The following is a 144,179-nucleotide window of genomic DNA, read 5'->3' as shown; positions in this document are numbered from 1 at the left end:
CTCCACAACAGGAGAGCAAGAGTCAGTTTAGAACATGCCAACAGTAGGAAGTTCCTGTTGCGTCATGGTGTCCCACAAGGCGGAGTCTTATCCCTTCACTCTTGCTTTTCATCAATGATCTGGTGTCTGAACTATCGAAAGGAGTTAAGGCTGCTCTCTACGCTGACGATCTGGTGTTATGGTCACATACAGGATGCAAGAAGCCATCAACAAGCTTTCAGCTTGGGCTGAAGATTGGTGTGTACCGATCAATACAGAGAAATCGTCCACTACACTATTCTCCCTGTCGTCAAAGCAGAGGGCGGGTAAAATGAAGATGGGAAATACTTCGCTGATTGAAGTAGACGAGACAAAATACCTCGTAGTGACCTCTGACAAACGGCTAACCTGGAAGCCCCACATTAGTCAAGCAGAAGAGAAGGCCCGTAGGAAGCTTGCCATGATGCGCAAACTTGCTGGAACAACGTGGGGAGAAATGAGCAAATACTCAAGACAGTATATCAGGGAACAGTGAGACCCTATGTAGAGTATAGCTCAACTGTCTGGTCCACTACTGCCAAAACTAACCAATAGGCTTTAGACAAGGTTCAGAACCAAGTATTGCGGATCATGACAGATGCTACAAAGTCTACACCAATCTCCTTCATGGAGAAGATAACAGGCACACAGCCGTTACAAGACAGAAGACATTCAAAGGTTCTGCTTCAAGCAGAGAAGTTCAGGTCTTTTCAAGACCATCCCATGAAAGCCAAGCTAGATAGCTACACAAAGAATCGGTTCGAACATAGCAGCTTCGTACATGAGGCAAAGAAACTCAACCGAGAGTTCAAAACTGAGCTGAGCATACCAACGACTCCCCTAGGTAGTGAAGATATTATAAACCCACTAGCGAATGATCTGTCCTCAGGGACTGCGAGACTTGCTGTTCCTCGTCTTAACCGCGAGAAGCAAGAGGATGCAGGCATTCGGAAGAGCCTCACACTTGCTATGATCAGTGAAGACTATCCTCCGGAATCATGGTCTCATGTCTATACAGACGGATCAGCTACATGCGCCGTCAAAGATGGAGGAGCAGGAGTTTTCATTTAGTACCCATCTGGCAAGAGAGAAACATTATATGCAGCCACAGGAAAGCACTGCAGCAATTACAAGGCAGAGACTGAAGCACTCATGAAGGCCGTCTCAATGGTTGAAGACTCGGCGAAAGAAAGCTCCTCAGTCGTCTTTCTCACAGATGCACAGTCTGTCATGGAAGCTCTGATCAACAATGAAGCTCCGCAGCTAGCCCGGAGAATGCAGAGCCTGAGTATAACCTGCAAAGTAGCACTTCAGTGGATTCCATCCCATTGTGGACTTGCAGGCAATGAAGAGGCAGACAAACTGGCTAAGTTAGGAGCTCAGTCAGAGCAACCAACAGAACCTGTGAGTTACAAGGAAAAAGTCACTATCATCAAGGCACTAACGAGACCAAGGATGGAGGAAGATGCTTTTCATATCCTTGATCGGTCTGAACAAGTGATGATGGTCAGGCTCCGCTCAGGGCACAACATGCTCAATGCTCACATGCACAAGAAATACAGACTGGCATCATCTCCAACTTGTCCATGTGGTGAAGAAGATCAGGCTGCGGAGCATATACTTCAGAGATGTAAAAGGCATGACCAGAAGCGAGCTGCGACTTGGCCGATAGATACCTCAATCCACCAGAAACTGTATGGAGGCATTGAGGATCTGCGGCAAACCACAAGTTTCTTCGAGGCTACTGGTTTAACAGTGTAGTCGCGAACGACAAGAAGAAGACCAGTTTTTATTTTAACAGTTTTTTCTTAATAAATCTCTTAGATACATGGTGACCCAATTTTTTCCATTTTGAAGCATGTCATTAAAGCGGCAAAATATTTTGAAAATCTTAACGGCAGATTTGTTTTGTGGATCTAAATACGTTTTTCCATTGCAAATGAAGTGGGTGGGGTAATTATGTCAACATGTAAAAATGAAAGAGATTTGTTGATGACATTTATGCTTATATAATGCTGACATCACCTTGTATTCATATCAACCTGTAAGACCTAAAAGCCCTGCAACATTAAGTGGGATATTATCTGTGTTATAAAGTACCACCATTTTCTCAATTTTACAAAATTTCAGAAATACTTCAACAGTGGGTGAAGAAAATGCCCTATAAAATTAAAACGAGTTCGGTGACCCGTGTGCTTTCTTCTCTTGTTTGTCTTGGAAACTAACGTTCTTATGGTGGCTGATTTCTTGCATTTCATGTTGGCGTGTTGGCGGGGCGAAAACACGACAACACGAAAACTCGACAAAACCTAATGTGTCGAGTTGTCGTGTCGGCGGGGCGAAACCACGACAGGTTTTACGCGAAAACTCGACGTTTAGAGGGCGCCGACCCGACAAATTTATCTGTCGAGTTTTCGCGTTGGCGGGTATAAATATGTCGTGTTGGCGCCCTTTATTTGTCGTGCTGTCGTGTTTTCGTGATTTCGCCCCGCCGACACGAAAACTCGAAATACTTTTCAGACATCTCTTATAAAACGTAGAGTTAACTTATTCTGAAACCAGTTACATAGGGTTTCAGAAGCATTTTTCTTTCTATCCGAACGAACCGTCAATTCAGAATTTATTTATATTCACTAAAAATATGAGATTATAAAACAGTACAATAATATGTCAGATGTCAGTTATCGTTTAAACAACACAAAGAGTATGTATTAATAACATACCCGGTTCTGGGGTGCAGGGAGCCGAGTGGGATTAGATACGAAAGAGGGTAACCCGTCATTTTAGGTAGGTTAGAGCGTGTCCGCCTGTAAATGTTTGAAATATATGAATAAAATGGTGGCCCCTGCTGCATTTTTGAGTCCAAAGTTTGAGGGACGGGGGTTAACTCCCTTCTGACAGTGGAATCACAGGGTATGTCCCTTGTCATTTTTGAAATATAGGTATTAAATGGTGGTCCCTGCTGCATTTGTGTCCAAACTTTGAGGTACATGAGGGGATAAGATGGTATTCCCACGGACATTTTTGAAATTAAGGAATGCAATGGTGGCCTCTGGTGCATTTTTGGGTCTAAATTGTGAGAAAATATTATTTTGATATTCGACCTCCGTCTTTCGATATCTTTGTATGTAACAAAAAGATATTTGGTGGAAATATACATAGAACATAAGTAAATTTTAATTCTTAAAGTTATATTTTCTAGCATGCAGTTATGATGGGTATTTGTCGTGTTTTCATGTCGGCGGAGCGAAAACACGAAAACTCGACAAATTAGGTATTTGTCGAGTTTTCGTGTTTTTGTGTTGGCGGGGCGAAAACACAAAATCACGACAGCACAACAAATAAAGAGCGTAAACACGACATATTTATACCCGCCAACACGAAAACTCGACAGATAAATTTGTCATGTCGGCGCCCTCTAAACGTCGATTTCCGCGAAAAATGTGTCGTGTTAACGTGTTTTCGCCCCGCCGACACGAAAACATGAAAACTCGACAAATTAGGTTTTTGTCGAGTTTTACGTGTTTTCGTGTTTTCGCCCCGCCCACACGCCAACACGAAATGGCAAAAATAAGCCACCACATGTAACTCAAGCTCACAGAGTATGAACAAATTCATACATTAGAAAAAAATCGTTCCTACATCCTTAATTGAACAATTCCGCAAGACGTATTACCATTTCTGGTCAATGCGTGCGTAAACAAAGGAGCGTGGCGACCTACCATTAGGCGCCATACATCGCGAAGGAATAGTTCTATCACATTTGAACAAATTTTTACAAGAAAAGACGTATTAGAATCGAAATAATTTATAGCAAAGCCGTGTATTAATACTATTTATACATTCTGGCGGTTATACGTCGTACGGATTACATCCTCATGAAATTATTATGCCCGACGTATAAGCACTAATCGTGTTTAAAAAGTGTTAAAACACTGTTTTGTTATCATGTATTTCTTAAATAACAGATGCTTTATCTAGGCTAGAATTTCAGCATTTCCGAAGGCTGGTACTAGAAGCAGCTATATTACCAACATATCTATGGCAAATCTTCAAGTAATAGCTAATCATGTTGTTTCAAATAGTTTGTAAGGTAGTACAAAATTTACCTATCGCAAAGAAATTATTTCATTTAAGCAATTTATCACAGATTTGGGGCTCGAGTTAACACTAAAAGATTCCGATATCAATTGACCTTTAACGAAGTATGGTTTCAGCTCTTGATAAAATATGCACAAAATTTTATGAAACTTGCCTCTTTAAGGCAGTGTCTTTAATCGCGTGTTTTGGTTTAAAGTTGTTGAGTACATTGGTGTAATTATACCTTAGATTTGCCTTAATTTTATGTTTACTTAAGGTACATTCTTTAGCCAAAATATCGACATTTTAGTGCTTGTCTTTACAACCATTTTGCGAATTTTTACTGAAGAATTACATAATTTGATGAATGAAATGCCTACTGAAAATGATTTAGCTTTCCTTTGAAGTATATATCTTGAAAAACAAATGCCAACTTGTACCCGAAAATCCGGACAGAAGACAGAAAAAATATCTTTAGGTGGTCATATTTTTTCAAAATTGACAGCTGCTACATTCAAGCATTATTCTGCCTAAAATTGTGACCAAAACGTACCTAGATAATATATCTACTTCCTGCGAGCAATCAATTTTTAAATAAATTTGATGAAAGTGCCTTTTAGAGTCGATATTTTCATATAATTTTTATTTTCTCTTTTTTTTCATGCAGACATCATCATTTCACAACTAATTTGAGATAAACATGCGTATCTATGACAAAAATCCATAATATCATTACAAGGGCAATACACATAAAAGTCAGATGTGTCAGTTTTAGTTTTAGAAACGGTTGCAGTCACAAAGTAATTGACAGAATAAAATGTAAATCTCAGCATATTTTTTCACACAAAAATGTGTTAGTGCGTAGAAATGTGATCAGGCTGAGCACATGGTATATGGATTTCATAATTGTCGGTGCTTAACGTGAAAACAGTTAAAGCACAGGATTCACAAACATTAAATTTATGCATAAATCTATATGCGATACATTATGCATGTAATTATAATTCATGATAATATCGCATATGGAAGTAACTGGAAAAAAATTTGGACTATTTTCTTCGGAAGTTTACATGACTGTCCTGTCAAAAGGCCTCCCTCGTGTTTACATATTTTGACAGGTCGAGTTGTTCTGGGACTAGGAACAATGGTAAGTGCAAAGTTATGTAGATTTATATAAATTAATTATTTTTGCAACGAGTTCAAAGTAAGGTTGTTAATCAGTCGACTCTATTTCAAGATCTGAGAATGATTTGCCTATTTTGGGGCGGAGAACATAGCATATGCATGTTGTATCTCTGCCACCATGATTATCATTAGATCCACTGGTAGATCTACAAACAAATCATTCTCAGATCTTGAATAGAGTCTATGCAGAATTAACGCATGTTTCATAGATAGTGAATTGATTAGAATAGACAGAATAGATCATTGTCATAGAAAAAAAACGTTGATGTACTTTTTGCATTTGAATTGACATAATTTGAACATAGACTCTGCATTTATGCCATAAAATATGTCTGATTGGACGTGCTGAATCATCCGGCAAAAACCATCAATATTTCTAAAGTAACAATAATTAGAATCAAGGTCTACTGTGCATTTAATCCGTTATGTGTTTGTTTCAGATGAATGAATACCTGCACCATGAAAACAATGTCATTTGCAAACTTTTTGAACCTGTGCTGGACGTTCACATTGACATTTCTTGTTCAACAGGAATACATGATGTCGACCAACAGTACAGCTAGGTAAATGTCAATGTTCTATATTATATTCTACAATAATTTCGTAAAAAATGAACAATGTCTGTAAGTAAGCTAAAGAAAGGACACCTCTGCATAGCTGACAAGGTCAAGGGTCTGAATGAAGCATGATCATGCACCAAAATATCAACAAATTTATACATTTATACAATTGAATGAAATAACATACAGTAGGCCTATATTACTGCAAGATGTGATTAATAAATAGGACCATAATTATTTATTTTACATGGCATGCATGAATTGTTAAACTTCATAAATCAACTGTGCTGTAGACCTACAGAATCAGCGTAAAAAATGAAGCTACATGAGTAGTTTTAAGATACATAAATCCACACTTGTCAAGATTCCATATATAATGCTGATTTTCTTATATGGGTGGTTTTCAAAATAATGAAGCTTTTTCTTCTTTTTCGCCTTACTTTAATTCATATCAGTTTTAGAATGTGTTTTGGGGCAAATCATATCCAAATCAATGTATTCAAGAAATGTGTGCAATTTCAGATGAATGGCTGAAGCATTTTTAAAGTGATGTTAAATTATATAGCTAATTTTGTCCCCTCTGCACCAAAAGTGTGACATTTTGCATGAAGGATAGTTTTCAACTGTGTTTTACTTTTTCAAACCAAATTTAATTGTCACAACTTTGGCTTTAAAAAAATCTTATGTAATCTAAACTCTGCACATTTAAAACAAAATACTTCTTTTTATTAACAACATTTTATTCTTACCAATAGTTCATGTCTTAATTGTAATGGAAGCCCCTTCATAAAAAATAGTGATACATTTAAAAGTTGAACACTACAATTTCATAACCCCATTACTTTTCTTAAGTCGTAATGTTTTTCTAAGATCTTTATCCTTACAGCTTTGAAGACACCTTATGATTTTATTGTTTTATAAATCAACTTTCTCAGAATCTTCATATATGTCTATACACCCAAAAATGTCCCTTATAAGTATTCTTTAAATAAAATGGGTTTTTACTTTATTTCCCTCTAAATGGAAGTTACAATGGTTACAGAAGCAGTTTTCAGCTTCACATATTAAGCCAAAGTGATGTCCCCTGTGCACCTTTTTTTTGACATTCATCAGTTATCATAGCATTTATACTGTAATATGTTGTGGCAGTTATATATTCTTAGCAGTGTGTAAGTTAAATACAAGCATTACTTGATAATTAATTGATTTAATTGATAATTAAGCATTATATAAGAATCCCAGGACAATTTAAATTTTATTTTTTGCATTTTTCTCAAGTTGGCAATTTTCAGGTTTAAAAGGGGAAACATCAATTTTAATTAAAGTTTACCTACATATGTGAATATTCAGTAGCGAGTATTGTGTAGCTGAAAGAATTTTACTTACTATGAACATATTCCATGAATATATATATATATATTGCTGCCATTTGTCCCCTGTGCATCTTCTTAAAATTAGTAGCATTATAAAGTATGTATGAAAATTACCTTTCCATTTTACCATGCATGGCATTTTGTCATTTTTCTACTCTGAATAAGCAGTGTATGTAAACTAAATGATTTCAATGTGTTAATTGTGTTTAAAGTCATTTATTTTTCATTTAAAGCATTACATGCTGCTGAATTTTCATGTTTGTGTTGTGAAAATTTTCAGTTTTGTAGTTATTTTGTAGAATAAACTAGTAATTGTTCAATAGACTTTTGTCTTAAGATGACCACCAATTATTGATTTTTAGTATTTGTCCCCTGTGCATCTCTTAAATAACTCCAGACAGTTTTGAAATTTGGAATGTGGTTTATAAACCTGCAAAATGTGAGAAAAAAATAGGTTTTATAATAATATGTTAATTATTTTTCATTCAGCAACAACTTTTCTAGGTAAAATTTTATTTTTATGTTAGATTTGTGCAGAAAGGGGGATTTTAAAAACCAAAGTCCACAAACATTTATTAAATAAGTTTCAAACTATACACAAACACCTATTAATATGTTGAAAAAAATTTACTGTTATACATATTTCCTTGTCATAAAACACTGCAATATTTATCACCCATCTTACTGGAAATTCTCTGAACTTATGAACTGAAGGCTGTTCAAAATATTATCTGACTGGTATTTCTCAACACTTTCCCAAAGTTGTATATTTCCTTGAAATTTGAATTATTTGCTATCATAAAAAATAGGTGACCGCCAAAAGAAATAAGTTTGAATTTCCAACCCCTATGTCACACTTTTGCTTCATTATTTTAAAAACCACCAATATGTTTCCTCATAGTTTTTTTTTTATACAATACTATACTTATTTCAGATGAAGATATAAATTTATTCAAAGAAATAATGGGACAATGAATGCTAAAATTGCCAAGAAGAAGACTGCCAATTTACACACCATTTTATACAGGTAGGTGTTTAAAAGTGTTTTGAAAATAGATATGGCATTCAGCACTTATTTTACAGACTACATAATAACTGATTTTAGAATTATGTATATTGTACTTTTAAATTGTTTTTAACGTGAAGTCTTTATTACTTGTGTAAGGTACTATTTTTCCACTTCTTAATGACATTTTCTTGATAATGTCTGTCAGACTGATAATATTATAATTGTAAAATGTTACATTCTAAAATTTTGTGTTTTTATGAACATATAAAACATGTAAAGTTTATACTAGTGTAAAAATGGCTAAATGTTTCAATTTCAGATGATCATCTGAAGGACGACTACAATTGTTTAAAGCACTGGTCAACAAAAACTGAACTATTTGATGGATCATACATGTGCAGAATGTACTACCATATTTCCAGAACCAGAGAAATAGAAATATCAAGTATTAGAGAGAAAGAAAAGTATGCATCATGTATGAAGAACTGCCTAAGAATAATTTGCAAAATACATTGAAATCTAACAATTGCTAATTGCATTATGCATATGGAAGTTAAGAAAGGTGTACTCTTCTGGAAAATATGTGTCCAGTGCAATATTTCTTTTTCAATTTTGTGGGCATAATTCTACATAAAAATTGTAACATGGTTAGAGGGATAATACAAAAGGTTTAATCTTATTTCCAAACACATTGGGGGAATCAGAGAAGAAATATCAAGAATTAGGGAAAAAGAAATAATTGTCATGAATGAAGAACTTGCTTTTTATTAATTTACAAAATACTTTTTAGCCTCACAACTGTTAATGATATTATGAATATGGAAGTTAAAAGTGTGGACTTTGATTAATCTTCAACTTCTCTGAGCATAGTTCTACATAAAATTGTAACTTTATAAAATAGTCTTGTAGAAAATGTGTAAGACTTTCATACTTGTTTTACAGAAAATGTTTCTGCATGTTTCAATGTAAGTTTTCTAGACCCAGACCACTAGCTCCTAAGTCATGGTTACACTTAGATGTCAAAGGTTAAAAGGGTCTGTTTCTGTCTGGTCAATAACTGCCATACATATAGGGATTTTGGAATTACTCGGCATACATGTTCACCATAAAGAGACAACGTGTTATGCGCAAGACCCAAACCCTTGCTCCAAGGTCAAGGTCACACTTAGAGGTCAAAAGTTAATAGAGTCTTTTTGGTGTCTGGTCAATAACTCTGCGATCCATGAAGGGACTTTTAGATAACTTGGGATAAATGTTCACAATAATGAAACAAGGTGTCATGCCCAAGACAAAGACCCTTAGCTCGAAGGTCACACTTAGAGGCCAAAGGTCAGATACAAAAATGACATTGTCCGGAGCATTTCTTGTTCATGTGGAGGGATTTTGATGTATAATGGCAAAAATGTTCATCATCACGAGATGGTGTGTCATGAGTAAGAACCAGGCCCCTAATCCTTTGCTGTTACTATAAATAGCTATTACTGTCAAGTTCTATGCTATTTATATTAGCCCTAGGAGAAAATTGGGACTACTTTTTTGTAGTACAACACGCATGTTACATCCAATTTTTGATTTATTTTGACCTAAGGCTACCTGATAAGTACTTTTGTGTGGGCTTAGATTTTTTTCAGATTAACTTCTCTTTGTTGTCACTATAATCAATATATATATATATATATATATATGACAACTTTTTATAATTGACCGTAGGGAAAAATCAAGACCATTTTTCTGTGTTACTTTCAAATTTTAGGTGTATTTTAAGGTACCTCTTCCTAGTAAGGAGTTTTTTGTGGACTTAAAAAATCAAAACTTACTTCCCTTTGTTGCTACTATATAAAACGATTATTCTTGAAACTTTTTATCCTGGTTGTTAGAATTGGATATGTCATAGTTTTGGCTTTCTGTCTACCAAACTTATAGTTTTGTACAGAAAATGTTTCATTATATCATCTACCTGACGAGCATATATTTAACATCCTGGCACTCTTGTTTTATTTTGTTCATGCTGTGACAGGAAAGGCCGTACCGGCGACAGTAAACATCAGAACAAATCAACACCCTTTACAATATTTACAAATTTATTTACAAAAGATGATTATTAACAATGAATAGATGATATGAAAAGAAAAAAAAACTGAGTATAAGAAAGAAAAAAAAGAAAGTTCAGTATCTCTAGATACAAAAGTTCTTATAGTTCCATTCTAATCTGACGTGACACAGTTCTTTAATTTAATTGCGAACTTTAAGTAGCACAAACAATATCAAAACGTATCTTGAAATAAAGTCCTTTTAAACCGTGAATACGTTGATTCCGTATTGGCTCCCTATGGTGGTAGGTGATTGCATCCCTGAGCTGACTTCAGAGGATAACAAAAATCAGCGTCTTTGCGGTTTACGGCACAACCAAGGGACGAAAGCTCTGCGCTGGGAATATCACATCCAGGCGAGTGAAGACAAGTGAACCTCGGGCATTGTACTTCCGGGTTATGACATCACCAGGTAAAATCGTCTGGCGGAAGAAGCTAAAATATATAACATATGGTAAGCACCATAGCAAAACAAATAAGTCAGGGCATAAAACTGCTCCTTTGGGTACACCATACCTCCGTAGGCTCCCATAAATAATACGTGCTACTTATACAAAATATATGTGCTACTTAGTTCAGACGTCACGTGATTAAAATACGTCACTAATTACTTCCATTATTACAAAAATTACTTACTTAAAAGACTAAAATTGAAGTATGAAGATGATATGAAACTTTTATGATGATGCAGCTATTATTTACAACTACAAATTAACAAAATTCAATGTAAATCAAACGTTATATGATAGTTGGCATCCATATAATATCTAATGCCATACACTAAGACGGACATTGTATGTATATGCAATAGACTGGCACACAATTTCATATTACAATAATATATTACATACATGGTACTAAACTCGCCATATAGATTTATACATAACACTACAATGCAGTAATGGCGTTCCATAACAACGAAATGTTTGACATAAGTTTTTGAAACAAAGTACTTTATAAATATCATGTTACAAATTTCAGTACAAATTTTACATCTTATATAAACGAAACATTTTAGATTCCTCTTTCTAAATAATTTACAAAAGTCTGAAAAATTTAATAAATTATCCTAACATACCGAAACTAGCTAAAAAATCATATGCCGAAAAGTAAATGTTACAGAATTCTGTAGAATGAACAAAAATTTACCAAATAAAAATCGTCATGCAAAAATCATATAAAAATCTAACAAATGAATTTCTAACCTCGATCGAGCATAAATTTCTAGCAAGAAAATAATTCAGACAGATTCGTCTATAATGTCGGAAGGTGGTGTGCGCAAGGCATATCTAGTCCAGTCTATTCAAAAGGGTAATGTCCCGCCAAATACTAAATTTCATGGGATTCACGGCCTATGCGTGAACTCTTGCTATTTCTATTTCCACGGGATTCACGATATAGCCGGGAAATCTGACTACTTTGGCGCGGATTGAAATTGACAAATTGAGACCCATTATAGTGGTTTTGGGGATAAAAACATAAATTACTGAAGTTTATAAAATATCAACTTTCTTATTACTGAACCGAATTTAATGAAATTTACATGGAAATTTAAGTTATGAAATACAGAAAAACATGAGAGGTATTTTATGCGTGAAATCTGACATTTATCTCAATAACTCAAAAATTTACAAAAAGATGATGCAATACCTGCATTTACACTGCAGATACAATAAGGCCCGTATGTCAATTTGTGACACATGCAAAGATGCTGTATTGGCATACAGTATGTATGATGAAAATGTCCTTAGGCAGGGGACGTTGCTAACTCTGTTACAAATTCTTGTTGTTGTTTTTTCTAGAGTTGTTGCCCTATTTGATCTTCAACTAATTCATCACATCGTGAACTTAAGTCGAACAGATCCATCCAACTGAATTGAGACTAGGTATACATCAGAAGCATGAAATGAATATGTACATGTTGCCCTGACTTTTATGATCGATTATTTTGTCTGGAGTTGTGACCCTTCTTTAACGACGAATGACAACTACATTGTAGTTTCCTTCTCTTCGTTTCAAATAAAACTTGTTAAGCATCATAAACATTATGTAGACATGCGCATTTGTTTCTTGTTCAGTTGTTTATATTTTTCCTTAATAACATTATTGATCCGTCGTTATTATAAATTATTGAATGAAACATTTTTGTCGACATCATTCTAGTTCGCTTTGCAACCTCCGTGAAGGAATATTGTCAAACTATACCGATAAGGGGAAGAGTTTGCTTCCTTTTGTAGCACAACTGTCTATGCATTATTGTGTCTTGCTCATATACATAACACTTTTATTTGTGTGAACATGCATGAATTTGTTATACTGCAAAATAAAACAGTCATCATTGATTACTTTACTTGTCGTCACTTTTATCCTTTTTATCGTAAATAGCACAGTCATACACAGAAGATGCTGTATACTAAACATATTTTCTCAAAATTCAGACCAAAAAATCTATCAGATGCCACCATTACATAAATATATTTCAAACTTTTGCAGGGGGAGAACACCCTGACCCCTACTCACGCTGGGAGCTATATGTCTCGCTGGTGACACATTCTTTCTAAACTGTTGCCTCGCTGCATCAATAAAGGTATTTCTGGATCCGGACTAGCCTGGGAAGCCATTGACAATAATGTTAGAAGAAATCTTACCTACATTAAAGATCCAACTTAAATTGTGCTAATTAATGTTAATTGGCATTCATCCGAGTTTCTGATATTGTCAATTTGCAGGTAGAAAAATGGTTAGAAATTGTCAGACTGGATTCCCGGGCTAGACCCAGACCTGCCCTTAAGTATGATAAAGGCCTTTAAGGTCGATGTCGGAAGAGGGATCTAGCAGTTTTACAACATTTAAGCTTATCAACGACGTCGGCAGAGATTATGAAGTTGTTCTGTTGTCAGGCTTAAGATGCAGGCATACTTAAACTCCAAAACGACGGCCGTTTTTTTTTACAATAAAACTCCATCAAGTTTGAATAAATAGTTCAAATGGTTATGCATTTTGTACAGTAATCATTTCTGCGTACAGACTGAAGTATTACCATTAGTGGATTCATAGCGGAGGTCGTGGGGTGGTGGGGGGGGAGGGGGGCACCGGGACGCTCCCGCCCCTAAAATCGCCGGAGCATAGGTAATTTGTCTTATGTTCTGGGTAAAATAATTGCAAAATATACATTTTTTCTCGCTCGCTACGCTTGGGTACATAATTTGTCTTTTATTCTGACTGAAGAATACGAAATATGCATTTTTTCTCGCTCGCTACGCTCGCACTAATAATTAACCTTTTGTTCCGGCTGAAAAATATGCATATTTTTTCTCGCTTGCTACGCTCGAAAACTTAATTTGTCTTCTGTTCTGGGTTAAACATAAAAACTGCATTTTTATCTCTATCTCACAGGTAATTTGTCTTACTCTTTTTTTTTTCGTTTTTTTGTTATTCTTCTTTTGTTTTGTTTATTTATTGATGGAAAAAATGCATTTTTTCTCGCTCGCTATGCTGGCACATTTAAAATCTGACAGTTTGTATGAGCTCCGAAAAAAACTTTTTAATCCCCCGCCACAAGTGGTGGGGGGTTATAGGAATGGTCTCCGTCCGTCCTTCCGTCCTTCCGTCCGTCTGTCCGTAACATTTTCGTTTCCGCTCCATATCTCCTAAACCCCTTAAAGGATTTTCATGACACTTGCGTCAAATGATCACCTCATTAAGACGATGTGCAGAGCCCATGAGTCAGCCATGCCGGCTCAATGTCAAGGTCATAACTCAAGGTCAAAGGTTTGAGCCTTCCATTTTGTGTCCGCTCTATATCTCCTAAACCCCTTGAAGGAATTTAATAAAACTCGGGTCAGATGATCACCTCATCAAGATAATGTGCAGAACCCATGAGTCAGCCATGCCGGCTCAAGGTCAAGGTCACAACTGGAGGTCAAAGGTTTGAGCCTTCCATTTTGTGTCCGCTCTATATCTCCTAAACCCCTTGAAGGATTTTCATCAAACTTGGGTCAAATGATCACCTCATCACGACGATGTGCAGAACAGATGAGTCAGCCATATCGGCTCAAGGTCAAGGTCACAACTCAAGGTCAAAGGTTAGAGCCTTCCATTTTATGTCCGCTCTATATCTCCTAAACCCCTTGAAGGATTTTCATCAAACTTGGGTCAAATGATCACCTCATGAAGGCAATGTGCAAAACTTATGAATCAGCCATGTCGGCTGAAGGTCAAGGTCAGAACTCAAGGTCAAACGTTTTCCATTTCGTGTCTGCTCTATATCTCCTAAACCCCCTTGAAGGAATTTTATAAAACTTGGGTCAAATGATCACCTTATCAAATTGATGTGCAGAACTTACGAGTCGGCCATGCTGGCTCAAGGTCAAGGTCACAGCTTAGGGTCAAAGGTTTGAGCCTTCAATTTTGTGTCCACTCTGTATCTCCTAAACCCCTTGAAGGATTTTCATCAAACTTGGGTCAAATGATCATCTTATCAAGAGCTCATGAATCAACCATGTCAACTCAAGGTCAAGGTTACAACTCAAGGTCAAAGGTTTGAGCTCTGTATCTCCTAAACCCCTTGAAGGATTTTCATGAAACTTGGGTCAAATGATCACCTCATCAAGACGTTGTGCAAAATTTATGAGTCAGTCATATCAGTTCAAGGTCAAGGTCACAGCTAAATGTCAAAGGTTTACCCTTTCACTATCCATATCAGAGGCGGGGGATGTAGCTGTCTTTCGGACTGCCTTGTTATTTTAATCCTAGGTAAACCCTCCCCATGAAAATCCTTAAAAAACGAACGGCTAAGAAATTCCGAGATACTCGCGCAAGAATAAGTCTGACAATTCATAAGACTTGTCTATAATTAGCATGTTATTTGTGTTGATTTTGTCACAAAACCTGTCCTTTGTCAATAACAAATAAAGTTCCCCAGAACGCCCAGAATGCACCCAATGGATCCATTATTTTCATAGTTTTCCGGGGAATGAATCATGCCCCGGACCCTCATATTTGCTCTAGTCTTCAAATATTTTACGCCCCCTCTTACGCCAAATACTGTATCCGCCCCTGAGGACGTCAGTTTTTTTAAAAAAACGTAATGGATGTAAGAAATTTTTACAAAGTTTGGAACGATAACGCTTTTATCATATTAAGTAGACCGTTTGACAAATGTTGGATAGTTCAATGAATCAGATATTCTAGATTTCATTTCAGGTTGTAGAATATTTTGAAAAAAAAATTGATTATTCTTCGAACACTTTTTGACTGTACTATTAGAATAGTGTTATTGGATCTATAAAATCTGCCGAGAATAATAATCGGGATAAGAACTCTCCCTTCAGGTAAACGGCGTGAAGAACTATTCTTTATTATATTTGGCGGGAATCGAGCACGCTTTCACCGTGCAATATTAGTATTTATAGTAACAAAAAAGTAGTCCGTCATGTCATCAAAACACTATGAAAACAGTCATCTGAAGCATTTTAAAGTATGTTTTCAGTCGTAAAATGTCAGCCTTTTAGAAAAAGTTTGGGTAATCTAAAGGGTGGCAGGAACTAGGTACATGTCTTGTCTGTCTATTGATACATTTTAAATGGACTCCGCATGTATTTTGAAGCAACCCTTGATTTTGAAAAAAAAACATGACCAATTTTGTTATCAAATTCGTCGTCGTACGACTTATGAAAGAGTCGTAGACGTAGTTTGATTATCTAGTCGTATACTTCGTTCCAAGACGAATCTATTGGTGTATACTTTTTATGAATTTTTTCCAGTAACAAACCCGCAAATCTAAATTATTTAGACCCACTATTTTTCCGATAGAATGAACCTTAAATTTTTGCTATTAATTTGAACTTTTACATTTGTTGTTATGGCCATTGTTAGCATCAACTTTTGTTCTTTGTTTTTATATGAAACTTGATAATTTCGTAATATTTTGATAAGATTATAGGATATTACGACATAATGATAATTTCCATTCTTGCCACAGGCCATGATTCATAGTACATATTAAAAATAAAGTCGCGGCCTTATTCCATTTTATAATGTCCTACAGCTTATAGTTGTTTTTTTAGTATAGTTTCCAGTGCCTGTTAAGAGTTTAGCTGCCTGAAGTTTGCGGTTGCGGTTGCGGGAGGTTTATTCATAAGCTACTATTTTAAATCCAGGAAGCTTATTGATTGAATTTTGCTAAGTAATGGCTCATGCATTGGCTATCCGTTTACAGCTTCGCTAATTTATGCTTACTTGCTGTCCATCTACGGCTTCGGCCGGTTTATCATTATCAATGCGAGGAAGTTGTCAGTTACTTACGATGAATATGCTGGTACTGGTATGGAATCCAGGAACAGTTAGGTTGTCTGAATGCAGTTTGCAGTAAAAAAACAATATACTTATTTGTCCTTGCCTTTTTCTCAACGGTAAATCTTATTGCCTGATAAATAGAAAAGGGATGCATGAAATTTAAAGATTCATCGGGCCTCTTTTCTTTGGTTGGACGTTACTGTTCAGATATGATATCAACTGTTCCTCCACTGCCACAAAAGAGGTGTATACGTGGTTTTCTATACTTCCGAAAATATGCGTGTTATACTCGGTTCAGCTCAAAGTGCTGGAAACTGGCTCAGTTGAAACACTTTCAAACATGACTTGACAATTGATCAGTACCTCAGATGACCAGGTTCAATACGTATGTGAAGAGTAAATTCTCCTCTCAAGGGTCAATGTAATAGATGCCTTTGCAGAAAGCAGAAGAAAAAAGAAACCCCCATAAACACTCGACTACTAAACGGGCCAAAAGACAAACATCAAAGCTGTTCAATCCTGGTTCGCTTTTAGAACTGCCTACCTTCAACCTGTTCAGAAACATTCAAAATTGACAGCTTAGTGGCCAAGTGCTAAATGCCTAAACACAGATCACAATAGTCATTACCTCTTCTAATAAAATAGATTGTGGAAACCCCAACCAAACACGAAAAAAAATGCTGCAGGCTTGCTTTGAACCTTTTACGGAAGTGGGAATGCAAGCTATCGTCCACGCCCTCTAGTCGCGAAATGAGCAGAACTTAACATCTGTACATGTAACAAGTACTAAAGTACACATTTGAGACATCACAGTTGCCTCATGCGGTGGTGAACACGAAAATTCCAATAATACAATGGAGTGGAATAACATAAAGAAGCGGGATATTGTCTCAGTTTAAAAAAAAGAGGTAGACTTAAATTTAATTAAAATCAGACTTAAACGAGAAATCAATAGGCGGAGCTAAACAATGTAAATTTAGAGAAGGGATCCGCCTTTATGGAGCCTGCATATCACAGAAACCTCCAAAAGAGAAAGTTAAAAAGCAGGCACCATATCCAAGGTGTGATGAATCACTACTAAAAACTATGAAAAAAAAATGTTGCAGGCTTGCTTTGAACCTTTTACGGAAGTGGGAATGCAAGCTATCGTCCACGCCCTCTAGTCGCGAAATGAGCAGAACTTAACATCTGTACATGTAACAAGTACTAAAGTACACATTTGATACATCACAGTTGCCTCATGCGGTGGTGAACACGAAAGTTCCAATAATACACTGGAGTGGAATAACATAAAGAAGCGGTGTATTGTCTCAGTTTAAAAAAAGAGGTAGACTTAAATTTAATTAAAATCAGACTTAAATGAGAAATCAATAGGCGGAGCTAAACAATGTAAATTTAGAGAAGGGATCCGCCTTTATGGAGCCTGCATATCACAGAAACCTCCAAAAGAGAAAATTAAAAGCAGGCACCATATCCAAGGTGTGATGAATCACTACTAAAAACTATGAAAGCGAAGTGTTGGAACTACCCAAATTAGAAACTAAACTTTTATAACCTTGTCAAACACCGAAAATTTTCATGGCACAGAATCTTACAACGGTTCCTATTAAAAGTTCTGTTTTGACTCATGTTGTATGAGTGTTTCCAGAAATTTTTACTTTTCCAATAATTGGAAAAAGGTATTATTTTAGCATCATATTTCATCGAGAAAATGGTTCCCTGACACAATTGTAATTTTGACGGATTTACAATATGTTATGTCATAGTAAGATATTTGTAATAAATCTTTGTTATTTTCCCCCAAAGGTATTATGTCTAATACACAGCATATTGCAATGCGTATGAATTTGCATGAAGTCACCAGTTATATTTGCCTATCAAAGAATAACAAATATCAGGGTTTGCCACAAATAGATTTTAAATGCTAACGCTGAGCATTATACCAAGAATGGCTCAAGTGAATCTGTCAGAATCGCTATCTACACCACACAAGGCTTAATACAACTGCATTTTTTCTTCTGAACATTATCTATCAAGCACAAAGAATGTCACATGCCTGCATAACTGCCTACAGGGACGTCATGTAAATATGTCAGTAGATTTGTTTACCTCTTTATAAGGGCCGTTCCATGACAAAAATCTGAATAAGTGACATTTAAGGATGATATAAAAACTTTAAACAGGGCCTAAATGCATTTATTTTGATTGGTGTATAGTGTAATTTTAAAATTTATCTATCTTTTTTTGTTGTTGTTGTTTTAAAGTAAAAGTGAGCATAGAGTATCTCTAATTTGTGAGCAAATATCCATGAGTATTGATATGTGAAATGACATGATTGCACGAGAAAGGACGGAAATGTGAGTACCTAGTAAATGCAGTGTGACATTTTACTTTCGTTCCTTTCCAGAGCCAAATAATGGAAATATTTCATGTTGTCTTCTCTGATCGAATATTATTAACATCTCTATACATTGTATCATTTCTTCGTTCAGATTGTAAAATAGAAGTTGAATGACTTGATAGAACATTGGCCGATAGACAGATAGTCTGGTAGTTAACAACAGTAATGAAAATTTCCTATTTAAACTGTAACTGACATCGTCCTTGACATTTCTATTCTCGGGTTTCATTTAAATAAGTTCTAAAAACAGATAATATAAAACGACGGGAGAAAGATAACAAATGTAAAAGTCTAACGTATTAGGTTACTTCATTTCACTGCTTTAATATAAGAAAAAAGAGAAAACTTTTGTGATTAAGCCATTAAAACACTTTTAGAATCAATAGAAATGCAGAAAAAAAATGGGCCGCACCATGAGAAAAGCAACATAGTGCGTTTGCGACCAGCATGCTGTTCGCTAATTGTTTCTTTAGCTGCAATAGGCTTTGAGATCCTGACCAGACTGCGCGGATGCTCAAATAATTATTGCAGAAACAGTAAATAAAAGTAGATACTTTACTGACAGAGTAACATTGTACACTGTGCAACAAGGTAAAATAGAAGTACATGATTTTTAACACGAGTTTGGTATAATTATTCTCTGTCGTAAACATTTGAATGAGGAGGTCTTTGTGACATGTTGATTAAGGCTGCTGACTTCAAATCGCCTGCCCCCACCTGTGTGGTTCGAAACCTCAATTGGGATGTAAAATTCTACATATAAGAAAGCCATCCAGCCATCCAGTCGGCTTCCGGAAGATCGATGGTACTACCCAGAAGTCCTGTGTAGGTGTAACTGTACGCACAAAACAATATTTAAACGTATAACATTTTATAACTTACCGGTAGTTTACTTTTTATCACTTTTGTTTTACCACGCTTCGTACTGATCTTTTTGAATTCCTGAAGTAGTCCCGATACGTATTTAAATGAAAAGACATGTATGAATAAGGGGCTATAACTCCTAAATCAAACCAGATGTTTTACCGACGAATTTTATTGTATAGCAAAGTAAAATAACAATTTATCAAAAGACAAGTCCTAACGATCGCTTAGTGAGAATGGGTATCCGATCTGCAGCCAAACTTCGGGTTGGCAACGAATTAAAACTATTCAATTATGTTCATCAGTACACAGAACTCGGGTACAAAACACAAGGTTAGTTTTTGTTTTTAGTTTGTAAAGTAAAGATTTTTAAGAGCTATTTCAGTTCAAATTACCAAATGCAGGCTGTGTATATTGGAGCACGTACATTAGTGGCCTAAAACTTTTAAACTGTTGATTAAGGCAGACACGTACCTGTTTGGCAAGAAATTTTAATTTAAAATTAATTTCAAATCAGAAGGTAGAATAATTACTGTCTTTATTAACTGACATTGATAAGCGTTCATTTACGAAATAAATTAAAGTATCGGCTATATCTATTTGAATTTATGAGACAGTAACCTACTATTTCCTTATATTACTCAGTCTTTCATAGTCAGGGGACACAGTGACTGCTGAAAATAGGGTATACCCACATAAAATCAAATAATTTTTATTTTTGTTCTGGAACACGTAAAAAAAGAAATGAAAAAGAAAACAGGAATTACATTTTTGTAATATCCAACAAAGATTCACATTTTCGTTTGAGTCAGTTTTATGTATCTCTTAAACTTAAAGCGAATGCGTCGGAAACTTCAAATAAACTAAAATGTATTCATTCTTAATATCTCCTTAACTGTTTGACAATAATAATAATAATAATGATAACAATAATAATAATAGTAAAGACTTTATTTAAGGAGGAAGAGCAGTTGGTCGTGGACCAATCTTTCCTGTGGTCCTCCATTGAGTTTAGACTAACTATACAAGAACCAGCGTGGGAGCTATCTCGTCTAATCGCACAAATTGAAAATTAAGTATTCTATTGGCCTGGTCATGTGCAGCGGTCTAAATTAGGGCTAAAGTATGTTTGAATTTCATTGCGGATGCATGATTTTTGTTGTTGATATTTTGATAGAAAAATGAGAAAGAATGCTGTATTTTGTGCAGTGAAATTCAGTTTCGGTATTTGAAAAATCTCTGTAACTTATTAAGAGATAAACGACCCATTCTTTTCTCCTCCTTTAATGTCTGTTTGAGAAATATTCTTCAAAATGGGGAAAGGCTCACTCAGAAATGGGTCTTATTATGTGTGGCAGCTCTGTATACATTGTCCATTTCTATAGAGAATATAAAGGAAATAATATTTAGGCAACGGGACGTATATTTCAGCCAACATATATCCAGTGAAAGCACTTTTGTGCACTAGTAAGATATAAAAAGAAAGAGTTTTCACTGAATTATTGAAATATAATTGAAATTATAACATGCAATAAAAAAGAAATTTTGTTTTGTTTACATATAAGATCGAAATATCTTACATGATCTTACACTTGCACTCGTGACTATGCCGCTTATCCAAATATTTCATCTGGTGTCAGTTTAGTGTAACATATTTAAATCTTCCACTGAATCTAACAAACCCTATGCATTTCATTGTAATCAAGTTTTAGCTTCTGTATCCGCAAAACAATCAAAGTTAATGTTTTCTGGCCAAGGTTGTTGTCATTATTCTCGAGGGAAATCTTTCAGTTGATTATATTAGGTGGCAAGCGTTCTGCATCAAGGCTAACTTCTGATCAATTCATTTTAATTTTACTTTAACAAATTGCTTGAGTGTATTGAATGTGTTTTTCTTCAATATCTTTTAACCGGATTTCTAGTGTGGAAAAGGGATTTTGGAATTGTGTTTCCAATAAATGCAAATGCACCATTCTATTTTTAAACGAAAGGATAAGAATTAAATATTCTATTAAAAATTCCATCAGTGCAATTTTATACTTTATTTAGTTTATTTTATGCTCTTCAGTGAAATATTGAAATTTATCAGAGAAATAGAATTGATATTTTCACTTTTTTAAACAGTGAGAAATATCATTTTTATTTTTCACTTGTACGGAACTACACTTGAGTGCGAAATAATATGAATTATAAATGTTAGAAAATTCCTCGCAAAACATTATTCAGTAAAGGTATAAATGTATAAAAATAATAACAGAATCATAGATATTTACATTCTATTATAAATAAATGTAAAAGAAGTCAGGAAACATAATAGAAGTATTTATATTTTTTCTACAAAGATATTCTGACGTCATGGCGCGATGAACGTGACGTTGTGACGACAAATTGGATATTATTTGATTAAAACCATTAAAAATGCATAAAATATAAAGAAACGTCTACTTATTTATACATCTATGCAATTATCGTACTTACTTTTATACGAGCAAGTCAAAAGCTTATGTATTGTCTGCAATTGAAATGCATGGTTGTTTAAGAATGTTTATCATTTACAGACAATTTATCACCAATGCATAAATTGTCGCATTCCCTGTATCTGACCTCTGACCTGACCTAATAGAATATGCTGGTATTTGTCGTGAATATACTTAGATATACAGAAAACATTTTAATACTCACAACAGACAGTGTTTGCAAGCTATATGATTCAATAAGTAAGAAGAATCACCCAAGACACTCATAAACTACATCGAGTATTTTATAGACATTTTTCTAAATATGAGAAAATGCATGAAATGGGCGAAAATAAGACATGTTATGACAGAAAAGCTCGCATATTAACAATGTTTTTTTTTTCTTTCGGCATAAACAGATACTAAGTCAAATTAAGATTTATTTTCATCTAGCACTGATATACTATCTACAAAGTAGTTCCTTCGGTTTGAGAATAAACAAACTTATACACATTTTATACGTTTGTAACGAAAGAATGAAGCAATAAATTAGGGGTAACAAAAAATTTGAAATAGTATGTTTCTGTTTTTCCACTTAATTTGACGAGCCCATGAACATTTGTTAGACTAAAAATATTTTTCGACTGTAGTTTGGGGCATTAATTTGTGGTTTACTAATTATTAGTGGTAAAATTTTCAAAGAAGTGTTTCAACTAATTTCTGTATACCGTGATAAATCAATGCTGTTCATGGCCGTTTAACCCGAGATTTGTTTGATCAATTTCCAGATTCATTAATTTACTAGCAACAATGATTGAAAAACAACCTACATTTACATAAAAGCTACATTTGCTTAAAACGTCTAGAATACCATCATTACCGAATGAGATATGGTAAGACTATTAGACAACTTTATCGAGTATTTTTTCCAGTATTTTGGCCATTTATCAATGAGTAACAATATTGCTGAAGTCTCCAAATATAAGTAATGTGCTGTTACTACACTAAAATGTCCTCAGATAACCTGTTAATTTGCATTCTTGTAATCATTACAATCATTACAAGCTGATGTTGACTAGTTAACAAAACATCCGTTGATTTGTTTCTAAATTGGAATAACAGAGGCATAGGTATTGACGATGTGAGCAGAAACAACGGGGCCTTACGACAACCAATAGCACAAGGTTGCTTAATAGTGATACAGAATAACTCCAATTCCGTAAGTTTCATATATATATATATAATAGAAAATATTAAAAGTTACTCCTGGACAAGTATATAATAAATAAAAAAGAAAAACACCGGTAGGTGGACAGAAATACAGATAGAGGAAACCCATTGGATGTTTTTCTTATATATATATATATATATATATATATATATATATATATATATATATATATATATATATATATATATATATATATATATATATATATATATACAGATCACTTATTTGAAGGCATATTATCTCTAGAACCATGGTTTTTAAGTCCATTGCTTTACTACAAGAACTAGTCTATAATTATAGATGTCTCAGTTTTTCTATTTTATTAGTCTATTTTTGACATAAAATATCATCATGAGGAGTGAATAAATTAAAATAGGTCTAGCTTGCCCTTCGCTGCTGTAGATACGAATGTAGGGATAACACACGTTTTTCTGTGTATTAACATCTGCAGAAGACCGCTGGAATGTTTGTGCATAAAAAAAAACATTACACGACTACTAAATGTTTTGTTTTCAAATGTGATGACTACGATTCCGGTACAATTTTTCTGGTGTTCATCGAAACGGTAAACATGTTTTAATTTTTAAACGATTTTTTTATCTCTCGTTATTACAAACATGACATTACCAATAATTTTTCATATTGCATAAAAATGTGTTAAACAGGAGCACAATTTCAAGAATAATAACTATACATTCGAGTTATTTTGGATACGAATACATTGCGAGTACGGATGTGTACGAACGTAGTGACAAGCTTTGTAGATAGATAGATAGTTTTATTTAGCATCAGAAATAGCATACAAATATATAACATAATAACATAGTATTAAAACGATAGAAAATAGAAATTTGTGCATAAAATTTCAATGTTGAACATCTAAATTGAACAAAAATAATAATATCACACAGTTTATAATGATCACAGAAATTATACAGAATTTTATCGACTCTGAAAGATGCTCTTAGATAATCATATTCTTTAAATTCATGCTAAAATTACTTGATTAAAAAACACGATGACAAAGATCCTGACTTGGAATAGTATGCTGATGCTGGGAAAGCCCAGAAAAGTCCGAAGACTTATTTCCACTGGGGTCCCGGTTTAATTGAAAGAAAAATAAAAGCTTTCGAACTTGACTGATACTTACCAAAATCATTAAAATAATTCCTAAAATCAAACAATCGCACAAATTACACGCGATTCTTAACGGCTTCTAAAATGGGAGTAACCAAGGATAGAAGCGAGTACGAACATTGGGGGCAGTGCATTTGGCGTTAGTTACTGATGCAGCAAAACATTCTATTGATAAAATTGCATTTTTTATGCTACAAGAAGAAATTATAATTATGAAAGAAACAAGACGTAGATACCAGATATCAATTTGCGTAGAAATACATATACGTCCCTGGGAAGGAAAGCATTTCAAAAATAAAAATCATGTATTAACAGCCCGTGAATTACCTTGTTCATGGGCAGATCCAGTGGAGAATGCTGCTAAACGTCTTGGGTCCAGTTCTTTCATGGAAGAGAGTCATCAAGTTAGTTGACCGGTGGGCCGGTAGTCTATTGGTAACACGCTTGACTGTCAATCCAGAGGTCCGGGGTTCGAATCCCGGTCCAGGCACTGGAAATTTCTGAGATGCTCTTGAGTGTCTCCCACCTAACTTAGAGGCCTGTACTGGTTCTTCCCAGGAAATACGGCTTCGCGTGTATCGGTGCTATACACCGGGCATGTTAAAGAACCAGACTGTCTATTCGCAAAGAGCTAGGCTAAGTTAACCGGATAAGTCTGTATCTAAAAAGTTCTCTCTATCTGTTCTGGGGGCTTTATCTCACTCTGTCCCTCTGGTCAGATCGCTCGGTGTCTGTACTAGTAGAGGATGACTTTCGCGCCCTGTGTGGCTGCGTTTGCTAAATGTAAAGCGCCTTTGAACATGTTTATCATGAAAAGGGCGCTATATAAATCTGGTATAATAATAATAATAATAGTAATAGTTGACGGTTCTAGCAAGTGATTATCCTCGTATGAAATTACCTTGGTGGAGAATGAAGATGTCTTCCGCCATCGTTAAAGCATTTAACGTAACAACATGACCTTGACCTTTGCCTCTATGGGTTTGATCCTTAAAATCTATGAGAAGATCCTCTGGAAGCATAAAAGCAACCAAGCAACATAATAGCTGACTCGGTCTGACCGAGTCTATTCATGAAGCAGTGGCTTAAGCGAAATTCTATTATACTAAAATGTAGTAAATATTTTTTAGGAAAACTACCAATTATTATGATTAAGTTCTAAACGCATTGTGACTTATTTAACAGATTATACAAAACAAAACAACAGACACGTAGATTTAGTTAATATTAAACGCAAATAACAATCTTCTCTCCAACGAAATGAAAGCGATAGAGATCATATTTACTTTGCAACACGCGTCATTTCTGATATCTTGAGACAAGTGAACATGTTTTACATAGTTCCGCTAATGCCGTTCCGCTTTAACCAGTGTAAGAAGGCCTCGGGGCTTTACACATATCACAGCCTCTTATCAACAGATCTTATCACACAGTGTCTGCTATGATTTTAGGTAGTTATGTTCCATCGTTTTAAGAGTCTTGTAATAGATTATATTAATATATAATAAATTTGTTTAAATTTTTCAGTTCAAACTTAACTTACCTATTTGATGCATCTGCAACAAAGGTTATAAAAACATGCCTTTTATGGTCACATAATGATGTATTTTAAAACATCGTAATATAATGTGTCATCGCAATTTTCAAACAGTATTTTTATACGTTTTATAACAAGAGGTCATGACCAGTTTGTTTTTAGACATACTGCATGTTTGGTATTCAGCCATGTTTCAATTTCACTTTTTAACTGTGTCTTGCGTACCAAGGTAAAGACACCATTAAACTCAATGAGATTGATCTATTTTAATGCTGGTCCTTTAGCATGTTTCATTAGCTCCTTGATGATGCCACCCTTGTTTCCCTGCTTTCGGCAACAACAGTCATTATATGCCGATATTGTTCTTAAGGCATGCTTTTAAATTTATATTGTACACGAACATTTTAAATTCGACGGAGACGGTTTTTTCCACTGACCTTTATGAAGACAGTTCCCAACTGTGTTCCTTTATTTGTTTTTCTTTTTGTCATTCACGTACTGGCTTGAAGATAGACATTATGTAACTATATCTCCCTCGAACATAAACAAAAAATAAAATAAAATAGGAGTCTGAAAAGTGAATTTGTTCTAAGAAAGGGCCCACCTCCAGACTGATTCAAACTTATTGTAATATTTTAGTGAATTCAAAGTAGTATTTACATCCAACGCAAACTTGGTGACTACGCAAAAGCAATTCTTTCGACATGTGAACTAGGGTGTAGTTTTGCACCAAAAATCACATTTTACCTACACACATACAAGTTGAGTTGGATATGATTCTCCTCATATGAACCAAAAGCAAAATTACAATCCATGCAAATCAGTAGGATTTTGAGAAGAATAGAAAAGAGAAAGGAAAATTGAAAATTCTACATTCAAACCTGTTGTTATAATACTATTTTAGAGTGCCTTATTGATAAGATTTTATGCTAATAATATTGATATGATCGATATCATTGATAATTAACGGAAAGTATTTGTTCAACCCATCCCTAACTGACGTTGTAAGATTTTTCCTCCCTGAATACTGCATGTAAACCGAATCCTGTTTGTGCTTGCCGGGTTGGAACCTATCGTAACGGGAACGCGACATTAAAAATGTATTGCTGATCTTTAAAACAATTTGAAGTATCGAGTTTAAAGTTTTTGTTATAAAATAGGGTTATTATTACAGTATTTTGACTTTGGCTCGAGTAGATTCTCTGCTTGCCCGACCCGCGTGATCAAAACTGGTAAAATCTACGAGATCCCCCAACAGTGTTTGAGAAGTACAAGGACTTTGTGAAAATTGTCGGAACTATTCTAGTTGAAATGCCTTGAAGAAATCTTGATTTTGTTGCCTGTTTTTGGTTGTATAATGAAAAGTCTCAGATATGTGTATAAACAAGGACTGTTCGTTCTTTTACAGAAAATACTCTCTTTGGCGAATAACAGGACCTCCATTTTAAAACATGAAATGTGAAGAATAGCAACTATATATACCCTAACCCTAACCCTAATTCACCCTACCCTAACTAACCTAACCCTTACCTACCCTAACCTAACTTACCCTAAATAACTTAACCCTAAACCTAACCTAAACTATTCACCTAACCCTAATGTAGTTTATTTCCTACATATATATATATATATATATAGACTAAAAGTACATTGATAAATGTAACCCCATGTTAAAATGAGTAAAGAAACTGTTGTTACTTATTTTGCACGTCTATGAGTGATGAATCGGCAAACAATACATCTATCACTGCTTCGAATATTTTGAAGAGCAAGGATTTATGCTATTGCATCCTTTACAACACAGACCTGAAACTTTAAATGAATGTAAAATATTCTGAAGTAGAAATTTCATCCGAGTTCGACATGGTATTTTGGCTTTGGTTAAGTTTGATTTACGGAGTTAATAACTGAAGTTACTCTATGAAAATATGACTTGACGACACTGAGGACATACAAAATTCTATCAGCAAGACAGAGAAAAATATTTTCTTTTATAATTATACTTTATTCAAGTATTCCCTTACAGGAGTTTCTTTGATTTATATAAAAATACAAGACAATACGTTGCGTTTTCAAACTTGTATAAACATTACTAAAAGCGTAGACATTTATATTAATAATTCATGTTTACAGTCCAAGAGAGATTCTAACAAAATATATAGAGATATCCCGGGGAAGCACTGATTGTACCAGTCTGAGAGTAATATATTAGCTGAGTAAGACAAGATCTGATTTAGTCTGCACATGAGAGATAATGAAATGTTCAGTATCCCTCATGCCACCGAGCGGCTGTTTATTAGAAACACTGTTATACAGACATATTGAATGGATTCTATGATACCCCCAAAATGCAGAGTTCTCAATCAAAACATGGAGAGACTTTCTGCATCCTCGTACCATATGCCACTTAAATAGTTAACGTATATACACTCAGCCGCTTTAAAAACGCAAAACTTTTTTACGTTCTGCAAATAAAGGTTGTGTGAATATTTCATACAATCTTTTCCGTAGCAAAATAAATATATGAACCTGTTACGAATAATTTGTGATGTAACGGAGTAAATGGATTTAGATCTCATTTTACGATTTCCGGTCTGCGATAAAGTTGATGTAAGATATGATGTCAATGATAATGAAATAATCGTCTGTTTTGACTTTAGGTTCAACTGTTTCCATTTAAAACATGTAAATATATGTTGTGTCGACGTTTTCCTGTCTCAAGGCACATCGGTGATAAGTTTACGACACAAAAAGAAATTTTGAAGTACCACGTTCTAACTGGTTGATCACGCTTAAGGATGTTGGTCACACAAAGAAAATGTTTCAGACGAGCATTTCTGAATTCTGATGGATTTCCTTTTGATCATATAGGGCTATTTTGCCTAAAAAAGTGACAATCACAAAACGGATTATGTATTACAAATTAGTAAAATCACTGAACGGATAATGTAATTAGAAAAATAAACCAAATGCCATTTTTTCTCCCTACAGCATGACAGATCTTAGAAATACGGGTAATTTGGACGTTGACTTCATTGAAAATTCGTCTGAGATACACGAGACAGACACTTCTTGTACCAGTCAATTAACAGTGGTTTTCAATTAATATTGGTGACGATTCATCCCCGAAAGATTCTCTAAATAGTGTTGAAATGTTGTGTTGGCATCTTTACACAGCTTCGTTCTTGTCTGTCGCTTTGATGTCTGACAGAATTAATCCTGGAATTTTAACGACATTTCACTTTGCGTAAACATTTAACCTCTGGACAGTCAAATTTGTCCCATAAAAACAGGCTAGCTACATATATTTCAAAATAACTTCCTTAAACAAGTTCTAAAATATGTAGCCCATTTTTTAGCTCTTTGTTTCTTTTCTCAACAAAATGCGCCATAACCTTTGAAACAACACTTTTATTTTCAAGATTCGAAAGCAGACTAAAGAAAACGAAACTCTTGTTAGTAAATGTCTCCTTGCGAATTTTGATTAGTAACCACAGTGAAATAGAAGTTGAAGTGTGAAACAAAATATGTATGTTCCATAGTGGATATTGAGTTACAGAGATGCAGAGTTTATGACAGGGGACGGATGTCTGTAGCTGTCCTAATTTCACTGAAAGTTCATCCGATTCATGGGCGGTTTGAAAGCTGCAGAAAATGTAGTAGATAAAGTGTACGCGGATTTGAAACAAGAAACAGAATCTGTCAACTTTGACTGTTCAAAGGTAAAACGTTTTTGATAAGACAAAAGGTGCCAGATTCTCGGGTATTATTCTATCAAACTTTCAATTCAAACGGTGGAAAATATACCACTGGCAATTCCTAATTTTATAGAAGTAGTGTGTAGATGTCGGTAAAATATTAATGAGATTTTTCTTCGGGTATGAACTGTCATTAACGTTCACTGAAGAAAGTGAGCGGCCTATTGGTAACTTAATGATCCATGCAAAATCTGTCTCTTGTATCATAGACGAATTGTCAATAAAAGAAATATCCAGCTTACCTATATTTCTCAGCTGTATCTGCCATACTTTAGACAGAAATCCGTGACATGGAAAATTGGTCGTCATTATATCCGAGATATATGAGTAACAAAATTGTACTATATTAATAACCTTTAAAAGATAATCACATTTTAGGAAATATAACACTTTAATATGAACATATGTATCAATACTGTGAACTGCCGACCTCCTTTCGTTTTCGATAATGGTAAATTACACAGAAATCGTCTTGAAACCCATGACGCACTATTTTACGTGTGAGCATGGAAATTGTTACCATCTGTCAAACATTTCAGATATAACTCGTACAGTGACTGACTCATATAAGTTATTGAGTTTGTTTCCGTTTGTTTCAGCGGCATCGGTAAGGTAAAGTTTCTTCCTCATAATGATAGTATACATAGGTAAAGGATTCGATCCAGACAAAATGCATATCAGACTTATAGCTCTTGGCTTACGAACTCATGATGATAAACAAGTCTGCAAAGTTTCAAAGCTAATGCTCTAGTATTCAAGTAAAATGGACCTAAACAAAATTCTATCCAAGAATTCAAATTTTCTTAGTACAAAAAGGGCCATAGTTCTGACAAAATGCATGTTAGAGTTATGGTTCTTGGTATACTTACTTATCTACTAACAATGATAAACACTTGTGCAAAGTTTCTAGGCTTAGGCTTTTATATTTTTGTTGTTGTTGTTGTTTTTTTATTGGGTGGGGGGGTGAATTTTACGAATTCAATACAATTTTCTAGGAACAAAAAGGGCCATATTTCTAACAAAATTTTTATCTGAGTTACAGTTCTTGGCTATATAGTCATCTAAAAATGATAAACAAGGATGCAAAGTTTCAAAGCTATAGCTGTTATAGTTTTTGAGAAAAGGTGGACCTAAACAAAAATTTTAACCAACGACGACGCCCGACGCCAATACTTCGTAGATGTTTTTTTTCAAAAATCATACGAACTACAAATGATTCTCGCAAACGTAAAAAAAAAACTGGTTTTCGTGACTTTGTCGCGATTCTTCTTCACACTGGCTCGGAATATCAGTATTCCATCATGTAGAGAAGTTGTCTGTCAATTGCATGTTAGAAAAGCAAAGTACAGTACAGTGAACTGAAACACCGTCGTAGTTGAGTAACTAAAATCTTTTGGGAAGTAATGTTTTGATCGGTAGTATTCTGAAAGGAGTGCGTATGAAAAGGGTGTTTTGAGCTCCCATTTTAATTTTATTTAATTGCAGTTTTAGCTTGGACATTATCACATTTTTTAATTGGTGGCCAAATACCTCGTATCTAGGATGGCGTTTACATGAGCATTTACAAAAATTCCTTATTTAACTTTTTATTTAATTAATTCAGGACTGTATCCGATATCATAATGTGCGGCAAATGACAATGTCCGTAGCGAGTATATTTTTACGAATCTAACTTAGCTAGTGAGGTCCAGAAAACATTTCCGTAAAATTATGAAGGGATGGCGGTTTAAAAAGAGATTCCCTATTTTAGGCTCCGGTGGCCCATATGTGCAATTAAGTAAATTTATGTTCTCTTATGAAATAAATTGTTTTAATTTTGGTGGGTATCGTCTTGTCTAACATAACGCCTCACTGCTAATCCGCACCTGTATTTGTATTTATAGTCGTATCAGTTCAAATACTAGTCTGACAAGTTTTAATCCCACGGGATTTTCATGGGCAAATTTAGTGCAGTGACAAGTACATTCTTTACCGGAAATCCGTAGAGGACAGATCGTTTACAAAAATTTAAAGAAGATTACGACGGAAAACTGCAGCTCTACTGTTTTGAGAATTCACAATTGAGATGAGTATACATTATATATTTTCTTTAGATGTCTGCGCTTATAATTTTGATTGCTGAACTTTCTGTTTATACGGCATTTGAATATGTCCTCTGGAAAGTAATGGAGACACGTGTTCATCGTACAATCAGCAAGATATTGGTTATTTGGTTTTATTCAATCACTGACTGAATCAGTCTGAAGTGAATTTTAGTTATAAAAAAAAAATAAATAAATAAAATTAACAGACATAGTGAGCTGACAAACACTCACAGGTAAAACATGGGTGTGGTCGAGCGTTTTTTTTGTTTGCATGTACATGCGCAAAAATGCAGTACGTTAGTTCCTATACATTATTCTCGGTCATTATTATTTATGGACTTTAATCATATGTACAATATGCATGTACTGGTTTCACCCGAGGTGTATTGAGGTTTATGCATTTCTAACGTACATTGTTGCGGAAATATTTTGTAACATGATTTAGTATCGCTGGGATTAATCAAAGAATTTTGCTTTGTAGCCTAATATAATTTCAAAAAAAAATATTACAAACTATCATGTCATTAAATCAAATAGAATTATACATTTGGTTGTTTCTTACCAGTTGTCAAAATTATACTTTAAATATCTTGCTTCAAATGATAAAAAGCATGCTGCATAGTCTAGTTACAGCTTAACAGATCCGATGAGAAAGGAGCGACATACAATTAATTGGTTCCATGCCGTTTTCAACAGTATTTCAGTCAGATGGTTGGAGTGTTCGTAGAGACTGCATAGGAAAATTGGTATGTAATAAGGTAATGTAAGCTTACGCTTTTTACGTGTCCAGGAACGAAATTGGCTATATTAACTTGATTAGCTATACTGGCAAAAGAGCGTTCCAGTTGGGTTCGTACCGTGGCATGAAACATTAACAGCTGACAAGAAAGATACGTGTATATTGGATGTTTTCATAATGTAACATATTGGTTAGCTGCTGTTTGTTAGATATCGAAAGAAATGTAAGATATATTTTCATTTTATACATCAGCAGGGTAACCTAGATCTCAACTGTTGTAATGTATAACAGTAAATGGTAAGTGATGCTTATGAAAATTAATAACATACTGTCACATTTCTAAGTCGTAGAAATATTTCTTAAAGCACGAAAGCGTCATGTTTAAATCAAATAATTCACGGATTTATAGATATATTATTAATTCATTGTAATGAAATTACAAAGCTCTTTCAGAACTGTTAAACAATATAATGCGGACATGTTCAAGTAAGGTAAGATGTGCTTTTCATACTTAAGTCTGGTTACTGTTTCTGAGAGTATTTTACATGAGAATAAAATCCAGCAAAACAACGAAACTTATGGAGAACGGTGTTATAGAAATAAAAACACAAACATTCTGAGCTAAATGGAATAAGCCACACTATACTTGGGAGTGCCACGAGTGTTTTCCCATGAACCGAATCTGCTAATACTTTGCATGGTTCCGTTCTGCAAAAGATTATCATATACAAGGATTTATATAAATTAATACAGATTGTTGTTATATTTTGAACAATATTCAGCTTTAAATGTATTTCTTAATGACTAAAATATGGATTTGGGTTATCAGTTTTGTTACACGCTAATGAAATGCATACACATTATTTTTAGACGCAGTTCTAGCCTGTACGCTTTGATGCGAATAATCCATTACGTCAGCAATTGTAACACCAGCATTAACACGGTCAATCTCTGGTATAAGGGGCTGCAGAAAACTAATGTCGTCAACCGGCTATTCTCCCAATGTCTTTAGTTTAGCTATAGGAGCGGCGTGGCATGGTCGGGATCGGCAGCTATTGGGGCACCTTGTGTTGAAAGGTAACTTCTGTACCTGGTTAATTTTATTAAATCCGATTTATCTAGGTCCGTTGCATGCATTACTTAACTGCCTGCATGTAATAGAATAAGTAATAAAAATGCATTGATATGGAAAACGAAATAATCAAGAAATATCGAAAATAGGTGTAAAACAGAATTGAATCAATTATGAGAATAATGTTAATGATAATAATAATAATTATAATAACAATAATGATATGAATAATAATTTCAATAATATGAATGCAAAGAAGACGTCACAGGAAACTGTTCAAGCATATTCTGTTTATGACGTAACAAGTCAGTGGCAGTAAGACTCTTCTAATTGAAAGTCTTATGGCTATTGGTTTCCTATTCGTCAGCCCCTCCGTCCGTTCGCCTGATGTTCGTTCAAAATAAATAGATAATACATTTTGACTGAAACCTCAGCAAAAGGTTTCATGATGACCCTAGCTTATAGTAATCGAATTATTGGATAATATGTACATGTACCTGAATGACATTGTAACATTTAAAGGTATACAATATGTAAAATATGCAGCGAGTTTCCTAGATTTTGATACACCTTAAAAATTAAGGTACATAGCAAAAGGCAATTTCTAGCTCTAGACTTTAACTGTTTTTCAATGACCTGCTGTACCTATTGAGTAAACGTGTATTCACTGAATACCTCGTTTTGGCGAATTTTATTTTCATAAAATGTTGAGTGGCCCTCAATACACGTAATGTGCATTTCGGTATGGCATATTGTAAATCTTATTAGTACTAAAATCTAAAATGCATTACATTCGTTGAAATCTATAGTTATCATCTTATATCATAGTGATCGGTGAGAGCATCTTTGCCTCGTTTCTCATTAGTGCGAAGTACTAGAACCTACAATTTCCTATTAGGTCTGGTATGTTCTGCGCTTATTTTCATAGTTTTCTGCACCTTCGCGCTGCTATGTTGCTTCCAGGCATTTAGCTGGAGCTTTGTCTTTCATATTTTCTCATCATTTTCATATATACCATGCTATATATTTACAATATGCCATAATTTTCATTTGAAAATTTACAATAAAGTCACGGCCTTATCCCACATAATTTTGTTTTGTTTTTGCTATATTACTTGGTACATTCACTTTTGTCTTAGAACCGATGAACTCCCTTATGCAGCCAGACCCGTACTGTAGAAAGCCTCCAAAAAATATAACCTGCTTACTATGGTCACACGTCACTTGTCTTGAGAAAATATATGTTTTCACAAATACCGGCATTTTTCAGTCCCCAAGGGAGGTTCTGCAGCCGGGGTTGACTGTATATATATATAAATACCCTAACACCCACCAATAAATTAAGCAAAACTGTTCAACTTTTAAATATGCGTGCCAAGTTTCATCACCTTCCAACTAATTACGAGATGTTATTTGACGAAACAGTGGGCGGACTAAAGATAGTAAGATATCACAATACCTTACTTTGAGCAAGTAAGGCTCTTGTTAAACTTAACCTGCAAACTCCATGCATTCTGAAGTCACGATTTCAGCAAGCTCTTATGGCCACTTTGACTGAGATATCGGCCTGTCAGAGTTGACAAGGAGTTTGCGCAATACATTCGGCCTAACTGAGGCAAATGCATCTACAAGATAAAACAAGAGGGTTATTAAGGCCATAAGTCGTTCATCTAACCTATACCTTTTTAACGTGTTCGGAAAACATCTCAAAAACAGTTCATGAGAACTTGTTTTTAAGGTTTATCAATTTCAACTTTGGTGGCCTCCAAGTGAAATAAAGAAAAAACATTTTCAATGAATAAACCTAAATCTAGTTAATTTCAATATAGGTTCATATATACCAACTTTGGTGTGGTGAAAGCTTAAAAGCAACACTTCAAGGAAAGAAGTCGTTTTACGTGTTTCTGTTTTAGCCATGCCAGTTCCAACGTATATCCAGGTGGGAACGTATATTTGAACATTCAAGAAAGCGATATTTGGGAAAGATCTAACAAGACCAGTTTTGTTAGCTATGGCGACCCTCTATGAAGTCATGTGGAAACATGTTACGAAACTTAAATTACTCTAAGAATACTATAGACCAAGATTGGTGAACAAATCACAAAACAATTCATGAGTTCTTTTAAGCGTTAGTTGTACAGATCGTTATATGCAATCTTGCAAAAATGTTTTTATAAACTTGAAAAAAAAATGAATAACGAAAAAGATACACTTAAAGGTATACTAGACCCAAATTTCATATTTGAAAACATGAAAAAAGTACTACCAGTAGTTTATGTAAACATAAAATAAACAAATTTATGTGTATTAACTTTGATGAATTTGGTTAATAATAGTACACACTGTAAACATGCACAGCTGAAAGCAGTATAACTGTGTACTATCTTAAAAAAACTGGAAGATTTTTTACACAATCAGCTGTTACTACATGTCATTTGATTATGAATGTAGCTCAATATTGACAATTTATTTTATATTTAGTGAAGTTGAATATATTTGATGAGGATTATTTGCATTTGAAGTAAATATCTTAATATGAAATATTTCAATGAAAGGTGAGCAGAATACATCTTTAATAGTTCCCTAGATTGTTTTTCTGTTATTAGATTTTTTTAGGATTTTCCTTTACTCATTTTTATTTTTGTTGGTTTTAACGTCGCACAAACATAGTTATAGGACCTACAGCGGTTTTCCAGCTTTTCGTGACGGAGGACGTCAAAGGTGCCCTAAGTGCATTATTTCAGGCACAAGCGAGCACATTTGCCAGCCGGATGGCTTCCTCACATGAAAGTATTCTACATCTGGAACTATAGGTTTCGAACCCATAGTAGTGAGGGTCAAGTGATTTGAAGTCAGCGGCCTTAACCACTTGGTTGCGGAGGCCCATGTTTTACGAGGGCCATTCTAGAAATAATGACAATTGTGCTGGAATATGTTGCAAAGTCTGTGTAAAGAAATTCCTCCTTGACTTCAACGCACTTCCGCAGTCAAGAAATCCAAAGTGTGAATGCTGCAGAGTAGTCTCCCCTTGGTATGGTGAATCAGCGGAATGATTGATGTATATCACTTTTCATTCTTCAGAAACATTTGAACGGTGGCACTTTTGTGAGCTGCAGCGTTGTCATGGATCCATTGGAGGCCGTCGTTCAACATATTTCATTTCTTTTTCTCTATAAAACTTTCCAGTGATTGACATTCCTGAGGGTGTAGGAAATTGTACAACAGTACCCTTTGAGTTAAATAAGACGGAATACAAAACCTGTTTGACACTTTTAGTTCTGTTTGCAATTACTGCTCTACGGTCACCTATTCGCAGCCTGTGTCTGTTGTCAACGTGACGCGGTTGCTCATAAAAGTATATCCAGGTTGGAACTGTGACATTGTGCGATAATCTAAATTTTAGAACTATTTCTTTCAGCGTTTCTTTAGCATATTTGTCTCTATTGGCTTTCTGCTCCTCGTTTAACATAGGCACCCATCGGGCACAAACCTTTCTTAAATCCAAGTGGTTAGTGTGGATCTCATTGTTTTCACCGTTGACATGCCAAGAAAAGTACTATCTCGGATACCGTGTACTTGACGTCCTTATAAATCAGACGCCTTACAGTAATAATGTGTTCTTTGACGTCACTGCTATTTGGGCCTGCCAGGACGAGTCGTGTTTTTAAGGACTGTCTGGCCATTTTTAGCTCGACTATTCAAAGAATAGGGGAGCTATCCTACTCGCCCCGGCGTCGGCGTGAGCGTGAGCGTCACACAAATGTTAAAGTTTGCGTACCACCCCAAATATTTTCAAAGTCCATTGAGATATTGCTTTTATATTTTGCATACTTGTTTACCATCTTGACCCCAGTCTGTATAAAGGAGGAGGCAACTCTATCAAGCATTTTGACTGAATTATGGCCCCTTTTCGAAAAATGTTAAAGTTTGCGTACCACCCCAAATATTTTCAAAGTCCATTGAGATATTGCTTTCATATTTTGCATACTTGTTTACCATCATGACCCCAGTCTGTATAAAGGAGGAGGCAACTCTATCAAGCATTTTGACTGAATTATGGCCCCTTTTCGACTTAAAATAAATGTTAAAGTTTGCGTACCATCCCAAATATTTTCAAAGTCCATTGAGATATTGCTTTCATATTTTGCATACTTGTTTACTATCATGACAAGCATTTTGACTGAATTATCGCCCCTATTTGACTTAGAATATGCTTATTATAATGTTAAAGTTTTACTCTTAGCTTATATTATACTATCAAGCACTGAGAATAGTCGAGCGCGCTGTCCACTGACAGCTCTTGTTAAATTCACGTACCCTACTCACCTGTAAACAAATTTCTCTGATACTGCAGACTTCCCATATAAAGTATGCAGTTCAGCGAGTATCTGCCTTTCAGGTATTTCTAAAGAACAACGTACTAATTTCAGATTTTTGTTCGCTCTTCATAGCTACATGTATTTTGCTTAGTGTATATAACTACACATGATGCAATACTAAATATTTCCAAAACGGTACGAGAATTTTCAATACAACTTTGCAGGTATTTTGCTAGTCAAACTTCCACGGAAGCGTGCGATTGTCATTTTTTTAGACTGACCCTCGCACTGCCACTTAGGCACTGTGTAAAATTTGAGAGCGGTCAGTTACTTACAATCAAAACTGCAGTCTCCATATCAATGTGAGCTTGATCTGTGACCCCCATAAAAGTAAGTATCGTTCCCAGTTAGTGCTTTGTCATCATGTAAAGTTGTTTAAAAACTGTAGTACCTGGTAATACTTTTTCTGAGTAAAAGTCCGGAAGCTATAACAATATTGAAATTAAACCTTGGTCTTTGAGCCACTAATACCAAACTCAACAAGAGTTTTCTTCTACCGGCCACTGTGACCTTCATTTACTGACCGCAAAACATTAGGGCTCGTCCTCAAGTGTTACTAAGTCATCTTGTAAAGTTTTAAATTTGCTGTTATTATACTTTGTGACTTCAAACCCGGAAACAATAACAATTATTTGTTAACATCTGACATTCTGAAATGTTGCAAGAAAACAAGGACGAGACATGTATACGTGTTAGCTATACAAAATAAGATTTGTTTACATTGTCAGGTTGCAACAAACACAGAATAGAATGTTCTGTTTTGTAAGAGACTATTTGCCTTGTACAGACGACAAACATTTTAACAAGAATGTTTGGAATGTTGAAAACTGAAGGGTATAAAGTGGCATATCTTGCATAGAGCCGTTTGTAACTATTATCACATTTATTAGAATAATTCACGAAGAACGCCGAACCTGAGTCTGTTTCTCTTTTCTAGAACATTGTCTCATGCATTTTACGTTAGTTATTTTCGACGGAAGCTTGTTGATAAAACCTGCTTTTATGTTTTGTTGATAATTTGCCTAACAATTTTGCGACTTTACATGCCAGATAATAAGGAAAACTTTGTTGGATAGAAACTTTTTTTTCTTTAACTAACTGAGTGAAACAGTACAATCATATTATGGGACCATTGCAAGACACCATCACTTTCCATAAAATGTTTATTGGAAATCTGTAGCGTACACAAACACAACACGTCACGAGTCTATACATTTTTGTTGTTTATTTACACAGTAGAATATTTCGTACATACTTTCATAATTTATTTCGTAACTTCTTAAGCCTTAACAAATGTCATATCTAAAGCCTAACTTAATATCCGCGAGACCCATTACTAGGTCTCGCCTGGTCTCTCTAGACCCTTCTGACTTCTTCTCCCCGAGATATCTAAAACAGCCAAATATATAGCATTCTCTAACATCATATATATGTACTATCTGACAATTTGACGTATAAAACGTGAGGGTTTGAATATAATAAACAATTACATTAATGCATCAACAATATATCAACTTGACAGGTGTGTAGCTGGTTTACAAACAATAAAATAATCTTTCATTATTTTACAAATCTTATACCAACTAAGAAAAGAGATGTTAAACTACAGGCAATAATCATGGTCTAATATAAATTAAAAACCAGAAACATCCAAAGAATAATGCTACTGTTACCAAAGTTAACGCTGACTTCCCATGACAGTTACTTTATTAACATTTCATTAAGATATTTTTGATATTTTGTCTAAATCACATATGTGCGAAAAGTTAATTACATACTTTCCTTTTGATAATTGACATAGTTTTGGTCATACCTTTAAGATGTTTAGCGACAAGTTAAATATCCATAAATATTTGCTTGTTTGTCCAGTACAATCAAACTTGACAAAGAAGGGACACAACCTGCTGCCTAAGGCAGAAGATTGTTTAACACAAGTTGAAACTGGAGCAAAAGTGACTCCTTAACGCAGGTGGATGTTAAGTTGGGTTTATCATGTCCGTGCTATGAATAGTTTCAAATATTATACAGCCTTATATATCCAAATAATTATATGGTATAGCACCCGTGTCTGTGGATTAACATAATAACCCAACATACACAAATGAATGAAATTACAATGTCATTCATGATAATGTTTAACAAGAATTTGAAAACATTAAAAGGAAATGAATTGAATATTTATGATAGATGTAACATTTGTATTATTGGATTAAAAGAGATACCACTATTTATTTGTACTTTTTGAATTCTAGTATTACACTCAGGGATGTACAAGTATAAAATATCAAACGAATGACACACATTTTCAGTATATAAAATTGTGTACTAGGGAAACGTAGATAAATTAAATTTGAAATTTGAAAAAAATAGTTATGGTCACCTATTGATAGAAACAAAAATAGCGAATATAAGTTTTCTTATTATTATCATTACATATGAGTTTTCCAAGTCATTTACTTATTGCTCTTTTTAAGAAAATTTCCTTTGTACATAGTTGCTACATGATAAGGAACACTCGTTTAAAATACACAAGTTGATTGCACATCGAGACAGGTTTTATTATTTTTGTTTTAAAGATAGAGCTATCACCTTTCAGACTGTTGACATTTGGGACCAAGATAATGAAAATGAATATAAACAGTGATAATTTCAGTACTTCACCACAAATCATAAAAACGACACTTTCTCATAAGCTTTGAAGTGACAGAGGCTGAAAATACACAGTATGATATATAAACATTTCATAGAACAGTGTAAAAATATTTGTTTCCGTTGAGAAAATAAAGTTAAGTAAAAGACAGTATACGTCGTTTGTTGCCATACCACCAAATTGATTTCAGAGGATGTTTCCCAAACGTCATTTCACCACGTACTTTTCTATTGTTTTAAATTACAAACTCTGCATAATTCAAAAGCCCATTAAGCCAAACTTATTCCTTTGGCGAACAAGAATCGGCTTGTGTAGATCAGCCATACACTGTGAAATAAAACCTTCCATGTTAGCTCTCATACAATAGTTTAAATCTCTTTCTGAATATGAAAGAGAAATCTGAAACTTTTCTGTCTATATAATCTGGCAAGTTCCAAACCCATTGCTCGTTTTTTATAAAGATATGTACATGTAACAACCAGTATTGTTTTTGTTTTACACACTTTGTCTTTTATTACCATCCCTTACAACATGGTTAAACATAATTCAGAACTTGACTTAAACATTTCAAGAGGTTTTCACTGTTTCTGATCAACATTACTATCGTAATTAAAAGCATGACAAGCAGAAATCTTTATTGCAATAACTACGTATAGGTATGCATCTACTTCGTAGGACATTCCAACAAGCTGAACGTTATTCCACCTTCTTTGGAAGACATTTTCAAGCAAGGTCAATTTATAGTTGAATTGAACAAACACGGTTTTATACGGTGCCCCTAAAGTGACATGTTACACACTTTTTTTCCAATTAGGTAATGTGAGACTTTTTTATTTCATTAAAACGAAATCATTTCGTTTTAACGAAATAAAAAAAGTCTCACATTACCTAATTGGAAAAAAAAGTGTGTAACATGTCACTTTAGGGGCACCGTAGTTTTATGTTACGTCTGTTGTACACAGTTATGTTTATGGAATTCAAAGTTTCTTCAAAGCTTCAATAACTGCGCAATTCGCTTACGGAACAGTTTGTTTACGTTGGTGTCGCTAAGCACGTATGATTTATTCAAAAGTATTTCGGTCACGTGACTTCCATAACTGTGAAGATTCATAAATATTTGTTGGAATTTACGTAGTAAAATAAACGACTGATCATTTTCGATGCGGATACCAACGTTCTCGTCAAATCATTGCACATTAATAAAGCGTAATATGGAGAACGTGAAAATTGGTGCATTGTCAACGTGTTTCCTGATTTTCATAGGTGTAGGCAATTTTGTATTCTCCGACGGCATCAGCTGGACGAAGTACACATTTGAGCCCGATTTCACCGGCTACAGATGTATCCAGAAGGAAACGATCTTTGAATCAGACAACGTACTAGACCCAGTCACATGCAGCAAAATGTGTAACATGAACCGTGGCTGCGTGAGCTTTGCCTACCAACCAGCTGGTAGCAAGTGCCTCGGATGCCGGAAAAGTGAGTTCAGTCATGAACATGACAGCTTCGAAGAGCTTCCAGGCTCCATGTATTTTGTACAAAGAGGTAAGATTGATTTTGACACATTTTCCTTTGCTTATTCAAAATTTGTGACTATGGCTTTCAAACTTTACATTATGAGTGAGAGGTAGCTCTGAAATGTCACTATTTCTATCGGTCCGGTGTCTCAAATGTCAGTGCAGTTAGTTACGTTTCCTTTCAAAATGTTCCTTTACTATGTAAGTAAATTATCCCAACTGAACTGCATTTTTATACATTATCATCAGAATTATTTCCCCCACGCATATTATACTGGTGACATATGGGGAATATGGTGTTCCGCCAACAATTCATTTTGTGTCAGTGAAAATATCTGAGTGTATTTTTGTCATTTATAGAATACGACTGTCAAGACATATTGAAGTTAAAGAACACTTCAAAAAGTGGTGTTTATGAAATCAACCTACCACACTCAAAATCTATATTGAAAGTCTATTGTGATATGGAAACTAGTGGCGGTGGATGGACGGTAAGTTAGATATGGCACTGAAATTTCAGTACAGCTTTAAAGAATTGAAATTAATATTTATCTATCATGTATTGTTAGTATGTCTGAATTCGAACGCACGGCATTCCATACAAGTTAGGATAGTTATTGTGTGTCTTTATCATTATACATATTTTATTAACTATTACAATAGCAATCTTTAAGTGCCGTGCGGCTGCTGTAAGAAGTCTTCCCGTACTTGGATTCAGTGTGAAACTTGTTATTTTTTGGTCCTTTGGGATCAGGGAGTCCATTCAATGGATTTATAATAGGGTTCCGCTTAAATCGGAGCTAGGGGGCGTGAGAGGTGTTGCACATTTTATTGCCTCTAATAAACAGACAGTCAAACCTGTCTGCTGTTATTCATCTTGGTTGCATTCTAAGCTTCTAAAGGATCTTTTTACAGATTTTATTATTATCATCATTTGCTGATTTATCTTTATTCTAAATATGCAGGTATTTCATAACCGTTTGAATGGCTCTGTCGACTTTTATCGAAATTTTACGGACTATGAAAACGGATTTGGTGATGTGAATGGTGAATATTGGCTTGGTAAGTACATTTGAAGTGGATACATGTGTATCTGTTTAATCACAACAGTCAAGCTTTTGCTCGAGAGGCCAGGTCTATCAAGAGACCATTTGATTGAGTTCTTTTATATGTTTTAAAGGACACATTGTTGTTTAGTAAGAAACCATTTGTGTTAAGATATCATTTTTTGTCTTTCCCGTAAGTGGTACTAGTGTATCTTAATACAAATTGCACAGTATATTCACATTGAATGATGTTCAACTGCAAATAAAATGTCTAAAAAAGAAACCCTTTAATCTAATTAAGCAGGAAACCATTAAGCGGAGTGAATCTAAGATTTTTTATATCTTATATTCATATACCAGTATATCGTTATACCGTTATTGGTAGATATCAGCAGCAGTTTACTACACAGGTTATGACAATGAGTTTTAGAAAGTTTTGTAACTATGTCCATAACATCGAGATGACTTTGTTGGTTAAAGTCTGGATTTAACAGAATGTGATAAATATATTTTCCATATAAATATTTAGATGAAATATATCGCCAAGATTTCGTGTTTAACAGTCAGATTATATCATTTTGTAAACCGTTGACTGTAAAATTTTTAGGCTTGAAGTATATTCGGGAGGCTGCATAGAGAAGTCCAAGCAGCAGACTTGGGCTGGAAATGTCAAGAAAGAATGGGGACAAGGGATACGAGGAGTATAAAAACTTCTTGCTTACTGATGGAACAGAATATAGACTGAGTCTATATCCGTATGCAGAGGAAAGAGAAGGTAAAGCTTCACACAATAATAGATTCTCTTAATGCAAAACGAAAAAAAAAAACAGGGATATGCAGACATTTAATAAATCCGTCATTGTGTTTACTGTTGCCATTGTTTTGAAAATTCTTTCACTTCTTTAAATAATTTAAGAAATCCTAGCAGATGAAAAAAACAACATAAGAACATTGTTGCCTTTCCCTTCAACATACACAATCTGCCCTTAGAGGGTAACGTTTTGATTTTCTTACAACAAAAGATTTAATTCTGATTCTGTTTGTAAATTAACATTCACTTCTGTTTTAATTAAACGATTAGTATTTATTTTACATTTAAATCTACCACAATACTAATCTTATCATTGCAATCTTGGAATTTTAACAATGAATCTGATACCTACTTTTTCATGAGTTTTATTTTAATGATAATCGGCAATTTCTGAGCAGTAACAATAAAATACAATACAATATCTCTTACAAACAATACAATACAATATTTCTTTGCTGCGTCAGGTTACATGTGAACAATAGACAATCAGCAAACAGAAAAGAAACATACATAATCACATTAAACATGTTTCTTTTTTAGCTCATCGCGCACATGTCTTTTTCTTAAATCCTGATGAGTGCCTTAATAGCATACTAAATAGATTATATAAATTGTCGATGTTTATGTTTAAATTCTACGAACGGTGCAAACTTTAGGCATTTGGACATCATTAGAGAGATCGTTCTCAACAAAGGACCGAGATAGGAATTTATCGGCAGACAACTGTGCTGGAAAGTTACATGGCGCAGGGTGGTACAACGGTTGTGGGAATGTCAACCTCCTTGGTAAATATTGCCCACCAGGAGAGCCATGCGAGGACGGCAAAAATGGTGCGACTGGGCACTACTATCAACCGTTTGCGGGACTGGAATCACTAAAGTCATCAAGAATGATGTTACGATAGGATGTTAGGATAATCCCCGGGGAAAATACTGATGGCGTGTCACAAACTGTTACACACGGTTATAACGTAGTGAAAAAATATTTTAAAAAATTATTTGTTGTAGATTGCCGTTAACAGATGAGATACTAGACAAAGAAAAGTTTCTCCATTTACACTACTAGTAGCTACCAGGAGATATTTGTTGGATTCAACATTTTAACTTTCGCGATCTTTAGATTTTGTCATATGTCGAGAATAACTAATCAGGTTTTTAGATATTGTTGTTACGATGCAATTATTGAAAGATATATGACACTAATTTACAAGGGCATTTCCTTAAGAGTAGTTGTAAACGATACGTTTTTTTTTCAGGCAAATTACCTTAGTGATGACTTTATATTTTCTGATCGTAAATGTCATATATCTTGTTCTATATATTCTTGTTTAGTTACTCTGCGCTGCGTAGCCATAGCAGATTTCAGTTGGGGGTAGACATTTACATTATTTTTCAGGGGTAGCTAGATATTGATGATAAATATCACATCGCTTTTCTGCCGAATTGCCTTCACTTATTTAACTATTATATTATCAATTTGACATCTCGGGCTCGTGAAAAAAGTAAATGCGATGCGGGCTGTTGAGAAAAAAAACTGGGTATATTTTGTATGTGGAGAAAGAATGTTAGTTTTTAATTAGCTATTTTCATCCAAAGAAGATGTGTTTGATTTGTGATAACTTTCAAATGATGAATTCAACAAACATTTCTAAAATGGACATATTTGGAGGGCGATCAGCATATTTAAAGTGAACTATTTGTTGTGTTCTTCCTGTCTATTTCTAGATATTTTCCATGGAATAAATGAGTCATTATCTTTTAACCTTTAGCCTGCTGGCGGTAAGCTATTCTGCGACCAGTGCAGACCAGGATCAGCATGCAGGCTGATCATGGTGGCACTGTTCGCTATTCAATCAGTCAATTTTCAGTGAACACCCCTTTGATAAAGAAGAGGTACTGCCCAAATTGAATGTTGGACCAATCCATTTCAGAAAAGCAACAACTGGGACATTCCGTCGCTAGAGTCTTACTAGTCATCTCTTGTTAGATTTCTTTCTTTTGGTACAATTCTATACAAACCTAGATGGAGCAAATAAATTTCGCATATATTGTACCTTGTTGTCAGTTGTATACGTAGAAGGATCGTATATTAATAGATAAACATGAGAATTACATTTATCATAGCAATAAAATCCAATAAATGAACAAACAACTCAAGCAATTAGACTCGTGTGTTTTTATTCGTCCTTGTGTGACAACTGAATATTAATGTAGTGTGGTTTGTAACTTTGTACGGTCCCTGAATAATAAGTTTTCCATATATAGTGCTAGGAGGCGGTAAGTGCTAGGAGGTGGTATTGGCACATACCGTTACCTTTTATGACCAGACTCCGTCTAAACGAGTACGTTATTACTTTGTTTGTTTACGTTTTCTATGCTTCTAAAGGATCTTCATTTAGATTTGATTTGAATTCATAGCAACGGTCTTTCACTGCCACATTGCCGACGTAAAAATCACCCGTTCTTGGTGCCGTTAGTGTTTCTGGTTATTCGGACTAAAGGAGTATTTTTAATTTTCTATATATTAATGGAGCACCACTTAAGCTGATGCTAACGACTGTTGCACATTCCATTACAATGTACCTTTCACGCGTAAACTCTATTTTACTTGATTGCTTTCTGTGTTAGTCTCGAGTTGATGTGTGACGACTGTAAAATCTCCGGCCCATACTTGTAATCAGTGTTAGCTATATTTCTGTTCTATTGGGATCATAGAGCCCATTCTGTCTTTCTGTACAAACTACATCCGGTCAACCTGTTTAGTGGTTAAAGTGTCGGCGCTCAACCTGGGAGTCAAGGGTTCGACCACGCCTTCTCATATGACACCAGTACTGTTGTTTTTTCCAGGAAGCGGACTCGAGAGTGGTTCGGATAAGCTTGAGGTTTAATCACAATCTGGCTAAAATAAATTAGCATAAACTAATCTGTTGCAAAGAGTTGTGAAAGATTAAACTTCAGGAATTGGCCAATGCTGTGTAATAATCCTCTTATAAAAAATATAAGATCAGCAGGACTAGGTAAAATAATTTTGATTCGCAACAATAGTGATATTTGATAACTTACACGGGTGGTAAACGCGCAATCTTATTCCCGTTGGGAATACGCTTAAAATGGGTTGCGCGACGTCCGGTGCTGGTGTTGCGCATCAATATATACAAAATCGAGGTAGGTAGGGTTTTGTTTTTGTAAATAAAGACACATTTACGAGTGTTTTCGAAAAAAGCAAAATGCTACCCGACACGAAAATGAATAAAGATCATATGTGTGAAATAACAACTTATTAAATTAAGAAGCAGCCCTGTTATCACGAAAACTCTGCTGGATCGACCTGTCAAAAAAGTATGGAATCATGAATAATGGGAATTTTCTAACTATTTTGCCTTCTTTCTGGAAATGTGATGCTCCTAATGATCAAACACGTGTAAAATAGTCATAAATATTACATACAATTGAATGAAAAGTTGCTTTTGAAGGAAAGATCGGCATCAAACAACCGGGAATGGGGTTGCGCACCGGGAATGGAGTTGCGCGTATACATTATATACATTATGATTTGACATTTGATATTCGTTACTTTTTAACAGTTGAGTCATCATAAAACGTATCAGATGTCCATAGTTTAGGCATTTGAGGTCAGAAACTGCCATTTTGTTGATTTCATACCTTTTTCACGTTTCGTGTCGCCCGAGTTTTTGTGATAATAGAGCCGAAACATAAATTACAAACCAGATATTTTACATATAATGTATTATCATATTTGTGTCGAACTGCATTTTGCTTTTTTCGAGAAAAATTATTCTTGTCTCATACTAAGCAAAATTATAACTTCACTACAGGTAGTTCACATACCTCAATTTCGTCCTTTTTTACGCGCAACACCAGCACCGAACGTCGTGCAACCTATTCCAAGCTTATTCCCAGCGGGAATTGGATTGCGCGTTTACCACCTGTGACTTACGTTCCAAAATAGAAATTTAACATTACAATAATGTATTGACATGTCCTCGTGCCAGCAGAATGATTTGTAGTAAGCCCTACATGTGACATCTTGCTCATACATATAACTAGTAACGCATACGTACGACTGCGCATAACTTTGTAACTACCACTGGTGCTATTTTAGTAACTTTCAGCACATTGGAAACTGTTCTAACGGAATTATTTTGAGGGGTTATGCCTATTGTGGTCCAGTTTCTAAAAAACATGTGAATGAACGTTACAAAAATTCTGCAGAGCGTCTACACTATATATTGATTGCGTCTGGATGACTGATACTAAACTGAGATGATTATGTGCTGTGCTGTGCACCTTTTTCAGCTATCTTGAAACAGAAATTAAAATTGTTTTATTTGATTATTTGCCTAGTTTTATGCACAGAAAAACAATATCAAATGGCGTTAGCAAATAGGTTTCAAAAACTCATTAAGATATAGACCTATCTAAGTAATTACAGTATAAAATAAAAAATACTGAAATTACGTACAATCAGTACGTAAAACCACATACATACTGAAGAATTGGGTAAAAATCGATTCATATATAAAACATTTATTGTCTGTAGAATACTTCAATAGGATAATAAATATTCTCAAATTATGAATAAAGCGGCTACAGGGGAAAGAATAAGATACGTATCACAAGTTTTTGCTTATTTTATTTTGCAACTATATGCCTTAAACTGAGACTGATAGTGGTGTTCTTTAATCGCCAAGGGAAGCATTAATTAAGACATATATTTTTTATATCTTTGTAAAGAGAAAGGAATGGCGAACAGTTCAATAGGATGATAAATATTGTATGTTCATTCTAATAAAAACTTTTTCTCCTTCTTTGTTTCTATTGGAAAATATCAACCAGATACAAATCGATATCGCCCAGCAAGGTGATATCAAGGGGAATAATTTTACCTAATTGTTGATCATGACTAATAAAATGAAAGCGTTAACATTGAACTGACGTAGTTATTTAATGAATAAAACCTGCCGGTGTTGTGCCCTTAAATAATGAATTAAATCATTATCACAATATGTTTTCAGACTCGAATTTAAACATCTGAGAATGTTTCAGAATAATTTTTAATTTTTATGTATCAATAACGCAGTACGTAAGTAGGGCCTACATATAGTGCTTGGTGCCCTTGCCTTAAGTATAATTGTATTGCTGCTTATGATACGATTTTGGTATTCAGTGACAGATTTGGGGTAATTACAGTCATTGATGGATATCTCTATCAGGCATTTAAAGACGCTCGCTACAGTTTCGTAATTTTTTTTCCCAATAATAGATTTTGATGAAATGTTCTGATGTATTGAAAAATGAAATAAGTATACTAGGTCACCAGCACTGTTTCTATTTTATTTGCCCCTAGATATGATGCTATTGTCAACAGTTTTCAAAATATCCTTACTCCGAAAATATTTTTCAGTAAAGTACCATAACCAGCCTAAATTTGATATCTGAGCCGCGACATGAGAAAACTAACATTGTTTTCTTTATAAAAATGCTTAGATGAGCCACGCCATGAGTAAATCAACATAGTGGGTTTGCGACCAGCATTGATCCAGACCCATATGGGAAAATTAGACCCATCGATTTTTCACACGAGTGAAAATATTTTATATAGCGCAAAGAAGGAGCCCTTTACTTTATTTAAATTCATGGAAAAAGTATTATAGGTATTTTAGCTTTGCAAACGATGTGATAATATTCAATGCATTGTCTTTCTTATGAATATTTTATTTTAAAAATGAATTTTAAAGAAAATGGTCTTTTTTGCGTATACTTTATGTCTGTCTATCTACAGTTAGAAATATAGTAAAATATGGATAATTTGCTGAAATTTCTTCTGTTTAACAAAGAATAAATAGATTCTTATGTGTGCTTAAAGACCTTTGCAAACGACTTAGTAATCTATATTCATTTAGCTATTGTTTCATACTAATTTCAGGTTTCTAGGTGAAGAAGAAAATGGTCTTTTTTAAGCATTTTGCAGATGAGTATAGGTTTTTTTTTCCTTATCGGAAAGACTCGAACATTCCCGTATGTTTCCGTCAATTCTTACGTAATTTAAGCTCCTTAACGGTAAAGACTGATATCATCTCACCCGCTAAACAGCACACACGTACGGATTTATAAATTAGTGGACGCTCCATAATATGATTTGTTTACAGCCAATAGTCAATTTTAAACAGCTTGAGGATCGAAGTTCAAAATTTAAAACAGAAACGTTGAAATTTAAAGCGGCATATTTTGGGCAAGTTAGAAGCAGAAAATAAAAATTCAAATTTTGAAAGGATGATGTTGAATTTCGCTTACATTGAATTTCGCACTCGGAAATCGAAATTAAAATAAAAAGAATTCGTCGAATTGCGAGGCAGAATTGAAATTAGATCCAGCAGGATGACCGAAATTCAAATATTTTGAGGGGAGCGGTCGTCCAGTGAATAATGTGTCGGCTGCACAACCCAGGGGTCATGGGTTCGAGCATCTGTGAAAGGGGTCACGACCATGACTTCTCATATGACACCAGTACTGAGTTTTCCCGGAAGCTGGCTGTTTAAAAGATAGTTTCATATTCAATACCAGTTTTAAATTCGATTGCTTTGAAAATTCGAGCATGCTTGAAATATAATATCGAGAATAATCTATTTAGATTTTTAACAAGGAGCTGTGTTCAATAAATGCTTGATGCCCCCCCCCCCCCCCCCCCCCCCACCCCCCGGTGGCATCCTTGTCGATACAAAGCAACCTAAGACCAAAACGAGGTCAAGTTCAAGGTCAATGTCAAACTAAAGTCAGGTGATGTCTGAAGATGAGGAATTGTCACGGTATAGGACTTTAATATTAAAACGGGGAGAAAATGTGTAGGCGACCGGGTAGCTCAGTCGGTAGAGCATCGGCACGGTATTCTGTGGCCCCGGGTTCGAGTCCCGGTCTGGCTGCACATTTTTCTCACCCTGTGACAGAATGGTCACAGGTTACATCAGCATTAGTGTCAAGTCATTCTAGTAAGGGGTATTGATGCTGGACGAAACGGTCCCATTTGGTTAACCTCGTACGGATGGACGGACGGACGAACGGACGGACGAACGAACGGACGGATGAACAATCATCAGTAGATGCCGGGGGCATAAAAACTTGAATTTCGATATATCCGATCTTGCACGATTTTTAATTTTTGAATCTTGAGCAGATCGCAGTTTCAGTATTATACTGAAATTCAGCTTTTCAAAATTTGAAGTACGATTTTCGAGATCGCTCGACACTAATTGCTTGCTCGATATTTGACTTTTTCATTTCAATATCAATCTTGGAACAGGCTGTTCTTTCAATTCGAGATCGAAATTTGGCTTTTCACTGTGGGGAATCACATGATCAAAATAATCTCTAAACCAAAATAAATTTAAAAATAATATGGGATAATATTGAAACAACTTTTGCTGTAAATCTAAAATATAGCCTATCATATGGCAACATAGATGTATCCTAAAACTACATAGATTTCAATCACAATCACCTTCTGATTATCTGGAACACTTCAAGAAACTAAGACTTTTTATTTTCCTAAGTGTTTGTAATTACAGGATATCCATCATTATTGTCAACTACGTTATAATTTAACAATTTTCATTAGTCATATGTTAGGCTTTGTTTAAATTTCATATCTTGTCATGATAGGAAATTTATTCATGTTCTTCAAAATATAACTATGGTTTAGAGATTATTTTGATCATGTGATTCCCCACAGTGTTTTGGAATATTATAAATTTCGATCATTGAGCTGGCCCGAAATTAAAAGCTATTTTGCAATTTGACGTTTTTCGATCTTCAGGTGTAGCTTAGGATCAAAATTCGATAAGTTATGAAGTTGAATTTCGATCTTCGAGCTGGCATAAGATTCTAAGCTAGTTGGACACCGCTCACAACATAATAATAAATGTGCAGTTATTTGATTACATAAAAAACTACTTAAAATCTTTATTTCATAATCATGAACATCAAAGAAAGTATTATAAAAGCGAGTTTCCATCTGATTGTAAGAAAGTAGAAATTACTTTTGGAAAGTCATTGTTTGGTTTTATAATAATGTGTTTGTTAAGAATACCGTTATAAATGGTATTCTGATTAAACCACCAACAGCCATTTAGGTTTCTATTTTCTAATCTATCTTTGCAGTCACTGTAAATTAGACTTAACAATATCCCTAAATCCATATGATCAAAAGTATTAATGTAACGGTACATTGGCGAAGAAGGGTTAGACATCGGCCTGAAATACGGAGTAGGCCGAAAACTAGCGAACAGTCTCGACAGGATTTACCTGGCCAACGTATTATCGGCTTTTGTGGTGATTTTCACGATGGGTCTAATTTTCCCATATGAGCCTGCGCATCCGCGCAGTCTGGACAGGATCCATGCTGGTCGCAAACCCACTATGTTGGTTTTCTCATGGCGTGGCTCATCTAAGCATTTTTATAAAGAAAACAATATATCTAGTGGAAACATGCTCAGAAAAATCAAAAGAAATTGATTTTGTAAATAAAAAGAATACTTGTTCAGCAGACCCAAGGGGTATTTTTTCGTATTTTTATCGATCTTATGTTGGTATTTCTGCTATTTCATCGAGTTTCACATAATAGAATTAAATCAAACCCTGCACATACATTTGGTTATGTCTACCTAATCTAAAGCAAAAAGAATGAGGTGGGGCGTGGCGGGCATTTATACAACGCAGGTTGGTACGAAATACGTAATCAATTTTTATTTCAAACAAGGGTATATGTTGACTCTTGACAGTATTCTGTATTTGTCTACAGTTTAAGGCAAAGATAGTTAACAAGAGGATCAAATGGCTCTAGGTCGCTCATCTGAGGAACATCTGGAATAAACTCGCTGAAAGTGTTACTGAAGAAACGGTTTTTTCTGTATTTCTATGGGAAGAAATTATTCCGGCTGCTGCATCTTTTACCTTTAACATATTGATCTTAAAAGTACTCCATTTAGTCAATCAACCCTCTAAGTTTGAAGAGTGCAGGTTAAAAGCTTCTCGACAAATGCTATGGAAACTCTTTCAGTGTTTGAGCAAGTGCCCTAGAGATATATCAAATTATCAAACGGCAGATTTCTTAATAAACGTTTTCTACGTGTTTCTGAAGTATTTTGATTGCATAGAAAGATGTAGGTTTCCGCCATTCTCCGAACAAAACCTATAGTTCACGAATACGGATGTACGTACTGTACGGGAATTAGAATAAACCAAATTGACACGTTGTTGGAGTAAATATCGACCCGTCCGAAAAAAACTACCACGAGCACCTTATAAGATGACATTGGTAAAAAATGAAATCTTGCCAGATGATGGTGGAAATGGGCTACTTTGATTAGCATTTGATAGAAAATGACAAATTAATTGCAATTTTGTTGAAAATGAGGATAAAACACAAAAATGTTTTGAGTGTATTTTTTTTCAAAAACTGCATATTTATAGGCTACTGATTGCTATTTTCTGGCCATCAGAGGTAAAAGTGAACATACTTAACAGTTTCAATGTGTGATTTGAATGCAGATCAGAGTAGAAAATGAAATGTCAAAACAGGGCAAAACAAGGCTGCATTTAGGGTAACTGCTTTAAAATTATGTCGCGACAGTTATTTTTGACAAAATCTGACGCTTTGTCTTTTGGTACTGAAAATGCTGTAAAAACTTGGAAACTGTTGATATCAAGCTAAAACCTTGTATTTTTTCATGCATTTGGGTTTCTTGTACATTTCAATTGAAACTGGCACAGTGTCAGAGAAAAATGTTTTTCTTATAGGCATACAGACACTAAATAGAAAAATGGCGCGAAAAAAAATGGTAGTCGCATAATGGCGGATACAAATAGTCCTCAGTTTTTTTGCTCTGTAGAGCTATTTTCCTTATTTTCTTTGCATTTTTTTTTCTAAAATCACATGACAGATCTATGCTTGACATGTAGGTAGCATTTTCATAATGAAATAACAACATTACAAATTTTTTCATGGAAACTTAGATCATACACCACCAGTATAATTTGACGTCTCATTTTTTACCTGATTTTGCAGTTTGTGTGTTTGACTGAAATTATTTTTTCCTGCATCAAATATGGCCCCCACTTTTCTTTTGATTTTTAGTTAGCACTGGCAATATTCTTCAAGAAATCAAGAAAATGTAAGTTACAGACATTTAAAATGGGTCCTGATGTGTGCTGCGGTCATTGAAAATAGGTCAATTTTATATAGAATAAAGAATAACAACTATTTAGTGTGTTATAACCTATATACAACAACACTGTAGGGCACCGCCCAAGACACACATGCACACAAACGCATACATATAAACAGGAAAAAACAATCGGGTACCGCAATCATTATTGCCAATAGCGTTTCTGTATATTTGACACTTGGCCTTACTCACTGTGTACTAAAGCAAGTTGCCTCATGTTTTAAAATACATAGTCATTATTACTTTGTAAGATAGTTTCAAGTGTTAGGCCAGAAACACTTACAATTTCTTTTACATCCAAATTTGCTATGTATTGACAAACTACATGACTGTGACGATTTCAATAAAAAAGTAGTATATATTTGTTTTATTATTTATTAGCTTATAAAAAGCAAATCATATATACTTCCACTGTGAAAATATTCATTAAATTACATTTTTAACTTTTAACGCTACAAACAATGTCATGCCGAAACATTTCAATTGAGCATTCAATAAACAAAATGTAAATTTTTAGAATTAATTTTAGTATTTTTACATCACTTATAATATGATTTTACACATACATGTCATCATTTAACGTTAATATGTTAAAACTATACTGAAAAGAGATTGACTGAATAATTTTGAAGATGAATTTGTAAAAGCATATTAATAGAGGGAGGGCCTGTCACCTGTCATCTTGTAGTTTAGCTGTATCATACCAGTATTACTAGAATTATATTCACGGAGTTCGTGTGAGAGGAATAAGTAGGTCACTAGGTTGTGGTGGGTCTTTAAGTATTTGCACATTACTTCCTTTGTTGGTCTTTTGGCAAAAAATGCTAACTATTTGCAACTTGCAAATTGTATTAGCAATCTAAATAAGTTTTAATTGTGTACAATGACCCATGTTTTAACTGCGTCGGCAACAACAGATAATGTTTCCAAGGACGCGTAATATCCGTTCGCAGACATTTGTTTCTGCGCAGCAACAAATATCAGAGAGTAATTCGGTCTCATGTTGGTCCTTCGTGTGTAATGACCGTAACAGAGCTACTACCTTTGTTTTCCTATGTTCCGTTGCGACATCCTCTGCTGTTTTGCCACTATTATCTTCCATGTTCAGGAGGCGAGGATACTCGTGACATATACGGTGAACTAATTCCAGTTGGCCATGAAAGGCTGCTACATGTAATATAGTATGTCCATCATTTGTTCGTGACTCCGGATTAACGCCCATCCCTATCATATACTGTATTATTTCAAAATTTCCTTCGCAAGCTGCATAATGCAGGACGTTGCACCCAAAAGCATCAGTTTTAGATATAAGTTCTGGGTATTCAGTACACAGGTACTGAACCATTTCGCGTTTCCCGTTATACACTGCCTTCAGTAGTAGCGTACTTCCATTACTAGAACGTATTAACGGATCAATGCCGTATTGTAAGATATTCAAGAGCAGTGGTACTTCCCCGCTACTAGCTGCGTAGTGAACTGCACTATAACCAGTTGAATCCAGAACATGGATAAGATGTGGGAATGTGTCACATAGGTATTTAACCATGTTGGTATTACCGTCATACGCTGCTAAGTGGAGGATCGTGCTACCGGAGTTTGTCCCGGAGTCAGGATTTATTCCAAGATCTATTAACAATTGAAGAATCTCTATACTATCTCCCCTTGCTGCGTAGTGGGTTGCTAATGATCCTTCATTATCAACGCAAGAAATGATTGCCGGAAATCTTTTGCAGAGATATTTCACAACTGGCACCATCTTGTTGAAGGAGGCTATATGCAGCAATGTCTGATTTTCCTGTGTAGTTGGTAACGGTGTTGTCTTTCCGTATAGTAAAACGTCTAGAACTTCCAAATGCCCTTCTTGTGCAGCAAAATGGCACGGCATGTATGATCTGCTATTTCGGGCTTCTGTTAGTTCCGGGTAATTTGTACAAAGATAGCGAACGACTTCAAGCTTTCCGCAATACGCAGATTCGTGCAGAACAGTACTGCCGTCTAGTGATGCTACTTTTGGTTCAACGCCATTGTCAATAAGGAATTTTAGTATTTCTATATTACCACGTATGGCCGCCCCAAAAAGCACAGTATAACCGGATTCATTGACAATACTCAGCAAAGTAGGGTTATTGACCGTCAAATATTTAACCATCTCGGACTGTCCGTGAAAACTAGCTTCATGGAGCAATGTCGTATCAAATTTGTTTCGCGAAAGAGGATCAACTCCTTTTTCGATCAGATACTTCATCACAGGAACGTTTCCACTTGCAGCTGCATCGTGTCCAACAGCATTGCCTTCTATATCCAATTCCTTCATCAATTCTGGTTTCCTGGTGCAAAGGTACTTAACAACTTCAAGTTTTCCGTAATAGGCAGCCAAGTGCAAAAATGTTCGTTTGTCGACTGTTTTTGTTTGAATACTCGTCCCTGACTTCAAAAACATGTTTAATGCTTCTAACATTCCGTGTTTTATTGCTACATGGACAGGCATTAAACCCTTTTCATTTATCACATTTTGCTGATCCGGACAGACAACTAGCATAAAGTTGATAATTTCAGAGTGCCCATTGGCTGCTGCAAGATGAAGAATAGTATTTCCTCCCTTCACTTGCTGTGTAATGTTCGATTCCCTTGATACAAGGATCTGTAGAACATCTCCATGGCCTTCTCTGGCTGCTAAATGTGCACATGTAAACTCCAGATTATTTTTTTCTTGTATCAATTCTGGGAACCGTGAGCAAATAAAGCGCACCATTTTGAAACGACCAAACATCGCAGCTATGTGAAGTACGGTGTTTCCCTCGTATGTGCGAACTGTCGAGTCACATCTTTGGTCTAAAAGAAATTCAAATATTGAAACATTCCCACCAAGAGCTGCAAAGTGAAGCAATGTTTCTCCTTTGCTATTTTGTCTGCGCATTTCAATCAGTTTAGAAGTACTACTATCAAGCCTGGTTTCCAGTTTACTGAATAAATATTTCATTACTTCAAAATTTCCGTACTGACATGCCATCTGTAGCATTTCTTTTGAAACAAACTGTGTATCATTTGAATCTGTAGGCCATATCAGCTTCAGAATATCAATGTAGCCTCCTTCTATTGCTGCGTGTACTAAGGGCAAGTCTTTAACGTTAGACAGTTTGAGTAAATGAACCAAAACCTCCTGCTCGTTACAACGACACGCTTCTTCTTTTGTTTTCTCAATAGTTGAGCTCATCATAGACACTATTTGCCGCGGTTTTGTCAGCATGAAATCAACCAGCTTAAAAATTGCTTCAACGTTTCCTATACGTACCAGATAGACACTTAGTGGCGTTCTGCTACGATCTTCAACAAAAAAGAACTGAAAGCCCAGCACGGAAAAGACTATGTCTACAAAAGATTCAAGCATCCAAATTGGTGATGAAGCCACCTTTAAAAAGTCGCTGGGTCGCTTGGAATCAAGAATGTCGCTGAAATGTGAAACAATTGCTCTGAGAGCCACTGTAGAGGTTTCAATCTTATTTTTAAATAATTGTCCATTTCCATTGAAGTTTTGAATGTATCTGCCTGGCAGGAGCATCACTTCATTAATCACTTTAACTGGCAACAATGGTATCACCTCCTCTTTGTCGTAGTTTGAAAGCACGTAACTTAAAACAGCTGCTGCAACTATTTCATGTGTGAAGCTAATATCCCCAGATTCTTCTTCGTTAAGAATATTTTGCCGTTTCAGTGTGGTCAAACCTATGGACACATCTGAATGCGTACACGTGGAAGACTTTAGGACGTCCGAGAGTTTTTCAAACGTTGAATGATGTTCATGCTGAAACTTTAATAAAGAACAATCTTTTTCAGATACCAACACAAGGACCAACAGAAAAAAGCTTGAGAAATGATAATCATGCTGTTCAGACACAAACGTATACAGTGCATGGTAAGGATCCGAAAATAGGTCTGCCGAACCCCCGATTCCGACTAGGTTGCATACTAATGGAAAGCCTACTGAACTCTCGTAATCTCGCACAATGTCCTCAATTCCTTTCGGATTTGTATATAGTGGCTTACAGAAGTGCTTACTGTAGAGAGTGAGCATTTTGTTCTGTTCTTTATCTGTCAACTCAAAGTTGGCATTTTCTAAACAAATTTCAGATTCATTATCAAGTAGCCCGTTAGATGAAAGTGTTTGATAAGTCAAGTTATCTTCGTTTGCTCCTTCAGAAGTGAAAATGAAACACATTCTCTTTCTTTCAATTAGCGGTGTTACGAACTTCAAGAAGTGTTGCCATCCATTGGCACCTGGACCATGGCTGTTTCCATTTCCAATCAAATCGTCCGCACAAACTAAAAGGCAAGAGGCAGTGTTTTCGAGGAATGCTAATTCGAATGGTGACTCAATTATCAGAGGTCTGTAGTCTTCAAACTCCTCTAGGAAAGATGACATAACATCAAGGGAAAGATGGGTTTTGCCGGCGCCTGGTCTCCCGGTTATGTGGATAGTTCTTCTTTCTTTTAAAACCTTGTATGACTCGTCGAATACTGAAGCTTTTAAGCTAAGCTTTAAAACATTCGATTTTGTTTTGTGCTTCTGTAAGATAGAACGGCTTTTATCTGCAATGTAAAATGAATTCATTAAAGTTCTATATAATGGATTTCACCAAACAGTAAGTAGGAAGCTTTCGCCTACATTTACTTGAGCAGTTGCGCATATTTTAAACATCAACCAAAATAACCTTTAAAATGTCTCAATTTCAGAAAAATATATAAACAATAACTTTGGGAAACATACCTATTATCTCTTGGAGGTGTCTACTCTTTTCTTCATTGTGTGTAATGCCTATAAAATGAAAATGAGGATATTCGTATATAATGCGTATAGAATCACACTAGCTCGAATGCCAGATGCAGTAACAACACTGTGTATATCAATTTTAACGCAGCAAATTTCGCTTAAAACGAAGTTTAGAATGTGTTTGGTTATATTTCCCGTTAACAGGTTGCTAGCCTACGTCCATTATAGTTAAGAAAAAATGTGTATGTGTGCATGTTTGCTTAGCTAAGGAGAGGATGAACAGTGACATCAGTGGGAAACGTCAATGCTCTAATACAGCTCAGTAGTTAGTAAAGCCGGCAGACTTTTACATCTACAGCTTAACTTGTCTCGAATACGCAAAGTCAATACAAAACCTATTTTGACCTTTACAAGTTCCTTAGAAGATAAACGTTTCTAGAGCAATAATGTATGTACAGAACATTCTGGTGTTCCAAACGGCATTGCTGTATAGGCCGTTTACTTACAACGTAGGAAGTCATGCGCCTTGTCGTCTGCTGCAACTTCCGTCTGTATACGGGGTCCTTCTTGAACACGTGAACCGCCTGCAACGAAACAGGATATATTTGACTTTTTAATTGTTATTCTCTCGGTGCTTGACTACGAGCGTGAAGTCTTTTATATACTTTGTATAGTTCTAAACACTCATTGAAATACTTGGAGACCTATAGTCAATAATATTTGCTCGACGCCCAAAAGACCGGTAGCTAATAGTTCTCACAACGGACGGGCATGTCATGTAATAAAACAATTATTGAATGACTTGCCGGTCAGCAATCAGAACTATTATCCCTCTGTCCTTCGGACCTCGAGCAATAGTTTTCACTGTTGGCCGGCAAGCCATTGAAAAAGTGTATAGAACGGCGATATATTAAGGAGTCATGCAATAATATTAATAATATTACAGAAGTACATTTTCTTATTTATAAATATAGCATCTACAAATAAGGTTGTGTAAAGATCAGTGTAAATTGGTGGCACTGAATGATATGTTTAATTGGTACTTGATACGTCAGAAATATAGCGTATGGTGTAGAGAAGGGATCAATTCTATGAAAATAAGACCTGGACATAAAATTATCAAATGTCTGGCGTTTGTTTCTCTTTTTTTATGAATATTTCTGTATATCTGGCATTTGTTATTGTTTGTAAGCGTAAAAATGCATAATTCCATTCAAATAAGCACTCACTTGATTACAATGTATTGCAAAAACAAAAATGTTTCGCATTAAAGCTTAATTTCAGATATAAAACTATTATGACCGGGCGAAATACAACCTTACTCTAATTTACGATGAAATCTTGAAACTGTATAAAATACATGAATTTATTGCATGACCGCTGGTAAATAGTTTGTGCTATTTGCCGGTCAATAGTTTAATACAGGTTAGCTAGGCTAAAGCGTATAAATTGAGGAATAAAATGTATCTTATCTCTGATTTCATGTAATAGTTAAAGCTATTGTCCGAGGTCCGAACGGTCAATAGTCAAAATTATTTGCCCTCGTAGAACAGTTTTTACTACTGATCGGAAAGTCATTCAATAGGTGTATAACTTGTTACTTCCCATCTTTTGATTTTAACTCTGCTAAAATAGTGCATAAATGCTTAAGAATATATGTAGATGCAAAACATATGCATCCAAAAAATCCTAAATGAAAGTTTGAAAAATGTAGATTAGACTTTTGTCATAAATGTGTTCTTAATATAACTTAGATTGCATTATAGAAAACACTTATTGACTAAACTCTATTGCGACCCCTTTAATTTCTTGCCAGTGTTCTTATGGTGATTGTTAGCCCGATGGCAGGTTTCAAACCCCAAACTCTACACCAAGGTTTGCCCTTTAACATTTCATTCCCAAAAGAAACTTATGCGTCCAAATTTGCGTAAGGTAAAACTATCAGTTTTTAAATATTTACAGCGTGACAGAGAGCTTCTAGTTGCCAGCTTGGTCCGCAAATCTGGTACACTTGCCATCCTTTCAGGTTGATGCGTCCGTTTCGTAAACACCTCTGAATAGTCTGTAGATAAAATGATGAAAAAAATTAGTTAAACTAATGCATATGTTTCATCATTTTAAAGACTTGCACTCGACCCACACTCTCGGTCACTTTTGTGAAAGTCATTATGTACTCTTATTCTGATTTAGAAAGTATCTAACGGTATTCTAGAACAACAACAGTAGTGACATCCCGTAAAACATTCTTATCCAAACATATGCAAACTTGAGTTTTACATTTTATTCATCATTCCAAAAGTGTCTTTGGGTGAGTCATCTCCCTGTCGAAATAATTTTTATTTTATCGGGTTCTTATTTCGCTGAAAAAAGCAGTTTAAAACAGATGTTTTATATATACCCAATTTCCATACAAATGTATTAGCGAGTTTCTTTAGTTTCAGTTTATGTATTTATTAATGTTTTGCGATTTTTTTTTTCCAAATGGGTGGCGGTATTAAATTAAAACAATCCTGTGACTACCTCACTCGGTTTTCCACAAGATAAAAACAATATAATTCTTTACATGTGTATTAAATTTCAAATATGTTCATGCAGTAATTTGGGAGATATTGACAAAAGGAGTAACGTTACAAGATGTGTTAGTTACAGAATACTACGACTGGCTTTCGCTTCCCAAGTTTGCTACGATAGCTGAACTTGGTTTACTATAAAGGCAACATGAATAATATAAAAATTATTGCTTTAAACAGGAAAAGGATACAGAATGTAATCGATTTTCAAAAACATAGTCATTGTTGAAGGTAAAATATCGAACTAGTGAAATATCGACCTAGTTTTATTATCAACTGAACAAGAAATCTATACGTCCAGCTGCAGTCTAACAAGAAATCTATACTTCTAGCTGCCGGCTTGGCATTCTTGACGCTGTAACTGGGCCTTTTTGTTGGTAAAACTCCAAATGTTTTCTCGTCCTCAGTTAAGTTGTCGTGTACCAGTCGCGGGGTCTGTTCATCCGTGTCGTCTGTATACTCATTGTGATCTGGTATGTTTGGTACCGGTCTTTGGTACTGTTTAGTCCCAGTGTCGTAATCTTCCACTATAATATCCGGCGTTTGTCCATCTGTTTGAACAAGGGCGAATCCCGTTTTATCGCCATCGTTTTCTGACAGTCTAATGCTTTGGAGTTCATCTTCTGAAAAGATATATTTCAAATACAAGGAAACATTCTGATAAAGCACGCAGTTCTCGCTTTCATATAATAAGAGCTCAGGGTTAACAGACTTGACTTCTAAAATTGATTTCACCATATAAACACAGACGCAATACAAAATGCGTGAATCACATGCATAAAGATATTTTACTCCAGAAACACTAAAATGCCATTTTAAACATTCTTTATGGAGTAGGATTCACAGTGACCATACTGGTAAAGGTTATAGGCATACAAGTGCATTGGCGTTAAATCTTAAGTAAAGGCTTATAAGTATTCTCGTTCTTATTTTCAAAATTTCAAATGTTTAGTATTGAAAAACTGTTGATATATGTATATTTACTAGTTTTAATAACCCCAAGTTGTACTATAATACCTGTGTTAATGAAATAAATGTTCTGTTCTGTTCCCACCCTGTAAATCGTGTAGTTATAATCACCTATAACAAAGTGATTAATCTTTATAAGAAAAGTCACTTTGTATTCTAATATAATACATTCTTTCTATAAATATTTATACATGACAACTGACACATATTTATTATTCGCAAAAATATGACAATATTTTAACAGTTCCTAGCCCCATCATGCGGAAGGAATCACTCTGTAAGGATGTTATTCCTACGTTTTTTGTTGCCTTACCAAACGTGAATAATGACACGGGTTCTGGCATCTTAACGTTTGATTGGCTAGAAGGTTAATGATTGGTTAAAGTATATGTATTTTTCGTATTAACTAAACTCTAATTATAAAGCAACCTATGTCATGATAGCGGCAGTATATTAATCAATTTGATGAAATTAACTTTGTCAGATACTTTGGATAATTTTGCTTAGTAAAACTTTTCGTGTTTTCCTTTGTGCGCTTATAAACATAAATCTAAAGATTGGGTTTCTCGCACGTGAGCGAAAAAACAACACTTTGTAGATGCTTAAGCTGGCGTAAACGTTATTCCTTCTTCCGCTAGCAAAATTAGAATGCAATGTAGGTGCGTCTTTTTACCAAAGACAGGAAAGCGTGCGTCTACTGTCGAAGTGTCGAGGTCACCGATGTTTAAGCATTTGCCCCTAATCCTTACTATACGATTTGATACCTTACCGCAATAGACAATCAGAAAACACCAAATGAAAAATGCAGTTACCTTCAGCCATTGTAGAGGTTTCTTTTCATTCTAATCAATTTTAATTCCAGTGTTTTTTTCTCATTTCATAAAACATTTTAATATGTACAGCTATACTTAATACGAGACTTTCAGACACCTAATCAAATCAATCGAATAACCAGTTTAACTCTAAGACAAATAAAGAGTTTACAAGTAGAAGAAAAGGAGAACGACACCGGAGTATGTTTATCATGCTTTCATACTTACATTGTTAGTTATAAAAGACCATTCGTATTGAATGATTGACTTTTAATACGAACTATAATGTGTGACGTTTATTAATGAGCTTAAATTTCGGGTTTGGTAATAGGTTTTATTTCGGTTTAAGGCCGTGAGACGAAAGTACAAAATAAACTGTTTATTTGTGACAAGGATATTGTTAATATTCAGCAATTAAATGTGAAGCTCAAAGTCTGACAAAAGTACGTGGTCTCCGCTGTGCGAAATACAACACTTTTGATTTTAATATTTTACGGAATACCGTTTGAACCATCGTATGTAGAGTTTTGTGGTCGCGCGACGCCAAACGCTATTGCAGGGCGACCTTGCCTTACACACACTAATCATAAAAGTAAGAAACGTAGGAGCGTAAGAGAGTGTCGTAACTCGCGGCGGTTGGTTCGATACGACGCGCGACAATTTGTACCGGAACAACATGGCGCTACGATGGCCCTTACAAGACTCCGTTATAGTTTGTGTCCGAAGTTTAAAACTTCACAAAAAGACTAAAGAAAAGACGAGTACGGAAGTGACTGGTTGCCCTAGCGTTTCTCCCGAATGGGGTCCTGTGTGAATTTTCGGGATTAATCCATATAATAACCTGCTTATTAACAGGTGAACAGTGAATGTTTTTACCTGGTCCAGTGATAATTTATTAATCATTTTCCAAGTCAACATTATCATTTTCTATCTACCCATAAATATGCGTTGACATTGCCGGCTTCGAGCTAAAGACCTGGCATTTTATTTCACCGCTTTGTATAAATAGAATGTTTGTTATTAGTTAAATTTGTTGATCATCATGTTTATTTCGGGGTATTTTGTAATTACATAGAATCACTGGCAAAATAACACAAAAAATGCCATTGAGCAGACTTGACAGTAATGTTATCCTATTAACAGAAGCTTCATGTCACTTTCGTTCGATATCTTCGGGAAAAAATGTAGGAATTTTATCCTTCGTCCAGTGTCAGGCTATATCGCATTTAGTGAGAACATATTATTCCCTTCCTAATATATACGGTTTAGAAGATTAAAATGCTTCGCGTCGTATGAAACGGAAAAATACGTTCAGAGAAAACAACAAAAGGTCGTTGAGTCAGGAATCGGTTTTTATAAAAAAAAAAAAGAATCTTTTCTTATCAGCATTTTGCAGCGTCTGTATAATGTGGCAATGTGAATGAAGTGATATATATTCTTCATTAATAAAGACAGACAGACGATTTGCGACAGCTAATTCATTAAGTCGTTCGCTAGAACTGAGAATTTGTTTACACTTGGAAACCGACAGAGGTTGGTAATGTCATTTTAAGATATTTTTGAAAAATCTAGATTAAGTGAAATAATAAACTGAACACATTGTTATAGTTTGACTAGCTGTCAAGTGTGGCTATTCTGCTTTTACTCACATAAGTTCTCTTTTTTCCATCATCTTTTGAAATTTTGCTTGAAATTCTATCTGAATGGATGAGAGAAGGATATTTGTACACCATGCAGCCTTCTCACCTACCCCATTCTTCCTAGTATAACACTTTCACCCCTTACACTCCATTCCGCCCCAACACACTATTCGTGGTTCTTGTTCCTCTGTTCTTTTTCCTAATTATTTTTATTTTGGTCTTTACCCTCTTAACACCATATGCTCATTTTAGCTTGCAATGCTTTTGTTTTGTTTATTCTTGTTTAGAAAAGAAAACGCGCAAAAACACATCACATTTCACCTGCACCCGCACCTGATTTTTTTTTCGGCACACGCCTAGGTGATCGGGATGTTGGAGATCTCGCTGGTTTATCACGAAGGCTGATGAACATTTTTGTACGCTCAGTGTCTGTCATCTTCGAGTACAAATTGATAAACCGGGGGAAGAACTTTAGCAAGTACTCTTTATTTATTTGTAAGAGTTATTTCCCTTAGACACGGCACAAATTTCAAGATAATTCTGATTTTGTTTATAGAAGTTTTGTTTTGAAAGTCGTAATCAAAGATAAAAGCAAGCTTTTTGTGTGGCTTTGTTTAACTTTAAACACTCACAGTGGAAAGACTTTTGATCAAAAGTTCAGTTTGATCGTAAGAAATATGTTTGCAATGAATGTTTGTTAGTCGGACATATAATACAAAACAGTAAGCGATTACGATGGGCCGAGAAGCTGCAGTAGAGCCTATGTTATCCTGTTGTTCGGTGCTACAGAGCAATATTTAAGTAATTACTTAACGTAAAATGCAATCAAATTTAATCGTGTAGCAACTGGAACGTAAAACCAGCTGATTTAAATCGCTATGGTGGTGTGGGCTGCAATTTTTATAAATGTGCTATCAAAAAATTCTCAAATAGGAAAACGGCCAACAAATAAATATCATATAAAACACAAGTAAAAAAGTGAGAAACCGTGCGGGAACCGTGCAGGAAGGAATAACTCAAAACCCTTATAAATCCATTTTATATTTCTGAAAGTACACTCGTAAATCGCTCGCTCATTTTAAAAGGAGGAAAAGAATTTGAGCCATGCCATGGGAAAACCAACATAGTGGGTGTGCGACCAGCATGGATCCAGACCAGCCTGCGCATTCGCGCAGTCTGGTCAGGATCCATGCTGTTCGCTAACAGTTTCTCCAATTCCAATAGGCTTTAAAAGCGAACAGCATGGAGCCTGACCAGACTGCGCGGATGCGCAGGCTGGTCTGGATCCATGCTGGTCGCACACCCACTATGTTGGTTTTCCCATGGCACGGCTCATTTATGTTTTTGTACGTAATTGCAATATCGATATTTTATGTCCGACTTTCATAAGATCAAAAACGCGAACGATATCAATAAAATAAATTATTTATTTGACTTTCTATAGTAATTACGCCGTGTTAAGTCTTGCATAAAAGCTGACATGAAAGTTTTACAACATAATCACCTTGCTGACTATTGAAATGGTTTCGAAGTACGTGTAGTTATATATACTTGTCATTCGCCGGATTAAAGGTCGTTGGATGTTTACATTCTGCATACTAACGCCTACGACATAAAAAGATATCTTTAACTTGAAGCAGACTGTTTATTTATTTATTGTATATGTGGACTTCTTATCATACTTTTCATAATAAAATGGGAAAGAAAAACTGTAAATTCGCGGTGATACATCAGTGTTAACCTAAAGGAATTTAATACGTATGGTGAGCAGAGAAATACAGGTAAATGCGAAATTTGTATTGTAAATCAAAGCACAGGGGCGGAACGGTTGGTTTTGTTATGGTCAAACAAGGAAAAAACTTGTACCTTTTCTACATTTTATGTCCTGCTGACATGATATTTAAACAAATATTTGTTACGATGTTTTTCGTAAAAAAACTGATTTATTGTAGATACACGTTTGACCATTTATGGCTCAACATGCACCAACCTAGTTATATGGTGTACTTAGTGCATTGACCATTTCTTTAAAACAAATGCAGATATTTTTTTATCTTACGTCAGCGAAACATAATAAACTGTGCATTTTAACCGACTTTACTCTTAAAAAAATCTTTATATGACTGACTGCTCTGTTTCAAGATCAATTCATATTTTATAAAACTATAGACAGTTGAAATCAAATTCAGCATAATATCTAAATAAATGAAGAAGAAAAAATCACGTCCATAATAGGATGCGAACGTGGACCTATCTCATGCCAGGCGGGCATATCGTTCCTTTTAATCGTGACCTGTATTTGTAAACTTATTTAGGCTGTATTTTTGCCATAGAAATATAATTAATTACTTGAACTTCCAACTAGAACTAAATACATGTTATTAGTTACGCATTATTGTATAAAAATTTGTTGAATTAAAGAATGTCTACATAAACTGGAAACTTATAAATTCTTGAGGGGCTTAGCTTTATAGTGACTGTTGAAACAGAGTTTTCTGTACTGATTGTGTTACTGAGGATAGCTTGCTTCGGCGCAAAACACGTTTGTTCATTGTGACATTACACATTTGAGCCGCACCATGACAAAACCAACATAGTGCGTTTGCGACCAGCATGGATCCAGACCAGCCTGCGCATCCGCGCAGTATGGTCAGGATCCATGCTGTTCGCTTTCAAAGCCTTATTGCAATTAGAGAAACTGTTAGCGAACAGCATGGATCCTGACCAGACTGCGTGTTGGTTTTCTCGTGGCGCGGCTCATTTATCGTTTGAAATGTAACATGTTACACTGAGGAAACATAGACTGTTGTTTGCGGTTATGTTACCAAAAGCTTAAGTTTTTGATACATCAAACTATAGAAAGTATGAGTTATGTAACACCATATAGGTCGCACTGTAGCGGTTGAAGACGACAGCAGTTGGTGTTACACTGCAGAAAGTGTACGAAAAGTAAAACGCCAAAATATATTTTGACAGCTATGATTTCATTAAAGAAGATCATTATGTTACCATTCGTTTGGTTAATTTATATGTACAGAGTGTTAAATTTTCAAAAGTCTGTGTCAAGTAGCGTAACAATAGTTGCCACTTATATTGTGGTTGTAAGGCAGTGATGCATTGTAAAAAAGTGTACAATAGTTCAAAATGTGGTTGCTGCTTCAGACTAGAGCCTAACACTAACGGTATGTCAATTGTTTCACTTTTAAATAGATGTAATGCGCATATTTTCATAGTATCTGTTTAACTTTGATCGATTGCGGCGTTATGCCAGTTTTCAGTAGTATTTTAACATACCAGTCTGCAACTAATCGTATAAATCATAGATGAAACGAGAATGCATTTTATTCTCGTGAAATGTATACGTCCGCTAGAATAACGCAGTTTTGGGACAAACTTATTTATAAACTGCGTACCTGAAACATCAGTATTGTAAAGTTGAATAATAATTATTCATATTGATGTTCAAATTTTATATCGGGTACGTGGTGTCATTTGTAATGATTAAAGGTTCTTTGACGACGGTATTTTCAATTTTACTCAGGTAAAAGAAAAAAAAAACTTTTATAATAATTTAAGTGTATATGCGAATGTAATGAAAATATTTTTGCATCGAGAAATAGTATGTACTCGTTCTTCCGCGGAATAATATTACGCTTCTGAAGTTGCGCACTTTTTCCGCTGCAGAATTCGTACACATTTCTCGATAAAGAGCTAATAAACTATAGCTAGGTAATAATAATTGATGTATAAGCTATAATTGTCATCTTCCTTAACTGTATATCGAATACATTAAAATTTAATTCCTTTCTGTCTCATTCTCTGTTGTAGTTTTTCATTCATATCCGTAGCATAGAAAATCCATTAAAAATGTTCTTCTCAAGTTTCATGCATTAAAAAATCACAATCTTGGACTGTCAGTGATTGAAAATTGAATATCGATAAATCAACCGACTTATCACGAATTCAAACATCCACGAAGTATAAGAAATAAATCTATTCAAGTTCAGAAAAATATTTCGGAGAACGCAATTTAAATTTTGGCGTGCTTCATTTTCCACATGTTTTCTTCTTTTACTGTATTGATACACCATTGTTTAGACTAAATGCCAATACATCGATATCACGATAAACGACGACGGTGACAGTGATTTATGTCCTCACATATTTTGGTGTAAACGCTGTCATAACAGCAGTTTAACTTACCATACACACGTCTGTCTCATTCTTATTTTTGACATTCTCTTGTATATCAGAAGTTGAGACAGACGGTATACATCTGATATGCGAAAATATTTTTTTGAAGAAGGAAGGTCAACCAAATACACTTTAATTTTGATATTGATTTGCGTATATGGCAGTTTTATTGCTGTATATATAGATTTAAATATATCATGTTCCATGTCTACATGCACGACCTTACTGTGTCGAAAACGCGTTTTACACTTACAACGAACATTTCTGAAATCCATTTTGAGAAGCACGCGGCAAAGGGGATGTTTTATACACCAAGAGGCTGTTTAGAGCTGTTTAATTGTGAAAAACCCGGAAAACAGTGAAAATTGTTACGAAGGGGTTGGATTAATAACGCTTAATTATGTCAAAGAGTTGATAGACTTTTATCACATAGCAACTATTTACCCCGTTTTCATCTGTAAAATAATACCTGTGTCCGATTTATAGAATATATTTGAGCCGTGCCATGAGGAAACCAACATAGTGCTGCGACCAGCATTGGCCGACCAGCTGGGCGACAGACTGCGCGATGCAGCTGGTCTGGATCCATGCTGGTCGCAAAGCCACTATGTTGGTTTTCTCATGGCACGGCTCATTTGTCATTCCCTCCTGTCAATAACCCTTAATATACTAGTAAACATGTAAACAGTTTTAATAGAAATTTCATTGCTAAGCATTCAATCAATATGTGGGAAATTAACAAACCCTGTTTGTCATAAATGTTTCAAAGGTTTACATATTCAAGCAATGATATTTTCTCAAGGGACCAGAACATTGTAAAAGTTCAATAAACTTGTGCTATCGGGAGTAGAATGATAACAATGTGCAGGGAATAATTCACATAATTTACTTATTTCCAAGGGATCGTATAATTCAGTCATATACATCTGTTAAATATTAAATGTGTTGGACGATATATATTAATGAAAACACTATGCATATAATTAATGATTTCGTTCATTGGAAATAATTAAGCAGTGCCAAACACAGTAGTTGAAGAATAGATTTGGATATATATGTTATGGCCTGGCAGTGAATGTGTTGTTACAGTAAGTGAAAAGTAATTTTTAAATGTTTCGTATCACAAAAACTCAGTGGACTAAAATAATATATCTGAGTGTTAGAATTTCGTTTTAATTTCTATGGTTTTGGTCAACAAGGATCAGTTCAACTGACTTCAGTATACGTTAAATTACGTTGCATAGGAATACATCCCCTTGGTCGAGAAATTAGGCTAGTTGCCAAATGCTCCGCTTTGCTTCAAGGATTCGAAACTACACTTTGGAAGGAGAAAACGGGAAAACTTTATTCAGCTTGAATTTAGATACACGAGTGCTTGTTCGTGCTTTTTGTGTTTCCTAGGATACCTAGGGTCTTCCTCAGTCGTAAAGCCATGAAGTCCCCATATGGCCTAAATTTTGTTAGCGTCAACATAACAAAATTAAACAACAAACAAGGAATCGGTAAAACCGAATGATGCTCTCCGATGCATGTGCTTGTCTCAATATGGGGAATAACGTATAAGAAACCAAAAAAAAAAAAAAAAAAAAATAGAGATATTAAAAAGAAGAAAATTGAATAAAGGGAGATAATTTAAAAACTAGGTAAGGTAGAGTTTATGGCCTCTATCATTTTGTGAAGTTTCATTGAAATGCCATTAATACTTTTCAAGTTATGCTCCGGACAAGCCTTATTTTGTTTAATAAAGGGAGCTAATTAAAAAAAAAAAAAAAACTAGCTAAGAGCTATGGTTCTTTGACACTGGACTTCCCGTCAATGGCCTCTATTATTTTGTGAAGTTTCAATCGAATGCCATTAATACTTTTCAAGTTATACTCCGAACAAGCCTTATTTTATATGATAAAGGGATATAATTCAAAAACTAGGTAGGATAGAGTTATGATTCTTTGTCTCAGTGGCCTCTATGATTATGTGAAATTTCAATCAAATGTCATTAATACTTTTCAAGTTATACTCCGGGCAAGCCTTATTTTGTTTAATAAAGGGAGATTATTCAAACTAGGTATAGTAGAGTTATGGTTCTTTGACACTGCACTTTCCGTCAATGGCCTCTATCATTTTGTGAAGTTTCAATGAAATGCCAATAATACTTTTCAAGTAATGCTCCGGACAAGCCTTATTTTGTATAATAAAGGGGAATAATTCAAAAACTAGATAAGTTAGAGTTATGATTCTTTAATACTACACTTTGTCTCAATGGCTTCTATGATTATGTGAAGTTTCAATCAAATGCCATTTATACTTTTCAAGTTATAATCCGGACAAGCCTTTTTTGTATGATAAAGGGAAATATTTCAAAAACTAGGTAAAGCAGAGTTATGGTTCTTTGACGGTGCACTTTTCGTCAATGACCACTATCATTTTGTGAAGTTTCAAACAAATCCCATTAATACTTTTCAAGTTATAGTCCGGACAATTTTATTTGATAAAGGGAGATAATTAAAAAACTAGGTAAGATAGAGTTATGATTCTTTGACGCTGCACTTTATCTCAATGGCCTCTATATATGTGTGAAGTTTCAATCAAATGCCTTTAATACTTTTCAAGTTATACTCCGGACAAAAGTGTGACGGACAGACGGACGGAAGGTCGGACGGAAAAAGCGGCAACTATATGCTCGCCCTTCGGGGAGCATAAAAATACAACCATCCGCATACGGGTGAAGAAACAAAAATCAGTACGCAATCATCAGCGGCATTGAATGCACCTTCTTATATGAAACGTAAAGTTTGGGTGTGCACGTGCTTAAAGATTTGAGTATCAAAAGCAAATAAAGCAGGTACTTATTTCTGGCGTGGCTGACACTGATTGTTGTTATTACTAAATCTATATTCAATAGTCCTTTCCATTGGTCTAGATGTAGTCACATGATCAGTGGTAAAAAGTCTTATTGACTCGAAGGCGGAGCCAAAAACACGTATTGATCTCCAGCTGTGACGTCATCACGGTTTGACGTCAAAACAATGTGACGCCGTACACAATTTACCAAGAAAAAATACCAAAGACTGCAGATATTTGTATTTAATGTTTATACTTATGAGTATGCTGGATTTGATAATAAAACAATTGTTGCCTTTTAAGTTCGGTCGATATGTGGATTTATCGACCTGATAAAAGCGATATCGACCAAGCGCGCCAAAGGGCAATAATTGTATATACCCTTCTCAAATGCGTTCATTTGATTGGTCGAAATGAGTGCACGCGCGGGTCCGCAAAAAGCGATATTGGCCTGCAAAAGTGATAATGACTCTTGTGATACCATTTTTGAGTCGGCTAAACGATGTAATCGTTTTGACGAGTCCTTGCTATCCAGCGATTCTCTAAGTCTAAATGGACCAAATAACACAGTGAAGCGATGTAGTTCCATTAGATTTCTCAAACTTCAAACAGTTCACTGCAAGAATGAAATTAAGTTGCGTGAATTCCCTTTGCTATGACCAATATACGATGTAATCTGTCATATTTATGACTTGTAATTGTGCAATACTCGAATGTAACTCATTAAGCATAAATGTGCATTTTATGAATTGCGCAGGCTTACAAAGCTTGCGTAACATCCAGCGAAAGACAAAAAATAGTTCCACATGGCTCCAGATAAGATGCGTATTAGCGTAAATTACGTATAGAAATAATGCAAATACGCATGTCTAATAATTTCTAAACGTATATAAAATTACAGAAATGCACACAATGCTTTTTTAAAACAAAATCTGAATCATCTGGATGCGTTAGGTAACATAGCCGATCCCGATCAGCCTTAATTCTCCCACATTGAACGTATACACGCATCGTATGATTTCTATAAACTTTGCGTGGGTTTCTACACACACACATGAATTTTGCAGTCAGTAAACGGATAAATTATCGGAAAAAAGAAGCTCTTACTGTTTGTTTAGTTACTACAGTAATTAAAATGATTTAAGTCTTATTTATCGAGAAATAAACAAATCGGCGAAACATTAAATTGTATTTTCTGTAATTTTGAAATCGAAAGTAGATCGTACTATGTTTGGCGAAATGAAACAACTTTTTATGAAAAGATTTAAATAAGGGTAATTTAACCGTAATTTCAATGTCAGATACGCCAATTGCTGCTAAATGTCTTCGTATCACAATTTGTAAATATATTGTTCAAACTGGAAAAGTGTAATCGTATCCGGATATAAATTTTGGTAAATATCGAGCTGTGTTATGAAATTTTAAGAAAAAAAAAACTAAAAACAAACTGAAACTGGTAGACTATACTGTCAGTACATCAATCATTAGCCGACTCAGGCCATTCAGGCCTTTGATTTCTGATATGTATGAAATTTATAGGCCAGTCAAATGAATGCATTTGAGAAGGGCATATAATATAGCAATTATAGACTTATGTTTCGGTCAATATGTGTTTTACGGACCTGTAAAAATGATATTGACCTTAACATAAGTCAGTAACTGTATATTATTTACCCGAGGTCGGAATATTGACGACAAGTCATTCAATATGTGGCATATTACATGACATCAGCGCGGATTTCAGAATAATGGACGGGCAAGCAAACAGACCTGTTTATAAATGTAACTTTGGATAGGCGATTTATTTATAGGGTCATTTCATATATATATATACCGTATATTTTATTTGGGAAAGTAAAGATTTCGGCTAACAAATATCACTTATGTTAGCCTAAATGACAAATAGAAATACGATTTCTTATAAAACCATGTACTTATAATGTGAAAATAAGCACTTGTCGCAAACAATGTGAATGTTTTTCCAATGCATATTTTGCAACACAGAATGTATAAATACGAGTGTTTCCAATTATCTTACTTATATATAATACATGTATATGGTAATTTATCCAATTTCGTGTACATAATTGTACACTTACTGTGAGGGTAATTTTCCTTATCCGCCACTTTCATATGAAAGAGCTCTTTAATATGAAAGTTATTTCGTCAATACAGACATTAGTTCAAAGAACTTGAATTGCAAATAGCTGATATAAAAATCAAGTGAAAGACAAAATTGAAAATATGCTATCATAGGATGCATCAGTATTTATTTATAGGGTCATAACGGCTTTGTTAATAATGAGGCTGTTACATTTTTTGTTATGAACATAATTTTTTTTTCCGCAATTCATAAATAAATGTCATAGGTTTGAATATTATATTAATATAGTAGAAAGTAGTATTGAATACATTGTTTTTCATTACCTCCCTTTATAACAGTTAGTGTATCGCTTTTGTCTAACATCGAAAGAGGTAATTGTCTAACAATGCAAGTATGCATTTTCGCTATTTAAACAGTTGCTTAATCTTTTTTAATCCCCCGCCGTGGCGGAGGGATTATAGGAATGGTCTGCGTCCGTCTTTCCGTCCGTCCTTCCGTCCTTCCGTCTTTCCCTCCTTCCGTCTGTAACAAAATCGTGTCCGGTCCATATCTCCTAAACCCCTTGAAGGATTTTCATGAATCTTGGGTCAAATGATCACCTCATCAAGACGATGTGCAGAACCCATGAATCAGCCTTGTCGGTTTAAGGTCAAGGTCACAACTCAAGGTCAAAGGTTTGAGTCTGCCATTTTGTGTCCGCTCTATATCTCCTAAACCCCTTGAAGGAATTTTATAAAACTTGGGTCAAATGATCACCTCATCATGACGATGTGCAGAGCCCATGAGTCAGCCGTGCCGGCTCAAGGTCAAGGTCACAACTCAAGGTCAAAGGTTTGAGCCTTCCATTTTGTGTCCGCTCTATATCTCTTAAACCCCTTGAAGGAATTTTATAAAACTTGGGTCAAATGATCACCTCATCAAGACGATGTGCAAAACCCATGAGTCAGTCATGCCGGCTCAAGGTCAAGGTCACAACTTAGGGTCAAAGGTTTGAACCTTCCATTTTGTGTCCGCTCTATATCTCCTAAACCCCTTGAAGGATTTTCATCAAACTTTGGTCAAACGATCACCTCATCAAGGCAATGTGCAGAACGTATGAGTCAGCCATGTCGGCTCAAGGTCAAGGTCACAACTGAAGGTCAAAGGTTTGAGCCTTCCATTTTGTGTTCGCTCTATATCTCCTAAACCCCATGAAGGAATTTTATAAAACTTGGGTCAAATGATTACCTCATCAGAACGATGTGCAGAAATTATGAGTCAACCATGCCAGCTCAAGGTCAAGGTCACAACTAAGGGTCGAAGGTTTGAGCCTTCCATTTGGTGTCCACTCTGTATCTCCTTAACCCCTTGAAGGATTTTCTTCAAACTTGGGTCAAATGATCACCTCATCAAGAACTCATGAGTCAGCAATGTCAACTCAAGGTCAAGGTCACAACTGAAGGTCAAAGGTTTCAGCTCTGTATCTCCTAAACCCCTTGAAGGATTTTCATAAAACTTTGGTCAAATGATCACCTCATCAAGACATTGTGCAGAATTCATGAGTCAGCCATGTCAGTTCAAGGTCAAGGTCACAGCTAAAATCAAAGGTTTTACCCTTTCACTATCCATAGCAGTGGCGGGGGATTTAGCTGTCTTTCAGACTGCCTTGCTTTAAAATAAAATTAAAAGCTTTATTGCACTATAATACGAATTCATTGTATCTGTAAAATTTCCCAGGGTTCCGTGCCCTGTGGTTTAGGTCATTGTCCCTCACCGCTGTACGTTTTAAACCTCGCTTTAAGCTACAGTCACACATACGGATATGTCCGTGCGTTGAGGTAGGGTGCGGATGGGATTGGTCTTGGGGGTGGGGGTGGGGGGGACGGACACGGATAAGTACGGAGCAGTACGTCTTAGTATGGGAAAAATGGTGAGAAACGGGGAACAAAAAGCTACAGGACGCGAACAAGTACGGATAGGTACGGCGTGCTACATTGAACTACGTTTTACTGCGCCTGGCAAATTGCCCAGCGCGTGGAAGGGTCTGTGGTGAACTACGTTGAACTATGCTTACGTACGGGAAGCCTCGGATAACTACGTTCAGCTACGGCTCAATACCCATGACTACGCCGTTCGCATTAAAGTTTAGTAATGGGTCGGTAAGTTTCATATTAAATGGCCACGTGTAGCCGGCGTTTCCATTACGATTATCTTTGACATCATAAAATACGGCAAGATACGTTTCAGTACGGATAACTACGTTAAGTACGTTTAACTACGGATGAATAAGTTTCAACCAAGTTGGACTAAAGTCACGCTCAAATGGCTTCGGATCGCTCAAACTTTTGTTCATGTTCAAAAGTTGGAGAAACTTGCAAGTTTGGGACAAGTCTTGAATACGTTTTGACCAAGTGTTGGTACGGATTGATACGGGTACGGCTCAGGTACGGATCGATACGGATTACTACGTTTCTATCCTTGGCTAGACGTAGCTATCCGCGCCGTATGTGTGACTGGGGTATTAGGGTGCAGCATTCTTTCGTGTGAGGAAGTCATCCAGGGATTCTACCCAGGTGCCCGCCCGTGCCTAAAATAATGCTGGAATGGGCACCTGGGGTCCTCCACCTCCTGGGACTCTCCACCTCCTGGGGTCGTCCACCTCCATCAACAGCTGGAAAGTCACCACACGTCCTATAATTGGGTTGTGTGACGCAACAACAAAATATGAATGAATGAAATTTCCCACGTTTTAAAATCAATTGTCTTTCATGTATAGACTATAGTATATATGTGTGTATTATATTGTATTGTATAATCCCATGTTGTACTAACAAGATACATGTATTGTATACGTTAATAAAATATCTGTTCTGTTCTGTTCTGTTTTAACGTGTGGAAATAGACAATTAAATGATGAAAATTGATTATACCTGGGTCGTAAAAGAGCTTAAAGTGTAGATTTGCATTATTGCCTCAAGCTAATTATAGGAAAAGAAGCAGTAAAATCGTGATTTGATATTATTTTGATAAGTTTTGAATAATTAAAAGCATCTGCGCATGCATTTCAAGTTATAGTGAATATTATATTGTATTATATTATTGATGTTATAATGTATCAATAAATATTTGAATAATGTAACATTAGAAGTACCTGAAGTTTGCATAATAGAACTTGAAATGAATTTGATGTAGTTTCAATAAAGAACTATATTGACTGGATAATTATTTAAACATTAAAACAGGTGAAATTCGGGTTATAATGTATATATTGCCGAAATAAATTGTGAATCCACTGGTTGACAAATGGAGCCCCGTATGCCGAATGGTCATTGCCGCTGATTCCCTTTTTGCCTTACCTCCGTGGGTTTGAACCCTGCTTTGGTCATCATGTGAGGAAGCAGGCAAGGTGACATGCGAGGTCGGTTGTTTTGTACTGGTGCCTGTCTGTCTGATACAAGGTCCGGAGCCACTCCTGGGTTTGCTCCGTCATTAAAAGCTGGAAAGTCAGCATATAACCATGTATTTGCGACATAAAACAGCGTCACTCATTTTTCAAAGACCCTGCTTGAATTCATCAAAACAAGAGCTTTTGTATACATCATATTTAATTGTAACACATTTTTTTTCTGTTTTAGACAATGACAGAAGACAACTGGCAGAACTGTGGGTTTCAGATTTACAGATCCCTAAAGAGAAAAGATGGAACAGAAAGTGGAAAACCGGTAAGTTCAGTTTTCCTATCATCTATATTAGTCGCATTACTTTAAAGGCCCAATACTTTATTTAAACACAAAAAAGACAGATTATATGCAACTGAATCCTTAAACAAGCAATGTACTAAAATGGGCATCAAGGGATGAGTGGTTGAGGTCTCTTTCTTCGAACCACATACCCTCGCCTCTGTGTTCCACTGCTTCACGGATATGAGGAGGCCATCTAGCTGGCTTGCGAAAGGTCACCATGTCTAAAATAATGTTTGAGGGGGAAGGGCACATAGTTGTCATTCGCTTCTATTTTGTTGATGCGACTTGTAACCAAACCCAAAAAACTGCGCCAGAATACAATGTACATTGTTACAGTTTCAACAATATCATTATTACAGCCCTTTAAAAAGTAAATTACTTCAGATGGCCATTGAAATATGACACTTTTGTATATCCTCCTAGTACCATTGGACTTTGAATATCTTGCACTTAAGCCACCTGCGTTGAAATATTTAACTATAATGTTTTGAAACGCGTATAAATTTGTACTTTTCATCATTATAGGGCACGGTTTGTAGCACATGAAAGCTTCCATCAGTAAGATACCTACTATCACTATGAATATGATAAATATGGCATCTTAAAAATGTAAAGCATCTTTAGATTTTATGTAAATATATAAAACCGTCTTTACGGTTTTTATCTGTCATATGTGTTTGCTTAAGTAATCCGCATAATATTTTGCTTGAGTTGTTTTTCTTCGTTTCAAACATAGCCTCTACTGCGATCTACGAGTTTCACTGCAGATACGATACGTAAAGCGTCTGTTCAGTGGTACAAGATGAAGTGGCAGTTTACCGGAAGTGCCAATGACCTGTGGGGTGAAGAAGTACAGGGGTATGCTGTCATTGATGCAAATTCTCCGCTTGCAGGACCTGTGGATTTTTTCAGATCGGGAAGAGTGAATCAGATACGAGTGAGATTTTTCAATTTGTCACGGGGAGATGACGCCTCTGACGACTTCCGGTGTGCATTTCTTAAGGTAATTTGTACTTTTGTTACAATTCTTCTTAAAATTTGTTTATATGTTAGGGAGTCAATGGCGCAGTGGTTAGCAGGTTGGACTACAACGCCAGCGATCCAGGTTCGATTCACGGTCGCGGCTGAAATCCTGACTAGTGTTCAGTGCTGGGTGATTTACTTAAATTGGTACTGTTTCCAGCAGTATCGGCCTAGACTGAATGCTGAGGAGGTAAATATGACGCCTGCCGTGGGCTCAGTTGGAAATAAGTTGTTCCACCCATTCCAGGTGGGATTTTCGTCGACTACCCACGTTAAACAAGAAACTTTACCTTTACCTTTTATATTTATCTATTTTTCTATAGGTGACAGAGTTTCAGATTTGTAACCAGTGTTTTCATCTGACGCTTCAAACTGGCGTCATCTGTGTCCGCAATCCAACTCCTCAGCAACGCCTCCCTTTATATTTTTAACTTGTCTTTAGGCGTTGCTGAACTGTGCTTAATAAAATGGATACAAACTATAATATAATTATGTTTTACAGTCTTCTTTCAAAATGGATAAAATAACAAGATTTCATATTACATATCTGGGTCAAAAGAAATGTATATCTAATGGCCCCGCATTACCGTTGTAGGTGATATGACACCTAGATAGGACTGGTATTTCCTTTTATTGTGTATAGATTTGGTTAAAATGTGTATAATAAAAAGTATCGGTTAGAACTACAGCATGTATTTTTCAACTATTTGGTAATGCATGTTTGTTGCAACATTATTATGTTGTTTCACTATTTTAGCGGAATGATTTGTATCATACTGACACGGTTAATGATAGTTGAAGTATCTACGCTTCCGATTACATTTGATCAAGCATTTCCGAAAACCATTTTAAATATGTCGCTTTTGACTTATATTATTTCTTACATAATACCGAAGCTGTCGCGCAAAAATAAACGCTTTTTGTCAGCTCATTATATTGACCATATTTTATGTCTGCAATTATTATAAATACAAATTCCCTGCAATTACTCATGTGAGTGGAATGACCTTCGCCTAAACTTTTCAGAAAAATAATCCCTGTTAGACTAATAACCTGTATGTGTATAGTCATTTGTAGATACGGTAAAAGTTCTACAAGTCAGGCGGTAAATGTGACCATGTTGACACTTTTCCCGAGGGTTATCATTAAGTTTATCAGGTGAAATATCCGTATGAAACACGACTTATATGGTGATAAGTGTGCACGAAATTTCAATATTACATATTAGCCGGCGGCATCGGGTAGACTCAGTGCTTCAATGGTAACACTGTCGTTAGCACTACGAAACCAGGAGTCGTTAGACCGACACTCCCGCCCAACCTTCCCCAGCTACTCTAACTAGAATTACTAACGTTGGTCTTATAACCCCGTGTATGAATGCTTCCAGTTACATATGAAACGCGAAAAAACATGGAAGCTTCTGGACTCGGAGCGTCATCTGTATTTCGAAGCTTCTTCTTGAATCGTCCAGACGGGTTACCGATTGCGACTATAAGTAAGCACATCACAAACGCACACGCACACGCACACACACATAAATGAATTAATTTTTTCGTACATATTTTGAACAAAAATAAACATTCCCATTACTACGTAATTGGTATAATTATCAAATTTCTTTGGTTGAAATCTACGAAATTATTTCCATAAAGCAATAAAGACAAACTTGAATAGACCTTTAATCTCATTTTGATATTACGGCGAAAATATACAACAAGTGATCGAGTTCTTACAGCTTATTTTGTTAAAAAATCTAGTATGACTTAATTTTATTGTAAACCATACTTAACCACAAAGTTAGTTTAGACTGTGTTACCCGTAAACCGATTATTTAAATAACTGTTGTAACATTGTTTGTATGTCAAGATCATACAACACTAATCGTCAGTGACCTCCGATATTTTTTTCAGTATTTTCATAAACTGACCGTTGTCAAAATCCGTCCGAGAGATCTTTAAAGAGTACGCTGAAGATCTATATTTGGAATTCTGAAACAAAATGTTAACGGAATTCGTGTCCCTTTAACGGTACCTGTCTGGGTTTTTTAGCACAAAGTTGTGTACATTTGTATCTTCTTTACAAAAATATTCTTTCTGCAACCAAGTTTCGACATTGGCTTATAAACTTGTTGAAAATTAATGTTATCATATTTCAGTTTGGCGAAACTGAGAACGAAGGGCCGTTGGATCTATCTTTCTCTACCGGGAGAGTATCATGTTTTCACAATACAGCAACCCTACAAGAGTTCCTTACAGCTTTAGATGGGGACGAAGATTGTACCAGGGACTGGGCTTTACGGATGCCAAACAAGTATGGATTTTATCAGTGTAGAAAGCAAGACTTACCTCCTGTCGGAATGAATGAATTTGTTTGTAAACTGTATTTATAGCCGCCACTGCTTACTCATATGGACGACTTCTCCGAAAGACTGTTTGTAATAATAGTGGTAGGTTAGTGCAGGATAAAAAAAAAAGAAGCTCAAATTTCGAAAGCTTCCTTGTTCTTTAGCGTGCCAGGTGGAAAGCACGGAACTCGCATCTCAATGTTAGTAATTTGTAGTTCGAGGAGATGGGGCTCGAACTCACTACCCCGGGTTTCATAGTCAAACTGAATGATTATATAATATACACGTTAGAAATACTTATGCTTATACAATTCTAATTAAGCCCGCCCGCTTAGCTCAGTAGGAAGGAGGAAGATCTTCGGGTCGCAGGATCGAAAGTTCGATCCCTGGGCGAGGTGCATGTTCTCCGTGACGATTTGATGAAAGAAATTGTGTCTGAAACCATTTGTCCTCCACATTTGATTAATGTGGAGAAGTTGGCAGTTACTTGCGGAAAACAGGTTGGTACTGGTGCATAATCCAAGCCCGCCATGAAATAACCGAAATACTGTTGAAAAACGGAGCTAAACCAGAAACAAAGAAATGAACATTTTAAATCTATGAAATCTTATTGTTGAAGACTAAACTGACAAGCTCGTCTGGCAACGTAGATAAATATCGAAATATCTACGTACCGGTAATATATATTCAACATTTAAATGAAGAAAATACTGCTAGCGTTTGAAAAGATGGATGTTGTGTCATATTTCAGTTTCCATTTGCAACTATTCAAAAATGACACTTAATTCATTTTTTTTCTGAAAGGAGTTTTCGCTTTGCACTAGATCTCATTCGATGTTCATTTTAAATCTAGATCTATTTTTTTTTCAGAAATAAGTTTTGTTTTATGATCAGCACGTAAAAGGCTTTCAAGCATGCAACATAATATCAAACTTCATGCAAATGTTTTTCTTTGATGTTTGTGATTGACTTTTGCTCAGTGGCATAAAGAGAAAATCAAATATAATTTGTGTACATGCCTTAATATTACTGTAATTTCAGTGCTATGAGCCTAATGCAGTCAAACAGGTGATAACGACCGCCTCCAAATAAAGACCACCTCCGAATAAAGACCGCCTCCAAATAAAGACCACCTCCAAATAAAGACAACCTCCGAATAAAGACCGCCTCCAAATAAAGACCATCTCCAAATAAAGACCACCTCCGAATAAAGACCACCTCATAATAAATAAAGACCTCCTCCGAATAAAGGCCACCTCCAAATAAAGACCATCTCCGAATAAAGACCACCTCCGAATAAAGACCATCTCCGAATAAAGACCACCTCCGAATAAAGACCGCCTCCAAATAAAGACCACCTCCAAATAAAGACCACCTCCGAATAAAGACCTCCTCCGAATAAAGGCCACCTCCGAATAAAGACCGCCTCCAAATAAAGGCCGCCTCCAAATAAAGGCCACCTTCAAATAAAGACCACCTCCGAATAAAGACCTCCTCCGAATAAAAAGAATAAAGACCACCTCCGAATAAAGACCGCCTCCAAATAAAGGCCACCTCCAAATAAAGACCACCTCCGAATAAAGACCTCCTCCGAATAAAGGCCACTACTGTAAAAGCCTGTTGATTACATTAACTTACTTTCTTACATGTTTTTAGATCTCCTATCAACAAAAAACACATTTTTTTCCGTTTCACAAGGGTGGCCTTTACAGACGGGGATATCATGTGACTGGAATCTCGAACTAAATCTTTTGTCCGTATATTTCTTCAGATTTGTCCTGATATGATTCAAAAATATACGCTCATTTGTGAAATATGACACGCAAATATTAACTTGTTTTTCAATCGCCCCCGCTGATAAATTCTGATATCGCTCGTGTATCATACTTTAAACGAGACTGCAAATTGCACAAAAAATAAAGTTGACAGTTGCAATATCAAGAGAACGTGATAATGTTTAAAACATGTGTGAACTTGTAAACTTGAGGCATACGTGCAGGTAACTTTTGTATAAAAAATAAACAATCAGTACGATATGTTGAGCAAACACATTTAATTAAACGTTTCAAATAACACGTTTGAAAAAAAAACTGAAACGCTTCAATGTTATCAGTTTTAGGACAACCCGCCCACCTTAATAAACATAAGCATATTCTGTTTCAGCTTTATAACAAGAAAGTAGAAAACATCACTTCTTTTATATATTTTGACAGTGGCATCAGTCTGTGTTTACATTTTCAGTAAACGACATAATTGCGTTTTGTAACCTTGCTGAATAAGTATTGCCTGATTTCATCTATTTCATGTGTTCAAGTTACTCATAAAAGCAGGTTTCGCAACATTGTTACGAACTAAACTATGTCAAACTTGTCATATCTTAATACATTGTTACATAAATTGCTCGCACTTGAACAAAGTTTTATGTAGAACAATCATGTAAAAGAAATATTTAGGCTGTTTCAGCGACTGGTATCGGGAATAATTTATAACCTCTGTTCACAACACTTTACAAAAAAAAAAGAAAAAAAAAAAAAAGAAAACGTCTCCGTACAAATGCAGACACTTGCTTTCGTTTGAATAAACTTTTCTGAATAAATCAACAACATCAGAGCAACAACCTTTTCCAATAAACCTCCCAAATGGTGCTTGCTTTAGTGAGGTCACATTCTACTTAATTATGTTGCATGATAATGGAACTCCTGACGTCTTACCTTTCTGTTTCAGTTATTATGCATTGGCCGACGGAATCCGAAGGTACCCAAAATGTAGGACTGCCCTTGATTACCATAACTACGCAACGTTCTCCGTTAAAACAGGTAACGGCAATAAATTGGTCAGATTTCGTCTCCATGGGAACAACGATGTTGACAGTCGTTTGTCCAAACAAGAACAAGAAGAAGCTTGGTTAGTTGTATCATAATATTTATCAAAAGTCTATAAAATGATGATAGGTGTAATTTCAAAATCTCAATGATGATATTGTTTAAGGCAGTTCTGTCAGCACGGGCGTTTCGTGTATAAACTGTATTAGATTTAGGTTATATTTCTTTTGTAAGAAAAAGCTAGATACAGTCTTGCAGTTTTAAGCTAAGAAATTTGTTACAGACTGTGCAGGAAAAACGTGAACAAAAGAACAAAACCACTCCGTATAATGGAAAGTATGTAAAGTCGCCATCTTTCCCAAAAGTTGGTCAAAATGGCAAGGACAATTACATACATAAATTATTTAACATTGGTATCTGTGAAAGGACCACTTAGAGACAAAACAAAAGTTGCAAACATTTCCCATGCTTAAATTTTTATATGATTTAAGACATATATTTGGAAATATATCATATTCTGCAATTTTACTCTGTTTTAGGATTATACAAAGACCAGACATGGAACTTCCCTCAGATACCTATTTACAGCAGAAACTGAGAAACATTGCACAAGAAAACCTTACCATGAAATTGCAAGTCCAGATTCGGGACATCACAGACGTTAAGTCAGTTTTTGATCCAACAACGGAGTGGGAGGAGAACGATTTCCCGTGGTGTGATCTGGCCGATCTTTGCCTTTCGTATTCAGTACCAAAACTTTCAACTGAAAGAGCCAAGTATAACTTCTGCAGTTTGCCCGAACATATCCAAATGGTTGTACCGGAAGGGACAGAGGACTACGGTAGTCTGATTCAAATACAAGAGAAAGTTCTTACCTCAACGACAAGAAAGAAACACCAAGAGGGGTTAACACCGGCAGGTCATAAAGAGACAACGTTCCTAGTTCATGTTGAAACCGGGAACCATTTGTTTTCAGGAACAGATGCTGGTGTCTATATTGCTCTGTATGGTTGGTTTCATTTTATTGTATGATTTTTGTTCTTAAAAACATCTAGTATTCTTAATTAAAAAAGTTAAAGAAGCAGAACATGTACAGTCACGTCGCATTATATATGGAGAAAAAACATGGTATATTTCACAGTACAAAGTTGTATAGCAAGCCAGTTAGTTTTTAATTCCTTAAGAGCAATGCTGAATTGAAAACGAATCAAAACTCTGTTGAGACATAAAATAAGCACCATTTGGAGACATGTTACTCATTTTCTTGGTCGAATTACGCAACGACATTATATATTTACATAATCTTCCAAACTGATAAAAGACACATTTTACTTGTAAATGTTGATGTTGGTGTTTACATTTAGACATCAAATTAAAATAACTTCTTTCAGGTACTAAAGGGAGAACAAAGAAGATATTGTTAGATAAACTGTTTCATAATGACTTTGAGAGAGGCAGTAAAGAATCGTATTACATCACAGTCCCTGTAATTGGTGACGTCAAATTTCTGCAAGTGTTTTTGATTGGTGGAAAATATACATTTAAACGAGAATGGTTCCTAAACTACATAGTCCTGATGGATCTAACGACGCGCAAACTGTTTGAGGTACCAGTTTATAGATGGATAAGCGACAAGATCACTATACCAACTGGAGAAGGTAAAAGGTTACACCTCTAGAATAGAACATAAATCTAATTATATTTATCATAAAGTAGTTTATCCAAAAGACTAAACGTACAGCAACCAGAATCAGAATTCTTAGCAACAAATAAACTTTCAAAAAATTTCATTAAAATATAGCAGCGTCCTTTATTTTTGGCAGCTATGTTGTATCAGAAGGAAAGAAACACCGACAGAAAATATCTCCGCCGAATATGGCTAGATGAGCGGGATAAACTGTACCCGTGGGCACGTAAAGAAGGCTTACCCGGATGTATAGGTACGTACGGTATACTTGTAAAACTTCCAGAATATCTATCTAGCACTATGAACAGTATTGTAAACTTCTAAAATTATCATAGACTTACGGTGGCATGAAGGTGAATTTTATTTTATTATTATCTTTTTCGCAAAATAAAAATAGAGAAAACAACTCAAGCTTTTTTTCTTTCTTATTTCTCGCAAAAAGAAAAATTGTAGGAACATATTTCAGTTGGTTTCGCGATTTATTTTTGCATATATAAAACAATACAATTATCATGTCACCTTTACGCCACTGTATGGACTTTGATTTTAAAAGTAATTCCATTAAAGTTTCATTAAATCTTGTACTAGGTGATAATTAGGAAGAAATTTGCAAAAATCACACAAACGGAACAGTAATGTACTGCTTTGCTCTTCACTGGGTTCTACGAAAAATAAAATAGTGCAAGGTCATTAAAATCGTAACTGCTCGTTTTCTCGTGAAGTCACAAAGCCTAGAGCAGTTAATTAGCATAATGTTTGAATATTTACAACCATCATTTGCATACCCTACTTTTATCGTTTTAAGCCACAATAGCATGTAAAACTCGAGTGCATGTTCAAGTACTCTAATATAGATGTTGTATGTAGTTTCACTTTCCATGTTCTTGTACATACGTGTCATGTTTGAATGTTACGTTAGCAAATTATTGTATCATATAACAAGAAACGTTTTTCTCAAATCTGTTTAATTTCACTTAAATGGTTAATTGTCTGGAAAAATGCAGTCGTCCTGTGGTCGCTTCTTTTCTCAGAACCCGTACTACACAGCAATTATAATTAATTTCTCATGTTGTAAAGAGTAGTTACCCTAATGAAATCTTGCAATCACTTCGTGATACATATCCCGCTGTTTCGGTCCACTTTGAAGAGTTTAGTAATTAAGCTGCAGGCTCAGTTTTATCACGCTTTATAATGATGGCTCTGATTTGCCTGTATGCCTGTTGACCCAATGTTTTGGTCTTATCATTTTTTTTCTCATCGAGTTATTATCATCTATCTTTCGATGGAGTTATTGCCCTTTGATAATTCAGACACCGCTATTGATGATGAGTTTATTCAATGATAACACAAAGACAACTTGCTCATACGGCAGCCATTTTCAGGTTCGCTTTATTGCCCCATTAATTTTTTTTCAATTGATTTTGCTTCACGTCGCAGTTCCGGACATTTTAGATATTGCCTTTCAAGCTTGGCTTTATTTTAGAAATAAAAAAAAAAGTTGCATTACTTCTCCATTTTCTCCACGTTCATTATTTTAGTATATTCTGTCGCTTTAACATGCAGGACATTCATATAGCCATTCTGCTTACAAATGTAATTTTTCATAAACCTTCAGCCAGTGAGACGTACAATGGGCTTCCGGATGAGCTGAAATATTCCACAGAGAGGCAGATAGAAAAGAAGAAAATCCTTGCTGACGTTCTTATCAAATTAAAACTCCACAAATACACTACCGTCTTTCAATCCTTCGATTCATTCGACGATTTCAAAACTATGTCCGAGGTGGTTCCTAGCTCTGAAACGTCTGCAGCTATCAAAGAAGACGATAGGTGGCGCACTGATGAAGAGTTTGGGCGGGAATTTCTCGCTGGTGTAAATCCGGTCATGATAAGGCGATACAAGGAACCAATACAGAAATTCCCAGTTACCAACGATATGGTTGGAAATTTGCTCGATAGAGGCTTATCTTTGGACCAAGAAATAAAGGTATCTTATCTGAAACTATGTTAAGTTGTATATAATCAAGATGGCCGTTTTAATAGGCCTGAACTTCAACTTATGGCCACCAATTGCTTATATATTTTGTTGGTCTTCAAACATTAAGAATTAAAGTGGCAGAGTCTTTTATAAAATGACATTTCAGTACTTGTATCTAGTTAGTACAAAATACTTAATTACCACATTTTTCAGAATTCAGTATACATGGTACATGAACGCTTTAAGATGCGAAGAAGTAACTTGATTTCGTTTTTTTACTGGACTTTCCTTGTTGACGTATAAGACCATCAAGTTTTGTCACTAAACATGTTAATTATTAAATAACGAACACGCTCAATAATGTTTGAATTCGTTGGATTAAACTACCTAATATATTTCAGGCTGGTCACATTTATTATGTGGACTATCCACATATGGCTGGACTTCCTAGAAACGGCGAGTTCTTTGTGTCCGATCCAATTGTTATGTTCTATGTGCGTGATTCCGGACAACTGGTACCCATTGCAATACAGTTAAGCCAGGAACCAGGACCAAAGAGTCCCATTTGGACTCCGAATGATTCCGAAATGGATTGGTTGCTGGCAAAAATGTTCGTGAAAGCGGCAGATTCCCACTATCAAAGCATTTACTCACATTTAGTGCAGACACACTTTTTAATGGAAGCAGTAACGGTGACACTGCATCGTCAGCTACCGCCAAATCATCCGGTCTATAAACTGCTTATTCAGCATTGTACATTCACTGTGGCGGCAGGACAAATGGGTCGTGACCTTTTGTTGAATGGTGAAGATTCTGTTTTCAAGAAAATTTTAGCAATTCCAGGACATGAAATTGATCTGATGAAAAACAGATTTAAAGATTTTACTGTGAACGAACTTATCATGCCAAAGGCAATGGCAGACCGAGGCGTCGACGATGCAAAGTTGTTGCCAAATTACCACTTCAGGGACGATGCAATGCTCATCTGGAACACATTATCAGAATATGTGTCAAAGATCATGGCACTGTTTTACAAAAGTGACACGGACGTAGCAGACGACTCTGAAATGCAAGCGTTTCTTGCTGATCTGCGTGAAGAAGGTCTTAGAAAATCTGCGGGGCCACCAAACGGCCTCCCAAAAAAGATTACGTCACTTCCGGAGTTAGTGGAGATCATCACTATGATAATTTTCCATTCGAGTTGTTACCATGCAGCTCTCAATTTTACACAGATCGATTACTTTAGTTTTGGTCCAAACTATCCAAGCTCAATGAGACGAGCGCCACCTAGTAAGAAAGGTGAAACAACTATGCAAGATGTGATAGACAGTCTACCCAACAAGTCTACCCAAGCTGTGTCCATTGCATTCGCGAGTTACCTCAGTGAACCATTAAGCGATGAGGTAAACAATGATTCATTTCATAATTCACATTGAAATTGATGAAATCGTTTATGTTGTAAAATCGCTTTTCCGTAATGCCATTTCAAATGATACAGACCAGGTCCCATGTTCACAAAACATTTTTCGGTCTCAGCTGAGTTTGAATTTGAATTTTACTAGGACTTCCAAAATTTCAAATTTTACTAAACTTCAAGATTAAATTCCAACTGAAAGTTACTATCAAGACTGGATTACTATCAAGACTGGATAGTCAATTGAAAATAGAAATTAATTTACTCATTTAATCTTGATATAAATGACAAAAAAGAGTTTCATTATCAAACTCAGTCGAGACAGAAATTGTTTTGCGACCACGGGGCCAGGGGCCATGAGTTTGGAAACCAGTCCCAAATTATATCTAGCATCTGACTGGTTAATGATGAGGCTAGACTTTTGAGACTGGTCTCAAGTCTAATTTTTACATGTAGGTCCTAATAACGCTGTCAAAGCTTTAATATTGATGTTACTCTTTCATGTTACATATTATAAAGTTTCAGGTTAACGAGGGTGTTTTATTGTGACAATTATGAACATAAGAATGACACCGAATGCAAGCTTTTTCAGTCTGCGGTATATTTCCTCATGCATCTTATTGCCTCCCTGTAATATTCTGGTGGAGACACTTGCAGAAGTAATCGTTTGTCTATTATAGTGATCATAAATATTTTCAGGTTTACCTTGGCGAATATCAAGACAGCCATTTTACGGAAACGGAAGTGCGTGAAATTTTAGATTGGTTTTCAGACGAGATGGAGAAGATTTCACAATCTATCCATAAGAGAAACATTGACCTCGACATTCCGTATGTGTATTTGCTGCCGGAGCGTGTACCAAAGGCAGCTGGACAATGAGAATTTAGCGGAATATTATACAACAATAACAACAATTACTGATAATAAGGGTCAGATACATTGTACATGAAAACATCTAGGTCTAGGACATGGAATAATATCTAGATCATGTTGATTTAAACTTAGCTGTACCTACGTTACGTGCTTTTGTTGGAATATAGAGAGCTGCCAAGAAACAGATCAAAAATGAAACTTCATCATAAAAAAATGTTGCACAGGGCAGATATCATCACAAAAACAAACTTGGTGGTTTAAGTATTTTCTCCGAGTCTAGTTCTTTGTCACTGCAGCAGACTGTAAAATGTGTTCAGAATTGTTCAGATAAGACTTTTATCATTGTCAAAATGTCCACGTACCTACTATTGACGCCAGAACATATTTGCTGGAAGAAATAAATTTTTCTTTTCAGATAATTCCAAAATTGTAAAGATATAAATTTAATTACTTTAGCAAAATATTGTACAATTTGAACTGTGTTCATCATCATGTACATTAACTTCACACTATAGACGGTTCACATTTTCTGACATCACTTTTTGTATATTCTGTCAGAGATTTATTTTGAAATTTTGTAATTACACCCCTTTAATGTGAAAATATTTTAAATCCTTCTTTTGATTTAAACATAATTTCTACTTTTTCACTTTATAGATACTAGGATATTTGAACATTGTGAACCAAAACTGTTTGTAGCATCCAAAATCATTTCTTTCCAACATTATCTTGATTGTGCATGCAGGATGGTCAAAGGGAGGTAACTAAAATTCTACAAACTTGCATTATGTATTTCTACTACAGATATAATTGTCAATGCTAAAATTTGACTAATGATGATTAAATCTACACTTATGCTAAAATGATTCTATCTATCTTGGGCAACCAGGATAGGAAAATCAAATTAAAAAAATACTGCCATTTAAACTTTTACCATGTATTGAGCATTCAAATTATAAATATTAAAGTGTAAATGATCAGTCACATACCTTTCACTTGACTGAAATGTGATTAACCACCTTTAACGAAGACCTTTCTGTCCAAGAACTTAATACGCTAAAGGGCTCTAGTCTAGCGTATCAGGGGACAGGTTACCAGACTTTATTTTTTGGACTCGACATGGCCATATAACTGTTTTACTTATCATTTTGGATGTAGTTTTGACATTTTGGTATAAAATTGTGACCATGTATTCAGTGATGTAGAACTTAGTGCCAGTACAGGTTGTTATAATGGACCACAACAATGGCATTTACATGCAATTTTATAGGCATTTCTCTTGAAATAAACATAACCCTTCTTTTCATTTTTTGTTAGTTTAAGTGAGTGAGTGAGTTGGGTTTTACGGTGAATCGACACAACATGGTCATATATCGCCGAGAAGTTCTTTAAAATAAGTCTTAAAAGGGCATAACTATATTCAACAACACTGAACATTAGAAATTTTATTTAAGAATAAGGAAAAGAATTTTGTGTTTTTACACCTATAAAAGACAGGCCAGCCCCTAACAGATGTGCAGATATGAATCTGGGGGCATAAATTGTGGGGTTAGGATTCATGCCCCACAAGGAAAAAATCTTTATCTGCAGAGCATCTAAGGTATATTTTCACTTATGATTGGAGATACAGTCTCATCAGTTTTGAAATTATTATGATTTATCAAATAAATCATGTTTGTGAAAATTATATGCATGCCTTGAGGGCAAATCATTTGTGCTAATGCTGTTTATATAGGCCTGACTTCCTGAATATAGTAAATACTATATCATTTTGTTTTCATTTATACCTTGAACTGTTGTTATCAAAGACTATTATACAAAGCTCTTTGTACTTACTGTTCAAGCTTATGTTTTAAATGGAAAAGTTTAACTTATTCTGCACATAATTTTAGTTTATTTCTTTCTTTATTAGGTAGGGCACAATTCTACTTAAAAGATAACAAATGACAGTTCCTTCTTTAATTTATCTTTTATTTTTGAAAACGTGAGTTTTTCTTAACAAATAGTTAATGCATGTATAAATAATGATACTGTATTCACTTATTTTTGTATATAGAAAAAGAATGTTGTTTGACATATGTAATTTTTTTATATTGTATTTTCTAATAATTCTTTTAAATCTACAGTCTTTCTTCATACATTTATTCTAAACTTTACAGAATTATAGATAATGCATTTTCATGTATAAGAAAAGATTTTTCCATTGTATTTTATGTAATGATGACATATGTATCATTTTAAAGTGTTTTTACATTTCTAATAAACATTATTTGAAAATGTTACTGTTCCAGTTTATTTATTAAGTACATTTAAAACTGAATATTTTGCAACCGATTTTCTAGCAAACCAATGCTCATCATAGGTTTCATTTCAGTTTCTTAGCACAATTTCTAGTTGGGATATGTGATTAAAGATATTATCACCTTCTTTGCAATACTAGACTGTTATCTCTTGGACTGGTTCAATAAATAATTCTGAAGACTGGTTCCTGTTCAGCTACTTCCTAACTGATAATAATTACATTTAAGTGAGAGCCTTATACTGCAGCTAAGTGGCTACTGTCATTGAGGTATCTGCTGCCAGGTCCATTTAAGATAGCTACTTCCCCTGCAACAATCTCAATGCTATTTCTTCATCATCCTGAAGGGTAAGTTCAGTGTCCATAACATTATCAGAGTCTGAGTTATCTGAATAACTAACAGCGTCATCGGAATCACCAGAATCACCTTCCTCACTACTTGACTGATTAGACTGTCCCATCTTAGACTGTGCCTTCTTAGACTGGTTGGATAATTTTGCTCTTTTGGATACAGATGGTCTACAAAAGAAAAAGATATGAAGATAAATTAGTGTTTTCGTGAAAATTCCATGCAAACATTTTTAACAGACAAACCTTAATAACAAGTCTTAATGGAGAATACCTCAAATTCCTGCATATCTGCCAAATATAACAAAAGTGAATTAACCTCTAGCTTGCTGGTGGCAAGTGATTCTGCCTTTGCGACCATGCAGGCTGATCATGGTCTGCACTGTTCGCTATTCAGTCAGTAAATTTTCAGTGAACACCCCTTCATATAATAAAATATGGTATTGCCCAAATTGAATGACGGACTAGTCCATTTTAGAAATTTAGCAGGCTAAAGGTTAAAACTAGTGCTGACATGAAAAGCATATAAGTGGGCAAAAAAAGAAGAGATTAATTATCCATATACATGAGGGTGGATCAACATCTGGTTGGAATCTATCCTTATCTTTGAACACTTTCTCATACACATAGAGCAACTAAGCTCATGACATGATGATATGAGGAATAAACTATAAAATACTAATGTAGTTCTGTTATTGTCCGACCAGATTTACAATACTAGTATAGAGTTTTATGGAGGAAGAGTTTGAAATGTTTCCATATAGCTACCCCCACCCCCAGGCAGCCATGCTTTCAACAAATCAACATGGTTAGATGGAATTTGGTAGAGGTTCACCCAAGGAACAGAGTTTTAAATCGAATAGTTTAAAATTCCAGATAGCCTTAGTCACCTCAGGATCACTGCTGTAAAATTATTTTAAAGTAGGGCCAGAAGAGTTTTTAAAGTTCCTCTTATAATAACTATAGGGAAAAGTGCAGCCATATTTAATATGGATCAGAATAACTTGAATAACCTCAATAGTTGGTCACCCAAAGAAGACCTGCATGAAACCATTTGAAAATCGGACCAGCAATTTCTGACAAGAAGAATTTCTTAAAGCTCCCAATTTTAACAAATCTGAAAAATTTGATCAATGTTGGTGGAGGGTCAAACAAGAAACATTTCTGTGAAATTAATATTAAATTGGGCAAGCAAGATTTATTAAGTTCCCACTATATACATATAGGGAAACCAATCTGAAAAATCTTTGTAGAGGGTTATCCAGGGAACATTTCTGTCATATTATTTTGAAATTTGGAAAGTGTCTCCAGAAAAGAAACATTTAGGTTTTCTTTTCTGTTGCCATGATAATGAGAGTTCTGCAAGAAATAAAATTCTTGTAATAAATTTGACCATTCCAGGAACATCCAGGCCAAGTTTCATCAACTTCCACCATATAGTTTCAGAGGAGATGTCATTTGAAGAAAAGCGTACAGATGGAGTAAGCACAGTAGCTCACCCAGAGCACTTCATGCTAAAGTTCACAGCCTTACCCATCACTACCAGAATCACTCTCTGACTGTTCACTGCCATACACTTTATCTGGGTCAGGTAAAAATGAGAGTGGATCTGGTCTATCATCATCGTCATCTCCAGATGGCAGTCTCGCTTCCATTTCCTCCTCCTCCTGAAAATATAACAATGAACTGATATCTGGGACATATAACGGACATAGGATAAATTGAGTCTGAGAAATGAGCCATTTAATAACAAAATCATTATACTACAACTTTCTGCAATAACATAAAATGTTTGGATAAAATAAAAATGCTATTTTATTAAACAGTTTTATCCAATGAAATTGGTGACAGCTTGTGGATATGAAGTGAATAATGGTATTAGGAAAATATCACTCCCTTTGTTATATATTACCAATGTGGCAAAACATTTTGTATACTAATTCAAAACCACACATAAAATAGAATTCTTAAAGCAAACTAGAGCTATCATTTTATTTTATTAGTAGCACTGCAATACTTCTTTCTCAGAGAAAATTAGGCCCCTAAACTTTGCTATGCTTTTCAGCTGGATGAAGTTTCAATTTAAATCCCTTTGAAAGACTGGAAGAAAATGGTACCACAAGTACTTTTCAAGTGACCAATCATATGACAGTCGTACAGCTCCCATATGCCAAAGTGTACTGTTTTTGTATCCAATAGATATCAAACCATCACCTCTAATCGTTTCTTCCATAATAGATATTATTTACATCATTTAGACTGGTTTACAAGTCAACAAATATTTTATCTCCAATGATTTATTTTCCTTCATTCATAATGGTAGGTTACGCCTGCACCCACTACCTTAAACTTCATTTGCAGGGGTATGATAAAAATGTTTAAAGAATACCAACCTCATCTTCTTTTTTATTTCCTCTCTGTTTCTGAGCCCTGTTTTCCTCTTTTCTCTTCAATCGTTGCTCCTACAACACAAGCACAAACTCATTCTTTAAAAGTTTAGTTACTGAATTTTATACTTTTTTTTGTTGAGCTTAGAGTCAGACCAACACAATTTAGGTCATATGGTGATGTTTCAGCTTTTGATGGTGGAGGAAGACCCTCAGAGCATTTTTTTAGGGATTGTCAGGCACCTGGTAAAAACCACTGAACTTCTGTAAGCCAGCTGGATGGCTTTCCCACTAAAAGAACTCGAGCCAGCTTTAGAACCCAAACCTGTGAGAGGTTATTCAAAGTCAGTAGCCTCAATCCATAGGCTACAGAGGCCTCTGAATTTTATCATCTGGATTCTCAAGATGTGTATTTGGTATTCACTACCTAGATTGGTCTTTACAAGAGATATTCACAACAGTTAGCCGAGTACATATATTTGGTCAATCCCCCTTGACAAGAGGCATTTATAATATTTAAATTGTAATCATTTTCATTTAGCAGTAAGCAAGAATAGATATGCATTGCAAATTTGAACTTCACACTTTCAAATTGTTAATTCTAATGCAAACACAGCTTAATTATATAGTCAATACAATGACAGAATTTTTGCATCTAACATAGAAAGCATTACCCATGCATAGACACAAACAAGCTTTAGCACCAGTCACAAATGCATAGAAAGAATCGTAATCCATTTGTTTCATCTTATATTCACTTTAACTTTATTTAACTTTTCCCTTGCATTCTGATATCTTCCTCTAAAATATATCCAAAAATACTTCTTTTCTTTCTACACATATGTATCTCATTCAAACTTTTATTCCTTCCCCTGCCATCTTTGTCTATTAAAACCCAGGTATAACACCTATAATTTCAGGTTTCTCTGTTTCTTAATCTAATTTCGGCATAAAAACTCACTCTACACATCTATTTCATGTTTATCTATTTCATCCTCTCCCTAACTTTATCTATATCTTTATCAAGATCATCAACTGTCCCCATTAGTCTAAATATAAATCCTTTATCTTATTCTACACTTCTGTTTATTTTCTTTATAAAGATCTGTTTGTCTATTTCATCCTCTGCTAGAATTCTTTCCCTTGCCTTCTCCAAGACTTTACCTCAAACAGCAACTGGCCCATCTATATCTAACTCTATTTTAAATGCATAATTATGTTTTAACTTACTCTGTGTTTCTGTTTTATCTTCTCTCTGTAGATCTGTTTGTCTATTGCATCCTCTGCTTGCATTCTTTCTCTTGCTTTCTCTATGTCTATACCACCAATATTGTCTGGTCTCTCTATATCCAAATCAACTTGAGGAGTTTTATGAGGGTCTACTTCAACCTTTGAATATGCAATCAAGGTACTCAAATTAAGATAAATGTATCAACAATCCTCATTAGTTTGGTGAACATTTATTTATTTATTTTGTTGGGTTTAAAGTTGCATCGACACAATTATAGTTCATATAGCGCTTTCCAGCTTTAATGGTGGAGGAAGACACCAGGTGCCCCTCTGTGCATTATTTCATCACGACCGGCACCTGGGCAGAACCACCGATCTTCCGTAAGCCAGCTGGATGGCTTCCTCACATGAAGAATTCAATGCTCCGAGTGAGGCTCAAACCTAGATCGGTGAGGGACAAGTGATTTGAAGTCAGAGACCTTAACCACTCGGCCAAGGAGGACCCTTGGTGAACAGAATAAAGCAGGATCTGGTTTTATTACTGTTGGAAATATTCTGTTTTATTTAAACAACAGGAATATAATAACTGTCACCATTCAATTTTTGGTGAATATTTTTCTTTTAAATTATTAGCAAGTGTGCCAGTGAAATCTTCATTAATTTTCAACTTCAGCTCCAATGGAAATAAAGTTCTGTAGCCTAATACAAAAATACCAGGAGAAAACACTTCAAGCTGTTAGTAATCAGTTACCGTTCTCTTTATAAAAATACAGTGGACTGTGACATCTCTATATAAAAACTTTTTTAACAATCAATAAAGTTGTGGTCAGTTTATATACATGTATCAAGTAAGCAGATTATTGTATCTATGTTTGTCTTGTTATGTTTGTTTTAAGTCACTGCTCAGGGCTTGACTTTAACTTTGTACAGCACTTGCCAATAGGGAAACTTCAAACTAGTTTTTTTACTTGCCTGAACTAAATCTTTGGTTCCCCGAAAGTAACATAGTATGTCATGAGATATTGCAATACAGCATAGCAATAAATACAGTAGTACATGATTTTCTGAGTAGTATTTCTTGAGATCTTTAATATATTTCACTTTCCCGACTGGTAACTGAGCTGACTTTTTGCCTCCCCACACTTTTTTTTCTTGCCACAGGCAATAGGGCAGTGCTTAAGCTTCTGCCCTGCTCCTACAATTTTTAGGTAACTAGTATGACAACTTTCCAGCTTTGGTTAAGGAAGACCACAGGTGCCACTCCCGGCATTATTTCAGACACAGGCAGGCACCAGGGAAGAACCACCACCCATATGTTAGTCAGTTGTATTGCTTTCTCTCCTGAAAAAATGTTATGCCCCTTGCAAGTTTCCAATCCAAAGCTGTGCGGTGCAAAATTTTTGCAGTCAGCCAGCTTAACCACAATCTACAGTCTTGCACTCAAACAAAATAATACCCTTTCTTTGACGCTGCTTTGGACCATAATGAAATATCCCTCGAGGATCATAATGATAGATTATCAAAACATTTATGTCTTATATTACCTGGCCTTCTTCATCAAATGTGACCTTGGTGTTGACCTTGATATTTTTCCTCCAAAGTTTTAATGCCTGTAGTTCCTTGTTCTGTTTCAGAGCTTTTCTTCTCTTTTTTGATTTACTTTCCTCTGGTTCTGTCTCCATGACCTGAAAATTGCACAATTATTTAATACAACTCACTGACAAACATCAGTACTACACAAATACACTAGGTGTTAATATTTCTACGATTAGGCCTAAAAAAATATCTTTGTTTCATGTAACATGCTCAAAAAAATAAGGGTATGTAGGTCAGAAAATGTTTTTTTGGGGGAATTTTTTTTAATAAGTGAGACTTTTCGAAAATTATTTTTGAGTCAAAAAATGAATACAAATAAGGGGGTAATGCTTTTAGAGCATCAGTAAGTTGATTTCTAACATCACTGACCATGTTTAAAGCAAACAAGAGGACCATGATGGTCCTGAATCGCTCACCTCTTCCCACATGACCCAGTTTTGAGTATGACGTTGTTTTTTCTATTATTTGACATAGTGACCTAGTTTTTGAGCTCATGTGACCCAACTTGAACCTAGATATTATCAAGATAAAAATGCTGACTAATTTTCATGAAGATCCATTGAAAAATATGGTCTCTAGAGAGGTCAGAAGGTTTTTCTATTATTTGACCTATTGACCTAGTTTTCGAAGGTACGTGACCCTGTTTTGAACTTTATCTAGATATCATCAAGGTGAACATTCTCACTAATTTTCATGAAGATCTCGTGAAAAATATGGCCTCTAGAGAGGTCACAAGGTTTTCCTATTTTTATACCTACTGGCCTAGTTTTTGACTGCACATGACCCAGTTTCTAAACTGACCTAGATATCATCAAGGTGAACATTCAGATCACTTTTTATGAAGATCTATTGAAAAATATGGCCTCTAGAGAGGTCAAAAGATTCTAATAATTTTAGACCTACTGACCTAGTTTTTGACCGCAGTTGACCCAATTTCAAACTTGACCTGATATCATCAAGATGAACATTCAGACCAACTTTCATACAGATCCCATGAAAAGTATGGCCTCTAGAGAGATCACAAGGTTTTTTTATTATTTGACCTACTGACCTAGTTTTTTAAGGCACGTGACCCATTTCAAACTTGACCTAGATATCATCAAGGTGAACATTCTGACCATTTTTCATGAAGATCCATTCAAGGGTATGGCCTCTAGAGAGGTCACAAGGTTTTTCTATTTCAAGACCTACTGACCTAGTTTTTGATCGCAGTTGACCCTGTTTCAAACTTGACCTATATATCATCAAGATCAACATTCAGACCGACTTTCATACAGATCCCATGAAAAATATGGCCTCTACAGAGGTCACAACGTTTTTTCATTATTTGACCTACTGACCTACTTTTTGATGGCATGTGACCCACTTTCAAAATTGACCTAGATATCATCAAGGTGAACATTCTGACCAATTTTTATGGAGATCCATTCACAAGTATGGCCTCTAGAGAGGTCACAAGGTTTTTCTATTTTTAGACCTACTGACCTAGTTTTTGATCGCACATGACCCTGTTTCGAACTTGACCTAGATATCATCAAGATGAACATTCAGACCAATTTTCATATAGATCCCATGAAATATATGGCCTTTAGAGAGGTTACAAGGTTTTTCTATTATTTGACCTACTGACCTAGTTTTTGATGGCATGTGACCCACTTTCGAACTTGACCTAGACATCATCAAGATGAACATTCAGACCAACTTTCATACAGATCCCATGAAAAATATGGCCTCTAGAGAGGTCATAAGGTTTTTCTATTATTTGACCTACTGACCTAGTTTTAGATGGCACGTGACCCACTTTCGAACTTGACCTAGATATCATCAAGATGAACATTCAGACCAACTTTCATACAGATCCCATGAAAAATATGGCCTCTAGAGAGGTCACAAGGTTTTTCTATTATTTGACCTACTGACCTAGTTTTAGATGGCACGTGACCCACTTTCGAACTTGACCTAGATATCATCAAGGTGATCATTCTGACCAATTTTCATGAAGATCTTGTGAAATATATGGCCTCTAGAGAGGTCACAAGGTTTTTCTATTTTTAGACCTACTGACCTAGTTTTTGATGGCACGTGACCCAGTTCCAAACTTGACCTAGATATCATCAAGGTGAACATTCTGACCAATGTTCATGAAGATCTTGTGAAATATATGGCCTCTAGAGAGGTCACAAGGTTTTTCTATTTTTAGACCTACTGACCTAGTTTTTGTCAGCACGTGACCCAGTTTCAAACTTGACCTAGATATCATCAAGATAAACATTCAGACCAACTTTCATACAGATCCCATGAAAAATATGGCCTTTAGAGAGGTCACAAGGCTTTTCTATTATTTGACCTACTGTTCTAGTTTTTGATGGCACGTGACCCAGTTTTGAACTTGACCTAGATATCATCAAGGTGATCATTCTGACCAATTTTCATGAAGATCTTGTGTAATATATGGCCTCTAGAGAGGTCACAAGGTTTTTCTATTTTTAGACCTACTGACCTAGTTTTTGACGGCACGTGACCCAGTTTCGAACTTGACCTAGATATCATCAAGATAAACATTCTGACCAACTTTCATAAAGATCCCACAAAAAATGTGACCTCTAGAGTGGTCACAAGCAAAAGTTTACGGACGCACGGACTGATGGACGACGGACACTGCGCGATCACAAAAGCTCACCTTGTCACTTTGTGACAGGTGAGCTAAAAAAATGAAGTTTTGCAACTTTTTGTTAAATTGAAAAAAAAAAAAATTCTTCAAGGCCATAAAAACATTTTAGGGTCGGGCCAAAAATTTAGGGTAGGTCGGGATACCGGAAACAAGCAATACTTTTTTAAGCCTTATCATTTTGTGCCTTTTGTTAATGTTACATGTGTTAAGAAGTTTTATTTGCACTAACCAACTTTTGACCACAGTTGTGTTTTTGCTACAGACTGTTCCATACTGCATTCCTTTATTTTTTCATTTTAAATATGCAGCTATATCTACCAGATCACTGTCAGATCATTTGAAAATGTTATATTCATATGTAGCAATAATTACCTGAACACTGTCATATCATTTAAAAATGAAACAAAGAGATTCACACAAAATTACAAAGTTGTTTCACAAAACAGAAGTTTTACCTATCAAAAAAAACTCGTTTATAGATCTAGTACTAACCTTTAAAATGCCTATTCTTTAGATAAACACCAAAATCATGTTGTCTTAACTTATTTTTGTTTTCATACTTCCAGCCGTTGTTGTTTACTGGCATTACTCACTTATGAAAGGATATGACAAAATGCCATCAGACACTATTGACAAACCCATGCTTTTAGTTTAAGCAACTCTCAAAATGGTGTTTAGGTGAAGTTCACATTAAAACCAAATGTATTTTATCATGTATTTTATTTTTATAAAAGATCCCTTCCAAATCACCACTATCAAGATATGAAAATGATATTTACAAACCTTGTCACCTAGCACATCATCTATATCAACATTTCTTTTCACTTTAAACAGTTCATCATCCTCCATTTCATCAACATTAAACTGAAAATCTATATCCATGTCAATCTTTTTCTTCCTTTTATCTTCCAGTTCTGATATGGCTTCACTCTCATTTTCATCATCACTTTCCTCACCAGAATCTTCACTGTCAGAACTTTCATCAGATTCTTCCATATTTTCATCGTCTTCGCTATCAGAATTATCACCATCAGAATTTTCACTTTCTGAACTAGATGAATCTTTATCATTATTTGGCAAATTTCCTTTCACTTTAGACGGTTTTGAATTTTCTTTAAGCTTTGTACTTTCCTCAACCTTTTTCGACTTGTCTGTTTTAGTTCTTTCTTTCTCAGATTTTAATACTACTTCTGATTTTGCTACTGCTGAAGTCTCTGGTGATTTTGTATATAAATCTTCCTTTTCTGTATTGCTAGATAGTTCATCATCACTTTTGTAACCTGTCTTACTGTCATTACCACTGCTGTCATCATCACTATTGTTGTTTTCATTTTCATCATCATCATCATCATCATCACTATCACTATCACCACTATCACTTGAATTACCACTATCACTATCATCACTACTAGATTCCTGTTTCTTAAGTTTTGATAAATCCACTGCAGGTTTTGTTTTCTTAGATTCCATTTCCTCTTTTCTCTTCTGATCTTTTTTCAAAAATCTTACTTTTGGTGCAATGGCTAGTCCTAATGATCTGTAAATATAAGTGAATAAAGTTTGGATATTTTACAGTAGGAAATATCACAGGGAAAGTATATACATCAAATCAAAATTGTTTCCTTGTATAATTCAAGTGGAGGTGAAATCATAGAGGCTGAAAGTTTCAGAAAGACGAAATAACTAATCTCCCATTGTTATATTGATACATGTACCTGAAAATTTTCCCTTGTTCTGAATTCTCAAAAGCGTGCCGAAGTGACCTCATTTACAATATTTTTCTTGTACAATGTATTTAAACATACAAAGTAAGCAAAACATGACAAAAGGTATAAATGCTAAAATAAAACACATTATAATCTTGTTTTTTTCTGTAATATATATTCGTTATTAGTTTTTTTTTTCTACATGTGAAAACAACTTTGGTCTTAAGCAAGTATACCCAGTGAATCATTAATATGTCTATTCTGTAACAGCTCAAGGGAAAATATTCTGTGTAAAAAAAATGAAAAAAGCAAGTAAATAGAAATACCACTGATTCCAGTACTATTATACAAGCATATATCCAAACAACAGCTCTTGTTCTCTTACTAATTATATAAGCAAACTAGAAATGTTTCACAGACATGGATGCCCCCGCAACATGAGAAAGGTCACAGGCATAAATTATTTATAGTAACAACTAAGGGAAGTTAATCTTAAAAAAAAAGTCCACAAAAAAATCCTTACCAGGTAGAGATAGGTTAAAATACTTCTCAAAATTCGATGTAACATGCATGTTGTACTACAGAAAAGTGGTCTTGTTTTTTCCCTACGACCAGTAATAAAAAAGTTACAATATAAGCTATTAATAGTAACAACAAAGGGAAGTAATTCTAAACAAGGGACCTGGTTCTTGTGCATGACATTCTGTCTCATGAGGGTGTACAACTGAGCCAACTTACATCAAAATCCCTCCATGCATGAAGCAGAAATGCTCAAGATAAAGTCATTCTTGTATGTGACCTTTGGCCTTTAAGTGCGACCTTGACCTTGGACTTAGGTTGTTGCGCATGACACATCATCTATCCATGCTTATTATTTGTGTCAAATTATTTTGAAATCGGATCATGCATGTCAAAGTTATGGACTGGACACGAAGACCACATTATCACTATATACATGTATGTAGTGAAAATTGGCTAAGTTCAACCAAGGACTGTGACCTTGACCTTTGAGCTAGGGACCTGGTTTTGCGCATGACACACCATCTATCCATGCTTATTATTTGTGTCAAATTATTTTGAAATCAGCCCATGCATGTCAAGGTTATGGACCGGACACGAACATCACCCTTTCCCGAACACACAAAGACACACACGGACTGGGGTAACACTATATGCCCCCCACCCCCCATTTTATGGTGGGGGCATAAAAATGTCTTGAACAGTCAATGTCCCTGCATGTGTGTTTGGGTCCTTGCGGACCTTGGGGGCACAGACATCCCTTGTATGTGGCAAAACTTCTTATCATGCTCTTCATACTTGTGTAAAGTTTCTTCAGTATCCCTTGAATTGTATAGAAGCTATAGCTGAGACATGGGGTGTTTCAGACAGGCTAACACACCAACATATGGATAAAATTGTGGGATTACTCAGTTTGGGTGGGGGATGGGGGCATAAGATTACACGATAAACCTGCCATACCTACCTTGCATATTTTTCAATATCAAGGGCATGCACATCAAATACTTTCTTGTTTTTCATCAGGAATACAGACCGTAAATATGTCACAAATGCCTGAAGAAAAACAATAATTGTCGTAAATAATACATACATGTATATATAAATACAGGTGAACCTGCCTTAAAGGCCACTTGTATTAAAATTAAACACCCAATTGCCTTAAGCAGCCATTCAACTAACTTCCCAAACAGAATTTCTTTTTCTAATTTTAACTTGTCCTAATAAAGCAGACATCCAGATTTGTATGTATACAAACTGAGAATTAGTGGAATAAACTTGAAAACCTGAAACTTGAGATTTTGTTGCTCCCTTGGCTGGCTGCTCAAATTTCCTTGAAAAGTATACTGTTTTTACAAGTTGCCGTGGACCGATTGGACAGCAACTGTTTGTAAAGACAACTAGAATTACTTCAAATTTTGAAGACTTAAAATGAACATTTAACATTTTGGCAAACTTTCTCATATCTAATTTATAACCTGATCACATGCCACACATACTAAAAACATGTCTAAGTCCAAGCATTCATCCATAAGAAAAAAAGCACTTAAACACAGACAAAGATCAGGATGTTAACGTTTGACAGATCTTTTCTACAACAAGGTTTTCCCCTGATTTCTCTTTAAACATCAGTCAATACCCTTTAAATTAAAATCATTCTAAATTGCAGCCAGTTTTGATCCCATTCTTTTTTCAAAAAATCAATTTTAACTTTACCTTACTTGTGAATGGATTGTTTTAAAATTTTCAAAAGGTCTAAATTAGCATAACAACATTTCCATGCAAAACTTTGGTAAAATTTCTGATTTTCTTCTTTTTGAAATTGTGATTTTTCCAGATTGTTACAGCGTGAAAATTTATATTTTTGACCATACAATTGTTAAAGATATCTTAAAAGTTCAAAAGGATCCTACCACAATCCTTGGAGACCTTTAGAAAAATGTGTACTTTATTTCTAAATCTTGCAAAAGAAAGCGATATTTCAAAGAAAATCCTAGTTAGGGATCAGGTGGAGAGCACAGTAAAGTTCCAAACATAACCTACCCTTTGAGCAGATGCCTTAAGTTCCTGATCTGCAGCACAATTTGCCTCCAATTTTGGTTGAATACTGTACAACTTCTGTTGATTCACTCTGAAACATGCATGAAATCAAATGTCATTCATAAATTCCTGTTAGATGCTATTTGAAATTACAAAATCTGGAAATTTCATATCAAGAAAACTTATTCTAGGTAGTTTTTTTACTATGCTATGGATGTCAATTCATTAAATATTACAATCATTCAGAGTGAACAATTACACAGCAAACATTTATTTCATTACACTGGACATTATTTCATCATGTTCATTACACAGAGACTGTTTAATTACAAAATGGACAATTATTTAAAACACAGTGGACATTCATTTTATTACACAGAGAACATTATTTCATGACACAGGGGACATTTATTTTGTTGCATATATAGGACATCAGTTTCATTTCACAGAGGACATTATTGGTACACAGAGGACATTTTTGGTACACAGAGGACATTATTGGTACACAGAGGACATTATTTGTACACAGAGGACATTATTGGTACACAGTGGACATTAGTTTTATTACACAGTGGAGGTTAATTGTTACACAAAGAACAATATTTCAATAAATAGACTTTACTACATTATACAATCAAACTGGGTATTAGGACCCCTCTCTGTGGTGATAGCTGTGTTTGATATTTTTTTTCCACAAAATATTTGTGTCAATTTTAGTAAAAAAAACATCTACTGACTAAAAGAAAGACTTTTTTACAAAAAAAAGCCAAATAAAATGACATTGTATGAAATAAAATCTACCTGATTTTTTCGATAGGTATCTTCTTATCTGACAACTGTTTAATCATATTTTCTTCCTCTGATGGCAACAACACGAGCAATGACTCTCCATCCTTCTCGTACCTCGCTGTACGACCAGCACGATGTATGTACGTGTTGGCATCCTCAGGACAGTCTAACTGGACAACCCAATTCACAGCAGGAAAGTCTAAAATACAGTTGGAAAGTTGGTGAAGGTCTGGTCATTTATCTTTGCTGGCATAAAATCTTTGTGTATCTTCAAAAACTGCTGTTGCTTTCGACTTACTGTGAAATCATTTAATTTCGTGGGCATGAAATTTCGTGGTTTCGGTCAAAACGTCAATTTTGTGGGGATGTGAATTCGTGGATTTCAACTTTTGAACATAAAATGAATGGGAATTTTACTTGTTCGTTGGTGTCACAAATTGACATACGGGCCTTATTTTATCTGTAGTGTCAATGCAGGTATTGCATCATCTTTTCGTAAATTTTTGAGTTATTGAGGTAAATGTCAGATTTCACGCATGAAATACCTCTCATGTTTTTCTGTATTTCATAACTTAAATTTCCATGTAAATTTCATTAAATTCTGTTCAGTAATAAGAAAGTTGATATTTTATAAACTACAGTAATTTATGTTTTTATCCCCAAAACCACTATAATGGGCCTCAAATTGTCAATTTAAATTCGCGCCAAAGTAGTTAGATTCCCCGGCTATATCGTGAATCCCGTGAAAATGACAATAGTCGGAGTCCAAGGCTTAGCCGTGAATCCCATGAAATTTAGTATTTGGCGGGACATTATCCTTTAAATAGACTGGACTAGATATGCCTTGCGCACACCACCTTACGACTTTATAGACGAATCTATGTCTGAATTATTTTCTTGCTAGAAATTTATGCTCGATCGAGGTAAGAAATTTATTTGTTAGATTTTTGTATGATTTTTGCATTACGATTTTTTATTTGGTAAATTTTTGTTCATTCTACAGAATTCTGTAACATTTACTTTTTGGCACATGATTTTGGCTAGTTTCGGTATGTCAGGATAATTTATTAAATTTTTCAGACTTTTGTAAATTATTTCGAAAGAGGAATCTAAAATGTTTCATTTATATAAGATGTTAAATTTGTACTGAAATTTGTAACATGATAATTGTAAAGCACTGTTTCAAAAACTTATGTCAAACATTTTGTTAATTATGGAACGCCATTACTGCATTGTATTGTTATGTATAAATCTATATGGCAAGTCTAATACCATGTATGTATATATTATTGTAATTTGTAATTGTGTGCCAGTCTATAGCACATCTAATTAATGTCCGTTGTAGTGTACGGCATTAGATATTATATGGATGCCAACTCTCATATAACGTTTGATTTACATTGAATTTTGTTAATTTGTAGTTGTAAATAATGGCTGCAGTTTATCATTTCCATTACTATAATGTTTCATCATATACTTTTCATATCTTTTTCATACTTTAACTTTAGTCTTTTAAGTAAGTAATCTTTGTAATAATGGAAGTAATAAGTGACGTATTTTAATCATGTGACGTTTGAACTTAGTAGCACATGTTTTGTATAAGTAGCACGTATTATTTATGGGAGCCTACGGAGGTATGGTGTACCCAAAGGAGCAGTTTTATGCCCAGACTTATTTGTTTTGCTATGGTGCTTACCATATGTTATATATTTTAGCTTCTTCCGCCAGACGATTTTACCTGGTGATGTCATAACCCGGAAGTACAATGCCCGAGGTTCACTTGTCTTCACTCGCCTGGATGTGATATTCCCAGCGCAGAGCTTTCGTCCCATGGTTCTGCCGTAAACCGCAAAGACGATGATTTTTGTTATCCTCTGAAGTCAGCTCAGGGATGCAATCACCTACCACCATAGGGAGCCAATACGGAATCAACGTATTCACAGTTTAAAGGGACTGAATTTAGAGATCTGTTTTGTTTGTGCTACTTAAAGTTCACAATTGAATTAAAGAACTGTGTCGCGTCAGATTAGAATGGAACTATAAGAACTTTTGTATCTAGAGATACTGAACTTTCTTTTTTTTTTTTTTTTTTTTTTTTTTCTTTCTTATAATCAGTTTTTTTTTCTTTTCATATCTATTCATTGTTAATAATCATCTTTTGTAAATAAATTTGTAAATATTGTAAAGGGTGTTGATTTGTTCTGATGGTTACTGTCGCCGGTACGGCCTTTCCTGTCACAGTTGGGATTAAATTTCGTGGATTGACTCATATGACGAATATTAATGATTTCACAGTATGTAGTGAAGTTCGAAGTTTAAAAGTAAAATACATAGAACTTTTATTAGCATATTGGGATCTGACTGCAATCATAAAATCTTCTAAAATTAGACATTTTTATTTTCAAAAACTAAAGGATACTGTCAAAAGGTTAATAATAAAATTGGATGCCTTCGGTCTGTGTAATTTATCATAATGGATTCCAAGGAGATCTAAATTTTACAGCACACTTTTACTTAAAAAGTTGTATTTGAAACTGAATAAATTTAATGTGAGCAACAGAATTATTCAGTGACTGGAATAAAGCCAGGTTTTGTGTGACTGAGAGTCTGTTTGAAGTATTAAAGGTCCAATATGTATGTAAGTACTGTGGCTGTACTCTCATATATGTACATGTACTAACCTGAAATACTGTTAGTGTTAGTTGCATGGAAAAAATTCAAATTTTGAATCTGAAATTCATTTTTCAAAAACATTTCATGTCTTAAACTTATATGACATTGTAGATAAATGCCCAAGCATCCAAACATTTTTCGAAAACAGGAAACAACATGCTACACTACCATATAAAAATTATTTTGTGAAAACAAATAAAATTAAACTAACAGAGTATTGTTACATCAACATTTCTCCACACTGTATTAGAAAGAAAATCATTAGCATATTACCAAGCCCTCTGGCTGCTATATCAGTAGCAAACAGACAGACCCTCTGTTTCCACATGAACTGATTATAGACTTCCACACGTCGCAGTTGGGGCATACCCCCATGTAGTGCAAATATCGGGATTCCAGGCTTTAAATGACGCATTGCCTCATGTATATACTTCACCTGTTCATGACAAAACAATTTTGTAGGAAGATTACCGGGGGGTAATCAATAAATAGTTGACACACAATCACTACCATTATACCATTAACTATAAGGAAACGTAAGAAAAATTACATGTAGTTTACCAAAAATTTAAAAAAGTTAAATGTGATGTAAAGATTGAAACTTATTCAAGACTACATACAAGGAAAACAAGAACTGATATCCGCGAGACCAGATTCTTTTTATTTTTGTAAAATCCAATAAACTTTCAAATTCCTTCAAGCTATGGTATGAATGAAATAATAACCATATTTTTTTGCCATAAAATAACATGGAAAGAGCTATAACTTATCTACAAGATTCCTGAGAAAGATAAAAGTTATGTTTTTTTTTTGTTTGGGTTTAGCACCAGTTTTCAATAGTATTTAAGTTACATAACTGTGGGCAGTTAACCTAACCACTACCAGTACAAACCTAAACTCTGCAAGTAACTGCCAACTTCCCCACATGAATCAGCTGTGTATGACGCATGATTTCAGACACAATGTCTTTCATAAAATTGTGATCCAGTTTTGGACAGTTTTACAGCATATGTTCATTAGATTGCTACATACAGATTTTAAAACACTGTTTTCTACATGTAAGCATCTTGAAATCCTATGACGTTGTTACCTGTTTGCAACTTGTAAGGAATACCAGTATCTTTGACTTGAGGTGATTTTTAAGAAATGACCACAGCAAGTTGAGTTTGTCATGCAGTTCACACACAACATAATTCTGAAAGAATGAAAACAAAACTACTCTTAGCTTCAGATCTCTCTACCATTTATTATGCCAATCTATAAGATATCAGAATAACATTTGAAAGCAACAATACTAGAACGCAGAATGGGGCTTACAAACAAGAGCTGTCAGTGGACAGTGCGCTCGACTATTCTCAGTGCTTGATAGTATAATATAAGCAATGAGTAAAACTTTAAACATTACAATAAGCATATTCTAAGTCGAAAAGGGGCCATAATTCAGTCAAAATGCTTGATAGAGTTGCCTCCTCCTTTTTACAGACTGGGGTCATGATGGTAAACAAGTATGCAAATTATGAAAGCAATATCTCAATGGACTTTGAAAATATTTGGGGTGATATGCAAACTTTAACATTTATTCTAAGTCGAAAAGGGGCTATAATTCTGTCAAAATGCTTGATAGAGTTGCCTCCTCCTTTTCACAGACTGGGGTCATGATGGTAAACAAGTATGCAAAATATGAAAGCAATATGTCAATGGACTTTGAAAATATCTGGAGTGGTACACAAACATTAACATTTGTGTGACGCTCACGCTAATGCTCACGCCAATGCCGGGGGCGAGTAGGATAGCTCCCCTATTCTTCGAACAGTCGAGCTAAAAATAACTATATGAGAGCCAGTATGCCAAATATACCATTTCACCATGAATGTTGTAGTCATGGTTTTTGACCTTGAAGTGATACCTTGACCTTGGACCTAGTCACCTTGGATGTGCATTTTGCATATTGATGAAGGTAACAACTGACCATAGCTTTTTAAAAATCCTTCCAGTGGTTTAGAAGATATGGTACGGATCTGAATTTAAGTTACATTGTTTATTTGCCCACACAGACTACAACTTGCTCAGATAAATATTATACAAATTGCTTAGAATTGTGAAGTTATAAACATTCAAACATATTTCCAATACATTCTATACAAATGAGGTGTCAATTAAATAACAGATTTTCAACAGTAAATGATTCTAAATAATGAAGTTGCTCACTGGGCAACCTTGTTAGCTCCTCGTGTCGCCCTGCTGATTTCTGACCTTCAGGGGTAAGTGGTTAATGTATCCTTATTTCTAACACTGGGTAAATAACTGATGCTAGTTTTAAGAAAACTGTTGAGAATATATGGAACAAGCTGGTTGTATGGAGCAAGCTGGTTGTATGGAACAAGCTGGTTGTATGGAACAAGCTGGTTGTATGGAGCAAGCTGGTTGTATGGAACAAGCTGGTTGTATGGAGCAAGCTGGTTACAAGCTGGTTGTATGGAACAAGCTGGTTGTATGGAGTAAGCTGGTTGTATGGACGGAATAAGTGACCAGATACATGTGACTCCAATATAGCCCCCATATACTTTCTTTTGTTTTACCTCCCATAAGATTCCTATATTTTCAATGGATAAAAGGTGGTCACGTGGTGACCCCCCTATATTTCTATGAAGGGTCAGTAGATTTTCATGTTGTTCTTGGCTAAAAATATGTGATCAATAAATAAATCAATTATAGGGTTTGTTAGTGACCCTCCACGGAAATATGTGGGGGCAGTATTATAAATAGGACTAACAAACCCAATAATTAATAGAATCTGGGTGTATAACCTTGAAAGAAGTGTATGTATCAAACATATTTCATCAACCTGACACCATAAGACAGATGAAGAATCAGGAACTAGAATCAAGGTCGGATGATAAATTGTTTTGTTGGGTTATTAGTAACACTAACATAATTAAGGTCATATGACTACTTACAAGCATTAATGGTGGAGAAAGAAACCACCAACTTTCCTCAAGCCTGTTGACTTTCTCACAAGATAACCCATGAGGGACGCAAACCAAGAGGTTGTGTGATAAAATAACAAATGAGCATTCTAAGTATTGTCTAAAAGGTAAAAATTCAAAACCTGTCCTAACTGTGCTGGTGTACTTTCAGTAGCATTCTCATGTACTGACACATACATAGGATCCTGTAAACTGAGTCGGGCTAGATCCTTTACTGACCTAAAAATAAAACAGTTCACTTGGCAATTTTGCAAGAAATGTAAAATGATATTACCATAAGCAAGTTGCAGAAATCTCCTTAATAACTCTATATTAGTTGAAATGCTGAATATTAAAATAGGATTTTACAAAATATTTTTTTTATTTGTACATAAAAAAAAAGAATAGAAATGAAATTTCATTTTAGTTTTAGGCTTACAGCAATAGTTTATCTGGCTGCTTTACCTATGATACTCCTCTCACATTCAAAACTAGAAAATGCTTTTGTAAAAAAGCGCATGTCTCCCCAAATGCAAAGTCCTATAGGCAAGAAGTCAATAGGGGTCAGGAGCGAAAGTCAAAGAGACACTGATGGTTGGCTGCAACAGGGATCATCTACTTGGCATGTCCAGTCATCCCGCTAAATTTCAACACTCTGGGCCTAGTGGTTCTCAAGTCACTGTTCAGGCTCCTGTGACCTTGACCTTTGATCAAGTGACCTCAAAATAAATAGGGGTCATCTACTCTGAATGTCCAATCATCCTATTAAGTTTCAACATTGTAGGTCAAGTGGTTCTCAAGTTATTTCCAAAAAATGATTTTACATGAACAGGCCCCTGTGACCTTGACCTTTAATTGACTGACTCCAAAATCAATAGGGGTCATCTACTCTGCATGTTCAATCATCCTATGAAGTTTCAACATTCTGGGTCAAGTGGTTCTCAAGTTATTGATCGGAACTGGTTATCAATGTTCAGGCCCCTGTGACCTTGACCTTTAACGGAGTGACCCCAAAAACAATAGGGGTCATTTACTCTGTATGAACAATCATCCTACGAAGTTTCAACATTCTGGGTTGAGAGGTTCTCAAGTTATTGATTGGAAATGGTTTTCAATGTTCAGGCCCCTGTGGCCTTGACCTTTAATAGAGTGACCCCAAAATCGTTAGGGGTCATCTACTCTGCATGACCAATCATCCTATGAAGTTTCATCATTCTGGGTCAAGTGGTTTTCAAGTTATTGACCGGAAATGGTTTTCAATGTTCAGGCCCCTGTGGCCTTGACCTTTCACAGAGTGACCCAAAATCGTTAGGGGTCATCTACTCTGCATGACCAATCATCTTATTAATACTAAGTTTCAACATTCTGGGTCAAGTGGTTCTCAAGTTACTGACCGGAAATGGTTTTCAATGTTCAGGCCCCTGTGACCTTGACCTTTAATGGAGTGACCCCAAAATCGATAGGGGTCATCTACTTTGCATGTACAATCATCCTATAAAGTTTCAACATTCTTGGTGAAGTGGTTCTCCAGTTATTGATCGGAAATGGTTTTCAATGTTCAGGCCCCTGTGACCTTGACCTTTGACGGAGTGACCCCAAAATCAATAGGGGTCATCAACTCTGCATGACCAATCATCCTATGAAGTTTCAACACTGGGTCAAGTGGTTCTCTAGTTATTGATCGGAAATGGTTTTAAATGTTCAGGCCCCTGTGACCTTGACCTTTGATGGAGTGACCCCAAAATCAATAGGGGTCATCAACTCTGCATGACCAATCATCCTATGAAGTTTCAACATTCTGGGTCAAGTGGTTCTCTAGTTATTGATCGGAAATGGTTTTCAATGTTCAGGCCCCTGTGACCTTGACCTTTGACGGAGTGACCCCAAAATCAATAGGGGTCATCTACTCTTCATGACCAATCATCCTATGAAGTTTCAACATTCTGGGTCAAGTGGTTCTCTAGTTATTGATCGGAAATGGTTTTCAATGTTCAGGCCCCTGTGACCTTGACCTTTGACGGAATGACCCCAAAATCAATAGGGGTCATCTACTCTTCATGACCAATCATCCTATGAAGTTTCAACATTCTGGGTCAAGTGGTTCTCTAGTTATTGATCGGAAATGGTTTTCAATGTTCAGGCCCCTGTGACCTTGACCTTTGAAGGTTCTAGGTCAAATGGTTCTCCAGTTATTGCTCGGAAATGAAGTGTGACGTACGGACGGACAGGGCAAAAACAATATGTCTCCTAGGGGAGACATAATAACACAAAATAATATGTAGAGGTACATATATTTAAAGTAGTTCCCAGCGTATGTATACAGTTTAACCTCTGTTAACAATATCTTCGAAGGGCAGACCCGTCTCTATAAGGTCAGGTAACTTTTTACCAAACAGATATTTTCTTAGAAAATTAATCTCTACTGGGAAGCAACCTCCATACAACAAACATATTTAGGCATACCAGTGATATACACTCAGAAAACGAGTGCACTGTAGAATGTACATAACATGAATACATAGTTCTCCTGTGTTATCTCATGAATAGGGAGTGCTGGTCTAGTGGTTTAGATGTTAGCCACTCAACTCTAGTGTAGTGGGTTCTAGCCCAACTGGGGTACCGACTATAACATCTCATGACACCAGTACTGATTTTTTTCAGGAAGCAGACTCAAAAGTGGTTCAAATTACCCTCAAGCCTGCATCACAATCTAGCTAAAATGAACTTATATAAACTTAACTAATGGAAAGACAATTTCATGATTAATACCTAGTCTGTGTTGCAGAGAAGAGCAAAGTTTGTCGCTCTGCAGGAAGGTTCTCTATGACAGCATTCATAGTCTGTGCAAAACCAAGGTCCAGTATCCGATCAGCTTCATCAAGAACTGACAAAGAAAAAGATTTGAAAATTCAAATCATACGCTATCTTAAAGCTGTTCAGCATAAAATTTACATTAAAAATTTGAATTTTTAAAACAGAAACTTCTGTCAATAATGTAAGGATTAAAAGTGAGTATATCTAACCTAATACGTCTGGTGTAACTTTCTAAGAAACTAAGCAAACTACCTTACGTAATGATTGTGCCACAAAAGTAATGGGATACAGACATTTACTAAATGAATATATATTAAAGACTAAATGTTTAACAAGAGCTGTCTCCATAGGATGACACATGCCCCCGATGGCACTTTGAATGAATAGTTATGGCCGATGTTAGAGTTTGACCTTTGACCTACGGAGCTGTATCTTGCGCCCGACATGTCGCCTTACTGTGTCACACATTCATGCATAGTTATTTTAAAATCCATGCATGAATGACAAAAATATGGACCAGACATGCCCATCAATGCACTATCATGAAAAATGACCTTTAACATCTAAGTGTGACCTTGACCTTTGAGCTATGGACCTGGGTCTTGCGTGTGACACGTCGTCTTACTGTGGTACACATTCATGCCAAGTTATTTGAAAATCCATCCATCGATGACAAAGATATGGACTGGACACGCCAATCAATGCACTATCCTTTAACGTCTAAGTGTGACCTTGACCTTTGAGCTACGAACCTGGGTCTTGCGCACAACACGTCGTCTTACTGTGGTACACATTCATGCCAAATTATTTGAAAATCCATCCATCGGTGACAAAGATATGGGCCGGACACGCCCATCAATGCACTATCCTTTAACGTCTAAGTGTGACCTTGACCTTTGAGCTACGCACCTGGGTCTTGCGCGCAACACGTCGTCTTACTGTGGTACACAATGAGGCTAAGTTATTTGAAAATCAATCCATCGATGACAAAGATATGGACCGGACACGCCCATCAATGCACTATCCTTTAATGTCTAAGTGTGACCTTGACCTTTGAGCTACGGACCTGGGTCTTGCGCGAGACACGTCGTCTTACTGTGGTACACATTCATGACAAGTTATTTGAAAATCCATCCATTGATGATGAAGATATGGACCAGACACGCCCATCAATGCACTATCGTTTAATGTCTAAGTGTGACCTTGACCTTTGAGCTACGGACCTGGGTCTTGTGCACGACACGTCGTCTTACTGTGTTACACATTCAAGCCAAGTTATTTGAAAATCCATCCATCGATGAAAAAGATATGGACCGGACACGAAAATTGCGGACAGACTGACAGACCGACAGACAGATGGTTCAAAAACTATATACTCCCTTCGGGGGCATAAAAATGACCCTTTACTGCTCATAAGGTGTTATTATCTTGGAAATCGATAAAATGTGGGTAGTGTGAAAGTGACCAGAGGAACAAACTTAGTGGCATATGACTTATTTTTTACCAATATCGTTTATCTTCAATCTCTTAATCAATTTTAGCGTCATATAATGCAATGTAATGTATTGTAAAATGTCACCAAAACTGTGAGTGAATAGTTTTAAATAAATACTGCCTGAATCTCACAGACTCACACTTTTTCCTCCTTTTGTTTTTGTCCCTTTTAATGTCACACCGACACAATTATAGGTCATATGACTACTTTTCAGCTATTCATGGTTGAGGATGACCCCAGATGCCCTCCGGACATTGATCTGTGCAGGTACATGGGTAAGAACCACGACTATCCCAAGCAAATGTTTTCGAACCAACAGCCTTATGGGGGGCGGGGGGTGGGTGGGGGGAGTCATTTTAAGTCAGCGACCCTAACCACATGGCCAGTGGGGGCCCTTATTTCTCTCTTCTTACATGTACCAGTAAACACATTAAACATAATTTATGTCAATCTGGAGGCAAGTTGATTTCAGGCATTAAAATAAGATTTGAATAGATGTAATGCATAACAATTATACATTGCCAACTTAGTAAACTAAGGACTCGTGTCAAGATAGAAAAATGTCTTGGGTGAGGCTGTGGAGGACCAGTTTGTATATGTATCCTTTTAGAACACAATGTTCTTTATTTGTTTGGTGTTTTACTATGGACCTTTTTCTTATAATCTCAGTTTCTGTTTTAGGACCATGTCTCCTAAGGAACTTTAACGTCTGATTCTTTCTTTTTCTCCTTCTGTTATTAGCTGAAGATAGGGTGACATTTGTTTTTGCTAACAGCAAACAGCAAGACAAAGCTCAAGGTTCGATTCCATAGATCCAAAATCATGAAAAAATGGTATTAAATTTTAACATTTTAAACAAAATAATCACATTTATTTACTAACCAAGTATTTTAAGATTATCTGCTGAAAAGTATGTAGTTTCGTCCATATGTTGTAACAATCTGCCAGGAGTACATACTACAATGTTTGTACGGTTGATTCTACCAGCTTCTTCCTTCAATGGCTGTAAATGCATTGAATACATGTATACATGTACATATAAATTTCTACCCCATATGAGCTGTGTGCATTTAGGAACTCAGGTTTTGAGCAAAACGCCGTCTATGATCTCAATAAAATTTTATTTATAAGCATTGTGCTCATAAGAATTTTGTAACTTGAGACAACTGACAAGAAAACAAGAATAAATGCACTTGAAAAACCTAACTGAAAATTTGATTTAACTCAACTATTTGTTAATTAAAATTATTTTCAAAGAGATGTACAATTCTGGTTTAACAGTAAATGCATTCTAGTATTCAGGACTACATAAATTTACTGTGAAACAAGATCACTTACAATTATCACTTGATATCACACAAAGAATTTTCACTTTGACACATTATGAGTCTCTTCTATAACATATTGCCTTTAAATAGCAGAATTTACATTATTATAGTAAATATTTTAAAAAGTAAACAAAATCCTGCTACCACCTTCAAGGACCTTTGTAATGAATGACAGTTGATCTAGATCTTGCAGAATAAAGCTACAATTTGAAAAAAAAAAAAACATACGGATGTGGACAAACTGAGAGTAGTTCCAAGTGAAAATGCTTGAAGTCGTCATTTACCTTTCCTCCGATGACCAGACCTGCTGAAAAATCATGAAATTTGCCAACTTTTTTCAGCACCTCAAACGTCTGGAAGGCCAGTTCCCTTGTGGGAGAAAAAATGAGAGCACCTAGGCCATCAAAGTTGGACCATTTCAGCTTGTATAGGCACTCCAAAACCTGTTTGAATATTATTGTAAATATCAAGTACAAATATTTTCTTTCCAAATAAACAATGTCTTCTTAAACATGTAACAATGCAGCATTTCCCTGTAATACAAATATTCCTCATGGACATTACTATACTATGTGTGATACCTCTCTAAAAGTTTCTTAAACAAGAACAAGAGTTGAAAGATATTAACAAGACATGTTAAAGCATTGTTTGTTCAATTTTGTAGTTTTTTAAAGTCACACTGACACATTTTACCAGTACAACATAAATCAACATTTCAGGTTTTAACAGTCAGAAGCACGTACAAGAATTGTACCAGGCACTGGTGAACACCCGAGTAAATCCACAAATTTTCAGCAGTGTTTTACCTACTGTGTATAGACTAGAGCATAGGTCTTAACAAAAGTTAACAGATGATGTATTTAGAATTTATGATTTGGTAATGATGCAAGATGCATTCAATATATACATGTATTCCCCTTTTTATAATTCATCATGCCTTTACATACTGATTAAACATGACAGGTCCACACGTACTGTGAAATCATTATTATTCATGGGGGACTAATTTTCATGGATTTCATGGTTGAGCCAATCCTTGAAATTTAATCCTAACAAACAAGTGAAATTCCCATTCATTTCATGTTCAAAAGTTGAAATCCAGGAATTCATATCCTCATGAAATTGCTGTTTTGACCAAAACCACGAAATTTCATGCCCACGAAATTTAATGATTTTACAATATATATTATATTTACAGGAATAATAAAGGCTTGGTTTATTGTACTTACTGGTATAATGAAGGCCAAGGTTTTTCCGGATCCAGTCTTTGCAGCACCAAGAATATCATTACCATTTAAGGCCAGACCTATTGACTCTCGCTGAATGTCTGTTGGCTTCTCGTAACTGCATGCTGACAAACCTACCCGCGATATAGCAGACTTTTTATTACCGTAACATAAGATTTTAACACAGTAGACAAATCTTAACCTGACTTTCTTTGTTTCTTTTTTTTAAATGCTGGACATCATGGTTCTTTAGATGTACTAGTAATAGACTAAAAAATATCACAGCTTTTTATAGAAAGTAATTAATGATAAGCTTGTTTTAGAACCTGTTCATTAGAAGTGTCAAACACTAAATCAGTAGACTTCTAAGGCTTTGAAAAGCATTTGGTTCCATCAATCTTTTGTGAAAGGTGAGCGGTGGTCTAGTGGTTAAGGTGTTGGCTCTTAACCAGAGGCTTGTGAGTTCGAGCCTCACTAGGGTCACAATCATACCTTCTCATATGTCACTGTTTTTTCCAGGAAGCGGACTCGAGAGTGGTTCAAATAAGCTTGAAGTTTTCACTACAATTGAGCTAAGATAAATTAGTATAAACTAAAAGAAAATGAAGTAAACATTTTGTGATAAATCTAATCATTACCATAAAAGTCTTAAAACTTCTTGAGAATTACTCAATTAGGCTGCATACTTTCGCTTGTGAACAGATTTACATGTGATGTGACTCACATTTTTAGACAGATACTTTCTCAATAAATACTGTATTACTAAGTAAGCAGTATAAGTTATAAATACCTTTTAATGTTCTCTTTGATAAAGGAAAATCAGTAAAACTGTTACTCTCAGATGTCTCAAACTGAAAAATGGTATGAAGTGCAAAGCTTAAGGTATTGTAGAAACTAGACCGCAACAGCAAATTCCTTCAAAACATAGACATTTTGCAAAAAAAAAAGTGGCCTTCTTTTGTAAAACATTTTTCAAGGGACAGAGGTTTCTAAATATAAATTCATTTCTATCTTGGTGCAATCACACACCTGTTTAAATTATGAAGATGAAACATTTTGTTTAGCAAATATGATATGTGAACTAAAGTGAACACCTTAGGTCATGATTCTATTTGATATACTTGATGACATCTGGCAAAGTATGAGTCAGAAACATCAGACTTCAAAGGAAATGTCACCAACATTTTCATCTCTGATGATTATAGGTACGACAGTGAATTTCTTTAATCTCTCTGCAGGGAGGTAACAACAAAACATCGCAGTGACATAAAAGAATTTGCTTTGCTGTGTATGTAATTTTTAGTTGATGAACAAGTCAAAGATTTCAATGTTTTAACAGATGTAAATATACCGGCAAGTTAATCCATAAATTTCAAGATTTTTCAGTCTGTAAAGTTACAGACTGGGTGTATAAAATCTGTTGAAATTACAGTTTAGATGCTATTTTATTTCCATACAATGTTTTTTATTTATTTTATTACATATTTATTAGCCTATATTTTATATGATAAATGAACATATTAAGCTCTGCAGAGCTTTTGAGCGACCCTATTTTAAGAACTATTTAAACCAAATATACCTTACCCCCAGCAATTTACTGGTATCCACTTACCATTTACAGCTCAACTAATGCATCCGCAAGAATAAACACTGCTTTGCAATCTAGTCTATTCTATATATAGTTCTGGCTACCATATCTTAACTGACGCTGTTTTTATTTTCTGATGATCGCATCCATTAAGTTATGGAGAAACCCCATTTGGTTAACTAACCAGTGTCAAACTGCAACATCTTGCACAGTCTCTCGTGAGAAACTGATGACGTCATGCAACAGTTCAGAGCATGTGGTTATTTTTGAAAATCAAGATCAAAATTTTACCTATTTATCAGTTTAATTTAATAATAAACATAACCATTTTCGACAAAATTCATAAAAAACATACTATGATAGTTTAGAAAGTTTATGTTCTCAGAAAAGGTCAATAAATAACGATTCTATACTGCCTATTGGTTAAATCTTTAAAATGAAGAGTGCCCTGATCAGGTGACAACTGCAATGGCGGACAAAATATTGCTGACAGGGGTACCAATTTGAAACTTGTGTGTATAACTTGTGTTCAAATTAGGTTGCATGGATTATTTTATGCCAGATCAAAAGAAAAATGGATTACAAATATTTTAAAGTAAAAGGTGAGTCCATTGCGTTTCATTTGATGGAATTATAGCGAGACAGACTTCTGGCACGATTCCTGGTTAGGTTTCAGTATGGGATTCGTTTCAGCTCAGAGATCCGTAACAGCATATACACATCTCAGAGCTGAAATTTTTTAGCTATTCTAGATAATGTGCTTATTGTGTTTGTTTCTCAAATGTTGTATTTTTGCTTTAGTTCATGCTGAATTCATTTTGTGTTTATTGTAATTACATCCCTTTGATAGAACCAAAATAACATGTCTGTGTACTTATTAACTTTAATGTGAAGTACCTTGTTGCTTGCAACCCTGCCTGTCTATTGGAAAATCTAATGATAGAGGTTATATGTCTTGTCTGTATGCAAATTCTTAATCAAACGAAGTTAAATTTTAACCATAATACAAATCTATATTCCTATGTTATTCAATCATGTTCATTTTAATGATTATTAATTTACCTATGAAAAGATGCTATGGGTCCTTTCAAAACTGATTTGAGTGATATTCTGAGTTTAAAGAATAATCTAATAAATGGCACGTTGCCCATTAAATTTGGTCAACATGTAACTAATTACATCTTAAGCAGCTTTAACCAAATTTTAGGATTAGCATGTTCCACGGAGTCTAATTCTATCATAAGACCATAGAAGTTATCTTTACAAAAAATACCCCTATATATAATTAAACACCAGGATGAACGTCAAAACAGGGTCCTGAAAATACGTCACGGAACAAGGGTGATCGCAATGTAGCGAGGTAGTTAATAATAACATAAAATACATACACATGTTACCTTCAATTGATACACTTTACAAGAGTAATCAGACATTTTCTGAGGTTCTCTGAGATTTTCAGTGTCGCCAAAGCCATTCGCTGACGTCACATCATTACAAAATTACAGGGCCGGGATTGAAATTAGAAGTAGCAATTCCGTACTTCTTACCTTCAATTACATTAAGACATTTTCATTTGCTTTTATATAAAAAGTCTATTGAGTATTCAATGTATTCACATTTTACTCTTGGAAATTTAGTAATATTCAGCTGCATCGTTAAATGGAAATTTTCCAATGATAACCTCCGTTAGGTTTTCCATCAAATTTTTATTATCTTTTATTGCAAAAGGAATCTAGGGTATTATAGATTGATGTATACATTAAATATTCTAATAATTACCTTGTCAATTTTAAAGAATAAAATAATTATTTATCTTTATCGGCGCTTTAATTGTTGTTCATTTTTGTGACGTCAGCGAATGGCTTTGGCGACAGCTGAAAATCTCAGAAAATGTCTGATTACTCTTGTAAAGTGTATCAGATTTGAACGCTGTCGAGTGTGGTAGGTGTATTTTAGTGTTATTTCTTAACTACGCTCGCTAAATTGCGATCACCCTGTGTTCCGTGCGTATTTTCAGGGGACCCTGGGTTTTTGACGTTTCATTCCTGGTGTTTATTTTATAAATATAGGGGGTATTTTTTGTAAAGATAGACTTCTGTGGTCTTATTGATAGAATTTCAGACTCATGTGGTTTCTCATAGATTTTATGTTGTAAATTATCCATCTTACTTGTAGCTTATTTACTTTTGTTAACATACACTTGTTATATAGTCGGTTAAAAAAGCTCTTCAGAGCTTATGTTATTTGTAAATGTCTTGCCGACTCAAAATATATATCTTATGTTATGTATCTTATCCAAAATATTACCTATCCGAAAACATTACGCAGAAGGCAAGCTGTGTTTACCTCGTTTAACTTCTCCTGAAGATGTTCAATCTCTTCGTCAATAATCTCTCTGTTAGTCTTTTTAGAGCCATACAACTGCTTTCGAAAAACCTTGCCTTTATGGCCTTTAAATTGGTCTTTTTTCTTTGGCTTGAAATTCATCCTCGTGTAGTAAGAGTTACATGCCTTTATTCTCGAACGAAACGAATGATCCATGAAACCTTGTGGTCTTCATTTTACGGAGAGAAACTGAAAGATCCGTTGAAATATTTAACGGTCAAAACATTTTTAAAACGTATCTTTTAATTATGAAAATGACAGTATGAAAACCGTGATGATTTCTTAAGAGAAATGTGTATTTTGAGCTATCATTTTCAAACATATTGTATGTATTTTTATGCGTCATATCAAGAACGTAAATCGTAGAAATTTACGCCTTTGGTTAAATACTCAAACTTACGTGTATATCACCACTAGGTTGCTTTGAACCTGAACTTGCATTTAACTAGACATGCTCCATTACCGTTTAAGTCCTCATTCATCCTAAAGTTCTTTCCGAGCGAACGTGCAGCATAATTGTCTAGTGGTAATGCTGTCTAAATACTAGCATACACATCTGATATGACTGGCGCGTCGGTAGTATCTACTTTTTATTTACTGCATGAAAATAAACAATATGCGCATAATGACTAATTATAACTGCTTCATATATTAGAAATATACATGTTCGTATTGACCTTGAGGTTATCATAAACGGTCAGCTTATGACTATTTTTAATTGAAAGTGCCCAAATATGGTTGTATCTCGTGTTTACCATGTCAACTCTTTTCACATACTGACGCATCGGAAGTACTTATGTCATTGTTGTCGGATGTACTTATGTCATTGTTGCCGGATGTACTTATGTCATTGTTGTCGGAAGTACTTATGTCATTGTTGTCGGAACTACTTATGTCATTGTTGCCGGAACTACTTATGTCATTGTTGTCGGAACTACTTATGTCATTGTTGCCGGATGTACTTATGTCATTGTTGCCGGAAGTACTTATGTCATTGTTGCCGGATGTACTTATGTCATTGTTGCCGGAAGTACTTATGTCATTGTTGCCGGATGTACTTATGTCATTGTTGCCGGAAGTACTTGTTTATTTACTGAGTTTTTGCTCTTACTAAATACGTGCCCATAATAGCATTGAGTGCAGCGGCGCTCCCCAAAGTAAAACCATTCTAGGAAAAGATTCCCGTGTATGGGTGCTTTACACCTGACACGCTAAAGAACCAGGGAAGCTACTTGAATTGAAACGTCTTCAGTATCTTGCACTATCATCCCACTAACTTTAATAACAGTGTTTTGGAGGAGTAGACCATTTGGGTTACCGGCGGCGACTATGAATAAGTTTGCAAACAATAAAACAAGCAGTGTATGAATCGTAAAATCAGATTTAGCCGTGAGGCCAGGGTAACAAAATACTGTCCTGACGCTCAGCAAGCCGGCGCCTTTTCCCCAGTTGAAATGGTAAGACACGTTAAGCGACAATTCATTTTATTCTGACACATAATTTTAGCAATTAATACTCGTATCAATAATACTATATTATTTCCGTAGCGAAAACTAAAAAAGAGAAAAGAAAATTAAACACCATCCAGATCAGCAGTACACATATATCAAATTGATTGCCATTCAATCACTGTTTTATTACATGGTATAAGAAATTAATTTTCAAATACTTTTTAGCCCAGAAAACATGTGTTGAATATGTACCAGTCATATATAGCATATACTATGGGCTAGAGTTTTTTTATAAAAAGTCATGTAATGATTTTGACTATTCGCGTGCAAGTCATTCGGTAAGGATTCTGTTGCATGATACACAAATTAATTTTCACAGTTTTGTTTTCAACTTTTTGATTTACTAGCTCAATAAACATGTGTTGCATATAGACACATTAGGGACTTGCAATTTATATAAGGAGTCATGTAATTGTTAGTAGTGAAATACGCTTTAATATTCCGCTCAGGACTTTTTTTACATTCATCACTGGAATAGCAAGATGAAATGATAGAGTCTCTGCATTATTGTTAGTACAACAGTAGTGGACGTTTTGTGATAGTTGTAGATATACTCCGAAACCAATCTTAATTTTTATTTTCCTCTTATTTTTAACTTGACGGAACCTAAAATAGAAAGGTAATATGCATTCTGTTCCTAAAACACTCTTTCCGCGTGGTACGAACTATATTGAACTTAGTACACTGTAGATATCGATCAAATGGCAGAAAAATAATATTACTGCTCTGTTATTTTTTTTAATATTAGCGGGGCGTCGCGCCTTTCATTTGCAAACCAACCAGCCGCGAAGATCGCTTATTGTTTTAAATCACGCGTAATTTCGTTCGACAAACAATAGAGAAAAGTAACAAAAATCAATTGTTTTATAATGTAATTGCTCCAATATTCCTTGCCTGTGATATCAATATGAAATAAATAATTGTGTAATATTCTATGTTTTCCCGTAAAACTTAACGTATTCAACCTATTGTCGAAACAAACCCAGTCGCTACAGAAGATGGAAGGATACATGTTTTAAAACTTAAGAAGGTATTTAAATTTATGTTACATTGACGTGTTTGAATTTTGAATATAAAATAAAATTGTTTGTTTCGTTGGGTATTAAGTTACGCCTACACAATCTATGCCGTATGGTGACTTTCCTAATGTAGATAATGAAGGAAGACCACAGGTGCCTTATTGGCATTATGTTATACACGAACGGTCACGTGAGTAGAACTACCGAACTTGCCCGCATGAGGGAATTCTAAGTCTAAACAAGGTCTTAAACCCACGTATAGCAGTGAGTGGCAAGCCTCTATCTGAATCTGCAGATGTCGCTACTGAAGTGAAAAATTTCTAAATTCAATATAGTATGTTGTACGGGTAGCTCGTTCTTCATTTTTGTTTGTAAATTACAATCCTATGCTGTGTATTGAAAGAAATGTAATGTGCTTAGCTAGGTTTTTCAGTTTTCATGTTCGCATTTCTATTTCAAATTTACCTTTGTACGTACTTCCTTACGCTTGGGCTAATAATTTTACTTCAGCATCGCGTTCAACATAGATCAGAATACTTTTTAACATATGTACTCTGATTCATAATATTATTTAAAATATACAATTTTCAATATTACAAATGTATAAACATACGTTCAGACAACACGTTATAAGAGCACTGTGAATTTTTGAGACCATGTAAGGTAATTCATTTATCAAATACACTTTTTTACTTGTGATTATGTCTCACATAGCCTGTACGTTAGTTTAAATACTTTGCCTACCTACAGAAATCAAAGTCAAGATCTGAGAGTTTAGAACAGCCATGGAACACCGCGGACTAGGGGATCGAGGCCCCTCTCCGTATGAAATGTCTGAGATGGGAAGGAAAGATCAACGCCGTAAGTTCCAGTGATTTATTGCAATTGTTGTTATTATGTTCACATCAGTGTTGCTATTCTTATACTAAGAAGGAACCCATTGCTACGAAAAATGTTATATTCTCAGAAATATTCCTGTAGTATAATGTATTATCTAAATACAGCGAAAGCCCAAAAGGACATACCACACTGATATTTTAATTTGCTCATATGCGCTAATGACGTTCAACGCCGTTTTTGACAATTTCAGTCGTAACAACGTTCAGCTAACCTAATAACTGTTCGTTGATTCTTGTGCACCACAAGTAACTAATGAATCAACGGTTACAAAATATTATCTTCTGTCAAAGCGTTACGGAAAGCACTGTTTTCGTCCGGAGATCGATCTTGCGAACTTTCGTTTGTGGTCTACATACTGAGCTAACCGAACGAACGCGAATGACATCTCGCAAGTTAATTCTTTCTCTCAACACGATTTCAGATATGGATGCTGCTGTATACACCAAACAGCCGCTGCTAGAATCAGACGTTATTATTGAGGATGACAACGGACAAGGAAGAACCAAGTCGCCAATAAAGTTGAAACCAACCAAGAAAAGTGTCCTTGTGACCAGAAGTAAGCTATATCATATACATGTATTTTATTTAATTTGTATGCGCGTGTATGTTCGCTATTTGAAAGAAATTAAGAAAAAGATGGTTTATAGAACTTAAAACGTATTTATGATTTAATATTTTCAAAGTTAGGCACGGGTTAAATATCTTCGGTGATCAAATAAACTTGCAACAACTTGTTTAAAATTCCATGCCATACAACTGTGTACTAGATCTATGCTCTTTTTGATAGACAAGACGGACATATTGACTAAAAGACCTGCAAGCGCTACACTTAGTCTCCATGGTGACAGTGAAGAGGTCAAGGTTACCAGACGATCTGTCTCCAGACGTAAGTGTTTTGAAATTGTATGCAAATGTACTTTGTAACATCATCTTTGTCTGAAGCTCGTTACTCAAAGCTGATCGAATAAGTGTTTGACACAGGGTAAAATAGGACACCTGCTATTCTTTCCAGCAACCTGTTTACATGTACGTGGATATGTAAAAACAACAACAAAAAAAGAAGAAAAAAAAAAAAAAAACAAAAAAAAAAAAAAACAACACTGTATTTCGTGCCGCCAGCGCGAAAGTGGTGTAACTGAATATAAACTAAACTAAGCTTAAAAAACAAAAACAAAAAATATTAAAAATTAAAACAGACGCACCAATTATGCGCTAAGGCGATAATTAATACGCCTTGTAATTTATGTAATTCAACGAACTTAATGAATGCCAGTTTTTAGTCTTCATCCAAATGGGGGTGTTGGGCGGAGGGGGCGGGGTGTAAAACGATATAAGCTATACAGTAGTAAATAAATTTGCTATATGTTCTATATAAAATTAACAATCTTCTGAGAGCTGTAACACATAGCCAGGCCCATTTTAAAAAAGAATTACTAGCCTTATGTTCTTAAATGACCTAAAAACTACCAAAAAATACCAAGAAAAGTAGGTGTCACGTATCTTCTAAGAGATTTTGTTTTGTCTAACAGCTCACTTCCAAACTGACAGCTGAAATGTGGGTATGAACACATGAGTAATAAGGTTTGTTTACATTTCTAAAAATGCAAAAAATCGCCTTGAAAATGCTACCAAAATGGCAAGTATAGGTCCACAATTAAACAAAAACAGGAACTAGCTTACAAAAAACATGGAAATGCCGCTTTAACAGGGAAAAAATTAAGATTTTTTTCTTTCCGCCATTATTTGACTAGCCCGGAAGTGCTGCTTGATTACCTATTTAGTACTATTGAACCTATACGATATATTAATTATAATTATTTCCCAAAATCTTGTTTCAGAGGGCTCTAGGATACAGCAAGGCTCACGGATGCAAATTTTGGAAGAGGAGGAATACACGGAAAAGAACGTTCTAAAAAGTAATATCATTTGAAAACTCAATGTTTATAACTAAAACAATGGTATACGAATTATCTAATCAAAATACATGAAATACTTTAATGTATCAATTAATGTACATTATCTAATTACGCCAGTAGCGGTAGCACAGTGCTTTGAATTTTAGACTAAAACAGTTCTAGCAGTTGTTCAAAGAGTTATTTTATAAAAAATATATGTTAATAATGCATTACTTTCAATGTTGCACTTATAAAGTCAGAGCCACGAATGACGAAAATTTAAAAAAAATAATGGACTGTGGTAAAAAACTTTCTTTTATATTGATAAAATATTTGAACCTATGTCAACTGTCTGAGATAACAGTTTCCGAAAGATAAACATTCCAATATGATCCGTAAACAGAAACCAAACCTTGAAGTTCGAGGTTTCAGGATGTTTATTGCTACCATGGTATGTATGTTTCCAATTTTCAGGTCTAATACAGAACGACAAAGATGTTGAAAAGTTGCGAGAAGTGATAGGTATGCAATTTGATTTATCCATGTACATGTACTGAGGTTTCTGAAGGTCTGCTTGTTTGTTACACCGGAAGTCATATCTGGACGTCATTTATCTAAATAACTTAGTCTGGGACTGAATTATGGGTCAATTATTTCTAATTGATAAAATTAGCATCATTCTTGTCTTTGTAGATCAATTAAGATGACAAAAAGCAGGTCAAATATTTCTAAATAGTGTAGATTCAGAACATTGAGAAATTTACTATATTTAAGACCTATCTTTAACAATAGGGTAGATAGCAGCGTACCTATAGATAAGCTTCATTTTCCGCTTAATGTTACCTTCTCACATTTATTCCATAAATGCAGATTCCCAACAATTACTACAGCGGAACTTGTTTAAAGTAACTTTTCATAGTGAAACCGTCATAAAAAGAAACTAATATTTCAAAATTCCACACTTACAATTATTGCTACCTTTCATATTTGCTTCAGGCTATTCAAGAAAGGTTTTAGATAGTCACAAAGAGAAGAACGAGACGCACGACACCAAACGGAAGACAAGGGCATTCCATGCGGCAATGCAGATAGTTCAGGTTCACAGGACAGTGCTATTAACAGGAAAAATTGGTAGCGGGAAAACTCATACAGCGCTTAGCATAATGCATAGTCTTATAGATACATATCCAAATTTCAATCCTGTAATAGCACGTTCCCCATATGATTTGTATGTTCTTGAAAACAGTTCAAAAGAAGTTGTCGTATTGCTTGATGACTGTTTAGGTTTTCGTGGCTCACAGGGAAGTCATGTTGGCGGATGGAGGTGGATAGAGAAGTTAACAAAGACGTTAATAGAAAGAAAACAGGTATACTTCATCTTAACGGCGGATAACTCTGTGTTTGAACATGCAATGGATGTCGAAAATGGCCCAGGTATCCCGTTTATTAGAGGAATATCACGTATTGATCTGGAATCAGATGCGTTTAGTCTCACAACCAAAGAGCAAGTTAGTCTTCTTTCGATCATATGTAAAAACCAACAAAAAATACAAAACATGAAAGACAGCCTTTTCGATCTATGTTCAAAGTTCGACAACCAAAATGTTGGATTTCCCGTTGTTTGTAGTTTCATTGGACATACAGATACAGAACTTCTGTTCGATGATCCGTTCCGCTACCTTTTAGATATGATAGCTGATACACGAGAGAACAATATCGCTTCGTACATGTTCCTTTTGCTTATATTGCTACTTGAAGATGGTTTTCCTGTTGCTGGTCTGTGTACCACTGATAAAACAATATTCTTGAAATTACTTCAAATCCTTAGCCAGGCTAAATGTTCGTATGCAGATGTTGTAGATTCACTCGAATCTCTTCTTGAGTTAAACCTCATTGTGAAAGATGCAAGTAAAACGTTCTATACATTTACTCATCGTCTCGTGTACATGGCAGTATTGCGTGACATAACCCGTTGTAAATTCGATGAAATTCTAGATCTTCTTCCTGTCAGGGCAGTTAACTTGATAAAATTTAAAGTGCCAAAGTTGGAAGAAACAGAGCAGAAGCGACCGGATACCAGTGACATAAAGGTAACAATAAATCTGTCACAGTCACACTGCAATATCATTGCATCAAAATACAGTGCAGCTCTAGAATCAAAGAAACCGTTGGTTTTTGAAGAGGTTGCGTCATCGCTTCTCTGGACAAACGAACAGTTCGTTGATGTTGTAAAAACTATGATAGGCTTCCAGTTCTTCTTCCAGGAAGACGAGTCAAATATGCCGCTTTCCGTCCATCTAATAAGATGCGGACAATACGATCTTCTGTGTGACGTATACACAGTTGTGACACAATCAGTTGCGGGTATGGCAACTGGCCTACAAAACCAGTTAGCAAAAACTATCACAGAGGCAATACGTGACAGAAACAAGTCTTTATTAACAAGATACTCAAAATTGTATGCTGGAAATGAAAACAGTATTGTCCAAGCGGCTATCGATACCGGCGACACTGAACTATTTAAAATAGTTTTAAATCCGGCAGGTCCATTTCGAAACTTCATGACTGCCATCGTTCCATTAGCATGTGCTTGTGAAAATACAGATATTGTGAAATATCTGCTGACTCAACTAGACCAAGATGTGGCCAGTGCCTTACTCCGTAAGAAAGATACAGAAGGACGCACATTACTACATTTTGCGTCGAAAGGAGGAAGTGTGGAAATATTTGATTTTCTGCTTGACCTAGGTCTTGATCTGAAGGCACAAACGAAACTTGAAATGACAGTCCTTGATATTGCAGCAATTCACGGAAGAATGAATCTTGTGAAACATATAATATCATTAGTTCCAGATATGGTTGAAGTAACTGACAATAACGGTTTCACTGTTGCACACTACGCAGCCAGAGAGGGCCACCTTGACATCCTTAAGTTTGTAGTGACAAACGGAGCAAGCGCCACTCTAAAAGTACAAGGAGGCAATACAATCTTTCATTTGGCAGCGTTCAATGGACACGTATCAGTTTTAGACTACTTGATGGACAGTTACCATGGCATCATAACTTTGCAAAATGATGATTCATTTATGCCTGTCCACCTTGCTGCAAAGTCTGGACAGACGGATACTATTGATTTTTTCCTTCGAAGGGGCACAGATAAAAATGATCGAACAATCGACGGCCGGTCGTTATTGCACATAGCCGCATTTAACGGCAACTATCAGCTTGTACAACATCTTAGTGTCAAGTATCAAGAAATGATCAAGTTTGTTGATAACGACGGGAATACTGCGGCACATGATGCTGCAGCTAGTGGAAATATTCAGACGTTGAAATATCTTATCGAGAATCATATTGAGCCGCATATTTGTAGTAGAGATGGATGTACATTGCTTCATGAAGCTTGTTACTACGGTCGCCCTGAAGTTATGAAATATCTTGCGACTACTTTTCCGAAAATGTTAACGGCCCGCAGCCTTAATGGATACTCTTGCTGCCATGCAGCCGCTCTTGGTGGATGCGTCGAAATTTTAGATTTCCTGATTAGAAGTGGAGCAGATCCAGGGGCTTTATCTGAGGACGGAAGTACAATTCTACATGAGGCAGCATTCAGCGGCAAGCTCGATATGGTAAAATATATAAGTGATCACTGCGCAGACATGCTTGAAATAGGAAACGTTCGTTCCTATTTGGCAATACATTTCGCTGCACAGGAAGGTCACTTAGAAGTGCTCACACATTTACTGTCCGTTAGTGATGGTCAAGTTCTTGAGACGTACGAAAATCAGACTCTCCTTCACATTGCCGCTTACAATGGACGAATGAATATAGTGAAATATATTTGCAGCAAACTGACCGACATTGTATGCAAGAGAGATATAAACGAAGCAAATGCCATACACTACGCTGCCAGAGGTGGTTTTATTGAAATTCTTGACTACCTCCTGTCAAAGGGATTGGATCCAAATGCAACCACCTCGTCAGGAAGTTCTATACTTCATCTTGCTGCATATGACGGAAAACTTGAAACAGTGAAACACATTTGCAATAAGTATCCTCAGCTTCTTCAAAAACTGGACGACACTGGGCACAACGTTGGTCATTATGGAGCAGGAAGTGGGAACGTAGAACTGCTTAAATTTGTTATAGAACAAGGTATCGAACCTATGGCAGCTTCTTCAAATGGCAGTACTTTACTGTTAAAAGCTGCCTTCGGCGGATCACTTGACATTGTCAAATATATTTGTACAACTTATCCAGATTTGCTTGATATGTCAGATGAATTTGGATGTACCGCTCTGCATTACTCCGCATGTGGAGGTCACATTGAAGTGCTGCAATTTCTCTGCACAAGAGGGCTCGATCCGATGACGAAAACAAAAGATGGACACACGCTTCTTCATATTGCCGCTTACCACGGCCAGTTGGAAATGGTAATTTTTCTGTGTCAAGAGTATCCCGATCTTCGAAATGTGACCGATGGTTTGGGACAGACACCAGATAATTTTGCTCAACTTGGAGAACAACATGAAGTGTTGAAATACTTTAAAAAAGATAAACGGAAAAGTGGAATGGCTCAAACAGTAGTGGAAAGACTACCAGCGTGCGGAGAGGGTTGCTGTGAATCTGTTCACTCCGTGTGGGAAAGAATGGTAGGAGCAATATGTTTCTGTAGGCGTAGCAACCAATAAATTCTATAAATGTTATCAATCAAGCTTTTTAATGATATTTGATAGTTGTTTGGGTTTTGTTCTATTTAAAAAACAAAGACAAATATCAAACAGGGAATGCCACTTACCAAAAACGCAGCCTCCCCAAAACGAAACCCACAGCACGCAGACGTGCACACCAGAAACATACACGCACACACACAAAACCGACACATCAGGACAAAACGAACAAACAAAGGAACAAAGTCTCACCTACAGCTTATACCCTTTCCTGACCTATTTGGTAGTGGAGTTTCAATGTGCCATGAGGAAGCACGTGAGCCTGGATGAACGACCGATCGTTTTAAAACCTACTTTTTGTTTTGTGTATGAAATAATTATAAATTCACAATGAATAAACTTGAAACAACTTCAAAAAGGAGCAGACCACGGGAAATCAGCGACCAGCCAAACCACCGCGGAGGTCCTCAAATAAAACACAGAGCTAACAGATATCACAACGTACCGATTTAAGATGAACTACAATAATATAGTTATGTACCTGCGTATTAACTAGTTAAATTTACTGACTGTTTCTTTTACTAGGACCATGGCTTGAATATTATGGTCAACGATAATTGTTAGCTTTATATACATGTGACAATAATTGATTTATTATCTATGCATTTGTGCATCACTGACAAGATGGCGGCACCATGAGAAGTTGAATTAATAATTACGTCTTTCTCGCAGACAATTTCTAAATTTAAGCGTATTTTGTCGTAAAATATATCCCACCCTGTCACATGTTTAATGAACAGAAATCAAATAATTTATTTGGATACATAAATGGTTTTTATTCTACCATGGTGTATATTTTAGACCGTTTGTGTCAACATAAACAAGAATGATCCCATTGTCCATATAATGGCGATGCTAATAGTCTTTGAAACAGTTATTTATTTTTAGTTTTCAGCATTTATGTCGTTGTCGTACATTTAGTCCATTTAATAGTTTTCTTTGACCTTTGACATTTGTGAAATTTACTTTTTAATTCATTTAGTACAAAATTGTGACTAAAGAAGGTCAATTTATATTCTCATTTTACTTTGCTGTCTTATTTCTTAGTTCATGATATTCAATTTTATGTTTTTGACTGAACTATTTTTAACTTATACATGTTAAAGTCTTATCACTTTTTTCAGTGAACTTTGGAAATATTGCGGCTGTACACAACAGCTACGACTTGTAATTTCACAAGGAAATTATAAATATATTTTTCACTAGTGCGAAACCAAACTGGAAAATATCAAATATATTTTTCACTGGTGCGAAACTAAAAATGGATAAAATTTAGTTTTACATCCAATATCAAATACCTTTCACTAGCGGACTCCTGCTGTAATATATTTCCACTCGTGGCTACGTGACTCATGAAAGTGTTGTATCTATTGTATCCAATGTTATGTTATTACTTGTATATAAATAATACAAAGGCACCGGAGTCGCACTGGAAGAATTAAATGTGTACTTGTGATTTATGAGCACAAATACAAATATGGAGAAAACCACAAACTTCTTTAGAATTGGATTAGGATCCTGGACGATTTTTTAAACCGATATTTTTACATACATGTTATCATCGATGTATTACCACCAGGTATTACAGACATATTATCATTGATGTATATATGAAATTGTTTTTACATAAACAAATGCTCTCTATTTATTTTATAACGCTGATTGGAGTATGTGAAGTAAGAATATATTAAATGGTTTTATAAAACACTGCTGATCTTTGTTAACGTGCTGGTCATGTGACGGTTATTTAAAATAAAGTAAGCTTATTCCTTTCTGTTTATTTACCTTTAGAAGATTAAGGTAATTTAAGACTTAATACATACTTGTATATATAAATAAAGTTTATATAAAGTATCTTTAGCTTTTTCTTTCACGTGTTACAAACCATTACTAAAGTATTTATAAGTTCATTGGTAATTTGGACATTTTGTATTGTTTTGTATTCATATTAAGTTAAAGTACTCCGAAAGAAGCGTCAATTTATATAATGATAATTAAATGTTATGATTATCAATCAGTATATGATCCAAAAAGTCTAAGCTTTTGAATGTTATAAGAACCCTTAATGTTTCAAAACATTATCTTTATGTCTGAAAATTTTGTACCTTCCCAGGCAGGTATACACTCGGAATGGCGTCACGAATATGCACGTCTTCACTGTGCAAAATAATGTATGCTGTAATAGTTGCAGCTAAATCGTAACACAAAAAATGTTGAGCACCATACATTGAAACAGATTTGTGGAATAATTTACTTATAATACATGAATATCAACACACATTTTCTACTTTGAAAATAAAAGAAATGCTAAGTTTAAAAAGTCGTGTAATAAATTACAGTGTAATTAGGTCACTCCAGACGAAGTTAATCCGAGACTGTCCTCCGAGTGTCTCCGTTCATAGACAGGCTTAAAATTGAATTGTTTTTTCTTAGGTAGAGTCCGTTTTCTGGTGGGCTCGTTCAATTTCAAAGCATGGCGGAACTTTTTACTTGACGCTTTAACATTATGCACATGTTTCCTAAAATGATTAATTCCAAGTGCATCTGATTCCAGTAAATCACGATAATTTGGTACTGATGTGTCCGAGAGGTTTGCTCTCAGATGAGACTGTGCTACAGCAAAAGTGTCGTTGTTTCTCATTTTCCCATCATTATTTAGATTTAAACGCTTCTTCAGTTTGAAATATTCATTTTCAATCTTTTCATGTTTATCTTTATCCCCATTCTCGCTGCTTGCTTTCGGCCTTCTTGAGACTGAGCCTACATGTCTTAAATCCGACACACTTTTTGAATGTTTTGTTGTGAGAGGCTTAAATGATTTTAAACTGGACACTTCCATGTCGTTTTCATCGTCGGAACAAAGCCAAGAAGGAATATAACTTAAATTAAAGTCTTTGTAAATATATCTATTTGAGCTATCTTGCTTTTCCGAAAAATTACTTTCCCTTGAGTGAGATGGTCGTTTAGAAAATTTATTAATATTTTCCTGTTCAGATTCTTCACTGAGTTTTTGCGTGTCGGGTAGATCTTCGCCCAGCGTTTGATCAGTTAATTCACCTTCCTTAAAATGTCCAACCCTGATTCCATCATTTACACTTTGCAACCAAATAGGCTTCTTAAATTCACCATTGTTAACTTCTTTTGATTTATCAACACTAGTATTGATATTTTCACCTCCAGTATCTAACGAATCATCATATAATCTCTGATGAGTTGTAAATATTATCGGACCAATATTCTTATCTGTGCGCAAACTCGCTCTGTCTAACTTTCCACGTCTATTTACCCGTGGTTTCCTTTTTGTTCTGAACAAATCGCCAGGAAGCATGTTTAGAAAACTCATAAATGTCCCGAGTGATACAAACAGAATGTCAGCACTGTTTATTTAATGCCTGTTATAGACTACTTTATCAATAGTGTATAGCTGTGTTTGCAAATGCTTTAAGTACGTTAGAGAGAAAGTGAAACAGATCAATACTATTTGAATTGGTAAGTGCGATAATTTATATCATGTAAATGAGAAATTAATCATTTTCAATCAGACTAGGATAAGAGGCTTAGCTGAAGGCAAAGCGTAAAAGGTTACAATTTTAAAAGTTTTAAAGTGAATGACTTGATGAAAAATAACATATACAGCAAAGATTTGCCCTTATTCAATCATAAGCTGAAATGTATAACTACAGTCCAATACGCATAATTCATCGTTTGTATGTTATTTTAATGTTTTTAAAATAAGAACCATTTTGTTTAGTAAATAATTATCATGATATAGATAATCGCTATATCAGTCTGCGGTTAGTCTAGAGAATACTGTCCCTGTCCCTATATAAAATTATGAGCATTCTCTCACCCGTTTCTTATATTTCTGTAATATATTGAATATTGATAAAACAATATAAAGATCAACCACTTTCCCCACAAACAGAAAAAATATATATCTCACCAAATCCGATACCCATTTGTGAATTTATTGTACAGTGAAACACCGCTCGCTCGAGGTCGCTAGGGGATGAGCAAAATGCTCGAGTTATCCATGGTTTCGAGTGATCCAAACATTGACCAACATACGAAGAAAGTTAAAGTTTGTTTTACGAATTGTCATCGAGACCATTTGCAGAGGAAACGGTGATGCGTAATAATAACACACTCGTGACATTAAAAAAAAACGTATTACAAACGTTATTTATGATGGATCGTAAGAAACAGCTAAGACATTTTTTTTATTTGAAATACTGTAATCGAATCCGCAATTTTCTTCTCCAAATTAAGATCTCATAATTATCGTCTCAATTTTATAAAAAGGCTATCTTATTTCCTGTATTTGCATGCAAACAACTGTTGATCAAAATATTAAGATCTCATAATTATCTTCTCGATCTCGCAGAAAAAAGTAATAACTAATAACAATTTTGATCAATAAAATTTTTCTTCCACCTTTCATCAATAATTAAATTCATTATCAGATCAAATATACCGACAAACAAACATTTAAGATAGTCGGGGAATAGACTATGCAATTCTCACGACGTGGGAAAGTTTTAAATTAACCGATACATTCTGACCGCCGAAGTTGTGAAAAATTTTGACACCTCTGCTCGAGTGTGCCATAAGCAACAAAGAGTAAATTAATACACAGGGACCAGGTGTCATGCTCGAGCGATCGAGTTATCAATGCTCGACCCAGCCATGGTAATTTCACATAGAAAATAGAAGGAAATCGGCCGGGCCCACATGAATTGCTCGAGCGAGCCCGGGTGCTCGAGTCATCGATGCTCGAGCGAGCGGTGTTTCACTGTATATATGTTTGTGCACATGTTATTGCAAAATGCTATTTTGTAATCCGTGTTCCTTCAGTACTCAAAATATTAAGAATTCATGCGCGTGTTCAGCAGCAAAATAATAGTATTATTTCAGGTATTTGGGCGTTGGAAATTACCGAAAAAATTATATGCATAAGTAAATCAAATAATTCTTATTGGCCGATTTAAAAATTACTTTCACGTTTTTAGTTTGTAATACGCTATGTGACTGTCAATGGTGTTTTATTTTTATAATTTCGGGTCACATTTGAGTAATTTGTTGACATTGTTTCTTATACTGGTAAATGAGGTTTACTTTTCATACTTCTGTTTACATTTTGATTGCAATTAAATAGTTTCTTTTGATTCATAGCACATAAATACATATCTCGAGTCCAATATCAGAAGTTTAGTACGTTGCTTTACACTTATAAATCAAACACATTATTCAGTTAACTGGAGCAGAATATGTATATAATATAAAGTAAAACTTTATAATGAAAACATGAAATGATTTGAATTTTAAAAAGCAACTTTTGGCAAAGGAAGAAACGTGAATGTTTACCATAAAACCCAATTTATAAAGCGGCTTTTAAAGCTAGCAATTTATTTATGATAATGCCCTTAAGTGTTTTCGGTATAAAGTAAACAGTTCAAAGTTTTGTATTTGACATAGCTTTATTTAGAGCAGTTATATTTATACAAGCACAAACGTTTTAAAGGTTTTATAGGCAACTACTGAACAAATATTGAATGTAAAACAAGAGAAAATATTAGTTTTTCGTATATACGGTTTGCGTCAATATAGATACTTGATTAACAAGTATATGTACATGTACATTATTTTGTCGGAACAAAAATGAATTGCTTTATAATATAACAAATATTGACAGATTTAAAAAAAAAATAGTTTCATGATGAACATTTTTCAACATGGCAAACAAACTATAGAAAGATCAATAATATACAATTATTGAATAGCTTCTCGGTCAACAGTCAAAACTAGGACCGAGGGCCGGTAGTGTTGACTATTGACCGAGGGCCAGTAGTGTTGACTATTGACCGAGGGCCAGTAGTGTTGACTATTGACCGGCAAGCCATTCAGTAAGTGTTTTATTACATGATATCCAGCAAAACGTATCAATACAGATAGTTACGAAAATTAAGTATAAACAGATTAAACATATGCATTATTCAAATTGATGTTTTTTTTTATAATAATAAAGTTTAGCCAAGTTCCTTCTACTTTATATATCTTTTCTACCGCATGACTCTCATGAGATTTTCTTCGTTTTCGACAGACTATTCGAATGTTTCTTTAATAAGTACTAGTAGTACTGTTGGTCTACAATTATTAACTAATGAAACCACCCCACATTTGACACTGGACACTTTTTTAAGGTTATTAAAGTTGACATTCTCAATGCGAAGATTTACATGCGTGTAGAAGGTGAAAAAACTTTCCTTTAGTCAAGGCATTTCTTAACTGACCTATTAACTGACCGAGGCAATGCAAAATTAAAATTTGTTTATTGCTTCGTTTTAAGAAGATATAAATGATTTATACCGATACTAAACTTGCTATAAGTTATTACACACTTTAGAAATGCAAAACTGGCTATCTTACCGCACGTTTGATTGGTCGTTTGATTTGGTTCAAAGTCATTTCAATAATATTTAAGTTCTGAAATCTTACCAGTGTTCATTAAGTTAGCGCCATTGCCAACTTGGTGTCTGCATATATTCGACCTATGAAAACTCTAAATGAAGGGCTTGTGACTTCTTGGATCTTCACATGGAACAGGTACAATGTATGTCGCTAACTCGCACACTCTCATCTAAAGGTAATGTGTTCCACTTAATGATATAACTGGATCTATATCATAATACGAACATGCTTTCATGCATTACTAAAATTTAAAAAATCCTAGACAATCAAACTCTTATTTTGTGTTAGAAATTCAAAATAAAAAATGTGACCATACAAACATGTGTTGGAAAACAAAATTTAATTTTGTAACGTTCCAAAAAAATGTTCCGATTGTGACTAGATATAAATAAGCGCATTAAACTTACGTCTTTTAAATGATTGTCTCTTTTGATGAGGAGATTTAGACCGTAAATCGGCTTTCAGCGCAATAATATTTACAAAATATTTGTGAATCTTTTGATATATAGGTAATTATGAAATAGTTGCTTGGTTCTAGATCAAAATGTTGATCAAACAACTTACTGAAGGCTTTATAAAGAGGTTACAGACGAAGCCGTCGTTTGTTACTACTTAGAATTTTGGATAAAAACTGCAGTAGGAAGGTAAGTAAGATATATGTAATTTTCACATCAAAACTAAACTATTACAACTTCAACAGATAAGATTTATTACTTTGTCTTCTATCTCTCCTTTATCCGTTCCCTTCCATTCTCCAAATAATTTGCCGATCTTTACGGTCACATTTTCTATTAATATCGATACCCTTTAAGTTCCTTTGACGACGCTCACTTTTCACATAAGCATGCAGTCTGTTGTAACTCCCATGCTTTCCAGCGGTACTTTTAATTGTATGGGATTGCAAAACACTACATCTTGTTACGTATGTCATTCTTGTCATTGCGAATCAAGACTCATTGGTATATCTCCACAAGTAACTTTTTTTATTCCTAAGTCAAGAGCCATTATATTCCTCACAAATGCCAGTGTATGTGCGCTGAATTTCTGATTTTCAACATTCCTGCTTTGAAATTCGCAATTCGTCATAAGTTATTAGAGAAGTACTAAATACCTTTTAATGAAATCAATTTTAAATGTAAAAATGTTCTGTTTTGTCTAATATTGAAGAGAAATTATTGATGAATGAATGAAAGATGATATGGAGTGTCGAGCCTTCCCAGGGGTAACAACTCAGGAACTTCTGCTTGTTCACCACTTAACTAAGCAGGACGTATATAACATTTTCGTTAGTTAAAGATTAGTACTAGTAGGTTTAAATTCTTTTAAGTATATCTACTGTAAGTGAGTTATTTAATTATCAAGTAATCGATAAACGATGTTGGTAAAGTTGGACATTGCGGTCGCTGCTACAAGTAGAAACCGTCGTTTGTATGACTGAAAAAAATGTTGCAAAATACGCTAAACATAAACACAGACACTTGCTATGTATCATCGCCGTTTCACTGGCATTCGCTAAATTTCTTAATCTTACCGAAAAGTAAAATTTCATGTTTCGACTTTATTTATTTCGTACGGAAAGAAACCGATATAGAAATTGCACCGACAGTTTATGTCTTTCTAATTATGAGAAGAATGTATACCATGTCATAAATTAATAATTTTAATTGTATTTTTATAATTTGTACAGATGAAGGTCTTTATACTGTTTGTCCTTTGCGTACTTGGCGTTACCAACGGCAGGCCGAATCGTGGTGGCTTTAAGCAGATGAGCCAAAAGGTTAGTGAGGGTATTATACATATATAACCCCAAACTGTGTATGAAGATTGCAGTTGCACTTTTTGTATACATGTGAACATTTTGCTAACATGTTGAAAAGATTCATTTGCAAGTTACAGCTTGTAACATTTTGCATGCATGATCTAGGTTCTGCCAAGGTCGCGACAATAACATCACGTTTTCATTGTTTATATGCACAACTCGGCAGCTGAAGTCAAAGCCGCTAAAATTATGAAGCATGACACAATACACATGTTTCACAACTTGCAGAACTGGTACAACGCATCTTTGTCTTCAACTTTGGAAACAGGTTATCATTTTTTATCTATTGCACACATGCAAATGACGCAAGTCTGAAATAAAATCATGGCCACAGCAGCACCTAGATTGCACAAAAGATATACTTGCAAAATGAAGACAGCTATCACTTACAAACGTAGTGTCCGGTGTCAGAAGTATTCTATGTTCTAATCTAGACTGAACCTCTTCAAAACATAACACTTACGTAGCTATTAAAACCTGATATTTTTGACATAGATATTGCTACAAATTTCCCAAGATGGGAGCGATACACGTACCTAACACCAGACGAGAAGTCCAGTCGAGAAGTCAAGTATAAAGAAATGAGACGACACACATTGCTGAAAATGAGACACAATATGACACTATATCTGTTAAGTTAGAGTTAACGTCTGGATTGTTGATCAAATCAGCAGACATCATCATCAAAAAGACTTTTAATATATTCATCAATGCACATTTATTTTTGTAAATATCATAACAGATAATATTCATTTTATGAATATTGGGTTTCAGGTGTAAACCAAAGAGCCTATCTTGAGTCAGTTTCGTTTCCGGTTTTGAAAACCAGGCTATTATTACGAATTCTATGAACTAATATATCAGAAAACACTAAATTCTAAATGATGTATTCCAATCAACCTTTTAGAACGCAGTACTTCGAAATTTCCATAAGTTTCCAGATTTCGTCCACTATGAGTATAGATAATAGAAAAAGTCAGTAATACCAATGTCTCTATCTTTTGAAGAAAGACGTTTTTGTCAGGAACGACACTCGAAGAAAAGAGATTGTAATCATTACTAACTTCAAGCATATGTCGCATCAAATTAAAAGACTTATGGCCGCTAAATCGTTCGCTTCTTTTTGAGGCATAAATGGTTTTAACAATAAACCGTTAGAAATTATATTTAAAAAAAGATACTTCAAATGCTTACAGTGTCAGTTCTTAATTAAAATGACATTAAGTATGGTAAATTACAGCTTTCAAATGTAAATGTTAAATACCGAAGAAAAAGCTATGACCTCCGTCTCAGAACTTTTTTTAACACACTCGTAAAGCTAGGAATGTGATGTGATCTGAAAATTACCACAGTAAGCAGAACCACAGAAAACATGATCGTATGATTGTTTTATTACTATTTTGATATGAAAGTTCTGTTTTCTTACATTGACCATGCTTTCTGTAATGTTTACACCACGATATATACTTATTTTTATCAGGATTAATCTTGTTTTTGAAGTTACATCTCGTATATTCATTCACAACCTTTTAAAACATTATAGTCAAGATTGTCAACAAGAGGGTCATGATGATCCTGGATCGCTCACCTGAGTAATATGAGCTACCTGTTTCAAATGTCAAACTGATGATAAAATATTAAGAAAGTCAGTAGGTCACATTCATGGTCAATGAAATTCAGTTTTACGATTTGTGTGCAAAACTGTGTATGTCATCAATATTGCAAGGCTGTATCTTAAAAAAAAGAACATAGGTCAGTAGGTCAAGGTCACAGTCAAGTGACATATTACTTGGGGTCATCAGGTAATTATAATTAAACAGTCTTGGAAATAGGATCAGATGATTTTTAAGTATTTTTCCTATATAACTCACATAATAACTAAGTGACCCCAGGGCGGGGCCTCTTTTAACCCCAGGGGCATAATTTGAATTATTTTGGTAGAGGACTACTGGACAATGCAACATACCAAATATCAAAAGCCTAGGTCGTATGGTTTCAGACAAGAAGATTTTTAAAGCTTTTTCCTATATAAGTCTATATAAAACTTGGGACCCACAGGGCAGGGCCTCCTTTCACCAAAGAGGTACAATTTGAACAATTTTGGCTGAGGACCATAAGACAATGCTACAAACCAAATATCAAAGGTCTAAGTGTTGTGGTTTCAGACAAGAAGATTTTTAAACTTTTTTTCCTATGTAAGTCTATGTAAAACTTGGGACCCCGGGGCAGGGCCATATTTGACCTAGGGGGATAATTAGAGGACCACTAGATGATGCTACATACCAAATATCAAAGCCCTAGGCTATGTGGTTTTGTACAAGAAGATTTTCAAAGTTTACCCTATATAAGTCTATATAAACCATGTGACCCCCGGGGTGGGCAAGATTTGAACCGAGGGGGATAATTTGAACAACCTTGGTAGAGGACCACTAGATGATGCTACATACCAATTATCAAAGCCCTAGGCCATGTGGTTTTGTACAAGAAGATTTTCAAAGTTTTCCCTATATAAGTCTATATAAACCATGTGACCCCCGGGGCGGGGGCATATTTGACCCTAGGGGGATACTTTGAACCATTTTGGTAGAGGACTACTAGATGATGCTACACACTAGATATCAAAGCCCTAGGTCCTGTGGTTTTGAACAAGAAGATTTTTATTTTTTTCCTTTCGGTTGCCATTGCTACCAGAGTTCTGCATGGAATTCAATTCTTTGAACACTTTTGAAAGGGGCCACCCAAGAATCATTCATGTGAAGTTTGGTGTAATTCTGCCCAGTGGTTTTCAAGAAGAAGATTTTTTTAGAAATTGTTGACGGACGACGCACGACGGACGACGCACGACGGACATCAAGCGGTCACAATAGCTCACCTTGTTACTTCGTGACAGGTGAGCTAAAAATATAAGAACATATATATGATTTGGTTAAAAAGTGCATTTCTGCGACAATTGTTTCGAGAAAGCATGTATTATATAATTAAATAATAAGAACATTCTAAATCATATAATGATTGTTAACTTGTAGGACTTAGAGTTGCTAGAAGCTTGCCTTGAAAGCGTCCGACGAGGCAGAAAAGGACTTCCTAGTGTTTTAAAGGAAATGTGCGAGGACCTCGCTAAGGATGTAAGTGTCCTAGTTCTTCCTATGTGTTGTAAATATCGATCTTGGTTGTTATTTCAAGCAGAGGTTTCTGCAATTGTAAATTCCCTTTCCTCGAAACAGACGTTTATAAACAATGTTTCCATCAAAATATTTACGTTTGCCCGTTTCTAATAAACGTAGTACGAGTAACATAAAGCCTTCTCTACTGCATGTTCTTACTTTGTCCGTGTAGTTCTTCTGACGAAATGTTCAAGAACAGCGTATTTGATTTTGAAAATAATGAGAGAGTTTCGACATGAAATTGAAAGAACCTTGTGCACTCAATGTCAACTAGCCTTTACCTATTGTATTTTTTTTCTATTAAGTTCGAAAATAGTATTGGAGT

At 35.2% G+C, this 144,179-nt stretch overlaps 5 protein-coding genes across 6 annotated transcripts; 3 read left to right on the top strand and 2 right to left on the bottom strand.

Moving 5' to 3' along the window:
• Nucleotides 1–44,149: 44,149 nt before the first annotated feature.
• On the top strand, nucleotides 44,150–45,198 carry LOC123553097 (ficolin-1-like). Its single transcript, XM_045342850.2, has 2 exons — nucleotides 44,150–44,258; nucleotides 44,951–45,198. The coding sequence occupies exons 1-2, from the start codon at nucleotides 44,150–44,152 to the stop codon at nucleotides 45,196–45,198; spliced, it is 357 nt and encodes a 118-aa protein (XP_045198785.2).
• A 9,701-nt stretch (nucleotides 45,199–54,899) lies between these two features.
• On the bottom strand, nucleotides 54,900–63,812 carry LOC123552488 (alpha-latrocrustotoxin-Lt1a-like). The gene is made up of 6 exons (XM_045342194.2): nucleotides 63,654–63,812; nucleotides 62,199–62,495; nucleotides 61,263–61,364; nucleotides 59,809–59,886; nucleotides 59,300–59,347; nucleotides 54,900–59,121 (listed from the first exon to the last, which is right to left on the bottom strand). The coding sequence occupies exons 1-6, from the start codon at nucleotides 63,661–63,663 to the stop codon at nucleotides 55,430–55,432; spliced, it is 4,227 nt and encodes a 1,408-aa protein (XP_045198129.2). The 5' UTR covers nucleotides 63,664–63,812; the 3' UTR covers nucleotides 54,900–55,429.
• Nucleotides 63,813–66,788: 2,976 nt separating this feature from the next.
• Nucleotides 66,789–92,226, top strand: LOC123553096 (polyunsaturated fatty acid 5-lipoxygenase-like). Of its 2 annotated transcripts, none has more exons than XM_045342193.2 (11): nucleotides 66,789–67,074; nucleotides 78,044–78,130; nucleotides 78,888–79,154; nucleotides 81,330–81,484; nucleotides 84,243–84,422; nucleotides 84,880–85,349; nucleotides 85,732–85,998; nucleotides 86,164–86,280; nucleotides 87,643–88,013; nucleotides 88,406–89,407; nucleotides 90,118–92,226. In XM_045342193.2, the coding sequence occupies exons 1-11, from the start codon at nucleotides 67,054–67,056 to the stop codon at nucleotides 90,295–90,297; spliced, it is 3,117 nt and encodes a 1,038-aa protein (XP_045198128.2). In that variant the 5' UTR covers nucleotides 66,789–67,053; the 3' UTR covers nucleotides 90,298–92,226. The 2 variants fall into 2 exon arrangements, with proteins under 2 accessions (XP_045198128.2, XP_045198127.2); XM_045342192.2 differs by lacking the exon at nucleotides 66,789–67,074 and adding an exon at nucleotides 70,187–70,575.
• Nucleotides 92,227–92,776: 550 nt separating this feature from the next.
• LOC123552485 (probable ATP-dependent RNA helicase DDX10) lies at nucleotides 92,777–122,488 on the bottom strand. Its single transcript, XM_045342191.2, has 18 exons — nucleotides 122,310–122,488; nucleotides 119,166–119,226; nucleotides 118,379–118,509; nucleotides 117,434–117,592; nucleotides 116,704–116,824; nucleotides 114,282–114,396; nucleotides 111,656–111,752; nucleotides 109,637–109,741; nucleotides 108,820–108,982; nucleotides 105,886–106,072; nucleotides 105,088–105,175; nucleotides 104,012–104,100; nucleotides 101,606–102,359; nucleotides 98,100–98,240; nucleotides 96,556–96,714; nucleotides 95,332–95,400; nucleotides 94,472–94,605; nucleotides 92,777–93,109 (listed from the first exon to the last, which is right to left on the bottom strand). Exons 1-18 carry the CDS (start codon nucleotides 122,448–122,450, stop codon nucleotides 92,890–92,892), a joined length of 2,934 nt encoding a protein of 977 aa, XP_045198126.2. The 5' UTR covers nucleotides 122,451–122,488; the 3' UTR covers nucleotides 92,777–92,889.
• Nucleotides 122,489–124,362: 1,874 nt separating this feature from the next.
• LOC123552484 (uncharacterized) lies at nucleotides 124,363–134,257 on the top strand. Its single transcript, XM_045342189.2, has 7 exons — nucleotides 124,363–124,889; nucleotides 125,629–125,739; nucleotides 126,200–126,334; nucleotides 126,566–126,664; nucleotides 127,617–127,694; nucleotides 128,148–128,195; nucleotides 128,670–134,257. The coding sequence occupies exons 2-7, from the start codon at nucleotides 125,664–125,666 to the stop codon at nucleotides 132,362–132,364; spliced, it is 4,131 nt and encodes a 1,376-aa protein (XP_045198124.2). The 5' UTR covers nucleotides 124,363–124,889; nucleotides 125,629–125,663; the 3' UTR covers nucleotides 132,365–134,257.
• Nucleotides 134,258–144,179: the final 9,922 nt, after the last annotated feature.

This window comes from Mercenaria mercenaria, chromosome 4, assembly GCF_021730395.1.
Source record: "Mercenaria mercenaria strain notata chromosome 4, MADL_Memer_1, whole genome shotgun sequence".
NCBI classification, from domain to species: domain Eukaryota; kingdom Metazoa; phylum Mollusca; class Bivalvia; order Venerida; family Veneridae; genus Mercenaria; species Mercenaria mercenaria.
The sequence above is the reverse complement of the archived record's forward strand: the minus strand, read 5'-3'. Positions and strand labels throughout refer to the sequence as shown.

Bases quoted from the DNA above. Each gene is read 5' to 3' on its own strand.
- LOC123552485 (XM_045342191.2), bottom strand. From the start codon at position 122,450: ATGAATTTCAAGCCAAAGAAAAAAGACCAATTTAAAGGCCATAAAGGC. The intron at 109,742-111,655 runs GTTTTGAATTTT...TCATTCTTTCAG, and splicing joins CACCAGCACAGTTAGGACAG to AATTATGTTGTGTGTGAACT. The intron at 105,176-105,885 runs GTAGATTTTATT...TGCATGTTTCAG, and splicing joins ATACCTATCGAAAAAATCAG to AGTGAATCAACAGAAGTTGT.
- LOC123553097 (XM_045342850.2), top strand. From the start codon at position 44,150: ATGTCAAGAAAGAATGGGGACAAGGGATACGAGGAGTATAAAAACTTC. The intron at 44,259-44,950 runs GTAAAGCTTCAC...TGCAAACTTTAG, and splicing joins GTATGCAGAGGAAAGAGAAG to GCATTTGGACATCATTAGAG.
- LOC123552484 (XM_045342189.2), top strand. From the start codon at position 125,664: ATGGAACACCGCGGACTAGGGGATCGAGGCCCCTCTCCGTATGAAATG. The intron at 125,740-126,199 runs GTAAGTTCCAGT...ACACGATTTCAG, and splicing joins GGGAAGGAAAGATCAACGCC to ATATGGATGCTGCTGTATAC. The intron at 126,665-127,616 runs GTAAGTGTTTTG...ATCTTGTTTCAG, and splicing joins CAGACGATCTGTCTCCAGAC to AGGGCTCTAGGATACAGCAA.
- LOC123553096 (XM_045342192.2), top strand. From the start codon at position 70,543: ATGTTATGGCCTGGCAGTGAATGTGTTGTTACA. The intron at 84,423-84,879 runs GTTAGTTGTATC...ACTCTGTTTTAG, and splicing joins CAAGAACAAGAAGAAGCTTG to GATTATACAAAGACCAGACA. The intron at 85,999-86,163 runs GTAAAAGGTTAC...TATTTTTGGCAG, and splicing joins CACTATACCAACTGGAGAAG to CTATGTTGTATCAGAAGGAA.
- LOC123552488 (XM_045342194.2), bottom strand. The intron at 59,887-61,262 runs GTAAATATTTAA...GTTTCGTTGCAG, and splicing joins TAGAAGCTCTCTGTCACGCT to GCGGTTCACGTGTTCAAGAA. The intron at 59,348-59,808 runs GTAAGTAAACGG...TTCATTTTATAG, and splicing joins GGCGCATGACTTCCTACGTT to GCATTACACACAATGAAGAA.